This window comes from Peromyscus leucopus, chromosome 2 (genome assembly GCF_004664715.2).
Source record: "Peromyscus leucopus breed LL Stock chromosome 2, UCI_PerLeu_2.1, whole genome shotgun sequence".
NCBI lineage: Eukaryota > Metazoa > Chordata > Mammalia > Rodentia > Cricetidae > Peromyscus > Peromyscus leucopus.
The window spans coordinates 6,767,180-6,911,358 of record NC_051064.1 but is presented as its reverse complement, the minus strand read 5'-3'; the positions used below and the strand labels follow the sequence as shown (position 1 = coordinate 6,911,358).

The 144,179-nt window shown below is 42.7% G+C and overlaps 3 protein-coding genes and 1 pseudogene across 8 annotated transcripts; 2 read left to right on the top strand and 2 right to left on the bottom strand.

The window, feature by feature from the left end:
* The first annotated feature begins 42,802 nt into the window (after nucleotides 1-42,802).
* Nucleotides 42,803-73,646, top strand: Snx16 (sorting nexin 16). Of its 6 annotated transcripts, XM_028887549.2 has the most exons (10): nucleotides 52,911-53,079; nucleotides 53,891-54,007; nucleotides 54,926-55,172; nucleotides 55,260-55,399; nucleotides 58,173-58,259; nucleotides 59,209-59,357; nucleotides 64,948-65,017; nucleotides 70,804-70,940; nucleotides 71,386-71,505; nucleotides 72,529-73,646. In XM_028887549.2, the coding sequence occupies exons 3-10, from the start codon at nucleotides 55,025-55,027 to the stop codon at nucleotides 72,638-72,640; spliced, it is 963 nt and encodes a 320-aa protein (XP_028743382.1). In that variant the 5' UTR covers nucleotides 52,911-53,079; nucleotides 53,891-54,007; nucleotides 54,926-55,024; the 3' UTR covers nucleotides 72,641-73,646. The 6 variants fall into 6 exon arrangements, with proteins under 6 accessions (XP_037058252.1, XP_028743382.1, XP_028743380.1 ...); XM_028887547.2 differs by having other exon boundaries at nucleotides 54,926-55,399; XM_028887548.2 differs by lacking the exon at nucleotides 72,529-73,646 and having other exon boundaries at nucleotides 71,386-72,522.
* Nucleotides 73,647-90,467: 16,821 nt separating this feature from the next.
* On the top strand, nucleotides 90,468-96,578 carry LOC119087372. Its single transcript, XM_037202329.1, is given in 4 exon segments — nucleotides 90,468-90,995; nucleotides 91,084-92,820; nucleotides 92,822-94,862; nucleotides 94,865-96,578. Coding segments are annotated over 4 exon segments (5,562 nt in total). The 5' UTR covers nucleotides 90,468-90,545; the 3' UTR covers nucleotides 96,199-96,578.
* A 3,571-nt stretch (nucleotides 96,579-100,149) lies between these two features.
* Chmp4c (charged multivesicular body protein 4C) lies at nucleotides 100,150-134,528 on the bottom strand. Its single transcript, XM_028887569.2, has 5 exons — nucleotides 134,214-134,528; nucleotides 110,045-110,222; nucleotides 107,774-107,888; nucleotides 105,169-105,322; nucleotides 100,150-104,977 (listed from the first exon to the last, which is right to left on the bottom strand). Exons 1-5 carry the CDS (start codon nucleotides 134,521-134,523, stop codon nucleotides 104,916-104,918), a joined length of 819 nt encoding a protein of 272 aa, XP_028743402.2. The 5' UTR covers nucleotides 134,524-134,528; the 3' UTR covers nucleotides 100,150-104,915.
* Nucleotides 112,313-116,752, bottom strand: LOC114705627 (annotated as a pseudogene).
* Nucleotides 134,529-144,179: the final 9,651 nt, after the last annotated feature.

Here is a 144,179-nt window from a genome sequence, read left to right as displayed (position 1 = left end):
AGAAGACTCCTAATAAATGAAGGCTACAGAGTCTTACCTGGCCATCTTTTGTAGCAACTGTCCATCTTTTGTAGCCAAACAAGGCTACTAGTGGTGGGACTAGGTTGCATTTGGTTGAGTTGTTGGCCAAGGAGGTCCTGTTGAGATCCCTAAACAACCCAGGCTGTTGCTAGGACAGAAAGTCACTCTCTGAAAACTGACAGTGGGTCTCCAATCCTGAGAACAACTTCCATGCAACTCATTGAAAGTAGAGAGGTGGGGCAGGTGCAGGCTTAGAGCCTTCACCTTTACATTTTAGTCTCTTTGGTGTGGGAAGGTACTCTGCAGCCCAAGGAAAGAGAAACCTGGACCCAACCCAGCCACAAAACCCTCGACCTGTCCTGCCTGTAAGATGAGCTTGGGCAATGGTGGCACAAAATTTGTGGGTATAGCTAACCAGTGTTTGGTTTCACCTGAGGCCCAAGCCAAGATAAAGAGCCCATGCCCTACACTACCTGGATGGACAGGAACCAGAGATTGGATAGCCCAGAGACCTAGGGTAGAAGCAAATATGACAGGCAAAAATAAAGGTTAACAAATAATAAATAGATCAATGAAATGATTTCTAGTGATATTCTGCTATGCTCATATGTCATTCCCTTGTCCAGTCATCATCAGAGAAGTTTCCTTCAGGAGCGATAGGAACAGATGAAGAGATCCACAGTCAGGTCTGATGCAGAGTCTAAATTGTCTAAATGCAGAGTCTAAAGAGTCTAAATTGGAGGTCTCCATCAGGTCTCTTCCCTTGGAGACAGGGGAACCCTGTGGAAGAAGGGGAGGAAAGTCTGTAGGAGTCAGAGAGGATGGAGGACACCAGGAGAACATGCTGACTGAATCAACTAAGTAGGGCTCATGTGGGCTCACAGAAACTGCAATGGCAATTTGAGTGCCTATGTGGGTCTGTACCAGGTCTTCTGTGAGTATGTTATTGCTGTTAGTTTGGTGTTTTATGAGACTCCTAACATTGGAAGCTGGTGTATCTCTGACTCTTTTGTCTGCTCCTAAGACTCTTTTCCTCCTATTGGGTTGCTTTGTCCAGCCTTGCTATAAGGGTGTTTACTTTCTCTTATTGTATCTTGTTTTGTCCAATTTTCTGTCATCTTTTAGAGGCCTGCTCTTGTTTGGAGAAGAAATGAAGCGGGGTGGATCTGGGGGGAAGGGGAGTAGAGGGTATAGGAGGAGGAGTGGAGGAAGGGATGGAAAACTGTGGTTGGGATGTATTATATGAGAGAAGAATCTATTTTCAATTAAAAAATAATAATAATAATGCAACAAAGGAGCAAGCTCTCTGTGACACTACAATGGAAAATAAAGCAAATATGTAGTCCTAGAGAATCGTAAAGATGGTGGGCTCTTATGATTAGTTCTGCTGTAATAAAACAAAGCGTGGAAGAAAAGGCTTTCAGGGTGCAGTCAATCACTGAAGGAAGCCAAGAAATCAACTCAAAGAGGCACCCGAGGCAGGAACTGAAGCAGAGGTCATGGAGGAACAATGGTTACTGCCTTACTTCCCTCTGGCTTGCCCATTACCCTTCTTATACATCCCAGGCCCACCTGCTCATGGATGTTGATGCTCACAGTGGGCTGAGCCTCATGCACACATCAACAAGCAATCAAGAAAAAGTCCTACACAGACAATCCATTGGAGGCAACCCCTTGACTGTGGTTCTCTCTTCTCGGGTGACACTAAATGTGTCAAGTTGACAAAACCTAACCAGAACTGCTAACAAGGACACAGAAACACATCATTTCCTTGAAAAACAGAAGAGTGTCTCCAGACAAGAGCCATTTCCTACTGCCCATCATCCTGAGAAAGGTTAGACAGGAAGATGTTATAGAGCTTAGGTACAGAGGGAAGAGCATTCTGGATTGAAGCTATCTGGGAGTTACGAGGTTTTCAAATAGTAGAGTTTTGACAATCTTTAGTCAAAGACAGGTAGAAATCAAGATAAAGAATAAACCTGTAAGTGACCACAGATGTCAACACAGTATGAGAATACAGTTTTTAGGAATTCTCTAATATAAATCGTACCTTTTTCCATGGTTCCAGGTCTCAGCTGCACTGAGGATAATTTTAAAGGGCCAGGCACACACATTTTATAAAAGAATTGTGGTGATATTTTATTTGTGCATCCCAATAAAGCTTATCTAGAGATCAGAGGGAAAAGGCAGCCACTATATTAAACATAGAAGTCAGGCAATGGCAGCACATGCCTTTAATTCTAACATTTGGGAGGCAGAGATCCATCTGGATCTCTGTGAGTTCAAAGCCACACTGGGAACAGAGCCAGGTGTGGTGACACAAGCCTTAAATTCCAACACTAGTTAACCATGGAGATTTGGAGGTCTGTACAGACAGATCGGAAGTGACAGAGCAGAGCGGATAGAGGAAGTAAGATGGCAGGGCAGAAAGGATATAGGCATGAATACACAGGAAGTAGCTATCTCTTTGGCTGAGGATTTCTTATCTGTAAGAATGTGGCTGGCTTCTTTCTGCTTCTCTGATCTCTCAGTTTTCACCCCAAAATCTAGCTCTGAGTTTTTGATTAATTAGACTGTTTAGCAATTCGTCTAACAAGGAATAGTATAAATGTGAGACATTTTTCTTCCTAGGGCCCAGAGAAGGGTGTGTGTGCAAGTGCAGAGGGAGAGATAGTCGGGATTGTTGTACAATACACCACCTGGTGGAGCTGCTCCATCCTAAGGACTGGTGGTCCCGAAGGCAAACCCAGAACCAAATGAAGACAGGAGAGAAAAAACTCAGAGGTTTGTGCCTCCAGAACCAGCACCACAGGCCAGCCAGAAACAACTGACGTTTTTCCAGTGATCCTTGTTTCCTGACAAATAAACCAAAAAGCGCTCTGACCCCACAAGTGATTCAGACAGTGTTCTCTTTGACTTGTGATAGATTTGAGTAACTTCGGTTCCATCATGCCAGGGTAATCTGTCCTTGCCCACGTCAGTCCGGCTTACGCCTGCTGTGCGGTGTGGTGACCAACAGCACGCATGCTCTTCCCTAAGTGCTCAAGCTTGAAAGGTGCGGTCACCTTTCCTGGTACTTTTCAATGACACTGAAAACCACACAAGTCTAGAAGGGAAGATGTTGCTGATGGTGAAGACTGGATCTGAAATACGTCTGGAAGAAAGGAGGGCTTTGTAAAGAAAACATGGCTGCTGAGAGGCTCACAGGTAAAGGTGTTTGCTGAAGAGTCTTATGCCCTGAGTTCAACTCCTGGGACCCGTAGGGTAGAAGGAGAGAACCAAGTCATGCAACTTGTTCTCTGTACTCCACACACAGACAATAGCACATGCACACACAAACACAAACACACAATGTAATTTTAAAAATTCTAAATGAGAGAAAATGTTAATGATTTTGTAAGGAAAAGAAACCTGTTCATGAAAATAAACCTAACAAAAAAACCTGCTGTACATTATGCAGTATGTGCTCTGCAGGGTGTGCTGTGCAGGGTGAGTTGTGTTGTTTTTATGTATACATGTATGTTTATGTGTGCGTTCATGTGTATGTTTATGTTTATATACATATATATTTTGTCTGTATGTATACATACATATATTTATGTTTGTGTGTGCATGTGTATATTCATGTGTATGTAGATGTGTATATTTATGTGTATACATCTATATATTCATGTTTGTGTGTGTACATATGTGTATTTAGCATTACATATGTATGTTTATATGTGTGTCCATGTATTTACAAGTGTGTATATATATATATATATATATATATATGCATGTGGTGTGTTTATTTTTGTGTATGGACATGTGAATGTTTATGGTGATATTTTATTTGTACTGAAATGTGATTTTATTTGTATGTTAATAAATAACGTTGCCTGAGGGTCAGAGCTATAGCAAGCCATAGCAGAAACTGGGTGGTGGTGATACACGCCTTTAATCCCAGCTCTTGGGAGGCAGAGCTAGGTAGATCTCTGTGTGTTCAAGGATACAGCCAGCATGTAGACACATGCCTTTAATTTCAATACCAACCATAGATGACCTGGAGGTCTGTACAGACAGGCAGTGACGAGGAGGTCATGTGGTTGGGTTTATAACCAATGAGAATACAGAATAGAAAGTCAATAAAAAGGACAAACACACAGGAAGTAGCTCTCTTTCGGAGAGGTAGGACAGCAGCGGCAGTGAAGGGTAAGGTTTTTAATCTCAGCTCTTAGCTGAGCTCTGACCTCTTGGGTTTTCATCTTTGCATTGGCTCTGTGTTTCTTATTTAACAAGACAGTTACAGCTACAAATGTTTATGTGCTTGCCTGTGTATATTTATCTGCGTATATATATATATATATATATGTATATATATATATATATATATGTTTCTGTATGTACATGAGTGTATGTTCATGCATTTACATGTGTATATCTATGCATGTGTACCTGTGCATTTTTGTGTGTGCATATACATGTATATTTGTATGTGTATATACATGTGTATGTCTATGTTTGTGTGTGTACATGCATATGTGTGTGTTTATGTATGTATGTCCATGTATATATTGATTTGTACACAAACATATTTATGTGTATGTGCATGTTTATATTTATGTGTGTATACATGTGAATGTTTATGTTGTATAATTATGTATCTTTATATAAATGTGTATTTATGTGTGCTTACATATGTATATTTGTGTTTTGTGTGTGAATTTATATATTAATATTTGTGTGTGCATGTGTGATACATGTGTATTGTATACTGTGTGCAGTGTCTATAGTGTGTGTGGTTTTAGCTGTGGGAAGTGAGCAAGCAGTGTGTGTGTGTGTGGAGCACAATGTGTGATTTGTAGTGAACACAGGGAGCTAGATTGCATGCACACCACACACTCCACAAGCACGCTGAACATTGCACACCCCACACTTTGCACATAGCAGTCAACACTCCACACTCACAGTAAACCTCACACCACACAAACCTAACTATGCACATGTACACACCAACATAAACATATATATGTATACACACACAAGCATACACATAGACACATATAAACATAAAAAGGTACACATACAAACCTAAATATATACATTTACACACCAACATAAATATATACATGTACACATACATAAGCATACACTTGTACACACACAAACACAAATATATACATGTACATAGTCATAAATATACTCATGCACACACACAAACGTGCTACACATGTACACACATACAGATGTGTACACACAAACATAAATGTACACATGTATGCACATATAATTTAAACATGTACTCACATAAATATATACATTTAAACATACATAAATTTATGCAAGTACACACAAACACAAACACCTACATGTACAAACATATAATCACACACATGGACACACACAAACATGCACATGTATACTCAACTTTTGACTACTCGTCATGCCCAACCCTCTACAGTTTTACATGGACTAACATTTTCACTTTTGTTACATTGACAATTTCTCAAATGTCACCGTGAAGGAGACGCTAGGACTAGCTGGTTTTCAACAGCAACAATTGGTTGGGTTGGGTGAATTAATTCACGTACCCACGGAAAACATCACGGGGCGACAGAGTGAAAATAAAGCAGCAGCCCGGCCCGCGTGCCCTGCCCTGGCCATCGGGGATAATGGACAAGCTTGTTTGGATGACGTGGTGGGGGTGAGAGGAGCCGGAGATAAACGGACAAGACGGACTGACGTCTGCTCGGCCCCGGCACAGCGTCTGTCCCTCCTCAGCATGATGACGGCTGTGAGGAGTTGGCGGCTTCTCTCTCACAGGAGGAATCCGAATTAGACTGAGGAGGCTGATTTACCAACACCGGTTTATTACCCCGAATTTATTTCATAGAGCCTTCGTGAGAACGAGCATGTAGATGAAGGATCTGGAAACTGTTCTGACTAGGACCTGTGGAAAACAAGGTTAACAGCCGGAATGCAGAGGCAGGAAGATGGGTAGCCGTGTGTCCGTGTGCTCACAAAGACTCTGTGTTTAGAAAGAGAGATTTAAAGTAAACCCCTCAGGTGTGAGAAAACATGGAAGGGGATGGTGGACAATGAAGTCAGATCAGCCTTACGGGAAACAAAAGCTGCTGTTGATTAGCAGAAGGGGCCCCCGTGGATAAAAATCTCAAGTGTGGACTCAAAACAGCAACAAATATTCCTGAACTGCAACAGTCAAAGGGCAATTGACTGGTTGATTTAATCCTATTTATTTAATCCTAACTGCCTTCTTCCAAAGTTGCAATCTACTGAGTTTTTTCTTTAAACCAGGATAGAAGCGCAGTTGATAACCTGTGTATGGAGAAAGTAATAGTATGTTGGGGTTTGCTGACAGCATGTGCTAACGAGGTGTGGTTCCAGCTGGGGTGCCATCTTGGGAGTTTGTGGTAACCTGGCTAGAGGAATGTGTCGCCCAGGGCATGTCTTTGGGGATCACATCATGCCCTGGCCACTTTTGTCGTCCCCTTTTGCTTCTTGGCTGCCAAGAGGAGAACAGCTTCCCTCCTCTGCACCGTCACCTCTTCACATCCTAAACGTCCGCCCGCCTGAAAGCCATGGAGTCAGATGGCCATGGACAGAAACGCTTGGAAACACGAGCCAGAGAAAACCCTTCCTTCTTTATGTTGTTCTCTCAGACATTTATTTGGTCGTGGCAATGGAAAGTGCTGTGGATATCACTCTATATAAATAAAACACTGATGGCCAATGACCAGGCAGGAAGTATAGGCGGGACAAAGAGAGAGGAGAATTGGGGAAACAGGAAGAAGAGGGGAGAGACACTGCAGCCACCGCCAGGACAAGCAGCATGTGAAGATGCTGGTAGGACACCAGCCATGTGGCAAGGTATAGATTTATAGAAATGGGTTAATTTAAGATAAAAGAACAGTTAGCAAGAAGCCTGCCATGGCCATACAGTTTGTAAGCAATATAAGTCTCTGTGTTTACTTGGTCAGGTCTGAGCGGCTGTGGGACTGGCGGGTGACAGAGATTTGTCCTGACTGTGGGCCAGGCAGGATAACTCTAGCTACAGAAAGTTTAGCAAAAAGAGAGTGTGAGTGCTGTGTGCGGATTGGTGAGAACTAGGTGAGTAGAAGGGTGGAAGAGATGGAGTGGTTGTTGAAACTGAACATATGAATACGTAGGCAGACAGGTAAGTGCTACTGCATGTTTAGTCAGTTTCCCAGTTTCTAAAATGTGGAAGTCGCCACTATGGTAAGATTCCAAGAGTTAAAAGCCACATTTGCAGTGTGAGTTACATGGTCCATGTACCAGTCAATGGGCAAAGGAAAGTGACTGAAGGCCTTGGTAATCGTTTCTAACATACGGGTTGGGATAATTAATAGTGGTTCTTGAGGTTGAAACTGTGTGGTATTTTACATTATTAAGAAGACTAGTGAGAACTGGAGTTTGGGACACAGTGTTTTCCCTAAATGATGGAAGCAAATACTCAGACATGTTCCTTCTCCTGGTGGCACTTACAAGCTGTGCCTTCTTCACATGCAACAATATTTATAACAGGCTCCATCCTATGTATTGGGTTTTCTTTTGCTTTTTGTTTTATGTACTTGGATTATGTTTGTGTTAGTATGGTGTGCTGGCTAGTTTTATGTCAGCTACAGTTACCGGAGAGGAGGGAATTCAATTGAGAAAATGCTTCATCCGGGTTGTAAGCAAACCTGGAAGGCATTTGGTTAATTAGTGATTGATGGAGGATGCCCAGCCCATTGTGGGTGTGGCTATCTCCAGGCAGGAGGTCCTGGTTTCCATAAGAAAGCAGGCTGATGCTTCCCCTGGGGAGGGAGCATGATCTGAGTGGCTGGCACTGCTATCAGGGGCCATGGTGATGTCTGATCCAAGCCACTGCCTTGGGCCATCTCTGGGCCCATGGTCCTACTGCTGCAACATCTTTGTTGAAGTCCAGGGTCCGAGTTACCACCAAAGGCCATTCAGGTGCCCGTGGTCTGTGCTACAGCCTGAAGCCATGACGATGCCTATAGGCTGTGCTGCTGCCAGGGGCCATACTGATGTCCCTGGCCTACACTGCCACCTGAGGTCATGATGATGTCTGTAGTCCAGGCAGCCTCTGAGGGCCTTGTCTGGGTCTGTGATCCTTCTGCAGCAGAGGCTCATGTTGGTGGTCTGTGCCGTCACCAGAAATCAACTGGAGGCCCCTGATCCTTGTTCCCTGCAAAGAGCAAAGAGACTGCTTTTGCCAAGATATTGATTACTGTAGACACACAGTCAAAGAGAGACACGGAAGGTCCCTGAGACAACCCCTACACCCGCCCCAACCTGCTCTCCCTAAAAAAAAAATAACAGCCTACATGCAAAACCACCAAAGAAAATCCTTAAAAAGTATGAGAGAGATGCTGGAGTAGCTGCCCACGATTGAAGATTCTGGTGGAGGTCTGAGAGAGGAAGTACTCAGTTCTTTCTCAAAGGGCAGACCACTTGGAATTTGACCATGCTCCAGCAAGTATACAGATAACATAAAGTAGACTTTTTTTTAATCTCTTACTTCTTTTGGTGTGGAGGTCACAAGCGAGGAGGAGTGAACATGGACGGACCGGGAAGGGATTGTGATCAGGGCACATGATGTGAAACTCCCAGAGAATCAATAAAAAATGTTACATGGGGGAGGGAGAAAGAAAGAAAGAAAGCAAGAAGGTTAGACATAAATCGGTCTTTGATAGCCTGAATAGACCTTAGATAAGGAGAGACATTCTCTCAACTTGCCCAATGCTTTGACCTTTCAAAATAGTTCCCATATTGTGGTGGCCCCTCATTGCAAATTTTTTTCCCATTGCTGTTTCACAATGACAGTTTCATCATTGTTATGAATCTCAATGCAAAACTCTGACATGCAGATGGTCCTACTCAGTAAAAAGGTGTTTTGTTTTTTTCAACTCCCAAAGTGTTGAGACTGATGGTCTCAGAAGCTTCTCTAAGCCCTTTGCCAGACCACTTAGGTCACTGTCTTCCTGATCACAAGAAATAAGCAAAAGAGGCAAGATCATGAAGGAGCTAGCCAAGGCAGACACCAGGGTGGTTTCCCTGTTGTTGCTGTCTTTCTCTGTCATGGACCAGCTTTTTCAGCAGGGTCATGGAGTTTCTAATGACCCCTGAATGGTTAACATAAGAACAGCATTGCTCTCCTAAGGCCTTGCATAGGTTCCCTCATTGAAAGAATGATAACCAGGGGGACCACTTGAACAAATTTCAAGTCAAGGTCCCTTCTATCCTGGAGAACTCTTTCAGCTAAAGAGGAGAGCAATTCCTCTAAATGTATAACAGACTTTTCTAGGGTAGTGATATCTGCACCTACTGCCATTTTTAAGGCCCTGAAGTTCTGATATTTGAGTATGGCCAGATTACAATTATGAATTATTTATAGAGAAATAAAAATTTCTTAAAGCCATATAATACCTCTTTGGTTTTGCATAAGGAAGATCAAGTATCTTATCTTATTGCAAAACCATTTTAGTTAGTAAATCTATCAATTGACAACCCTGGGCCCAGTTTCCTGGTATGTCAATGGATATTATAGTTCGCCATTTTGTCCCCTATGCCAGGGAGTTTCCTGTTGACTCAGCACTTCAACCTATTATGGGCAGGGATCACAGGACAGTGTATTTTCTTCTGTAACTGCTTCTGGCTGACACTGGAGTGTTGTTATTAGGGCCCGAAAAGGTTGAAAGGCTAGTCAAAGGGTGGGCAATTGGGGCATTTGTCAGAAGATTGTAGTTATGTTACCCAGCTGTAGAGACAGGGAACAATCACTTTGGCTGGGCTGGTCCACATCAGCTTTCAACAAGTTCAGAGTACATAGTCATTTGGAGCAGGTTACAGTCCGCAACTGATACTTGGATGTATCTGCCAGCCAAGTGGAAACCTGTTGAGAAAAGTTCAAACTAGGAGCTGAAGCTAAAATGTATGAACTTATTTGGAACTTCTAGCCCCATAGTCTTAGTAATTGGGAAAAGGAGGCATTCCAAGATCAAGAGAGAGAAAAATACCATCCTCAGGAATAGGCAGGTGGGGAAAACTCCAGCTGTACTGCTGTACTTATCTGGAGTCCTTTTGACCTCTGTGAAGTGGATCCAAGTTTTATGACTTCTTTTGATCCTCTGAAGCTTATATGAATTCTTGTTTTACAAAAAGACATTAAAGTTTTACATATATTAGTATTGCCAATCAGTATTGAAATACAAATCATAGAAAAAGCAGGTAATGGGTATCTATAAAACAGCAGGAGTAGACTCATACCTTTAAGTTTATATTTAAAAGACAACCAAAGAAAATCTAAAATCTTGAGCTTGTGACCCAAACGGTATCAGAATTCTATTAATTTAGTTAATTATATCAATTAAATTCTGAACTTTTGAAATCTTAATATAATAATATCATAGAAGGGAGAAGTAATCTAAAGCATTTAAGTCATCTATTTATATCTTTGTAACTGGTATTTATATCCTAAATCATTTTTGAGTCCCTCAAAGCTTGCATAGACTTTTATATCCTCAAACCTTTATATATCTTAAAACATTTTTAGGTCCTCAAAACTTGCATAGACTTTTATGTCTTAGGACACTTTCTTATCAAGAGACCTAGTAGCTTTAGAAAAGCAAGGCTTGATTTTTATATATAAAATGAGCTGATAAGTTGGCCATAGCCTTATAAATTTAAGCATCTTGAAAACTGTTCTTAAAAAAGTTTTAGAATCTCTCAAATGTCTTCCTGCAATATCAAAAAGAAAGTATCCTCTTTTATTTTAAGAGGGAGAAAAAATGGCATAACCACAATCTTATACGGCAAAACCAAGCTCCAATGGTGCCAACAATCCAAAGTTCAATATCTGGGCTGCTCTGCTTTGCTTTTTTCTCCCTGTCACTGTGTCAGGGGCTCAGGCTGATAGAGCAACATAGAGGAAACTTTAAATAAGCATGCCTGGGTCGTGTGAAGGAAGAGCCATAACCCAACTCTAGAGCCAGCTTTCCAATAAAGAAGAACAGCATAAAACAATTTTAATATTATCTATATCAAAAAGACATCTAAACTCCTGCTAACCTGAATCCAGTGACCAGAGCTCAGAGATAAATTCAGAACCCTGACCATAAATGCAGACACAGCAGTGGTGGGTGGGTGGTGACTGGCTGCTATGGGCAGCAGAGACAGCAAAAATAGCCAAACCATTTTGTTTCAATTCCATGCTTGCAACAAAACTTAATGAACAGACTAGAAAACAAAACTTTCCAACAAAACAAGCATATGCAACTTTCTAGAGAAATAGATTAAACTTTCCAATAAGACAAACAAAACTTTTGGAAGTGGGGTTGATGCTCTCAGACAGAGAGAGCATCCTGCTGCAAGACATGCTAAGCTGTAGCCATGGTGGGAGGAGGTGGGGGACTGATGTGGGTGTCATCAGCAGCAGGTGGGAGGTAGGGAGGAAGGGAATGAACAGAGACAGAACAGAAACAGAAGAATGAGACATTTGAGTGAGAGCATGAGATGCCAGAGGCACAGAAACGGGGAGTAGGCAATAAGGGGGCATCCAGCGGGCTAAAGCCCAAGCATGGGTCTCCCAGGCAGCCGGGAGGGGAGCCAACAGGACAGACAAGCAGAATAGAAAAGGAGTAAGGACAGGAATGCATTCCCAAGAATCCTTGGATCTACTGGATCACTAGCAGAAATTGCAAAGATAAGGGGTATGGGACCAAGTCTAACTGTAAAGGCAGATGAGTTAAGCCCTTAAGTCAGGTGTTAGATATGGTGGTAGGTGCTTTTTTCATGAGTGAGGTAGAGAAATATGATCCAATGGGCTGAACTCTAGTGTCCGAGAAGCTCAGCAAGGACCAATGAGGCAGCAAGGCTGGCCAGTGAGTCATCACCCAGAGGTCTAGGGGCCATGGCGTAATGAGTAGGCACAAGCTGTCCCTCACGGTGTCACCTAGGAACAGGAGCCTGGGGGCTCTAAGCCCAAGAGACACATAGTTGCCAGATACCGGAACTTATGGGAGGGGACAAGAGGCAAGAAACCATGGTCCAGAGGAATCCTCACTTGTGGCAAATGGCCAGAGGGGGGCGGGGCTTACCAATTATGTCAGCATAGGATGATGTGAGTGTTGAAGGTTCCAGAGGTCCCAGAGTGTCTGAGCTGCCCGAAGGCAGGAGAAAGTGCCAGTAGGGGCTCTGCTGAGCATGGCACTAAGTGTTGTATTTTAAAAATGGTGCAGTGAAGGTCTTGGTGGGTGGAGCCAAGGGGCACAGTGGAAAGTCACTCACAATATGCAGGTAGCACTCACGTGGAAAGTTTTATTAAGGGAGGAAGGGAGGGGAGAAGAAAGAGAAAACAGGTGAGGGCTGAGGAGAGAAGAAGAAGAGGAAGAGAAGGGGTAAAAGGAAGAGAGAAGGTACTCGTGGAAAGAGAGAAGGGAGAGAGAGAAGGGGGAGGGATTTTTCTTAAAGGGGACTTAGCGCCTGTGAATAGTCCTATTCATCTATGCAGCACACTACTTAATGACATACGGCCATAGAACCTGGGCTGTTAAGTATTTGCCTGGGTTAGCAAGTGCATCCTGCTGGATCCCCCAGGAGTGGGCCAGATAACCTCTAAATGCTAACAATGGGGAGCAAGCCAGTAAGCAGCACCCCTTCACGGCTTCTGCATTAACTCCCACTTCCAGGTTCCTGCCTTGTTTGAGTTCCAGTCCTGACTTCCTTTGACAATGAACAATAATATGGGAGTGTAAGACAAATAAATCCTTTCCTCCCAAAACTGCTTTGGTCATGGAGTTTCATCACAGCAATAGTAACCCCTAAGACGTACGGTATAAAAATTGATATTAAAATAGATCTTAAAAAATAAAACTACACTAAATTATAAATTTTAAAAAATATTTTATTGAAGTTTATATGAAAATAAATCAAAATATAAGCATTTATTGTATACAGTATAAGGAACCTCATCTCTTGTCTAGATAATTTATATTTTGTTGTAGCAGGAATGAAAATCTCAATAAAGAATTTTTTTCTACTGCTTATAAGTATTTTGAAACAAAAGTTAATTCTGCAGATGTGCTCTAAAAATATTTTTACTTTTAAATTATTTGTTGCAGCATAAAGACAGCAAAGAGTTTTTAACTTATATTTTTAGACTATATAATGAGATCATTATTTCCAGAGAATAATTCCTCTTTCCAATTGCCTGAAAGCACTGCCACAATAATTTGATTTAGATTGGGGAAAAAAACAATCATGGTCTCTTTTCAATTAAAAGACATATTTCATTTTCCAACACCTTCATTCTATTCATTGTTTTCTCAAACTCATTAAAAACTGAACAATATCAGTCAGCACACACAACTTTTGTGAAAAAGCAATCAAAAGTTACCCTGTCATTGTGATGTGGTAATGTTTTCTAAGTTTGGGGAAATGTTTGTATGAGCAGATACACACTCAGCTTTTCTAAATATTTTCTTAATACAGTGCATCAGCTGTGAAAAAAAAATCTAGAGCATGTCTTCACGATTCGCATGATATAGCACTGCCCAAATACTTTTGTAAGACTCAAGTATATCCATAAATGCAATGGTTGGTATTATATGGCTGATGTCATAGTCAGTATTCTATTGCTGTGAAGAGACACCACGACTCGTTTTTTTCCCTGAAAAACTTTCCATAGCTTTATTTATTTACTATTCCTCCTTTTTTAAATGTATTTTCTAAGATTTACTTGTTTATTTAAAGTTTTTTTTTCATTTTACATACCACTCTCTGTTCCCCCTCCCTCCCCTTCTCCTGCTCCACCTCCATCTCCCCCGATCCCACTTCCACTCACTCCTCATAGCGGTTAAGGCCTCCCTTGGGTATTCAACAACACAGACTGGCATACTAAGTTGGGACAGACCCAAGCCCCTCCCCCCTGCATCAAGGCTGAACAAGGCATGGCACCATAGGGAATGGACTCCAAAAAAGCCAGTTCATGTACTCAGGATGAGTCCTGGTCTGATTGCCAAGGGACTCACAACCAGATCAAGCCACACATCATTTATTCAAGGGGCCTAGTTCGGTCCCATGCAGGCCCCCCAGCTGTCAGTCCAGAGTCCATGAGCTCCCACTAGCTTGGGTCAGCTGTGTCTGTGGTTTTTCCCATCATGATCTTGCTCCCCCCCCCCCCCCCCCCCCTTGCTCTTATAGTCCCTCCTCTCTCTCTTCAACTGAACTCCAGAAGCTTGGCCTCATGCTTTGCTGCGGATCTCTGCATCTGCTTCCATCAGTTGATGGATGTAGGTTCTATGATGACAATTAGGGTAGACACCAATCTGAATACAGGGGAAGGCTAGTTTGTAGTGGGTAGCCATTCCAGCTTTGATCTGGAAGTTCCAATCCCATTGAGGCTTTGGTAACTGTCACGCCTACAAGGCGGGGCCGAGAGAGGGCTCTGAAGACCCGAGATCCGGATGCGCCGCCTTCTCTTGGTTCCTGGATCCTGGACGCTGGAAGTAGACCAGGCAGAGTTCTCCAGAAAACACCACCTCCGGACTGCAACATGCCTTTCCTAGACCCTGCAACCTACCTATCCCTTCATTTGTAAGTTATGCTGCTAAATAAACCTCCCTTTTAACTACATGGAGTGGCCTTAATAATTTCACCAATATCTGGTGCCCAACGTGGGGCATGAACCCACGACCCTGGGAATAAGAGTACCATGCTCTACCGACTGAACAGGGCCCTCCCTTGGCCCCACCTTGTAGGCGTGACAATTACTGAAGCCTCAATGGGGGTTGGAACTTCCAGATCAAAGCTGGAATGACTACCCACTACACTAGTTCAAGCATCCTCTCTACCACGGCTATGATTCTTAGCTGGGGACATCCTTGTGGGTTCCTGGGGAATTCCCTAGCACCAGATTTCACCCTAACCTCATAATGGCTCATCCTGTCAAGATATCTCTTTCATTGTTCTCCCTCTCTGTTCCTCCTCAAACTCAGCCATCTCAAGCCCTCATGTTCCTACCCCCTATCCCCTTCTCTCTATTCTCCCCTCCCAGTTTACCCAGCAGATCCTAATAACCCTTTCCCCTTCCTGGAGCAATCCATGTGTGTCCCTCTTTGTGTCCTCCTGTTTACCTGGCTTCTTTGGGGTTGTGGGTTGTAGCCTGGTTTTCCTTTGCTTTGTGTCTAATATTCACTTATGAGGGAGTACATACCATATTTGTCTTTCTGGGCCTGGGTTACCTCACTCAGGATGATTTTTTTTTCCCCTAGGTCCATCGATCATGGCTACTCTTATAAAGGAAAATATTTAATTGGGTCTGGCTTGAAATTCAGAGGTTTAGTCCATTATTGTCATTTCAGGAAACATGACAGTGTGCAGGCGGACATGGTACTAGAGAAGGAGCTGAGAATTCTACATCTTGATCTGCAGGCAGCAGCAGGAGACTGTACCACACTGGGCATAGCTCAAGCATAGGAGACCTCAAAGCCCACCTCCACAGTGACACATTTCCTCCAACAAGGCCACGCCTACTCCAACAAAGCTCCTCACAGTGCCACTCCCTGTGGGCCAAGCATTCAAACACATGAGTCTATGGGATCCATTCCTATTCAAACCTCCACAGCTAAACAGAGAAAGAAAAATGAAACTTAAAATGAATACCTGCCAATAAATAGCTTGTAAGGGCTGCAAAATCAAAGTACATCCTCCCTTCCAGGTGCAGTTTTCAATTGAAAGTAAAATTTCAGAAGAAATTTGAAATTGTTTTCTTCTGAAATTTATCAGTCAAGCAGAATTTTGTAGAAAGGTTTATATTCTAAAGTAGTTTGTTTAAATACAGATTTAATGAAGAAAAAGCAAAAGCTAATTCAATAATAATTTTCAATTCTAAGAATTTTATCCAACATTTTATATATATATATATATGTAGTCACTTCTTTTACTCTTTAACTTTCCAACAATTCAGAAAAGTTGCCATTGCCTGTGTTTTATAGATGAAGGCTCAGAGGCAGAAAAGGGCAAGTATTTACCCACGATCACACCACTGGTCATGGGAAGCCTAAGAATGCTAAACCGGATGTCAATCAACAACCCTTCTTTTAATGAAATGGAAATTCTTTGACTTCTGTGCTACAGTTTCCTCTGCTCAATCACATTAATGTCAACTTTGGCAAGGATGTAGGAAACCTAGAAGGAATATGTCCTTAAATGTTTTAGAGAGCATATTACCAAAACCTACTATCATAAAAGCTATCATTGTTTTTCCCCTAGCAAGTCACTTTTAGGAATCCATGCTATCAAAAGATTGCTTAATTTTTTTTTTTTTGGGGGGGGGGGGGCGGGGTTACCATACAAGGTAGTGGGTTTTATCAATGCATCTTCATACGCATGTGTCATTATACTTATGCCTACTTTTTCCCTCTCTCTTCAACCCCCTCTGAACTCCAGCTCCTTCTCTTGCCTCCCAGTTAGCCCTATAATCTGCTTTCCCATTGCACAGTATTCATTGCCCTATTTTCTACTCTCTTAAGATATCTTCTTACCCTGTAAAAATCCTTTTCCTGGTTGTATAAAACACACACACACACACACACACACACACACACACACACACTTTTAAATCAAGATTCTGTATATAAGAAAAAATATGTGGTCTTTCTGAGTCCAGCTTTACTGAAGATAATTTCCATTTGCACCCATTTTCCTGAAAATGCCATGATTTCATTTTTCTTTGTGTCTGCATAAAATCTCATTGTGTAAGTACCTTGTGTTCTCTATCCATTTATCTCTGATAGAAACTAGTTCCTGTCCTGACTGTTGTAACTAGCACAGCAGGAAACATAGATGTGCAAGTACCTCCATGCACTTTGTATATAGCAAGATTGGTATGAAGGAGTCATTTCAGTCACCCGATTTTCAGTTTTTTTGAGGGACCTCCATACTTGTTTCTGTAATAGCTGGACTATTTTACATCCCTGCCAGCAATGAATAAGGGTTTTTCTTTCTCTATGTTCTTGTCAGCATTCCTTGTCATTTGTTTTCTTTTTATTGCTTTGAGAATTTCACACATGCATATAATGTGTGTTGATCAAATATCCTCATTCCCTCCTACCTTGTTTCTCTCCTGTCCCTGCCACCACAACCACTCTTCCCTCTCAGTTGTATGTGTTCTTTTTTTTTTTTAAATCAGTGAGTGCACTTAGTATGCGCATGCGTAGCCTTTCAGTATTCCTGAAGAAAACTGACTGTCCCTCCCCCAACAGTCATCAGTTACCAATAGCTCTGAGCTAGGGAAGGGACTTTGTGACTTCCTCCCCTTGGATGCTGGGATTTTATCTGGTTTGATCTTGTGTAAATCTTGTGTGTGCAGTCACAGCCATTGTGAGACCGTATGTTCAACCTCCCTGTTGGGTTTGAAATAGAAAAATAGTGATACTTTGACTTTTTCCTTTCCGGTTTGTAACCCATTGCTCTTTAGTTGTGTCATTGCTCTAGGTAGGACTTCAAGTACTATTAAATTCAAGTGCATATGAAATAGATATGGAAAAAGTAGACAGCCTTGTCTTGTTCCAGATTTTAGTGAAATTGTTTTAAGTTTCTCTCCATTTAATTTTATGTTGGCTATTGGCTTCCTATAAATTGCCTTTATTATGTTGAGCCATGTGCCTTATATCCCTCGTCTCTCTGAGACCTTATCACGAAGGGGTGTTGGATATTAACAAAGGTTTTTTCAGCATGTAATGAGAAGATCATGTGGTTTTTTTCTTTCAGTTTGTTCATATGGTAGATTACATTGACAGATTTTTGTATGTTGAACCATCCCTGCATCTCTGGGATGATGGTTCCTTGATCATGGTAGATGATCTTTTTAATGTGTTCTAGGATTCGGTTTGTGAGTATTTTGTTGAGTATTTTTACGTCAATGTTCATGAGGGAAATTGGTCTGTAATCTCCTTTCTTTGTTGAATTTTGGTGTGGGTTGGGTATCAGGGTGAATGTAGCCTCATAAAATGAATTTGGCAATCTTCTTTCTGTTTCTATTTTGTGGAATAATTTGAAGAGTACTGGTATTAATTCTTCTTTGAAATTCTAGTAGCATTCTGTGCTAAAACTGTCAGGCCCTGGGCTTTTGGTGGTTGGGAGATTTTTAATGACTGCTTCTATATCAGAATGGGTTATTAGTCTATTTAAATTGTTTGTCTAATCTTGGTTTAACTTTGGTAAGTGGTATCTATCAAGAAAATTGTCCATCTCTTTTAAATTTTCCAATTTTGCAGATGTGTTAGGGTTTCTATAACTGTGAAGAGATACCACAACCACTGCAATTTTTACAAAGGAAAACATTTAATTGTGGTGGCTCACTTACAATTCAGAGGTTCAGTCCATTATCATCAGGCAGGACATGGCAGCATGCAGATAGACATGGTGGTGCAGGGTTAGCTGTTCCATGTTGATATGCAGACAATAGGGAGTAGACTGAGACACTGGGCAGTATCTTGAGCATAGGACACCTCAGAGCCGTCCCTGACAGTGGCACACCTCCTCCAACAAGGCCATACCTCCCAATAGTTCCAATCCCTATGAGATTATAGGAGCCAATTACATTCAAACTACCACAGTGGAGTACAGGTTTTTGAAGTATGACCTAATGATACTTTGGATTTCCTCAATGTCTGTTGTTATGTTTCCCTTTTCATTTTTGATTTTGTTAATTTGGATATTCTCTGTGTCTTTTTTGGATAAGGGTTTGTCTATCTTGTTGATTTTCTCGAAGAATCAACTCCTTATTTCATTGATTCTTTGTATTGTTCTCTTTGTTTATATTTTATTGATTTCAGCCCTCAGTTTGATTTCTTCCTGCCATCCACTACTCTCAGATGTGCTTGCTTTTTGTTCTAGAGTTTTCAGGTGTTCTGTTAAGTTGCTAGTGTGCGGTCTCCAATTTCTTTATGAAGACACTTAGTGCTATGAACTTTCCTCTTAGCACTGCTTTCCTTGTGTTCCATAAGTTTGGGTATGTTGTGTATTTATTTTCATTGAATTCTGGGAGTCTTTAATTTCTTTCTTATTTCTTCCTTGATCCAGTGGTAACTCAGTAGAGAACATTCAGTTTCCATGAGTTTGTAGTCTTTCTGTAGTTTCTGTTGTGGAAATCAAGCTTTAATCCATGGTGTTCTGATAGGATACAAGGGTTTTATTTCAATTTTATTGTATCTGTTGAGACTTGCTTTGTCACAGAACGTATGATCAATATTTGGAGAAAGTGCTGTGAGGAGCTAAGAAAAAAGTATATTCTTTTGTGGTTGGGTAAAATGTTTGGTAGATATTTGTTAGGTGCATTTGAATCATAACATCTGTTAGCTCCAGTATTTCTCTGTTTACTTTTTGTCTAGATGACCTCTCCATTGGTGATATGGGATATGAAGTCCCTCCCTACCAATATGTGAGGGTTGATGTGTGATTTAAGCTATAGTAGTGTTTCCTTTACAAACATGTATGTCCTTGTGTTTGGGACATAAATGTTAAGAATTGAAACATCATATTGTTGGATTTTTCCTTTGACAAGTATGAAGTGGCCTTCTTCATCTCTTTTGATTAACTTTGGTTTGAAGTCTATTTTGTTAGATGTTAGAATGACTATACCAGCTTGTTTCTTGGGTCCATTTGCTTGGAAAATCTTTTTCCAACCCTTTACTCTAAAGTAATGTCTATCTTTGATTTTGAGGCATGTTTTTTATATGCAGCAGAAGTATGGATATTGTTTTTGCATCCATTAGTCTGTGTCTTTTTATTGGGGAATTGAGTCTATTGATATTGAGAAATATCAATGACCAAGGACTGTTAATTTCTATTATTATGTTGGTGATGGTAGTAGTTTTGTGTGTGTGTGTGTGTGTGTGTGTGTGTGTGTGTGTGTGTGTGTGTGTGTGTGTTTCCCCTCTTAGGGTTTTGCTGGTATGAGATTATTTGTTGCCTGTATTTTCTTGGGTATAGTTAACCTCCTTGTGTTGGAGTTTTCCTCCTAGTACCTTCAGTAGGCCTGGATTTGTAGACAGAATTGTAGTGTCCTATAAGCTTCTTGTACCTTTAGAGGCACATCCTTCTTTAAGTCAGAAAAAATTTTCTTGTATGATTTTGTTAAAAATATTTTCTGCAATTTTGAACTGGGATTCTTCTCCTTCTATTCCTATTTTTCTTAGGTTTGGTCTTTACATGGTATCCCAGATTTTCTAGATGTTTTGTGTCAGGGATTTTTTTAGATTTAACATTTTCTTTGACTGGTGTATGCCAGAGGCCATGGGAGTATACAACAGATAACAACTAGTATTCAGAAGGTCAATCAGCAGGTGAATAACTCTCTGATGGGGAGCCTCACTTGGCGAAGACTGTGGGGTCACTAACTGTGAATCCATTTGTTTCCATCTGTAAGTTTTCTCATGTATCACTACATTTCTTCCCTTAAAATAGCTATGGGTGTTTCCCCCACTGCTTGTATGTTTATTTCATGAATATATTTCATCTACTGGACACACATAGAGCTGTGGATTGTCAGGAAGATGATTTCTGCTTAAGCTGTATAATTTTGATGAATAGAAATAATACTAGTGTATTTTTCATAACTCAGACTGACAAAGGAAAATGACAGTATTCTCAGCTACAAAGACAGCTTTTTATACATTTAGCTAATTTTAGAATTCAGAGAAGATTCAAAATAGACTAGTTGCCCCTGCAAAATATGCACAAAGGCAAGTTCCCAGGTATCTCTTGAACCAAAGTCAAGCTGATAACATTAAGACATAATTCCCTGCAGCAACTGACTTTCTGCATACTCCTAATCTCAGTGTATGATACAAGACTCACGGTTCAGTCAGCTAACTGTTTATTGTCCTGGGTTTCAATGTCACTTTTTCTGTCAAAGAATGCTGACCACTTGAAGCTGCATGCTTACTTTACTCATCATGCTCAGTGAGTGTGACATCCCTAGCTTGAGAGAAACTGTGATTTCTCAAGACTTTGTTTCTTACTGTTTACTCAAGAAATGCTATGTGACCCTGAAAATGTAACTCATGTCAGTCCAGACTTTTGCTGTTGAATGTGGTGGTGTGATGTATGTGCAGAGAGAGCTATGTAGAAGATGAGTAGCTATGTAGAAGAGAGAGCTGTGTAGAAAGATGGAGCAGTAGCTGTGTAAAGATGTATGAAAGAAGAGATATGTAGAAGAGATGTATGTAAAAGAGAAGTGTGTAGAAAAGAGATGTGTAGAAAATGGAGCAGTGTAAAGAGATATAACTGTGAAGGGAGATGTGTGGCTATGTAGAGAGAGATGTAGCTATGTGTGTAGAGACAAAAAATTTTAAGATGAAGTAAAAGAGAAAGTTACCACCAGAAAGCATGTATTTCTTTATTTCCCCTTAGATAGAAAAGTTTAGTTCTCACTGCATTCATGGACTTTTCTGCATACCCTAGGCTGCTGGAGGCTGGCCCTCCAGTCAGCAGCAGATGTATCCATTTCTTCTATGGTATCTTCAGTGCCTGAGATTCTCTTTTCCGTCTCTTGTATCCCGTTGGTGATACTTGCATCTGCAGTTCCTATTCTCTTACTCAGGTTTTCCATTTCCAGAATTACCTTTGTTTGTGTTTTCTTTATTGCTTCTGTTCCCATTCTCATGTCTTGAACAGTTTTGTTTCCTTCAACTTTGTTGTTTGTTTTTCTTAGCTCTCTTGGATTTCTTTAAGAGATTTATTCATTTCCTCTTTAAAGACCTCTATCTTCTTTATAAAGTTGGTTTTAAGGGTTTTTTTTTTTTTTTTTTTTTTTTGTGCTTCAGCTGTGTTGGAAGATCCATGGCTTGCTGTAGCAGGATAGTCGGGCTCTGGTGGTGACATATTGCCATGGCTGTTGTTGATTGTGTCTTATGTTAGTGTCTAGGCATCTGGGTTTGGAGTGATTGTAAGTCTAAGTGCCAGTTCCTGAGTCTGTCTTTGTTGGATGGGTGTTTTGTTCCTTGCTTTCTGTTTCCACTCTAGTCTTCTGGCTGGAGTGGCCTGTGGTGGAGTACAAAGTCTCTGCCTGAGTTGGTGGTTGGACTTCTGATGGCTAGGGTAGCCTTTGGATGAGCAGGAAATTACTGACAGAGTTGGATGCTGGAATTCTGTAGCTGACATTGCCTCTGGTATAGTTGGGGGTCCTCTGGGGTGCCTGTATGGCATCTGATGGAGCAGGGTGCATGGATCTTGGTACCAGGATGGCCTTTGGTGGATCAGGGAGCTTCCACCTGGGGTTCTGGGTACTGGAATGGCCACTGGTGGGGCAAGGGGCTTCTGCCAGAGATATGGACCTGGATAGCAATAGCAGCCATTCAGATTGGGTAAAATAAAATCTTAAAACAGCTCTAATTTGTTTTCCCTCAGGGCTAAGAGTGTTGGACAACTTTTCAAGTACTTATGTCCATTTGCATTTTTTAAGACTTGTTCATTTAGCCCATTCATTGATTGGACTTTTGGTGCTTAACTTTTGAAATTATTTATGTATGTTCCATATTAATCCCCTATCTGATATGTGGTTGGCAAAAAAAAATTCTTTTTCCATTATATGGACTGTCTCCTCAGTCTGGTGATTGCTTTCCTGTGTAGTGGCTTTTTAATTTCATATAATTCCATTTGTTGGTTCCTGGGATTATTTTCTGTACTAAGAATTCTATTCAAATACTCCTGGCCTATACCTATATCTTGAAGTGTTTTCCACATGTTTTGTTTGAATGCTAAAAAGTTCTTGCTGTGAATAATTATTTCATTGGAGCATGTAAGCTCCAGTGCCAGGAAAGGAACAGGGTCACAGGATGCTGAAGGAGATGCAAGAAGTCCCATGCAGACAAGACATACTTCGTTCACTCTGGATGAAGGATGCCAATCAGATGGCTAGGCAGGCAGTTGCTGTCAGGCACCCAGGCACACACTGGCACACACATAGGCAAACTGAGGCACACGTGTAGACTAGCACACAGACCACACTGAAGTAGTTACACAGGCCTACAGGAAAGCATACAGAGTGTCAAAGATAAAGGCAGACTCTGGCCTCTGACCTCAAGGCCATGTTTATACAAAACCTACACAAAAGTGACATTCCACCAGAAATAGTTACGAGCAGATTTCATCACTGCTACATTTGAGTCCCTGGATGTCCAGTGTCAGCCATCCTGTGCTTCCTTAGAGCTGCCACCTTTATCCGATGTCCAGCATTGCCCATCTGGGCCCGTGCCGGATATCCATATCAGCTCTGTTGTCTGAACTTAAACTGACCCATAGATACCTCTGTCCCCAACAGGGTATTATTCAAAATTGCAACGAAAAACACAGGAACCGGGGGCTGTTTCAATATAATATAGTGTGTTGCCTCACAATAAAATACATGGTGTAGTTTCATAGAAAGGTCCCTAAGATGCATCTGTAAGAGTAAAAGCAAACCAGAATGCTGAAAATGACATGATCTCTTTTATGTGGTTTTATTAAAATATGAATAGACAATAAATAATAAAAGAATGATAGAAGGGAGCTAACCCACAGATACCCTCCTGTGCTGCCCCTGGTATTATAAAATTGGGTCCTACAAGAAGATAAGGTGAAAGACAACAAAGTAGGAAAGGAGAAAGCAGGAAGGAATTCAGGAAACAGGGAGGGAAGGAGAGAATGGATTCACCTGTTTTCCAATGCTAGTATTATTTTGATTTTGTAAGCATGGCTTTTGTGTTTATTCATAGAATACTAGACTGTGTTACAAAGAACAGGAATTAAAATCTCTGTGACTTTCTCGTGGGTCCATGGGAGCTCCAGAACTGAGTCTTCCACTGCCACACCAATCACAGAGCACATGTGACGCCATTTTAAGCACTTTCACTGTAAGCATCTAAACTCACCTCACTGTGACTACAACGGCGCTACTCTGAGCAACCCAGAAGTAACAGTCGCTCTACTCCACGACTGATCTCTGTGTGAAATCAACCTAGTCACTTGACAAGAATTCATTGACTGTCTGATACGATCTAGACCCTCATAAGTGTAGTCAGCATAGAAAGATGAACCAAATTAGACAAATATCTTTCTGGAGTAAAGCAGCCAGCATCTGTGTAGAAAGGGGTAGTAAGTGTCAACACATGTACAAAAAATAACATCATTTAAATAATAATCGATGCACTTGAATAGTACAAAAATCAAGGTAAAAATTCATCAAGTGATTTGTAAATCCTGCACTAAGAGAGCCTTCAATAATAAATTCTGAACTCGGTTGTGCGTTTAATTGCTCTTGCTTATTTTTTCAATAATTCCTTTGAAATATTACTGGTTCTAACACATTTTTTCACACTGTCTGATCAAGTAGCAAGCACATAAAATTAGAGATGCCTATGTCTGCTTGCTGGCCATGGCTGGACATATGCATGCTGAGCTATCTAGTGATCACAGGCCCTGCCTTCAAGACTTCCAGCCAAGGTCACCAATCCTAAGGAATAGAGACAGGTCATTCTCTGTCCAAATGACTCACCCATAATATCCATAAGCACAAAAAATGACTATTGTAAGGACTAATGTAGAGACTCAATAAAATCAGAATGAGGACAGTGTTGGGAGAGTTGTTTGAAAGGTTAACTGAGGCAATACGAGGTGTTTGGTACAATTCAAAAGCACACTGAAAATTCTAAATAAACAGGTTACATTTCCATGTTATCCCATTGCAAAGCCTACATCCAGAATCTTTTTGCTGCCTCCCCTTTGCATCTCAAAGGTAGGAAAGTCTGGTCCCAACAGATATGGTGTCACATGCCTGTGATTCCAGCACACATGTGAATGAGTAAGAAAGATGAAGACTTCAAACCATCCTGGGCCACAGAATAAGAAACTATCTAAAATAAAAACAAAGTCCAACCCCATTATGAAACTGTACCCCTTGAAGAGTAAGAGAAGTAAAGATTATAGAATCAAACAAGCTCTCTTTAAATAAGCATGAACCCTGAAGGTAGACTAACAGATGATAGGATAGACACAGTAGCCACAAGTGGACAAAAAGGACAATTTTCTAACAAGCCTGATTTCTGTTTCCCATTGTCATATAAGCCAGTACATCACACACACACACACACACACACACACACACACACACACACGAGTTGTCATTTGAAAGGTCCATGGATGTGATCAGAAATCACGCTGATAGGTATTTAGAATAGGAGCTCGAACCTTCCCTCTCTGTGCATTCCTCTATTCCTCCCTCTTCATCCCCCCTCTCTATTTCCCCATCTACCCACTCTATCCCTCCATCCTTTCCATCCTTCAATCCTTCACCGAATAGACATTGACTTAGTACTTTGTCCACACCAGGTGCTGTGAACACAAATTATCCATTAGCACAGTTTACATAGTCAGTAGCCTTTATGGCAGAGGAATGCATGCATGTGTTAGTTAACATTGACCGGATTTAAAAAAAAATGTTAAGTGAGTAAATATCCAACCAATGTCTTGTGTAAGCAGAAATATACAGTTTGTTCCACTTCAGTCATTAGCATTGCAACACGTCAAATCTTTTTGTTTTTATTATTTTTTTAAATAATAACTCACTATGTTACCCAAGCTAACCCAGAGCGCTTATGTTCAAGGATTCCTCTTGTCTCAGCCTGTTGGGCAGCTGGAACTTGAGCCCTGTCCCACCATGCCTGGCTGACACCATCCTTTCAAAAAAGATTTATTTTTATGTGTATGAATGTTTTGCCTACATGTGTGTGCATGCACTATGTGCATGCCTCCTTCCCTCACCAGCAGAGGGCATCATATCCCCTGGAACTGGAGTTACAGACACCGGTGAGCCACCATGTTATCCCACCTGGTGTTGGGAACCAAACCCAAGTCTTCTTCAAGAACAGTAAGCACTCTTAACTACTGAATCATCTCCCCAGCTCAACATCATCTTTTAATTGATGAATTAAAATATTTCAACTTATCTCCTAGCTTCTACTGCCTCAATTCTTCTTTTGTTTCTAAGTCTATTCTCCATATAGGGGCAAAAGTAAATTTGTTTTTAGTAAATGAGAAAAATCAAAAGTGAGGCTTCTGCATTCAGGAAGAAGAGGTAAGTGTGGTTTTCCCTATTTCTTCTGTTAAATAAACAAAATTCCCTGGGTACCATGAGCAAATACAGGAAGAATCAAAGGTGAAAACAATAAGACACAAGAAATAAGTCAGAAGGAATTGTCCCCACTTTTCTGTATATCTTATATATATCCTGCCAAGTTAAATAACCAAGTGTCCTTTAACTGAGGCTATCTCCAAACTTCAAATTCTAGCATCCCAAACTTCAACTGAATGTAGGGGTTTAACAAATAGTTGAGCTTTGGCCAATCACAGGCGGCAACAGATGCCCAAATAAGGCAGAGAGCTCCAGCTGTGAGCAATGTGTGACAATCTGTGACTTGCTACTTTGCTTCTGTGTTTGGCCTGTGAGAGGCCTGTTGCACACTGTGATGGGAAGTGCTCCCTGGATTTCCTTTGGGCCTCAGTGTTACCTGATTATTAATTTTTTTTTTTTTAGTTCAAATCATTTTAGCTACTCTGACTTTCTCTAAAAGCCCTCATTTAGCAATCTAAGATTTGGAATAAATGGAGTTGGCAACCCAGAAACACCAACAATCACAAGTAAAAGTTGAGAAGAAAGATGAAGGAATGAGAAGCCCAAGGGAAAGGAGATGTGGAGCACTCTGGGAGCACTTCTGGCTAATTTCAGACACCAGTGGAGAAGGAAGCAAGAGTTATCCAAACGTGTGGCCACTTCTACCTCAGTCCCAGTGCGTGCTCACTAAGCTACAAATTCACCGCTAGATTCAAATAATGAGACTTTTTGAAAGATATGGCAACTGTAGATGGAAAAACTTTGAAAATTGTAGATTGAAGCAAAAGCAACAATAATATAATATTTTATATATGCATAATCATATAGTTCAGCAATCATACTGTGTGCTTATTTTACAACATTAATACATTTTACTTTATTGTCCAATTGATTTCTTTTAGAGTGGCTTGTATTTTTTATTTTTAAAAAAATATGCTGGATTTTGCCAGTAGGTGGCTCTTCTTATATTCTTTTTTTTTTTCATTTGAAGACCTTTTTATTTAATTTTTTTTTCATTTTACATACCAATCACAGTTCCCACTCCCTCTCCTCCTCCTGCTCACCCCTGACCTTCCACCACATCCCCATCCAGTCCTCAGGGAGGGTAAGGCCTCCCATGGGGAGTCAACAAAGTCTGGCATATCAAGTTGAGGCAGGACAAAGTCCCTCACCCTTGTATCAAGGCTGAGCAAGGTGTCCCTCCATAGGGAATGGGCTCCAAAAAGTCAGTTTATGCATTAGCGATGTCCTGGTCCCACAGCCTATGGCCCCATGAACAGCCCAAGCCACACAATTGTCACCCACATTCAAAGGGCCTAGTTAAGTCCCATGCAGGTTCCAGGGTCAGTGAGCTCCAACTAGCTCAAGTCAGCTGTCTCTGTGGGCTTTCCCATCATGATCTTGACCCCTTTCCTCGTATAATCCCTCCTCTATCTCTTTGACTAGACCTCCATAGTCTCCACAGAGCTCCACCTGTGCTTAGCTGTTGATCTCTGCATCTGCTTCCATCAGTTACTAGATGAAGGTTCTATGATGACAATTAGGTTAGACATCGATCTGATTACAGGAGAAGGCTAGTTCAGGTACCCTCACCACTATTGCTTGGAGTCTTAGCTGGGTTCATCCTTGTGGGTTCCTGGGAATTTCCCTAGTACCAGGTTTCTCCCTAACCTCATAATGGCTCCCCCATCAAAGTATCTCTTTCCTTGCTCTCCCTCTCTGTCCCTCCCCCAATTCGACCATCCCATTCCCTCATGTTCTCTTGCAACTTCCCCTTACCTCCTCCCCCTTCCATCCCCATGCTCTCAATTTACTCAGGAGATCTTGTATATGTCCCCTTCCTAGGGGGATCTATGTATGTCTCTCTTAGGGTCCTCCTTGTTACCTAGCTTCTCTGGGGTTGTGGATTTTAGTCTGGTTATCATTTGCTTTACATCTAACATCCACTTATGAGTGTGTACATACCATGTGTGTCTGTGTCTTTCTGGGACTTAGTTACTTCACTCGGGATGGTTTTTTTCTAGTTCCATCCATTTGCCTGCAAATTTCATGATGTCATTGTTCTTTACTGCTGAGTAGCGCTCCATTGTGCAAATGTACCACATTTTCCTTATCAATTCTTCTTTGTTTGAGGGGCATCTAGGTTATTTCCAGGTTTTGACTATTACAAACAATGCTGCTATGAATGTGGCTGAGCAAGTGACCTTGTTGTATGATTGAGCACCCTTTGAATATATGCCCAAGAGAGGAATAGCTGGATCTTGTGGTAGATTGGTTCCCAGTTTTCAAAGTAACTGTACAAGTTTGCCCTCTCACCAGCAAGGGAGGCCTGTTCTCCTTGATCCCCATCCTCAGCAGCATGAACTGTCACTTGTGTTTTTGTTCTTAGCCATTCTGACAGGTAGGTGTAAGGTGTAATCTCGAGGTAGTTTTGATTTGCATTTCCCTGATGTCTAAGGATGTTGAGCAATTCTTTAAGTTACTTTCAGCTATTTGAGATTCTTCTGTTGAGAATTCTCTGTTTAGGTCTGTACACAATTTTTTAATTGGATTATTTGGTATTTTGATGTCTAGTGATATTGGTGAAATTTTTAAGGCCACTCCACATAGTTAAAAGGGAGATTTATTTAATGGCATAACTTACAAATGAAGGGATGTATAGGTTGTGGGTTCTGAGAAAGACGCAGCGGAGTCCAGCGGTGTTCTCTGGAGAACTCTCCTCAGTCCACCCCTAGCATCCAGGGTCCAAGCAGGAAGCCAGTGTGGCACATCCCTCAGGTCTTCAGGGCCCTCCCTTGGCCCCGCCTTGTAGGCGTGATAGTTACCTAAGCCTCAATGGGGGTTGGAACTTCCAGACTAAAGCTGGAATGGCTACCCACTACAAGTTTCTTGAATTCTTTATATATTTAGGAGATCAGCCCTAGGTCAGAAATAGGGTTGGTGAAGATGTTTTCCCATTCTGTAGGATGCTGTTTTGTCTTATTTACTGTGTCCTTTGCCTTACAAAAGCTTTTCAGTTCTAGGAGGTCCCATTTCTTAATTGTTGCTCTCAGTGTCTGTTGCACTAGTGTTATATTTAGGAAGCTGTCTCCTGTGCCAGTGTTCTCAAGGCTACTTTCCACTTTCGCTTCTGTCAGATTCAGTGTAACTGGATTTATGTTCAGGTTCTTGATACACTTGGACTTGAGTTTTGTGCATGGTGATAGATAGGGATCTATTTGCATTCTTCTACATGCCAACATCCACTTATGCCAGCACCACTTACTTGTTGGAAATGCTTTCTTTTTCCATTGTATATTTTTAGCTTCTTTGTCAAAAATCAGGTGTGTAGATTAATGTCAATGTCTTTGATTCAATTCCAATGATCCACATGTTTGTTTTTATGCCAATGCCAAGATGTTTTTATTATTATAGCTCTATAGCAGAGCTTGAGGTCAGGGATGGTGATGCCTTCAGAGGTTCCTTTATTACACAGAATTGTTTTGGCTATCCTGGGTTTTTCATTTTTTCATATGAAGTTGAGTATTATTCTTTACAGGGGATTCTTTGATGGGGATTGCATTGAATTTGATAGATTGCTTTTAGTAAGATTGACATTTTTACTATGTTGATCCTACCTGTTCAAGAGCATGGGAAATCTTTCCATTTTCTGATATCTTCTTCAATTTCTTTCTTCAAAGACTTAAAGTTCTTGTCATACAAGCCTTTCAGTTGTTTGATTAGAGTTACCCCAAGGTATTTTATATTATTTGTGGCTATTGTAAAGGGTGATGCTTCCCTGATTTCTCTTTCAGTTCATTTTTATAATTTGTATATAGGAGAGCTATTGATTTTTTTTTTGAGTTAATCTTATATCCTGCCACGTTGTTAAAGGTATTTATCATCTGCAGGAGCTCCCTGGTAGAATTTTTGGGGTCACTTATGTATACTATCATATTGTCTGGAAATAGCAAAAGTTTTACTTCTTCCTTTCCAATTTATATCCCATTGATCTCCTTTAGTTGTCTTATTGCTCTAGCTAGAAGTTCAAGTACTATATTGAATAGATATGGAGAGTGGACAGACTTGTCTTGTTTCTGATTTTAGTGGGATTGTTTTGATTTCTCTCTGTTTCGTTTGATGTTGGCTGTCGACTTGCTGTGTATTGCTTTTACTATGTTTAGGTATATTCCTTGTATTCCTGATCTCTCCAAGACCTTTATCATGAAGGGGTATTGGATTTTGTCAAAGGCTTTTTCAGCATCTAATGAGATGATCATGTGGGTTTTTTTTCTTTGTTTATATAATGGATTATATGGACAGATTTTCATATGTTGAACCATCCTTGCATCCCTGGGATGAAGCCTACTTGATCATGGTGGATGATTTTTTTATATGTTCTTAGATTCGGTTTGCCAGTATTTTGAGTATTTTTGCATCAGTGTTCATGAGGGCGATTGTTTCTTTGTTGCATCTTTGTGTGGTTTGGGTATCAGGGTGACTGTAGCCTCATAAAAAGAGTTTGGCAGTGTTCCTTCTGTTTCTAGTGTGTGGAAGAATTTGAGGAGTATTGGTATTAGTTCTTCTTTGAAAGTCTGGTAGAATTCTGCACTGAAATGATCTGGCTTTGGGCTTTTTTTTTTTTTTTTTTTTTTTTTGGTTGGGATACTCTTAATGACTGTTTCTATTTCTTTAGGGGTTATATAGGTCTATTTAAATTGTTTATCTGGTCTTGATTTAATTTTAGTAAGTGATATCTATCCAGAAAATTGTTCGTTTCTTTTAGATTTTCCATTTTTGTGGAGTACAGGTTTTTGAAGTATTGCCTGATGATTCTCTGGATTTCCTCATTGTCTGTTGTTATGTCTCCCTTTTCATTTCTGATTTTGTTAATTTGGACATTCTCTCTCTGCCTTTTGGTTAATTTTGATAAGGGCTTGTCTATCTTGTTGATTTTCTCAAAGAGACAACTCTTTGTTTCATTGATTCTTTGTATTGTTCTCTTTGTTTCAGTTTTGTTGATTTCAATGCTGAGTTTGATTATTTCCTACTGTCTACTCCTCCTGTAGGTATTTGCTTCTTTTTGTTCTAGAACTTTCGGGTGTGCTGTTAAGTCACTTGTGTGACATTTCTCCAAATTATTTAGGCAAGTAGTGCTATGAACTTTCCTCTTAGCACTGCTTTTATTGTGTCCCATAAGTTTGGGTATGTTGTGCATTCATTCTCATTAAATTCTAGGAAGTCTTTAATTTCTTTCTTTATTTCTTCCTTGACCCAGAGGTGGTTCAGTTGAGAGTTGTTCAGTTTCCCTGAGTGTGTAGGCTTTTTGTAGTTTGTGTTGTTGACTCTAACTTTAGTCCATGGTGGTCCAGTAAAATACAGGTGATTATTCCAAATTTTTTGTGGCTACTGATATTTGCCTGTGGTCAAGTTTAGAGAAGATTCCATGAGGTATTGAGAAGAAGGTATATTCTTTTGCGTTTAGGTGGACTGTTCTGTAGATGTCTATTTGGTCCCTTTGAGTCATAACACCTGTTAGTTCCCTTGTTTCCTGTTAAGTTTCTGTCTAGGGGTGAGGGTGGGGTGTTGAAGTCTGAGGTCATGTCTGTATTTGAAGTTGAGGTATGTTTCTTTTATGCAGCAGAAGGATGAATCCTGTTTTCGTATCCATCCTGTTAACCTGTGTCTTTTTATTGGTGAATTGAGTCCGTTGATATTAAGAAATGTTATCGACCAGTGATTATTATTAATTCCTGTTATCTTTTGGTTTTCATGGTTGGGATGGTAGTGTGTGTATGTTTCCCTTCTTTGGTTTTTGCTGTAGTGAGATTGTCCATTGCCTGTGTTTTCATGGATGTAACTGAGTTCTTTGGGTTGGAGTTTTCTTTCTAGTACTTTCTGTAGGGCTGGATTTGTGGTTAGATATTGTTTAAATCTGGTTTTGTCATGAAATATCTTGTTTTCTCCATCTATGTTGATTGAAAGTTTTGCTGGGTATAATTGTCTGGGCTGGCATCTGTGGTCCCTTAGTGTCTGTAAAACATCTGTCCAGGACCTTCTGACCTTCAGAGTCTCCATTGAGAAGTCAGGTGTTATTCTAATAGGTCTGCCTTTATATGTTACTTGGCCTTTTTCCTTTGCAGCTCTTAAAATTTTTTTCTTTATTTTGTATGTTTAGTGTTTTGGTTATTATGTGGCAAGGGGACTTTTTTGTGTGGGGGAGGGTTACAGCCTATTTGGTGTTCTGTAAGCTTCTTGTACCTTTATAGGCATTTCCTTCTTTAGGTTCTTCTGATTTTGTTGAATTTATTTTCTGTGCCTTTGAGCTGGGATTCTTCTCCTTCTATCACTATCATTCTTTTTTTTTTTTTTTTGGTTTTTCGAGACAGGGTTTCTCTTGTGTAGCTTTGCGCTTTTCCTGGAACTCACTTGGTAGCCCAGGCTGGCCTCGAACTCACAGAGATCCGCCTGCCTCTGCCTCCCGAGTGCTGGGATTAAAGGCGTGCGCCACCAACGCCCGGCTCACTATCATTCTTAAGTTTAGTCTTTTCATGGTGTCCCAGATTTCCTGGGTGTTTTGTGTTAGGAATTTATTGGATTTAGCATTGTCTTTGATCAGTGAATCTATTTCCTCTATCATATATTCAATGCCTGAGATTCTTTCTTCTATATCTTGTATTCTACTAGAGATGCTTGTATCTATAGTTCCTGTTCACTTCCCCAGTTTTTACATTTCCAGCATGCCCTCGGTTTGCATTTTCTTTATTGTTTCTATTTCAGTTTTCAAGTCTTGAACAGTTTTCTTCACCTGTTTGATTTTTTTTCTTGGCTTTCTTTGATTTCTTTAAGGGATTTAATGATTTCCTCTAATTTTTTGTTTGTCTTTTCCTTGACTTCTTTTTTTAAGATTTATTTATTTATTATATATACAATGTTCTCTCTTCATGTGTCCCTGCAGCCCATAATATAGCATCAGATTTCATTACAGGTGGTTGTGAGCCATCATGTGGTTGCTGGGAACTGAACTCAGGACCTCTGGAAGAGCAGTCAGTGCTCTTAACCCTTGAGCCATCTCTCCAACCCCTTCCTTGACTCCTTTAAGGGAATTTTTCATTTCCTTTTTAAGAGCCTCTTTCATCTTTTTAAAGTAATTTTTAAGCTCATGTTCTTGTGTTTCAGCTGCATTGGAAACACATTCAGATTTGGCTGTTGTAGGATCATTGGGTTCTGGCGGTGCCATACTGCTCTTTGGATTGCTGGATGTATTCTTACAGCGGCATTTACTCATGTTTTCTCCCACTGGTGTGGCTTGTGCCTGTGCCTGTTCTTCTGGCTGTTGTGTTTTGAGCCTGTAGTCTGCTGTTTTCCCAATTGGTGTGGTTTGCGCCTTTTCCTATGTAGTCTGCTGGGTTTGCCAGGGAGGGCTGGCCACGGGAAGGGTGTTCCAGTGCTTGGGGTTGGGGGTCTTGGTGGGATGATGTCCAGTGGGTGGCTGGTGGGGATTGCACCAGGGAAGTGAAGTTTCTGGCTCTTCTTATATTCTATCATGTGAACAGCTCAAACAAATTTTTTGCCATAGAGAATATATGATTCCTTTAAAGTTTTTTTTAAATAAATATACTACTGTTTATTTGAAATAAACAAATTTGAATAAATAAGTAGATACTTCCACCATGAATGAAGTCAGTTTAAGAAAATGGGGGTAACTCTAATGGGTGTATGTGGATAAGAGAGAGGAAGGCTCTTATAACTCATCTCTTAGAAGATGGTCGTGCTCTCATGAAAGCAGGATGATTATAGAAAGGGAAGGGGTCAACAGGGGAAATAGGAAAGAGGACTTGGAGAAGATGATAAATAAGGACAAAGTATGGAAATGCCATCATAAACTCAATGACTTTATATGATAATTTAAGAAGACTAATCAAAAGGAAAGGATCCTCCACATTCCCAAGTAACTAATGCAGAATACAGGACTAAAGCAACTCTGCAGCAGAAGCCATCTAAAACAGGTCTCTTACTGGAAAACCGGGACTTCACCTCCAGTTTCACAAAATAGCATACCCTCGATTCAATGTCTGGAGCAGGATGGCATCTGAAATTATTCATTTAAGAAACACCTTTGTGAAATTGCACCCCTCCCCCCTGGGCTCCATACTAGGGCCAACAGCCATGGCAGCCTTACAGGAGGCAAGGCTGGTCCTAGGAACCCCAGGTAAGACATTGCCCACTGCCCACAAAACCCCATTAAGCCTGCCCAACAATCCCAGACTGTACTCCATCTCCATAACCTATTCTACAAGTTCTCAAGAAGACTTCTCCTCTACTAGAGGCAATTCCAATAGAATCAGGACCAAGACAAGGTTTTCCACTCTCTCCATATCTATTCAATATAGTACGTGAAGTTCTAGCTAGAGCAATAAGACAACTAAAGGAAATCAAGAGGATACAAATTGGAAATGAAGACGTCAAAGTATCATTAATCATAGATGATATGATAGTATACATAAGTGGACCAAAGAAATCTATCAGTGAACTTCTATAGCTGATAAACACCTTTAGTTAAGTGGCTGGATACAAGATTAACTTTAAAAATCAGTAGCCCTCCTATATACTAACAATTAACAGGTTGAGAAAGAAATCAGAGAATCAACATCCTTTTACAATAGCCTCATATAATATAAAATATATTGGGGTAACTCTAACCATGCAAGTGAAAGACCTGTACAACAAGAACTTCAAGTCTTTGAAGAAATAAATTGAAGAATATATCAGAAGATGGAAAGATCCCCCATGCTCATGGATCAATAGGATTAACATAGCAAAAATGGCCTTCTTACCAAAAGCAATCTACAGATTCAATGCAATCCCCATTAAAATTCTAACACAATTCTTTACAGACCTTGAAAGAACAATATTCAACTTCATATGGAAAAGCAAAAAACTCAGGATAGCTAAAACAATCCTGAACAATAAAAGGCACCACCATCCCTGATTTCAAGCTCTACTACAGAGCTATAGTAATAAAAACAGCATGATATTGGCATGAAAACAGACACATTGATCAATGGAATCAAATAGAAGACCCAGACATAAATTCATACACCTATGAACACCTAATTTTTGACAAAGAAGCCAAAATTGTACAATGGAAAAAAAGAAAGCATCTTCAACAAATAGTGCTGGCATAACTGGGTGTTGGCATGTAGAAGAAGGCAAATAGATCCCTGTCTATCACCCTTCACAAAACTCAAGTCCAAATGGATCAAAGACCTAAACATAAAATCAGATATACTAAACCTTGTAGAAGAGAAAGTGGGAAATAATCTCAAATACATTGGCAGAGGAGATAACTTCCTGAACTGAACACTGATAGCACAGGTATGAAGACCGACAATAAATGGGACCTCATGAAATTGAAGTTTCTTTAAGGCAAAGGATACCACCAATAGGACAATATGGAAGCCTGCAGAATAGGAAAAGATCTTCACCAACCCCACACCCTACAGAGAGCTGATTTCCAAAACATATAAAGAGCTCAAGAAACTAGACATCAACAAACCAAATGATCCAATAAAAAAATAGGATACAGATATAAACAGAGAATTCCTAACAGAAGAATCTCAAATGGCCAAGAAACACTTAAGGAGATGTTCAACATCCTTAAGCCATGAGGGAAATGCAATTCAAAACAACTCTGAGATTCCATCTTACACCTGTCAGAATGGCTAAAAACAAAAACACAAGTGACAGCTTATGCTGGAAAGAATGTGGAGCAAGGGAAACACTGCTCCACTGCTGGTAAAAGTGCAAACTTGTACAGCTACTTTGGAAGTCAGTGTGGAGGGTTTCTCAGAAAACTGGGAATCAATCTACCACTAGATCCAGCGATACCTCTTTTGGGCATATACTCAAAGGGTGCTTAATCATACCACAAGGTCACTTGCTCAACTATGTTCATAGCAGCTTTATTTATAATAGCCAGAACCTGGAAACAACCTAGATGTCCCTCAACAGAAGAATGGAATAAAGAAAATGAGATGCATTTATAAAATGGAGTATTACTCACCTGTTAAAAACAGAGACACCAGGAAATTTGAAGGCAAGTGGATGGAACTAGACTAAAAATCACCCTGAGTGAAGTAACTAAGTCCCAAAAAGACAAACATAGTATGTACTCACTCATAAGTGGATATTAGCTTTAAAATAAGGGATAACTATGCTATAATCTATAGATCCAGAGAGACTAGGTAACAAGGAGGATTCATGGGAAAATGCCTGGATCTCCCTGGGAAGGGGAAATAGAAGAGATTTCAAGAGTGTCCTGAGGGAGGGTGGGGATGGGAACATGAGTGATCAGGTTCAGAGTGTGGGGATGAAGGGGGGTCATTTCAAGGTCAGGTAAAAACCTGATACAAGGGAATCTCCCAGGAATCTACAAGGATGACTCCAGCTAAGACTCCTAGCAATAGCAGACACATAGCCTGAACTAGCCATTTCCTGTGACCAGATTGGTACCTAGCCCAATTGTCATCAGAGAGACTTCATACATCAGCTAATGGAAATAGATGCAGACCCACAGCCAAACATTAGGTGGAGTTCAGGGAATCCTGAAAAAGAAGGGGATAAAGGGTTATAGAAGCCAGAGAGGTCAAAGACATCATAAGAAAACTCACAGAATTCACTAACCTGGGTTCATAGGGACTCATAGAGACTGAACCTACAACCAAGGAGCCTGCATGGGACTGACCTAGGCACTCTGCATATATGTGACAGTTGTGTAGTTTGTTCTTCGTGTGGGACTCCTACAGTGGAATAGGGGCTGTTTCTGACTCTTTTACAGACATTTGGGACATTATTCCTCATAATGGGTCACCTTGCCTGGTCTTAATACAAGGAGAGGAGCTTTGTTTAACTGCAACTTGATATGCTATGTTTTGTTGATATCCATGGAAGGCCTGATTTTTTATGAATAGAAATGGAAGAGTGGATGGTAGGGCAGGGGAGAGGTCAGGGGAAGAATGGTAGGAGAGGGGGGAGGGGAAAATGTGGCCAGGATGTAAAATTAATTAATTGATTGATTAATTAATTAATTAATTAAAAAAGAAAGAAAGGAACAGCTTTACTAGCATTTGAGGAAAACTGAAAGAACAAAGCAGCCATTCATTCCAGCAGGGTATACTTTCCCAGACTGTATTTCATCCACAGTAGATGGTAGAGCAGGGAGGGTAATCATTTTAAATCCAGCATCAATCGTTTAAACCCAGCACCTACTGGGTGTGGTGGCACACACCTTTAATCCCAGCACTCAAAAGGCATAGACAGGTGGATCTGTGAGTTCCAGGATGGCCAGGGCTGTGTAAAGAGATCCTGTCTCAAAAGTAATAATAAAATAAATAAATCAGCACCCACGCTGGCATGCCTGATGAATAGCATGGAGTGCCATCAAGGGAAGTTAGAAAAAAATGACAGAACTTCAAAGCCATTCTCCTTGTCTCTCACACACAGAGCCCATTTATTGCTTTTATGAGGACACAAGGAAAAGTCGTGTGGTTGCTCTGCCAAGAAGGCTCAGCTAAGGGTTCCAAGAATGCTATATGAGCATCAATTTCTAGACATGCAGATGATGGAGTCCACAGAGATCCAAATTCCCGTTCTCCAAGCCACCTCAGCCATGGCAATGGAAAACAGAACAGAGCTGAGCCTGCCAGGCAAGATATAAAAACAAAATGGTTTTTATTGCCAACATTATCTGTGGTTAGTCACACACAAACAAATACCACAACCCACACAAAATAAAGGAACTACTTAAAGAGCAGTGTGGCCTACTACAAAGTGAAGTATTATCTACTGAGAAAAGGATGGCCTTTGAATCTAGAGAACAGGGTACCAGTCCTCTGTGTTTGCTTCCAAGCACACCTACTATTTCTTGTCTACATTTGGAATTTCTGATGTATCATTTTCAAAGACACTCCATTGGTACTCAAATCTGAAGATGCTGGTGTCACTAATACAAAATGGCACAGTAAAAACAGGACTGGGCTCAGTGGTAGGGGTTTAATCCCTAGCATCACACCAAAGATAATAATAGAGAATATGTTAACTGCATATAACTTACACAATCCTTGTGTGGCCTTTAAATCGTCTCTAGATTACTTATATTTAATAGACAGTTGGTACACTAAAATGCTTAGAAAATAATAACAATGGAGAAAGCCAGCTCAGAATGGCTTCAAGGACTTTTTTTAGTCTACTTTATCTAAGGTTGGTTGAACCCATGAATAAAAGCATGTAGACACTAAGGACTGACTGGGATAGCTGCTGTTGAATGATGGCAGCCCCCCCCCCCCACAAGCTCCCTCTCTGCCTTCAGTCTCGTCTCCTTCTATTTACTCTGGACACAGCCTGTTGTGATGCTAGTCTCACTCTGGTCCCCCTACACTTGTTTTCCTCCTCTTGGTGGTGTTTGGGGCTTTGGGTTTCTTCAGGGTCTCATAAGGATGTGATTAAACTCACCACAGAGGATTTAAGAATAATAAGCAAACACTTGACACTGAGCGACAACCCCAGTTTCCCCTCCCTGCCTTCTTACCACCCATAAGTAGTTCGTTTCTAACCCCTTTACCCTTGCTTTCAGAGACTTTATGACCTAGTCCTCCTTTGCCTTTTCCTCCATCCCCAGCAGACAAGCTGTGGGGTTGGCTCTGTCGACTTTTTCTACTTCATTTTACATTACCTTCTAAAATTCAAGTAATTTGAATTGAATCAAATTCCTCAGAATCCAGTGTCTGTTGGTACCCCAGCCACAGCTCATGAATCTGTCTCTGAATGTTTGACTGGATAGAGTATGTCTGAAAAGCAGAATTAAAGAACTAAAGATAGAACTGTAATGGTACAGAGTTCCTGTAGAATCTTCCTAAGGATCCCTATCTAATGCTCTTTTTCCCAAAGGTCTCCCACCCTAAGCGGCCCACAAAAGGTCTGGATTTTGCTCTCCACCCATGGAGGAATCCCCCACCCATGCAAAATCTTTGGGTACCAGACTCCCAATTAGTCCTAAACTACTCTGGTGTGGCCTAGAAGAGACAAGAAACAGATCCAGGCCCAGGACTTCCATATGCTATCAAAAGGAAATCACACAGAGATTTTCCTGGGAAAGATGGTATCCACTCCACGTCTGTTGTTGAGAGGGGAAAATGAGCAAGGGGAGGAAGGGGGGGGGAGAGAGAGAGAGAGAGAGAGAGAGAGAGAGAGAGAGAGAGAGAATCCATGGAATACTAGGTTATACAAAAGTCCTAGTCAACTCAATGAACATTTGACCTCAAAAATCAAGGATATGTAGGAAATTATATATATTTATGTAGGCATAATGTGTTGCCTCTAAAGCATGTGACTCCACCAAGCTAGTTTTCATTTCCAGACTGGGAAGTACCACACACACACACACACACACACACACACACACACACACACACACCAGATCTCTTCACCTCATCCTTCAGGTTGACCTTAGATGTCATTTCCTTCTGGAATCTTCTGCTGCTTCTGCACTCCACAGCCTGGGTTGGCATCCCTCCTGGTGTGAGCTGCCTGGAGCTTACCAGGTATGGTTGGTGCCTACTTGGTCTGTCTCCTCCCGACACCACTACAAGTTGCATGAAGATAACAATGAATTCTATTTAGGTCATCGCTATTTCACATACAGTACAGCAGCCATTTGTGTTCGGTAAGTACTGCTGATGGTAAAACAATGAACAAGCTAACATACACAAGGTGACAAGCGGTGAACCTGACATGATCCCCAACTCTACGAAAAATTGTTTCTCTCTTCTTTCTGCTGCTCATGGATTTATGGCACCATCCATCTTAGTATCCAGAATGCTTTCATATTTATTAACTTAAATGTCTATCTCTACCCGACTGCTGACTGAGGCCAACAAGTATAAAGTATTCATTTTTGTGCAGCCAGGGCCCCTGCACACATGCAAAGTGTTGAAGACGTGTAGGCTGACAGAATGAATGGGGAGGCTGACAGGGAAACAATTCCAGTTCAGTATGATAAAGGCCAAAACCACACAAAGGACAAACAGAATCATTGAAGAAGAAATGCCAGATAAGCTACAAAACATCATTTTAGAGAGAGACAGAGAGAGAGATTTGAAATGTGAGCATTGGTTCAACAAGACGACTCAATGGGCAAAGCCCTTGCAATGCCAGCCTGGAACCTGAGTTCCCCAAAAATCTCAGAAACGTGGAAGTAGACAATCACCTTCATGAAATTGCCCGATGACCTCCACAGGAGCACGATGACACACACAGTCATGTGTATATACACATACACAGTAATGATTAAAATTTTCAAACCTTAAAAATACAAATAAATAGAATATGAGCACCATGAATGGCTTTTTTTCAAAGCAAAGGGAAGAAACTGCATGAACCAGGTAAAGAGTAATATTACATGTATAGTCAATGATTCATCTGGGCCTGGAGTAAGGAGAGAGTAAAAGAAATGAGGGATGATGAGGCTAGAAAGGGAGGCAGTACCACATCGTCAAGTTCATGGGTGTAACATAAACAATAATGAATTTTGATAAGATAAATTATAACAGTAGATGCTCACTCTAGTAACAAAGGGGAAATGGGATGTACAGTGTCAAGAACTGAGTGTGGCTGGGCATGGTGGCGCACGCCTTTAATCCCAGCACTTGGAAGGCAAAGGCAGATGAATCTCTGAGAGTTCAAGGCCAGCCTGGTCTACAGAGTGAGTTCCAGGGCAGTTGCATAGAGAAACTCTGTCTTGAAAAGAACAAACCAAAACAAAAGAACAATAACAAAAAAGAACTGCATGTGAGTGACTAAGGATTGTACTTACATTGAAATAGGAGAGAAGGCATCATGGAATATATTTAGTAAACAATTGACAGAGATTGCTCCTGACAAGAAGCAAGGAAAGGAAGAAGGGAAATTGACTGATGTAATATCAACTTTTGATTTGGGGTGACCTGGTAGATAGTAACATTATAGCTGACAGAGAGAGAGAGAGAGAGAGAGAGAGAGAGAGAGAGAGAGAGAGAGAGAGAGAGAAGGAAGGAAGGAAGGAAGGAAGGAAGGAAGGAAGGAAGGAAGGAAGGAAGGAAGGAAGGAAGGAAGGGACGGATGTACACCTACAGGGAGAGGAAAGTGATGCTGAAGAATTGATGGCTTTAAAACATGAATGGTCATGCAAGTTGAACCTTCAGCCAGCCTTTGGACATAAGCTTGGGCCTGCCTTTTCCTTCTCCATAGAGCACAACGTTCTCTGAGAAAGAGAAGGCAGTGGGTGAGGCCAGCTTTACCATTTCTCTAGCTGGGCAGCTGTCTGCAGGCAGGAGTTCTTCATCACTAAGAGCATGATGCTGTCGGCACTTCTACCAGTAGGTGTGGGAGGGACACACCTGTCGTCTGTGTGCTCTAGACACCACCTCCCCTGACTTCCTATGTACAAATGAGCACAGTCTCAATGAAAATGCAGGAAAGGTATTGTTGAGGACAAATCTTCAAGGTTATCCCAAGCTCTAGACACTGCATATCTTTACCTGTTCCCTGGAGTATTGTCCAATCTTCAACCCTTAACCTAGGATCCAACTAGTTCCCCCATGATTAATTGCCCTCATGAGGTCACTTTCCCTCCTTGGAGAAGATATTACTGATTGTGCCTCATCATCTGTGGTCTGTGCTCGCTCCTAACAGCTTTCATATTTCAGTTCAGGTATCCATCTACATAGCCATGAATGTGGTGGTTTGAAAGAAAATGGCCTCCTGAGGGTGTGGCACTATTTGGAGGTGTGGCCTTGTTGGAGTTGGTATGGTCTTGTTGGAGGAAGTGTGTCACTGTGGAGGTCTCATATATGTGTAGCATGAACTCTACTTGGTCTTAATAATAAAAACCCAGAGTCAGATATGGGGGTAAATGCTGAAAGATCAGAGAAGTAAAGAAGCAGCCAAAGTCACCTCTTACCTCCACAAGTCCTCAGACCAAAAAGGTCCCAGTCTCCTGTCTCCATCCACTTTATATTCCTCTCTCCACCCCTGTCTCCTGTCTGTACAGACCTCCAGACCTCTATGGTGAACTAACGGCTAGCTCCACCCTCTAATCTTCAGGCAAGCTTTGTTTGATAGAACACAAACAAAATATCACCAATATGCTCAAGCCATGCCCAGTAATTCAGTTCATTTTCTGTTGCCATTGAATCAAGATGTAAGGACTCTCAGCTCCAGCACCACGTCTGCCTGTATGCCGCCTTGCTTCTCACCATGATGATAATGGACCAAACCTCTCAAATATAGACAAGCCACCCCAATCAAATGTTTTCCTTTATAAGAGTTGCTGTGGTCACAATGTCTCTTCACAGCAATAGAACCCTAAGACTCCATGCAATATGGGATAAAGTTGACTCAAAGTCTCTAAACATGGGGATAGATCCTGAGTGACATAAGAAGACAAAAGTATTCTGTTCTGACACAGTCACTAATGTATTATTGGGTATATGACAAACAGTTCAACCAGGATAAACAATAGGATTCTTAGTTGGAACACTCTGATAGAATTCCATTCTGATACCAGAATATACAGGGAAATGAAACACTGGAAGAGTCCCAGCAGCCATTCTACACCTACACAGCCACGCAGACAAACGTCACAAGTGGAACAGAACCATTAAGGCTTAAACTCACCCTTCCTAAAACCTCTACTATGTCTGCATTTTCAGGTAATTGAGACCATAGATTTTATTTCTATTTCAACAATAATGTAATATTTGTCCAACACTGTGGTTCAGATTAGCATATGAAAAGGTCTGAACGAAGCACAGGTTAGGCATAGCTCAGGCTGAGAAGGTGGCCATCCTCAGCATAAAGGTGAAGTGATGCTGGTTAAACTATTGGCTGCAGTGGGAAAGAAATAGCCTAAGGGACCCCTCCCTCCTCTCTCTTCAGGCCTCTTCTAACAGAACCGAGTGGGCTTGGTGATTAGGGCAGTCCTCTGAATTAGCACCCCTCAATACAAGGATTTCAGGGATACCATAGGCCAGGGAGATGGCTCAGCAGGTAAAGATACTTGCTGCCAAGCCTGGCAATCTGGGTTTCATTTCCTAGAGTCACATGGCAGAAAGAGAAAATGTCAACTCCCACAGTTGTGCTTTGACCTCCACATGCTCATCAGGGAACAGCAGCACTCATTGTATAAACACACACACATACACACACACACACACACACACACACACACCAAATAAAGGAATGAATACATAAATAAATATTCTTAAAAACAAATTTTAAAAAGGGATTTCAAGGAGTATTACTGGCTTGAATGGCTTACATACCATACTCAAAAGACATACATGTGATGGTTAGTGTTAACTGTCAACATGACAGAATCTAGAATATAGAATCACCTTTGGGCATGCCTATGGGGGGGTGTCTTTTTTTCTTTTCATTTTTCTTTATAAGAAATTTTCTACTCACTCTACATACCACCCACTGATACCCCCTTCTCCCTCCTCCCATCCCCCAGCCCTCCCTCCCAAACTACCCCACATTCCCCACATCCCCCAAATCAAGGCCTCCCATGGGGGTCAGCAGAGTCCAGCACACTGAGCCTAGGCAGGTCCAAGCCCCTTCCCATTGCACTAAGGTTGCCCAAGGCGTCACACCACAGGCACCGGGCTCCCAAAAGCCTGCCCATGCACCAGGGACGGATCCTGATCCCCCTGCCTGGGTGCCTGGGGGGTGTCTTGATTGATTGACTGAGGAAGATTGCCCACTCTAGGTGGCACCTTTTCTCAGGCTGGGAAAAAGGAAGCTGAGAAGAGGCATTTGTCCCTCTCTGCTTGAGGAATGTAACCGGTTGCTTCAGGCTCCTGCTGCGTTGACATTCCCAGCATGAGGGACTGTGCTCTGGAACTGTGAGCTAGAATAAACATTTCCTTCCTTAAGTCGCTTTTTAAAATATGTATTTGTATTTACAGTGTGTGTGTGTGTGTGTGTGTGTGTGTGTGTGTGTGTGTGTGTGTGTTATGTGAGTACCACAGCGTGGGTCTGGAAGATCTTTCCTTCCACCGTGTCCATCCTGGGGATGGAATCCAGGTTGGCAGGCTTGTCAGCAAGTGCTTTAAGCCACTGAGCCATCTTCCTGGCCCTAGTTGCGTATCTTTATGTCTAGATCTATGCCTATAACCATTTCTATAGCCAGAGTCATACCAATATCTATATGTACCTCCACATACATGCCTCTATACAATCTATAGTTATCTCTATCTGCTTATGTCTATAAAGAGTATGCACATGCAGATGCATAGATAATACTTTTATTAGGTTTATTGTAATGACAGAGTCATTCATTAATACATTAGTGTTCGATAAATATTTGTTGAATGACTGTAAAGAAATCCCTGTAACGTTTTAAGTTCTGGGAAAGGCTAGGTGTTATGTATTGTACTTATTGTTGTAAAGCGAATATCAACAGAAAATCCAGCATTAAACTTGCTTATCACGAGGGAATGCATTTTCTCAGTTATTTCAATTTCAGCAGCAGAGTAGAACTGAGGCTCAATGATGTCGCCCGAAGGCTTTGTCCTGCTTCCCTCTGTCATCCTGGTACTGGCTTCACTTCAGACTGACTCTCGGAGACTATCAGAATCTGTGTTTCCTCATTTATGTGCCCTCAGGGGGCCATAAGTCTCTCCTCTTGGTCTTTCTCTTGGCTTGTTTCTTCACATCACTAGGAGGCAAGCACCGTCCAATTTACAAAAGAAAAATGATATTGTAGTAAAGATACTAACTAGCTCATATAAATTCTAGAAAATTGGGACAATATAGCCCAGGAGCAACCGTTAGGGCAAACCTCAAAACTCCTGAGCATTCGTCCCTGTATCCCAGATACCTATGAAGCAGGCATCCTCAATGGCTCATCTACTCAGAAGTGCTCATAAGGCCTGAGAAGGGAAGGGCCTTTGGGATGTTCGGCCACGGGCTCAGACCTCCCGTGAGTCATATGGCAGCAGTGCCTTAGACACAAAGAGACTCAGAGAGTGGGCATCCAGAAAGGCCCACTCCACGCCTGCTCAAGACCCTTTCCACATGAGCCACCCACATGGCAGGTAGCTCCCCGGAAAACAAAACTGAAAGGGTTGACTCACCACTCTGCAATGCTTGAGTGATAATTATAATTCATTATAATTATCAGCTGCCCACTGCTCCATAGATCTCCCTCGCGGGGGGGGGGGGGGGGGGGCGGGGGAGGGGGGGGTCTGCTAGCACCGCTGGCGGAGCTCCAGCTTGCAGCCGTGTGGGGTTGAAGTCAAGAGACGCGGCACATCTAATTCCTGTCAGGGCGAAGGCCACTGTAGAGCTGTCAAGGCGAGCGTGACTCGGCCAGCAGCAAGCACAGTGACAGCAGCCCATCTAACAACAGTGGCAGGCAGCAATAACCAGAACAGGTTCCCTGGAGCACTGAACGGCACCCCCAGGGATGCTGCAAATACGCCAGGAAGGGAAAATTTATGTGGTGAGGATTCCTTAAGAAGCAAGCGAAGATTTAGAAGCAGCAGGTATTAATGTTTTTTAAAAAAAGCAAAAAAGCATGTCTCGGGGGCATGCAGACCACATTTGTGATTAGAGAAACACCTGTCACCTTTCCTGGACTCAAACAACACTTAGAAGGAAAACAGAGGTTTTGCTAATTAGCTTGTTTCCTTTCTTCTCTGAGGACGCACGTGAGACTGCTTGCCTGAAGGCTGGACCTCCAGATTTTTGCAAGACTGTTTTCTTATAAACTTGAAATCTCAGCAATCCAGGCCATTTTTCCCCCAGAAAAGTTGGCAGTACAACAGAGAACTGTTTCACTTCCTCTGCTACTTTTACTATATTACTCTGTTTTATTATCTTCAAAGAATATAAGTCTAGCTAAATTCTCAAAACTCATTTCGTATACTTATTGACTACCCCTGCACACATAGTCACAAGAATGTGACTTCCATGAGTACAAGGACCTTGCATATCTTGTTAGTGGATTCTCAAGGCTTAGAGCAATAACCACTGCATATGGCCACCACTCGACCAATATAGTTAGATAAAAATGAAGACATGGCTCCTCACAGACCTTGAAACATTTTATTTGCTCAGATGAAAATTCAGGCAGGGTGACAGCACACAGGTAATTAAGGCAGGAGGATATGGAGTCTGAGGCTAGCTGGGTTACATAGTGAGACCTCATCTCTCTCTCTCTCTCTCTCTCTCTCTCTCTCTCTCTCTCTCTCTCTCTCACACACACACATACACACACACACACACACACACACAGAGTCTGTAAAGTACCATCTACAGTAACAATGGTGTCTAAGAAATGATTGTGAGAATTAGGGAAATTAATGCAATGTGTTCACTACCTCTATTGAGGCAAGCAGTTCCTAATACATACAAATCTCCACATAGTATACTTTAAATTGAGAGAGAGAGAGAGAGAGAGAGAGAGAGAGAGAGAGAGAGAGAGATCTAACTAGACATCAATAGGAGAAAAAAGACAGAGAAAACAATTAATGTACATGAAACATGAAGCCAATACAGCGGTTCTCTGTAGAGGTTCCCAACATCCATTCATTCAACGTATGTCTAAGTCCGTTATTACTGCTACTGTTCACACCTTTTAAAAGTCACTGCCTGGATGCTCCGGAAACAGCAGTGGGAGCTGCTGTTCCTTTTGTCAGCATTAAGTCCTTCGAAGGCACGATCATTTCAACTCTCACAATAACCGTGGAGGACTAGTACTGCACCACAGTACATGTGCAAAAGTGAAGAAGACCCTGACAAGACTCCCTGGAAGATGCCCAGCTCCTCTAGGAAACAAGCAACAATGCCAGTGTTGACAGACAGGAGCCTGTCCTTCCAAGTCTTAGCTTTTTACCCGACAGGATTTTTTAATCCCCCTTTGGAAGAGTGCTTTACAAATGGAGATGTTGAAAATGCTGACACTGTGAGGCACTTAGAGATTTCATTATTTAGTCATATGCCAAGAGCATTTCTCAAAGCAGCTTGAGACCGTAAAAGGGAAATACACTCTGACTCACTGGTCTGGTTAAGTTCAGAAGTTTGGCTTTCTGGTTTTCAATTTATTTTTGCTCTCCGAAGGCTTCTCATGGACCTCAGCACTGCTAACTGGACTATGGCGCTTGTTCTGCGATCCAGTTCTGACTCCAAGCAACATACACTGGAAGTGTGAGGTCTGAAGTAGACCTTCCCAGTCCCCTGGCCAGTCCAGTGGCTTACAATTAATTACCCTCCGTAATTAGCAGTATTCATTCTCCTCAACCACAGTTGCTCTGATTTTGTTCTTATAGCTTCCAGATGTTTCTTCAAAACAAAATTCCACTGAGAAGGTGTGGCTGTTAGAATCACTAACCAGAAGAATAAAAAATGAAAACTTCATCACTTATTTACATTCATTCATTTGTTCAACTTAGCCCTACAGAACTTAGCCAGAGGGTCTGTCAACCAGTGGAGAAGAAAACCCACCTTTCTTGCCCTCAAGGTGCCCTCTGGGTCTGGTCCAAGAGGCCGACACAGAGATAACCTCATCTGATGGAGATGGGTGTAAAGCCACACAGGGGTTGTCAAAAGGAATGTGGGCGCTGTTGTAAAGAGTTTGACTCAGCCCCTTAACTGGGACGCAGGACACAGGAAGATCAGAGGCAAAAGCATCAGCAAATCATATAAGAGAAAACCTGAGCACTCTGAGTGTCCAATAATTGGTCCAGCTGGCCTTTGAGGTTCATTTCCTATGACAGGTTTCCAGTAAGTAGCTGATTAATTGATCAGCTGACTGACTGTTCTGGGGGTAAAATAAACTTCATGATAGAGCTCATCGGTCTCTGAACAGTATGTAGATTTTGTTTTGCAAATTATAACTAGGAAGTACGAATGTCTAAAATGATCTCGTGAAAATGTGAATGTGTAAAAAGGGCTAGGTATTTAAAAAATGTAATTGTGGGGACTATTCCTTATGTGGTGTCAAGGCTCTGTGGGCAGATAAATATCTAATACATAATCCAATCCCCAAGGCTGAACAAGTAAGCACTTATGATATAATATGATGTCAGCCTCCATTCACGAACCAAGAACAATAGGGTAACAGAGGGTGACTTCCTGAATTCTATCTAGGGTGAGCAGGAAGGCATTACTGATAAGGTCACATTTGAGACAGTCTAAAGGACAATCAGAAGCTCATCTCTGTCTAGTGACACCCTACAAACATCTTTCATTTCTATCAGGCTGTTCCTAACCTTCCCTCAACACCCCACACTTGGTGCTGTGTCTTCTCTCAAGCCTTTCACTGTGTGTAGAGAGACCCCCTTCCCTGTTTTAACAATTCCTGCTAGCCCCTCAAGGCCCAATGCAGACATTATCATACATAAGATCCATGGAAATCTCCCGAACAACAGCTGTAGCAGCAGCTAACCATCAGAAAGTCCTAGGGAAGGACAAAGTGTGGATGCCCTGGGAGAAGGAGGAAGTCTGATTGGCTGTCTGAGCTCAAGAAAATGGCCAGGATCCTTCTCCATAAAACAAAGTCTTTTCCTCATGGAGAGTATTCATGCTCCCAGGTCTAAGACTATGAATCTGATTTTTGAGGAAAAATTTGTATCACTTTGATATGTTCCCAGTAGGATGTCCACACAGCATGAAAAATAACCGATGACAGCAGCCATCTCTGTACCAGTCTGAGTATCAGATGACTGTCACTGTGAATGGAAGACTTTGGAGAGGTCACAGATTCGTGGGGATAGATTCAGGTGTCACAGTCGTCACGCTGCTGCTTTGTTGACCTCCCGGCTCTCCAGATATAGATCACCTGTGGTTCTTTCTCTAGACTCAATGTCTCGACAGTGAAGAAAGAGAGCAAGTGGAGTGTAGATCCTAAATAGCAAGATGACAGGAATGCCACCTATGGAGAACAAGCATGAACCAGGCAACTCATTTTTTAAAACTTAATGCGGTTATTGCATGGGTTTTTTTATATTATAAATTACTGAGGAATTGTTTTCCTACACTATAAACATCAGCTCGATATATAGAGGCATCAGAGGAATGGACTAATAATGTTCCATTATGAAGGACCTCACTTTATTTAAAATCATATATTTATATTATTGTCTGTATATGTTTGTAAGTGGTGTGCATGATTGCAAGTGTGTTCACACATGTGTGTGCACATGAAGATGCTCATACACAAGTATGCAGATCAGGCATGTATTATCCTTCATCCTTGATTTCCTTTTACTGAGGCAGTCTGTCACCGAACCTAGAATTAATCTAGTTGAGGTAGCCTAAATCCAGGGATCCCCCATGTCCACCTCCCAAGAACTGGGATGAGATACAGACACACACAGACACACAGACACACACACACACACACACACACACACACACTCGCACACTCGCACACACATGTGCATGCATGCATGCACGCTCCTGGTTATTGTATGTGTATACTGGGGATCTGAACTCTGGTCCTCACACTTGTCCAGCAAGGTCTCTTTTCTTGGCATCTGCTATTCATTTTCAGTTTGTCTGACTTACTTGCACTTGGAGTTTTACACTAAAGAACTAACTTTGACCAGATTTAGGTAAAAAGCTAATATGTTGGGAAAACTCATTGGGCTATTTCATAGAGTTCAAGGAAAAGTCAAGAAGGGGGAAGGAACTGATCGATTTTAGAGAAATTGGCAGTGAAACTGAGAGACTTCTCACCACAGATACTCCTTTCACATTAGTTCCTGTGACATCAACCTTATGGCTTTCCTCAACTCCACTTCCATTTTAGTTCTCAGGAAAGAGCTCCTGTTGGACACAAGTTAGATCAAATATTCTACTTGAAAAAAAAACCTTTTAATAAAAATATGTATTAACGGGAATATATAGCCACTGGTGTGGTGGTATTGTGTTCCTCAAAATATTGTGTACCTTAATAAACTTATCTGGGGTCAGAGAACAGAAAAGTCACTAGTTAGGCAATGATAGCACACACCTTTAATCCTAGCATTCCAGAGATAGAAATCCCTCTGGATCTCTGTGAGTTCAAGGCCACATTGGAAAAAGCCAAGCATGGTGACTCACGCCTTTAATCCCAGAAACCCAGCCTTTAATCCCAGAGAGTGGTGGTAGAAAGAGAAAGATATATAAGGCGTGAGGACCAGAAACTAGAAGCATTTGGCCTGGTTAATCATTCAGGCTTTTAAGCAGCAGTTCAGCTGAGAGCCATTGGGATGAGGACACAGAAGCTTCCAGTCTGAGGAAACAGGACCAGCTGAGGAATTGACAAGGTGAGATAGCTGTGGCTTGTTCTGTCTCTCTGATCTACCAGCATTGACCCCAATAACTGGCCTCAGGTTTGATTTTATTAATAAGAACTTTTAAGATTCCTGCTACACACTGGAGAAGCCAAATGTACAGAAAATAGAGCAATTTCTTAGAAGGGGGAAACCTGCTTAACTAATAAGGCACTTGGAAAAATACCTTCCCATTTCAAACACCTCTTTTCTGATGTAGTTCTTACCTCTTATTCCTTCACACCCCACTACCACCTCAGGCTGATGAGAGCCAAATACCTTATGTAACAATATCCTGGGTGAGCTCAAGTGCCATTCTCTCTCTCTCTCTCTCTCTCTCTCTCTCTCTCTCTCTCTCTCTCTCTCTCTCTCTCTCTCACACACACACACACACACACACACACACACACACACACACTATATGTATATATATATAGTCAGATAGTCTTATCTTGACTACACATGATGTTCTTCCTTGGTTACTAAAGCCATTTAGCTATTTCTTGAAAGTAAAATCTAGACATTTATCAATACCAGAAAATATGGTGTGTGTGTGTGTGTGTGTGTGTGTGTGTGTGTGTGTGTGTGTGTTCTGTTATACTCCATTCAATAATCTGTAAAAAAAAAAAAAAAAAAAAAATACTCTCGGTCAAGTCCAACCACCTTGCCAAGAACATCTTTCTTCACATTATGGCACCTGCACACTCTTATTTCTTGAAAGTTTTGATTTCTTTGGCCCTTGTAACCCTGTTCATATTGAGGAAGCTATTCTTTGTTTTGCTTTTTTTCTTCTCCTTATTCAGTGACATTACTTGCAGACAAAACTGCCAATTTCATCCTGAAAACTACCTTCCTGTTTTCAAAGAATTCTATTTCATTCATATTTAAAGAGTAGTATTTCTCCAATAAAAAAAACTACAATTATGTCAGAATTACCACTATCAATTTGCCCCTTCATGGTGTTAGGTTTCAACCCTGGGACAAATGGCTGAAGTGTCTGTTGTAATGCCTGTTCTTGGTTGTCAACCTGACTATATTTGGAATCAACTATAATCCAGAAATGGAGGGCACACTTGTGATCTGGATCTTGAGGCAGGAAGACAACATGCCTTTGATCTGGATCTTGAGGCTGGATGACACACTCTTTTGAACCAGACCATGAAGCTGGAAGGCACACCTTTAATCTGGGTCATACCTTCTGTCAGAAGCCTATATAAGGACAATGGAAGAGGGAACAGTGTGTTCTTCACCTACTTGCCCTCACCTCCATCAGCACATCCATTCCTTCTTGGAGATCCCAACAGACCAGCTGAGACACCCAACCACGTGGGACTGAGTAGCTACTAGATTCTTGGACTTTCCATTCATAACAAGCCATTGTTGGACTGCAGCCTGTAAATCATTCCAATAAATTCATATATATATATATATATATATATACATATATATATATATATATATATATATAGAGAGAGAGAGAGAGAGAGAGAATTTTCATTCAATAAGTTCTGTGACTCTAGAGAACCCTGACTACTACACCTGTTTAACACATTAAATCGAACCTGCTGCACCTGGTTCCCCTCTGTGCCCTCTCCCTTCCCCAGACTGGCCTCTCCTGGGTGTCCCTGTGTCTGTCTCTACCTATGCTCTCCCACATATTTACAGTAAACCCTCCCCTCCACTGTACCTAGGAGCGGTCATGTTTCCTTTCCTTTTCCTTTTTATTTCTTTCTTTCTTTTTTCATTCATTCATTCGTTATTGCTCCAAAGCCCTAGAAATCATGAAATGATCTTTAAATCAGATTGCACAACTCTACTGGTCCTGTAAACGTTGGTATATAACCATCAAATAATAGTGTTACTGAAATATTATAGGTTTTCAAATGAGCAGACCTAAGCAGCCCAATATTGTTATCACTTGGGATAAATTACTAAGAAATTTAGAAATCTTTGCCAGAGAAAAGTCCTAAATTGCATGGAACTAATACACAATAAAATAGTGTTCTACCTGCCTATTTTTCAAATCAGTTTTCATCCATCAAAGAGCTGCTAATTATGGAAAATGACTAATAACCTTTTAGAGCCCCCAAACCAGTGTTAACTACAAGTCCCATGATGCAAAGCTCGAGCCTGAACCTAGGTTACCCACACTGCCTCCTGGGAATTGAAGTCTTTTTTTTTGTCACCCACTTGGCAAACTAGATATCGTAGCCCCACTTCTCAGAAAGTCACTTTTAATCATAAAGTCTGTGAAAAACCATCGATCCCCTGCGAGGAATTTAGAATTGTTCTGTCTACTGCAGAGACGGGGACCAACAACTCGCGGGAGAGCCTCCGGGGGCGGCGGCGCGGTGTGACGTCACTTCCTGGAGCGGCTCCCCTCCCTCCGGTTCGCGGGAACCGGGCTGGGTGTCCGAGCCGAGGCACCGGCGGCTGCTGCCGGGCTGAAGGTCACGTGCGTCGCCCCGGGTCCCGGGAAGGAGGGCGACCCGCCGCAGTCGCAGAGGAGCCGCCTCCCGGCGCCCGGACGCGCGGGGCCGCTCCGAGGTAGGGCGCGGGGGACACCTGCCGCCGCGACGGCTGGCGGGAGGGCGCGGGGCGGCTGCAGGGGTCCCCGCCGCACCCCCTGGCCGCCCCTGACCTTCGGCCGCCCCGGAGGGCTGGGGGCGGCGGAGCGGGGTCCGAGGGGGCGCGGCCCGCGCCGACCACACCGCCCCCGCCGGGTCCCCCCGGGGCCTGCGTTCCGCCGCCACCTCGCTGTCACCCACCTCACCTGTCCGAGGGAGACAGGTAGCGCTGGAGCATCCTCCCGGGGACACCCGGCAGGCGCCCCCGGAGAACGCGACACGCCCTCCGCACGCCCCGCAGCTCCCGGGTGGAACTCCCCCGGGCGGGGGGCACGCTTAGGCCGCCTTCCGCAGCCCCGGGCCTCAGGTGGCAGATGCCAAAGGCCAGCTCGCTGGCGCTGAGAAGTCATGCTCGGGTATTCTTTCTTTGCGGGGGGACGGTGCGGGGGTGGGGTGCGTCTGAAAGAACGCAAGGGGTGAATCAGCAGCTCCGGGTCCTTGAATATTCGACTCCAAGGAAGGTTCACTGGCCACGTGAGGTTAAAAAAAAATCCTGTTTCAGCATCTTCCCAAGGGCAATAGAGTTGTGCAAATGCACTTGGGCGCGTAGATCCCCTGTCCTGCCATTTCTAGTGGTCGGCACCTAAAATTTTAGTTTATTCCTTAATGATGGAATGGTAGATCATTACGTCTTTACAGTACAAAATTATTCTGACACAACCATATTTTGGACCCTAGATTGTGGAGAATTGATGTATTTGATGCTAAGTTTTATAAAATGTTACTTTCAGGACACTTGTTGCTGGGTTGGTGGTGCAGGTGTGTATCCCGGCGACCGGAGACTGAAGCAAGAAGATAAAAGTTCAAGCCTATCTGGGCTACTTAGCAAGTTCACAGGCAGCACCTTGGTAAGTTAGCGAGACCCCATCTAAAAATTAAAAACATCCTTTTTTTAAGAAGAGATGGGTAGAGTACCTGCCTTAGTGTTCCCAAGGCTCTGACAAGATAAAAGAGCACGCCTTAATACATACCACCTAAGTTTCTGGTTGACTATGATTTATTTAAGTCCTTGGTCTATAAAAAGGCAATGTGTATAGTACTATCAGGATGACAAAACTTCTTCTTTTTTTTTTTTTTTTTTTTTTTTTTTTTTTTTGGTTTTTCGAGACAGGGTTTCTCTGTGTAGCTTTGCGCCTTTCCTGGAGCTCACTTGGTAGCCCAGGCTGGCCTCGAACTCACAGAGATCCGCCTGGCTCTGCCTCCCGAGTGCTGGGATTAAAGGCGTGCGCCACCACCGCCCGGCTGACAAAACTTCTTATTCTTCCTCTTTGGGGGGAGGGCGGGGTGTGTTTGGTGTGTATGTTAGGATTGAATCCATTTGAAATGAACGTCGCAGAAATAAAGGAATTAAAGTAGGAAAAAAAAAAGAATGCTGTGTATTATGAGTATTAAGAAAAGAAATGTAAGCCGGACGGTGGTGGCACACGCCTTTAATCCCAGCACTCGGGAGGCAGAGCCAGGCGGATCTCTGTGAGTTCGAGGCCAGCCTGGGCTACCAAGTGAGCTCCAGGAAAGGCGCAAAGCTACACAGAGAAACCCTGTCTCGAAAAACCAAAAAAAGAAAGAAAGAAAAGAAATGTAGAATAAGTTCGCTCTCTTCACCTTGCAAACAAGAGTCCACGGAGATAATTTAGATGAAAGGAAGGTATTAGAAGTATGTCTTCATAAACTAATTGAGTGTCACAAATTCAAAAGGACATTTTGTTTCTTTTGGATTATGTTCGAGGTAGAAGACTAACCCTTGAATGTTTCCTTCTCATTTTTAGATAGTGAGTTCCTAAGAAGAAAATAATGAACTGCATATTGGTGGTTCTTTAAGTGTTTGGAGTCCAGAGTACACAGGTTTGTTGCCAAGGCCGAAGAAGATGGCAACCCCTTATGTCCCAGTTCCTATGCCAATAGGAAACTCTGCTTCCAGTTTTACAACCAACAGAAATCAAAGGAGTTCTTCTTTTGGTAGTGTCTCGACCAGCTCAAACTCTTCCAAAGGCCAGTTAGAAGACTCAAATACGGGTAATTTTAAGCAGACGAATGTTCAGGATCGGATGGACAGTACATCATCGGTCTGTGGTAGTCCTCTCATTAGGACTAAATTTACAGGTACAGATTCATCCATTGAATATTCTGCTAGACCAAGAGACACTGAAGAGCAGCATCCTGACACACTGAACTGGGAAGATAGACCTTCTACACCTACGATTCTGGGCTATGAAGTTATGGAAGAGCGAGCCAAATTTACTGTAAGTATTGGCTTCTGCTGCACACCAGTAACAAGTAAAAGACCTGTGTGCTTAAGTGCGTCCTGATTAAGGCAAGCCTGTACTTCAGATTCTTGACCATAAAATTCTGTGGCTATTACCCAGTGAGTTCCATGCTTTTGCAAACTCTTATTTTACCACCAGACATACCTCTGTAATTAGCACATAGACAGAAAAAGAACATCATAGAGCACCCCATGCTCCCACAGTCAGTACCCACTTACCCAATATTTTTCTGCTAGCCCCGGTTAATGTTGCCCCTTTTTATACATGACATAAATGTGGTTGTTGAGCACATACTCTTTGGGATCCAGTTTTGTTTCAGCATTATGCTTGTAAGAGTCACCCTTAATCTTGCCTAAGATTTAGGCAGGCTTTTTGGGTAGCTCATTTTTATTGCTGGTAGTACTTGTTTTTTCAGGTTCTTTCAGACACTACTGCTATGTTCATTTAGTACTGATCACTTGGGAAACACATGTACACGTTTCCATTTGCAGTCTCTTGGGGAGTGAAGTTGCTAGTTCAGAGCCCAGTCTTAGAAGTGAGCTGTGCTCTGTAGGGGTCATGCCCTTGCAGTGTGGGATTTCCACTCATTCCACAACTTCCTAATGTGTCACCTTTTTTCTACCTTCTTAATTCATGTTTTCTGTTTTATATAAAATGGGAGTTTTCTTAATAACTAATTACATTAAAACATTCAAAACCTAGCCAGGAAGTGGTGGCGCATGCCTTTAATCCCAGCACTTGGGAGGAAGAGGCAAGTAGATCTCGAAGTTCAAGACCAGCCTGGTTTACAGAACAAGTTCCAGGACATCCAGGGCTACACCAAGAAACCCTGTCTCAAAAAACAAAAACGAACATTCAAAACCTTTTTGGCTATTTGAATATTCTCTTACACATCTCCATTTTGCAGTTCCCTGCATTCTAGACACAGTCCTTTTTCAGATATGTATGTGTGTGGTAACTGTTTTCACCTTTCCTTAGTGCGTGCGATAAACATAGCCTTAACATGGCCCAGTTTGTCATGGTCTTTTATTACTAGTACTTTTTTTCCTCTTGCCTCTTCTTTTAAGATGGGGTCTTGCTGTGTAACCTGGGCTGTTCTCAGACATTCTGTTCTGCTGCCTCTGCTTCCCACATGCTAGGACTGGGCATGTCTACCACACTTGGCTCCGGCTAGCACTTCTTTTATAATCTTTGCCTCCTCTAATGTTGTAAAGGTGTTGTCTGTGTTTTTGTCCAACAGTTTTTTGTTCGATCTTTCACATTTATATCAGCAGACCATCCTGGAGTGATTCTTATGTCCATATTATGATGAAAGGCCAAGCCATTTGTATTTTTCTACAAAATCTCTTAATCAGGCTTTTATTTAAAAGTGCTCTTCATTTCCGGTGTTGCCTATGACACAGTCATAAAGGTGAACCTCCTATGCTCCATTTTTCTGTCTTTTACGAGTTCCACAACCCTAATTAGTACAATGTTTAATAGGCCTTGATCCCCAGTAATTTCAGCACTCCAGCTCTGTTATTTCTCAGGATGGCCCTTGCTGTTCTCTGCCCTGTGCACTTGGTTTGTTAGATCTACAAGTCACTGGAGAGACCCTTCACCTTCACAGTACTGTCTTCAGCTATCTGAGGAACCCATTGATTAAGTCTTCAATTCCTCCTAATAATGTCTTGTAGTTGCTGGTGGAGGTCTTGTGATCATATTTGTCTGGTATAACTGTTCGATACTCTTTGAAGGGATCTATAGTTACTTGTTTTCTATTTATTAACTACTGTTTACAATATCTGTTCAGTTTTAATATTTTGGGGTTTTGTTTTGTTTTGTTTGTTTGTTTTTTAGTGTTTTGAGACAGGGTTTCTCTATGTAGCCGTGCCTGTCCCTGGAACTCACTGTGTAGACCAGGCTGGCCTTGGACTCATACTGATCTGTCAGCCTCTGCCTCCCAAGTGTTGAGATTATAGGCAGGGGCCACCACAACTCACCTAGTTTACATACTTTAATATTGTGTGTTTATGTATATTGGCCTGTATGTGTTTAACATTAACCCTGCTAAAGTCACATTAGATTGAAGGGTTTGTTTTTGGATTTTCTTGCAATAAAGTTTTTATGTTTACTCTAATGTTTCATGCTGTTAACTTCTGCCTGGAGGAGAGGACCTCCAAGGAAAACTGTTGGCATTAGTTTTGAAGAAACAGTCTAAGATAGGATGCAGGTATCATACCACTGGGATAAGATGCGAATCTGTGTGAAACCATCATTTAGAACGTTTCACCCATTATAACCTGATGGCTGTTAATTTATATTGACCTACCCATCTTAAGAAAGAATGTGTACTCATTAAGAGTCTGCTAGGGTGTGAGTGTTTTTGTCTGCCTAGAGCCACAGGTTGAAGCCTAACCTCCACGATGAAGCTACTAAGAGGTAGGACCGAGCTGGTGAGACGGCTCAGTGAGACGGCCTTAGCTCATTCCTAGGACTCTCATGGTAGGAGACAGCAGTTCCTGGATGTTGCTCTCTGATGTCCACACATGTACTGTGGCATTTTATCTTGGTCATATTTTTTTAAATTATTTTGGTGTCTCCATCTCCATATATTTGATTATCTAAATGACTTCATATTTCTTGCATAAAAATTGCTTGATATATCAAGTTTTCTAGAAATGTTTGACCTCTTTCTTTGTCTTCCCTCTCTTTCTCCCCCTCCCCTCTCTCAATATCGCTTCCCCTGTATCAATCCCTTTCTCTCTAGGTATATAAAATACTAGTAAAGAAAACACCAGAAGAAAGCTGGGTAGTTTTCAGAAGGTACACCGACTTCTCTAGGCTTAATGACAAAGTAAGTAGTCAATAAATCCCAAGCTGCCCCTCAGTTGTGAGTTATCAGTCTGTTCCCTGTCTTTGTGGGTTCATAAGAAAATCAGACTTCATTTCACTATAATAATCTTCAGTGTCATCTACATGGTTAGCTGCATATTTATGAAAAATTGTTCTAATATAAATATGAAATGCTTAATATTTCATATATAATTATATAACCTCAAAAGTTTGAGGAAAATCTACTTAACATCACTTAAATTAAAGGAAAGTTAACAGAAATATGTAATGTTAGTATTAGTTCTATTGCTGCCTACAATGTTAAAACTCTTCCTAATAGTGGCTTGGGATGGGGTGTAGGTGCTTTTTAGGGCCAGACAAGCTCACAGTCAAGTCTTTTGGCCAGCCTGGACTCTTATCTGGCGTCTCTGGGGAAGAATCAGCTTCCAGGCTCATTCAGGTTTTGGTCAGAGTTTAGGTTCTCGATGTTGTAGGGACAAGGCCCTTGTCTGATTACTGCCTGTGAGCCGCAGATCATTCTTAGGGCATGGATCCATCCTTTTATGTGATTCCTCCATCTTCAAAGCTACAGCCCAACTTTTTTTTTCCCCCAGTGACTGGTCCTAGGTTAAATAGGTAATACATCAGAGAAGATATGCAAATAGCCAATTATATAATATCTAACAGTATTTATGAAGTCAGAAATGCAGATTACAGCCGCAGTAAATCCTACTCCTTTCCCCAGGATGACTAACAAGAGAAAGTGGAAAATACCATGTGCAGGCACTGGTGTGGAGCAACTGGAGTGTCTGCATGCACGGCTCTGGAAGCATCAAGACACAATGAGAAAAAGGCTTAGCTGGTTTAGTTATCTTAATGTCTGGTGAATAATTTCACATAGTCAGTGGTATAGAACAGTACTCAATTCATGTAATTGAGTTTAACTTTTTTTTTCTCTGTCTCTTTTTCAGTTAAAAGAGATGTTTCCAGGCTTTCGATTAGCACTTCCTCCTAAACGCTGGTTTAAAGATAATTACAATGCGGACTTTTTAGAAGATCGACAATTAGGATTACAAGCATTTCTCCAAAACTTAGTAGCTCACAAGGACATTGCTAACTGGTAGGTAACAAATTGAAATAAGAGATTATAAAATTATTTCAAAACCCAATTTAAACTGAAGAATAAATTTAGGACCAACTTCATATCAGAACATAATGGAGGGTGGGAATTGAATTAGTTCTCCCAAATAAGTCTCTGCATGGAATTTTCTTGCTTTCTTTCAATTGAGGATTTTATTTAGCATTTTGTTTGTATTAAAGCTTTAAACGTGAAGGGAAATTTTCAGTGTACATTGTCCTCAAACTATCCAGCATGTTAGCAATCATTTAGCCAAAATAGCTCACATAATATTGAACTTTTGGTTAATGTAACAATAATTTTAAGGCTAATATTTTTATATTTCTCCAAAGTAATAAACAATTAGGAAGTTAGATTAATTCATATAGTAAAGTAAAATTTCTGGAAACATTGAACAATGTATGAAAAGGATCAAGTTTTTTTGCATTTGAATATAAGAAAATCTCTTAATGAATTATCATATTTGAAGGATTTATATTATTAGAAAAATTACAACTGTTTTGAAAAACTACAGAGAGCATTTTCAGTGAACATAGCATATGGTACATGTCTGAGCTGTTTGCAGTTTTTCAAATAATGGTGGAAAGTAACCAAGAACCCCTCTATCTCTTTTTCTTTCTCTCACTCCATCTTTGCATGTCGCCTTCAGCCCTGCATGAGCCCTGCATGCTCTACCTGAGCATCTATCTGCTCCTCGGTGTGTGCCGCCTCAGCTTAAGAATCGTCTTCAGACAGTTTTCCCCCAACTTCAGCATCAGTATCTGCCCAGACCCGCAGCTCTTTCGCACATCCCCACTGCTCTAGTCCCTTATGTTTTAGGACCACTCAAACTCGTCTGCTTTTCCTGTGGCTCGGCCCTCTCCATCCTAGTACAAGCAGCTCCCTGCCATAATTACTGTAGTTTCCTGCTCGTCTTCCTCTCCTCATCCCCTCTTCCTTCTGTAGCTCACTATAGCCTGATGGTTTTGTGGTGCACTTTGATGAGATCATTCTGGTCCCAGCCTACTCAACTGTCTTTCAGCCATGGGTTTGTTACTTCTCCATTCCTCCATTCTCTGTACATCAGCTGTGTCCATCTCCTCTTTATCTAACATTATCATGCTTCTTGGTCTTCAAGTATATTGCTTCCTAGAAAGACAATATTTCAAACTACACCACTGTAACTCCTATACATCCCAAAAATTTCGACACAAACTTCACTTCATTGGCTTTCTTGACTAGCCCTTTGCCTCTCCACTACGGAAAACAAGGTCTCTCCTTCCTCAGAGTATTTGTAGGAGCCCTTCGATGGTTTGAAAGTCGTCTCCTAGTGCTTTAAAACACCTGTGGTTGTAATGACCTTCTCTACTTCTGGGTAGGATGATACTCACTTTGTACCAGTCTTAAGAATTGAGAAGATAACACTTTGATCATTACTAGTATAATTTAATTTCATGACATCTCAGTTTAAAAAGGCTGGTTGGTACTTGACTTTCATCACATTTGGTTTGCACAATATTTTTGTGATTATTTGGTTTTGTTTCTTTCACCAGATTGTAAGATTTAGTTATGTGGTTATTGCATTTACTGTGCAATGTCCGTGCTTAGCACAACGCTGACTCAGTCAGTTCTCAGTATCCCTTGAATAAATGAATGGTAAACCTGTTAGTGTTCTGTTAGAAAAGAGAAGTTTGTACGTATGAGACAGAATATTTGTGTGTGTGCATATACAATATATTTACATTTCTCAAAATCCAAAAGAAGAAAGATTATCATTAATGCCAGGACAGAAAAAGCAATAACAAGAACTAGTAAGAACTAGAATCATAGAAAAGGCCTTTGAAATTTACCTTACACTGTACCATAAAGGAACACTGTAATGAGGAAATCTATACATGCTTTCTCCTGCCCCATACTCAGTAAGCCTGATGTCTTTGTACTGAAAATATGCTAAAGTATACTCTATGGACCACTTTAAGTAACTTTGTTTACAATTTCAATTTTAAGTAGCAAAATATAGCTTATTCAGACGCATGGTTTTTAAAATTACCAGTACTAGATTTCAATCATTAGAAGTTGGGCATTGCAGCCAAGTATGGTACAGAAGCCTGGACTACCTGCCCTAGGAAGGTAAAGGCCAGAAGACTGTGAATTTGAGGCCAGCCTGGGTTATCTACAAAGGTCATCTCAAAAAACAAAATACATGAAATAAAATAGATCAAATCTACTTATCAGGAAAAAGAAAAAGAAGAAAGGTGTAGGTCAGTAAAGAACATATGCCTTGTTCTTGCATCATCTCTCCGCCTTTCAGGACTGTTTCTTCCATAAACAAGTGCCTGCTTCTCAGCCTGTCAGAGGCTCAGTTCCTTGCAGCCGTTCTGCTGTCGATGGTACCATTCCTGTGGTGCTCCGTGTACAGGATGTGCATGGTCTCCATCCCAAGTCACACAGTGGAGGGAAAAGGAATTCACTGTTCAAAGACTTCATTGTGTTTGACAATATAGGCGAGAAGAGTCTTTTATGCTGAAAGGAGAACAGAGGACATTCCTCCCAAGGGAAAAAGGAATAGACAAAACTTCTACACCTCTTCATGAAACCCTACTTGCAGATCTCTACAGAGAACTGTATGGGGGTTTGCCAGAGACTTCCAGCACACAGGAAATGAGGCATGGGGGTCTCAATTTCCAGACCAGCCTGCCCTACACAAGAGATACTGTTTATTTGTCTGATTTGGGGGTGCTGGAGTGTTGGCTCAGGGGTTTACAGCACTGACTACTTTTCCAAAGGACCCAGTTTCAAATTCCAGCACCCACATGGCAGCTCACAACCATGTGTAATTCCAGCCCCAAAAGGATCATCTTCTCTTCCCCAGGAGCACTGTGTGCGTGCGTGTAGAGCAAACACACACAGGCACACTCCCATAAACAGCAAAACGTCAAAAAACTAAAATTGAGTGTGTCCTTATATGTGTCAGTAATTGCTCACGTGTTAAGTCAGTCTTCACTTTCCCTTCTGGTAGATTATATGCACTCTCTGATAGCCAGTGCGCCTACCACACAGCTGTCCTCATCACACAGCTGGTGGCAGCGTTTAGGACTGTTAGAATTGCTCCAGCTGTGACAAGGCTAGAGTGGAGAAAAGATGAAAGGAAATTAAAAATCCTAGTTTAAAGTACTGAGGATATTGTTTTCAGGTCTAGTTATAAAACACAAAGGAAAAACAAATTGAAAATAAATACTATTTCCATGATAGCAGGAATTATTAGAAATTTTACCCATTCAACACATTTTTATTTAGAGCTTCTTGTATGAAAGTATGGCCACACAAAGATGAAATAGGTGCTGGTCCTATATTAAATCTACGTGAGAAAATGTGCCCCAGAAGTGATAATGGAATGAAATATATCTTTTCGCCGAGGAAATGTCAGAACTTATGACTGGATGGCATTTGAGCCAGTCTCTAAAGAATTAATGATATTTGGACCATGTTTGAGAAAGTGAAGAAGGATTTGCCAGATGAAAGAGAATTTTGTAATCAAACTGCAGAAGTAAAGCCTAAGGTCATATGCTGGGAACAGCGTACTGTTTGGTTTGTCAAAGTGAAGTACAGTTATTTGCACAGTCTCATAGTCAAACACAGCTGTTTTGTTTATGCTGTCTCCTACACTGACATCATTTCACCATCACACCTTAACAGTGTTTAACTCTTCTCTGTTTTCACAAGTATTTCACGTCCCATTTCCAATGATTCACTGATATCTAGCTGTAGGTACTTCGTAGAAAGAGTGAGTAAGTGAGGTTATAATTCCTACACCAGAAGACTGGTAGTCCTGTTCTACTCTGTGCTGTTAGACCAGAACTTGATGGTCATGCATGCAAGTGGAGTGTGTTCAGAGGGAAGTGTCCTACAAAGAAGCATTTGACTTAACCAAGACATAAGACAAAAAAATTTCAGATAGAAAGGGACACACACGCATTTATACTCAGAAGACACATTGAATGTCCTTCTCTACCACTTGTACTTCATGACATTATAATGGTCGTTTTTCTGTCTAGACTTTGATATCCTTTCTGAGACAGAGAAATGGGTATCTTGCCTTGCAGAGCTGCTGCCAGTGTGAAAGCGGTGTGAAAGTGGTGTGATGCGGTGTGAAAGCGGTGATGCAGTGTGAAAACGGTGTGATGCAGTGTGAAAGCGGTGTGATGTGGTGTGAAAGCGGTGTGATGTGGTGTGAAAGCGGTGTGATGCAGTGTGAAAGTGGCGTGATGCGGTGTGAAAGCGGTAGTGCATTGGCGTTGCATCTAGGAATTGAAGCAGTAGAGGAAGTGGAGTAACACTTACTGCTTGGTGTTGTCGAGTGAAAGACTTGGGTTACCCTGGATGGTCAAAGAGCTGAAGGAAGACCCCTATGTGGAAGCCTTGGGGAGACAAGTCACCACTTAGTAAAGGAAGTAGCTGATTCACCCACAGGTGGTTTCTGTAAAACACCGAAGCAGAACGGCCCCTGTGGTTGCCTGGAGCTTAGGAGGGACAGAAAGTGTAGCAGGTGGTTCTGCATCATGCCGGAGCTCTGCCATTCATGGACGTTTGTCTTTCCTCAGCCTCCCTGAGCATGTGTCCTTCCCCTGTATGGTAAAGACTTGACAGTCTAGGATCTGCTTGCCATCAGCTTCCTTGCTGTCTTTGGACTTCCTGTTAGTGTCTTAATACTACTTTTTTATATTCCTGTTTTTCTTTTTGAAGAGCTCTCAATATCCACCCTATCTCTTCATGATTACACAGCCTTGTCATTAGAAAGCTCTCAGGACTAATGCAACCCCAAAGCCCCATTCTCTTCGATGCAGGGTGGCATCTCCTTTATGTAGTGTATCAATTAGTCATGTTCCTGTCTTTTACAAGGAAAAACATGTAAGCTGCACATATATGTCATTATCTCTCAGGCCCAGAATCACTGTTAGGAAGAGGGGAGTGTTTTATTGTGAGGACGTTGATCATCCACCTTCTTAACCCAATGCTGATGCAAAGTATATACTTCATTATATAAAACATTTAGTAATTAAGAGATGTTCAGAATTTTTTCTCTTAATATCTGGGGGGAAATATATATATAAATCAATAAACATAGCAAGGGCAGTCTTTAAGGTATTTCAGAGTAAAGACTTTTCAGACTTTAGAAGTATTCCATGGAGGAGAGAATAAATAAGACTTGCTTTCCTTCATAGCAAGGTGTCAACTGTTCAGCTATTGGCATTGATGCTTCTCTGAAGGTCAGAGTGAGGTTCACTACTCAGGTTGCTGCTCTCTACCATTATTCTGAATTGTGTTTATTGCATCTTATGGTTTGTGTAACAGTAAACTTACAATTTTTATTTACATTTGTAAGATCCTATGGATAGCATAATACCTTTGTATTTTTTGTAATCTGATATTTGCATGTGGCTACTTATGTGAAGACACATACATAAATTGCTTTTGTTTGTACTGTCTACAAATTTCTTGCCTTACACACTGTATAGCTTCAATGTGCCTTTTGTTTTCTGCTGTCTTTTGTAAAGTTATTTGTATGCCAGCTAATTTTTTTACCTTTGAAAAGCCTTGCAGTGAGAGAATTTCTTTGTCTGGATGATCCGCCAGGTCCATTTGATAGCCTAGAAGAAAGCAGGGTAAGTGCTGTATTACATGTCACAAGAAAGAAGAATAAATAATACAGTACAATCACTACATTGTTTCTTGATGGATTAGCAGACAGCAAAATATTATCAGTTCAAGTTAGAGTGGTTTTGCTACAGGCAGCTTTTAATGTTTGAATCAAAGGTTTCTGTCATTGAATACATGGTCCTAGTTTAGTGAAAAGATGAAAATTCGTACATGGCATGTAATAAATAAAAATCTAAAATTAAGTCCTTTCTACTATATTTCTACTGCTTCAAAAAATTAATAAAATGCTACAGGGCTTTACTTCATTTGGCAATATGATTTTATGGTGATCAATCCTTTTCTAAGGTATCCAAGTGAGGAACCTACTCTTAGATTCAAATTGAACTGATCTTCAGAGGTAGACGGGATTATCTTGTTAGCAATTCAGCTTGTGTTTGATAGTACTCAAATTACAATAATTGACACATTAAAGTGGCCCACTTCTTGAAGCAATAGGCTAGATTTACAAAACAGATTTGGTAATAATAGATTAGCTGGAATTTTATGCAAGTTTACCCCCAAATGTTTAATGGCATTTAAATGAAACAGATTTAATTGGTAGGCTTGTAGTTTTGTGCAGCTAAACTGTAGCGCTTCTTTGTGTTGGGGTAAATGCTGTAGCTTTTTAAAAACAGCTTTGTTGAAAGAAAACCTTCAAAAGCTTTATTCATTTGTTCTTTTGTCATTTCATTGTTAAATATATAGCATAGTAGTTTTTAGTATTTATACATCTATGGTACCAGCACCATAATCCAGTTTTAGAGTACTCACATTACCTCAAACATTTTAGTCTGCACTCCCAGCCCAAGATAATCCGTAATCTGCTTCCATTCCCTATAAATTTGCCTTTTCTGTTTGTTTCATATATATAGGTTCATGCAATAATGTGGGTGTGTTTAGATCTATAATCCACATACATAATCTTTCATGTATATGATGTGCATGATAGTTTACATATTTTAATCTTTTCTGCCTTCCTTCACGTGGCGTGTTTACAGGCTATTCCACTTTATAGCCTCGATCCTCAGTTTTTATGCCTCTGTCATTTTTAATGTGTGCACCATCTTAATGTTGGCAGTTCTGTACCATCCTAACTCACACTATGGACAACTTCTTCTAAACCCTGGTACATGTATGCTTTCCTTTCTCTTAAGGTGTTTGCTGGAAAAGGAATTATTTTCTTGTAAAGCATTCTAACGTCTTAACTTGAAAGAAACTTTTTTGAACTAATGGACTATTTTACTGAGTAGTTTCCAGAACACTGGTAGTTTGGGAGAGTTTCTGTTTCTCCGTTCCCTCACAAACATTTAACATTATATACTTCCTTTTCGCCCAGATTGTTTTTCTTCCAGCCGCTAGGATGGGTCATTTCATTGCCTTCTCTGTCAGTCTAAATGAAAAGTCAGCCTTTACCTTGATTGCCATTCCCGGTGTGTGATGGATACCTTTGCTCTGTCTTGGACGTTCACTAATCTGATTGTGATGCATCACCACGCGGCCTCTGTTCTTCACACTCCTCTTCACTGAGCTTCCTGGGCTGCTGCTTTACCTCAGATGTGGAGGTTTCCTAAGACGGCCATTATCTCCTCAAGTAGTTTTCAAGCCCCTCTTCCCTTCTCCCTGGGTCTCCTCGCAATTTTCATTTTGTTGCATAACTCTGAAGTGTTGTTGATTTTTCTCCAATTAATTTTTCTCGGTTATATTTTTTCTTTGTTTACAAGATTGGGTTATTTCTATTGGTTTGTCTTTGAATTCAGGGATTCACAGTTCTGTCTTGTCAGGCCTGCCAGTGACTATTTCTTACTGATTTGTTTTAAATTTTAGTCCTTGTACTTTTAATTCCAGAATTTTCATTTGCTTCTATTTATCCTTCTTATTAAGATTCACTATTTTGTGAAAAATAAATACACCTTTAATTTTTTTGGTTTTAGTACATCTGACATAAAAGCTGCTTCAAAAATCATTTGTTCTGTGTACCATTATTTGAGGTCATTGAGAGACAGTTTCTGTTAACTGTTGTTTTTCCCAGTTGTGCTTGGGTTTGGGGGGGTTTGTCTGTTTTCTATTGTTTTGTTAAATACTAGACAGTCAGGTTGTGGTTAGCAGCCTTGATCTGGTTTCTCTTCTATAGATGGTTGTTATTGGTCTCCTCATTTATTAGCTGTGATATTTGTCTGCAACGTATGTAGTCCCTGGGTTTGGGCTCATTTTGTTATTTTGATTTAGAATGTGTTTGGAAAGTTAAATTCCATTTTAGGTGGATCTATTGTACTACAGAACGGTTGGCATTACTACTTTTTAGTTCATAAAGTTCATGATTTCTATTCTTTTCAAAAGTGTTCTGCCTTCCTACAAGACGATTCTTAAACATTCAATTTTTACATTTTTCCTTTTTACAAAAAAAAAAAAAAAAAAAAAAAAAACCTAAATATTTTTAATTCAAAATATGCCCTGGCTAAGTTGGGAAAGAGTGAAGTTGGTTTGAGTTAATATTTTCTCCACACTATTGCATTAGGGACTGGATAATCTTTGACAAAGGGAGCTGACCAGTTCATTGCCAAATTGAAAACTAGTTGAATAAATTGCCAAAGCTATATTGAGCCTATACATTCAACAAGGCAGTGTGGAATGTAGCGCCTAGAAATTTTTCTGTAAAATTAATGTATTTTCTTAAAGCTGTATTTGAAAATGAATATTTAGATAAAAAACACTTGAAAAAAAATTCCACACTGACTCTTCTATTTCAAAACAAAAGAGACTATAGTGGCTTACAACATCAGCTTGTAGACTTCCTTCAGCAGCTTCTTGTTAAAGAAAATGTATAAAACGATAATAATAAACTTCTTTTCAGCTTAAATTAAACTATTCAAAAGATAAGGCTCAATCCAATAAGTCTTATTTCTGCTTTTTCAATTTGCACCCTATTATCTATTTTTTGTTTATTGGTTTTTCAAGACAGGATTTCTATGTTTAACAGCCCTGGATGTCCTAGAACTCTGTAGACTAGGCTAACCTTGAACTCACAGAGATCTGCCTGCCTCTGCCTCCCAAGTTCTTGATTAAGGGTGTGAGCTACCACACCCATCGTACCAGCACCCTGTTAAAGGGAAACATTTCTGTGCCTCCAAGTGCCTGTATTGGAGAGGAAACTAAGATTGGGGATGTTAACTTGGTCTGCCACCTTTGGCAGAGCTGTACCTCTGTAGAAGTAGCATCATTAGAAGAAGTGAGGTTGGGCGTACTAACAATAAACCAGTTGTGATTAGAGGTGCGTAATGCGAACCGGGTACAGTGGCACATTCCAGTCATCCCAGCACCAGTGGGAGCGGCAGTGCTGGCTTTGACTCATATAAAGACCAGTTCTCAATAATCAAGAATTGTGTTGTGGATTCAAATTTTTTAAAGGAAAAATTATGACTACAAATAATTAAAACCTAAATCCTTAGACTTTCTGCCCCCAACTTAGATATTCTGCAGCTTAGGAACTTAATTTTTCTTGTTTGAGAAAACCAGAAAGGCAAGTGAAGAACACCCGTGAGATGTATGACATGTTTTCTAGAAGCTGCTGCTAGTCACAGAAGATTGCATCCATCACATTCATCATCATTTAATGTTACAAGTCATTCAGAGCAGTTTTGGTTTGGTTGTTTTCTAAGAGCACAAACCATTCTGAGGTCTCATTAATAGGTAAATAGTTCCATCAGCATATTTCTAATGATTATTCGGAAAGCATAGTCTCTAGGGACATTTTCCTAAGATAATGCTCCCTTGTGGAGATAGTTTTTCATCCTGGAAGAAACCCATGGGTTTACAGGAAGCTTATTTGTAGGGGTGGAACTATCAGATACTGTGTGGTTTACTCTCCAGCTTCCCACCATTTGTTCTGCCAGTGAACACATCAGTGTGTTTCCCCATGCTTCCTGTCGTCACTCACCTATAGTGATATTAGCCTTTTGATTCTAGGCTGATTTTCTTGTTTACCAGCTGCCTTTTCTAGATTAATGGCTACATAGGGCTCTTGTATAGCTGTCCATTACCATACTTCATCATATTTCCTGTGATTTTTATTTTACTACACTCCAAGACATAAATGTAATCTTTAAATTATATTCTGAGAGTAAAACTTGCTTTTCACACCGTGCTTTAATTGACTTAGCTTTTCTTTATGGGTGACTACTCATCCCAATACCACTTATTAAAGAGTTCACCATCCATCAGTAGTTACAAGTTCTCCTGTCTCATGAATCATTCATCTTGTCTGTTTGTAGCCAGTCAGTTCTATTTCAGTTAGTATCTCCTGACAGTTCTATACAGTTCATTCTAGTATCTGTAGAAGCTTAGAGTCCCAAGAGCAGAGGTTCTCGCCAGTTTGTTTGTTTGTTTGTTTGTTTGTTTGTTTGTTTGTTTTCAAGGTTGGCTTTTCTTCCCTGTGAATTTTATAATCAACTCATGAATTCCTTGAAAATCCTATTGCATTTTACTTGGGAATACCCTTCAATAAAGGTTTTGTTTCTTTTTCTCCTTTAACTTCCAAGACATCATTAACTTCCAATCATTCTATTAGTAATTGCTGTTTTATAATCTAAATTTTTGTGATTGAATTGTTAGGTTTTGTATGTTTATTTCCCATCCTTACTATATCTTTGTAGATCCTTTTGAATTGCCTATATAGCTAATTGTATCCTTACAATACTAATATCCACAGTTTTCCCCTACTGGTCCTTAATATTGTGCATGGCTTTTTCCTGTATTATTGTGCTTGCTAATATATCCTTGGAGATAAATCAAAACCATCATAGTGGGCATACTTTACCATTCTTCCTAACCTTAAAGAAACCCTTTATCATTGTGAGATGTTTTCTGTAAGCTGTTGATAGTTGTGGTTTTTCACTTGTTATTGTCTCTTTTTGTGGATTAGGAAGTTATTTCTATTCCTAGTTTGCTAGGGTGTATGTATCTGTGTCCTACTGATGGTTTTATTTACATATGTCCTTGGATAACTTTGTGAGGAGTCTTTAATCAGCATGAAATATATTCATACATTTTCAAATTATAAGGAATTATTTGTGAGAGGAAATTTCATTTAATTGCTGAATATAGATGATAATGATTTTGTATCAAATTGCTGAGTGTATTGTTTTCTTTTCTATCTCTTGTTGAATCTGGTGTCAGGATTATTCCAGTTTCCTAAGCTCAGGATCATTCCTTTTTCTCTTCTCCTGAGCTACTTGAATACAGTTAATGACTTTTGTTACATGAGTCTTCTTAGAACTTGCCTGGAAGACTAATTTGACTGTTAATTCCTCTAGTTTATCAGAATATATTATCTGACTCTATCGTTTCTACTAAATGACTATAGTTTATTCAGATTATTTATTCTTGGGAAAGGCAGGTTTTGTTTTTGGTTTTTTTTTACAGAAATTAACAACTTTTATAATTTTAAAAATAAAACATGTAATACTATTCTTCATTTTCTTACATGATATTCTGTTACTTTATCTGTAGTCACATATCTACTTTCAGAGTTTGCTACTGTAGTTATTCTCAAGGAAGAGTATTTACAGGTACCCCTGTGCATGGGAACTGAGTGCCAAAATAGCAGTAACTAAAAAGATAAGCACGAAGAACAAATGGTTTGGGTTTTTACACCTATTTCTTTGCTATCTGTGTTCCTGACTCTTTAGTAATGTTTTCTGAGAAAGGTACTGCTTCAGTGCATAATTTTTTCTCTGCCTGCATGTTCTCTGTAAAGGCATTCTGTGAGACTTTGGAAGAGACTAACTACCATTTACAGAGAGAACTGCTGGAAAAGCAGAAAGAGGTAGAATCCCTGAAGAAACTGCTGGGGGAAAAGCAGCTTCACATAGACGCGCTGGAGAACAGAATGAGGTAGGTCAGGACACTTATGCCGCTTGTCTGGGCTCAGTGTTCTTTCGATTTGACTGCAACTCAGAGTCCTGGGCTCTTGGCCTGCGTCCTTGTAAGCTGATTGGATGTAGGAGGCTTAACGTTTGAGGATGAGAAACCGCAGGAAGATAAAGCTGTAGCTGATGGCAAGTTAAGTGTTTTCATGTTGCCTACGTGACATGATACACTAACTTGTGACTACAAAAGCTGGAATTTGCCTCCCTAGCAGTATATACTGAATGCATGTGGGAAGGATTCTGAATGATTACAGCTGCTGATTTCACTGTCGTCCTCGGTTAGCAGTTTACTAGCCACTTGACTGCATGGACTTAGCGGCTGGAGGCTCTGAGTGCTGATGTTTTCACAACAGTGAAGGCACGCCGGTCTTACTCAGAAGAAGTAACTTTGTGTTGTAACGTACTTCTAGAACACTGTCCTTAGAGCCTGACGCGTCACTGTATGTAGCAGGAGCAGAAGGTGGCCAGATCCTAAGGGTGGAGTCCTCTGTACTTCAGATCAATCGGGATGTCTTGGATGAAGACTCTAGGTATATAATTGTCGTGGTTAGGGTTACTGTGGCTGTGGTGAAACACCATGACCAAAAGCTACTTGGGGAGGAAAAGGTTTATTTGGCTCACCTGGTCATCATCAAAGGGAATCAAGACAGGAACTCAAACAGGGCAGGAACCTGCAGCAGGGGCTGATGCAGAGGCCATGGAGTGGAGCTGCTTACAGGCTTGCTTCCTCGGGCTGGCTCAGCCTGCTTCCTTATAGAACTCAGGACCAGCATCCCAGAGGTGATACCACCCACAGGGGCCTGGGCACTTCACTGTGGTCACTAACTAGGAAAATGCCTTACAGGCTTGCCTACAGCCCAGTCTTATGGAAGCATTTTCTTAATTAAGGTTCCTCCTCTCAGATGACTAGTTTATGTCAAGTTGACATAAAACTGTCCAGCACAGTAATGTTTAGTTTACTACAGCCTGCTCATTTAAATCCAGAGTGTTCTTTATGAACTTTGTATTACTATATCATGAATCCGCTCATCAAGAAAAAAAGATACTAAAGTACCCTAGTTTCTCCCTAAGAAGCGAGTTTGCTGGACTACCAACCTTTCCTAGTTGGCAAACTCTAGGCCAGTCTGAGACTGTCTTGGGAAGTTAGGTGGAGGCCAGTGAGGTGGCTCATTGAGTAAAGGTGTTTGCCGCCAGGCCCGACAACCGGCATCCAGTTCCTTGGTCCCACCTCAGTGGAAGAAGAACCAACTCCCTTGAGTTTTTCTCTGACTTCACACATGTGCTGGGCGCACGTGTACACACACACACTGTAAATAAATGAACGTAACTTTTAAGTGGATAGCATCTAAGGAATGACACCTCAAGTTTACCTGTGATCACCATAAGTATGTGTAGACATGTACATGCACACACAAAGACAAATAATTTCTGGTTGAATATATAATTGCTTTACAGTAAATGTATAAGTAGCTCTTCTGTGAGGAGAGAACAATAAAGTGAGAGCATGTATCTGTCCTCTTGTCCACCTCACTAACATGATCTTTTCTTTCCAGAGCTAATAGTAAGGCACACTTCAACTCCAGAGAAGCTAGAAGTGCGGCGGCCGTGGCGGCCATCGCAGACATAGAAGTCGCACAGTTGGCGTACAGTGTTGAAGATGACTGACACTGGTGACAGCCCCCGCCATTCTGGCATCTCGGCAGATTTGCGGCAGAGTGGCAGAGCCCACCGCAAAGACTGAACCAGAGGAGAGCAAGATGCACGTGTACAAAGTTTACATAAAGTCTCTTTTAAGTTATTGGAATAAGGACTGTATTCACTGCTGCTTTCAACTGTCTTTTGTCCAGCATTGTATTTACTACACTGAAAAACAGCAACAACAAAAAACTAGCTAGAATTGTTATCAGGGCCCATATTCTTAAATACTTTACATAAATTATTACATTGTCTTGCCTGTATATTGCTCCAAACTACTGTGTGTGCGTGTGTGTATGTGTGTGCTTGTCTTACTTAAAATCGACAGTTATAGTAGGTGAAAACTAATTGCATGTTAGACTCTGGGTAATGTTTCTATCTCAGACATGATACAGGATTAAATCACTGAACACCGTAGGGAAGATAAAGATGAATCCAGTGTGAAATGTTGCTGTGTCTATCATCTCTAAATAAAAATGGCTTATTTGAAATGTTAACACTATTTAAAAGATGACTTTCTAGAGCCAAAGATAATGCGCTTTGAAGAACTGTAATTAGATAGGCAAGCAATAAAATAGCCTTGATTTAAATGATGATTATTAATGTCAAGCTACTTACTGGAAGTGTCCTGATTTATTAATATCTTAGACGTGGATATTTTCTGCATAATCTTCAACTCAATTCTCTACCCATAGATTCAGTGGGGTTTGCCTCATTCAGAACACTACCTCTTTTTGCTAATCAAGGCATAGTCTTTTCAAAATATACTACACTTTTGAGGCAAGTGAGTTAGAGAAAAAGAAAACAAAATAAATAACCCTATATGCAAAATTCCCAAGTAGCTTGACTCCTGGTGTTCCATTTGTATTTCTATGTATGTGAAGATGTTATGCTGTATTATGACTGATTTTGTTTATAATATATTTAGCCAACTGATGCACTTTATGATAATTAAACTCTTTTGTGCCAAGTTCAACTGGTGAGTTTCTTTAGTAAGTGGAGTTAGCTGGAAGAATGATGTGTAGTGTCTTTACTGTTATTATAGAAGTCTGAGCTAGCCTTGTAAAATATGTATGCTTATTTCAGCTCTGTATATAGTTGTGAAAATGCATTGTTTCATCCTGACAGTGTGAACCTGTATATTTTCTATTTCCACTGTTTGCATATTATTATTTTTATTGTTTTTTTTGAGACAGGGTTTCTCTGTATAACAGCCTTTTCTGTCCCAGAACTCGCTCTGTCCGCCAGGCAGGCCTCAAACTCAAAGAAATCTGCCTGCCTCTGCCTCTTGAGTGCTGGGATTAAAAGGTATGCACCACTACTGCCCAGCTGCAAATTATTTTTAATGTGCATTGTAATCACAATAATATCTTGAAATCCCAGCTGGTATTGGGCTACATAAGCTTTCTAAAATCTGAAAGAACCTTCTAGAGAAATGGAATAACATTTACATTTCTCCTTTATAATCTAAAATGGTACAGTATCTTAAGATACATATCAAGATGCATTTGTTTAAAATTCTGCTAACATAAGTCATTACATGCAGTGACTCTTGTTAACCTTTGATCTTACAAGGAAAATACTTTTTTTATTAGAATACTAAAATTAAGTCTTTGTCAGAATACAAAGATATGCTCTGAATCAGAACATTTCCCACAAAGAGTATTTAAAATGTGCTTACTTGTCCTTGGAGATAGAACAGAATTTGTCTGCTCATTCGTGTTAAGGTATTGTAGGCTTTGCAAAAAGCTCGAAAAAACCAATCACTTAAAGTACTCAATACCATTTGACCACAGTGATGTTTGCAAATGCATTGTGTTAAAGTATTGCATGTCTGCTTTAAAGGAACTCCATACTAAAAATCCAGCTCCTCAGATTATTAAAGTTCTAAATGACTGAGAAAGCCTGTCTTTTAGGTAAACTACTATTATTTATATTTAGAGGCTACATTTTTTTACTTTTACAATACATTTTACTCGCAAGTATTATCCCCATTTAATAAATGAATTTTCTATTACAAGAGCAGCTGTGTTGCTCAGATGTTGGCTACCATTCCTCCCCTTTGCTTTCCCTATTCTCCCTGTTCCCTAAGGCTTCCATAAGTCAAATTCCACGTAAGAGCTGTGTTTCACATGAATGGAATGAGCTGGTGATTCTTTTTAAGTTTATGCTTGATATCCTTGGTATTCTGTAAAGTCTTTGTTAATAGTTGCCATGCCCTTTAAAGTAACCAATATTCTCTTAAAAATTGGAATGTAACTGAAACAAAAGGTACTTGTGAATAATCTTACAACTTCAACTTAAGAATAATGCCACTGATTGGAAAAAGCTCAATTGCTCTCCCTTAGAAACATACCTTGAGGTTAGATCAGTGAGTTTGGATCACACATTTTAGATGCTGGCAATCAGGCCCTTGACCAAAGGACAATATAATATCAGGACCGTGGGTTGACCACAGTCTCAAGTGAGACCTACGTTACCTACCAATTGCTTGACAGCTTTTGTCGTTTACCAGATCTGTGTCCTCTCTACACAAAGCAAAGAGCAAAGCAGCCAGGGTATGTGAGAAGTGAAATGGAATCCTTTGTAATAGATCCTACTGAGGATAAGTTGAGTCTCGCTACGTTGTTTGTAGCTGAAGTAATTGTAGTCAAGAGGTAGTAGCACTTCACATAGTACTAAAGTCCTTTTGAAAAAATGCAGCACAGGTCCCTCCATGGACTTCTGAGTCCGTCTTCCCATCCAAGTTTCTTGTTTCTTTAGACAGCAGCCACTGTCCACAAGCTAAGTCAAAATGGTGAGTGTTTATTTGCACCCCCAGGTGTATGTCAGGGGTAGCTCTGCATGAAGGCCCAGAAAGGCCATTGCATGACTCTGGAGGGTAAAGCCCAGATTGTGTTGCAGATCCTAAGATGTTGGAGGTGCCAGGGCTGTGGGTTACTTGCCAAGGAAAGATGCAGACTGGATGCAGACAAAGTTGAAAGGAATTGGAGATGGGAAAAGCGCTTTGTCATCAGACATGGAGATGCAGAATTTGGAGTTTGCCCTGCTGGTTTTGGGGCTTGCTTTGGTCCGGTATTTCCTTACTATGCTCTCTACCACCCTTTTAGAATGGTAATGGATGTTCTGTGCCACTGTATGTGGGAAGTAATTGTAAGGTTTATTCTGTGTCATTGTATATTGGAAGTGGGTGGTCTGCTTTTTTGTTTTGATTTTACAGGGGTTACAGTTAGGAGATTGTCTTGAATCTAGAAGAGACTTTGAACACTGAACCTTTAAACAGTGTTGAGACTGTTATAGACTATGGGAACTTTTGAAGTTGGACTGACTGCAGTTTTGCATTATGATATAGCTACAAGCCTAGGAAGGCCAGGACCTGGAATGTGGTGGTTTGGATAAGAATGGCCCCCATAGGCTCATATATTTGATGCTGCTTCACCAGGGAGTGGAAGCCTTTGATGGGACTAGAAGAATTAGAGGGTATGGCCTCTTTGGAGGAAGTGTGTCCTGGGGTGGGCTTTGAGGTTTCAAAAGCTCCTGCCAGGCCCAGTCTTTTTCTCTCCCCACTTGTGGATCGCGGTGTACTCTCAGCTGCTTTCCAACACCATGCTTTGCCACTGTGTTCCCTGCCATGATGATAATGGACTGACCTCTGAACTATAAGTAAGCCCCCAATTAAATGCTTTTTTTTTTTTTGTAAGAGTGGCCTTGGTCATGGTGTCTCTTCACAGCAATAGACACTCCTTTTTCCAAAGTATGATATAGAAAAAAAAATATGTAACAAATCTCAGGTAACTATAGTAAAAGCCACAACTGGATGGCATAAACAAATTTCTCATAGGTATGGAGGCAAGATATTCAAGATTGAGGAGCTAGCAAGGTAGGATTCGTGTATGTTCAAAGGATCACTTGCCTTGCTCAAGCATTGAGCATGCATCCTGATGCCTCTTTTTTGTTGTTTTTTGACAAGTTTCCATGTGTTACAGTGAATTATGATCATATTCATCTCCCATTGCCCTCTTTTATCCTCACATTGATGGTCCCCTTCTCCCCAACTTGTCAGCTCATCTCCAGTCTTTTTTTTTTCTTATCAAGTTGCTTGTGGTCATGGTCTTCATCACCGAGATAGAAACCCAACTAGAACACATGCCAACTGTTCACTTGCTGCCTGCCTGCTCTCCAGCCTGGCAGACCCCAGTCCCCCCACCTTACCACATCCCTGGACCATGCTGCAGAACCCATCTCCCTGCTGGTGTCTCCTCCTCAAGTCTAATCTAATCATCCTCTGGACACATCCTTGCAGCTTCCCACCTCCCAAGCTGACTGTCTCCCTTTTCATTGTCTAGTTCACCTGCCTTCCTCCACAGCTGCTTCGGGAAGCAGAGCTTTTCCTGTCTCCCTCTGTTCTTTGCCCTGTACCTTGTGCTTAGAAAAGCATCTATCAGTGCATATTCAGTTGTTGTGGAATGACTGACATCATGAAACCCGAAACTGGATTATTGGAGAAATTAAAAGTCAAAAGCAAGAAATATTTGAAAAGGAAATTTCAGTCCTGAGACCTGTTACTCTTTAGTCTTGTGCTGTGTTGACTGAGAAGGTGGTGGCTGCTCAGACCCACAATCCTCGTTCACTGGAACGTGCTAGATATTGTCACTGGGCAGTCCAGGTAAAGCTCTCTAGACAGATGCAGTTATCCCAAATAAAGGGGCAAGGCCTGACTTGGTAGAACTGAGGTCAGATTAATTGAGAGATACTCGACCTCTCCTTTGTATCTCTCACCCATGCAACGCTGGTCTAGAAGGTGTTAGAGACCCATATGTTAGCAGAACTGAACTAAAGGTCAGAAAGACAGGACTCCACATATGCCGTGGTGACAAGTGTCCTGGAAATATGCCTACAGGGCCCAGGTGTCTCATCCAGTTAATTTGTTTTTCTTTCTTCAGGTAATTGGTTATCACAGAAGATCATGTTTTCTTTCCAGAGAAAAGCAATGATAGCACAGTACCACACCGTTTCATCTTTGCTCATTTTAATAGAACTTAGTACAGAAAACAGAGTGTAAGAAAAAGACAGTCAAATACAGTATGTTTGATCTCATAGTTGGAAGTGCATGAGAGCCGTGGCCACAGGGTAGGGTGGGTGGCTGTCGGGTTCCGTGACAGTGTTTCCACTGTAGTGTGTGGCCATGAGCCCTGCATGCCTGGTGGAGCTAATTTGACAACATCTGCCTGTCGAAGATGTTTACTGCAGTCTTTCCAGCCGAAAGCATATGCACGGTATGTGAAGTTCATCTCGGGATGAACAACACACTGTTCACAAGTACTTCAACACCAAGTTCCCGTGTGGACAGGACCATCAGGTTGCTGCTGACACACGAGCCTCCTGCACTGACACTTTCCGAGAAGTCACACCACCGGACAGGAGGAACGGTGCTCACAGTAGAGAGAGAAGCAGGCTACAAGCAGCAGGATCTCACCAGCAGAGGTTGAAAGCCATCTGTCTGTGCCCCTCTGCACAAGAAGATCAATAGTCCAATGATGGCTGTAGTGTTTTCCATGAATTATGAAGGAATCCTTTTCTTCTTTTCACATGCCTATCTGCCTTAGGGTTTCCATTGCTGTGAAGAGACACCATGACCTTGGCAACTCTTATAAAGGAAACATTTAACTGGGGTAGCTCACTTACAGTTTCAGGGGTTTAATCTATTATGATCATGAAGGGGAGCATGACAGTGTGCAGGCAGATGGGGTGCTAGAGCTGAGAGTCTTTACATCTTTTTTTTTTTTTTTTTTTGGTTTTTCGAGACAGGGTTTCTCTGCGTAGCTTTGCGCCTTTCCTGGAGCTCACTTGGTAGCCCAGGCTGGCCTCGAACTCACAGAGATCCGCCTGGCTCTGCCTCCCGAGTGCTGGGATTAAAGGCGTGCGCCACCACCGCCCGGCTGAGTCTTTACATCTTGACTCAGAGGCAACAGGAAGTCAACTGACTCACTGGGCAGTATCCTGAGTATATGAAACCTCAAAGCCCACCCCCATAGTAACACGCTTCCTCCAACAAGGCCATACCCACTCCAACAAAGCCTCACCTGATAGTGCTACTACCTATGCGATTATGGGATTGTGGGGGCCAATTACATTCAAACTACCACAATATCTTTTCTCATTTTTCCTAAAGTAAGCATATATTAATTGGTAGCTTTAAAAAAAATGTATGTGTATGGGTGTTTTCCCTGTATTGTATGTCCATGCACATGTGTATGCCTGGTGCCTATTGAGGTCAGATGCCCTGGAACTGGAGTTACTGACCGTTGAAAGTCATCATGTGGGTGCTAGGAACTGAACCTGTGTCCTCTGAAAGAGCAGAAGGTGCTCTTCATCACTGAGCCATCTCTCCAGCCTCTTAAGCTGTGATTTAAAAAAAAATTTCTAAACAAATAATATACTAATTAATTTAAGCTAGTAATAACTAATGTATATGTAAATATTGCCCTACCATCTATTTCATTTTTAGAAAATTCAACTAGTTTCCTATAAAATATCTTGCTACCCAGATTATAGTATTGACCAGTCTAAATGAATTATGAGCAAAATACCCCCCTAAGCTACAATATGGCAGCTTCTGCACAGGTAGAATGCAGTGTTCATTCTCCTGTACTGAACACCACCCTCACTGGCCACTCTGAAATGTCTCTATGAACATAAAATACAATAGGACTTTATTAAACCAGTTCTGGTGATCAGACCCAATGTTAGTCATTAGCCATATTATTCCAATCATTTACCCTGCATTTTAATTTCAGGGTTTAAATAAGAAATATCCAGTTTACAAGTAGTTTCTGTTCTAACTGGTTTCCAAACTATGCATTCAATAGGTGGTAGTTATCAAATTAAAATGATTTTTAAATCTATAAAATATTGGATGTTTGTGCACTGTTTGAAATAAAATAAAAACAACATTGAATTGGTAATTTAAAAGAATAATACAGTCATATTTTCATCTGGAAACTTGAAGGAAATAGTTTAGTTGGAGCTGAAAAGTAAGTGGGACGCTTGATGAATTTCAGAGTGACTCAACCCAAACACATAGCATTGGCCCAGGCTGAAAACCTGCTAAAACTGGACAGCTGACCACCTAACCAAACGCACCAAAAACATGGCCCAAGATTGATCCCTGAGGACACCAGTCAATGAGGACAGAGCTATCTGAATCTTCTGTGGGTCCAATGGGAGCTCCTCTCGGGGTTGGTGGTCCTTGCAGTGCATATTGGGTAATGGTATATTAAAGTCACAGGAACAAAGAAAGCCCCGGCTCCTACTTTCCTGCTGTTTGTGCCATAGACCTGGCAGGGCCATCAAGCCCTGAAAGGCCTGTCTGCTGCACAGTGGACACTGTTCAGTTGTTTAGTCTAGCCATCACTAGCTCTGATACTTGTTTACTTTTTTTTTTTTTTTTGAGGAAAAAAATATTGTTTAGGATCATGGAGAGTTGTTTTTTTTATGTGAACACCTTTAGGGCCAAAGCAAGACCTTTGTTGTCTGCACTGAAAAATAAACTAAGACACTGAGAACTGTTCTTCATTTCAGCTGGATGAACTACTCACCTAAGGGTTGACCTTACTTACACGGATATATAAACTTTGTAGCCTGGGCTATCCCAGAACTCTCTATGTAGACCAGACTGTCCTAGAACCTGTGATGAGTCTCCTGCCTCTGCCTCCGAGTGCTGGGATTACAGATGTGTGGCATCACACCCAGCCTAGACTGGAAAAGGGTTTCTGGCACAGCTGACAAGGGAGGGAACGTGGACTTGCCTCAACTTGAGTTAACTGAAGACTGTGCAGTCGGAAGGGGGACGAAAATGTCCCGACACCATGTGGACTCAAGCATCTCAGACGACAGAAAGATGACCGGGGAACAAAGGCAGCTAGAGCTAAGCAGGAAGAGGACAGTCTAGTAGATTCATGTTCTACAATGTTCCGGGTCTCCATTCTTCACATGTGTCTACACTGTGCTCCAAGAAGATAACAGCTCATTTGCTAGGACCTTGGAGGCTTGTTTTTATATGTGAGCAACTTTAAGGACAAAGCAAGACCTTTGTTATCTACAAAAGACATAAAGTAAGACTCGCTGAGAACTGTCTTTCATTTTGCAGCTGGATGACAACTACTCACCTGAGGGCTGTTCTTACCTACAGGGATAAGTAAACAGAAGGTCTGTCCAAATGCCTGAGCTTACCTTCCCAGTGCTTTGTGTCTGTCAAATGCTTCAGAGTTTGCAACAGGTCTTCGTGCTGCAGAGCCTCCATGATTAACCCTTCCTCCTGATCTCTTCTAGTTAAGAATGTGCTTCAAAATTATATAGCCCGAAGCTCACATTTGGGTTCTGCTTCTTATCAAAGAGGCACCTTCATTCGCTTTCCTGAGCATCTGTGATCGTGTGTAAAGGAGGACTTGGATAGAGTCTACAACATGCCCAGCAGCATGCTTACAGTCCTTACATCACTGACCCCGGGAAGTGGGGACATCCTGACCATGCTGAGCAGAGTGCTGGTTTCTGTGTCAGGTGATGGTATTATCCTCATCAGACATTTGTGTTTCCCCAGTCTGCTCCACTGTGCTCCCAGAAGGTAACAGCTCCCTGAGAGCGGGAGCTAAGCAAAGGATGCCACCTGCAGTGTTGAACCAGCCTATTCTACATTCATGGACCTGATTCAAGATGCTGGGGCCTCACAATGTCACCAAATGTTTTTAAAGCACCCAACTAGACAACAATGGGAGCTTAAACTTTTCAACCTCATCTCCCATTACTTGTCAGAGTCACAGGTCGTAGTGGCCCATTCCTGAGTGTTCTGAGGACATCCTCAAAACCGTCAAGCAATATTTTCTCCATATTTCCGCTCTATAGGAAAATAATGTCTAGATACAGCCAAAGAAATCCCAAATTCCCACCTTCGTGTTTCATTATATGATGTTATGAATTGTTTTTTATAAGCACTGAAAATTAAAATAAAACTTTCCCCATAAATGTATCAGGTTTACAGAGGGATTGCTTATGGGTGCAAAGAAATCAGAAAACAAAAGTTGACCTGTTCAGGATCAAGTTTCAGATTTCTCTACGTTTTTCTTGGAAGCTTTCTTTTCCTCTTGGCTCAGTCTTCTCTTTCAACTCTGTCAAGGGAATAATAGTGGTTCTGTTTGCTGTCAAGACAGAGATACCATACACAGAAGACACTTCGAAATTTTCAAGGTACAAAGTGGTCACCATGTAAAACAATGCTCACTGAAGGCTGATTCCTCCCATAATTGCATAGGTTATAAGATGGCTAAAGTGACCATTGCTTGGACCCCCTTTCCATACCTTTCTTCACCAGCCTTCTTCTAAACTTTAGAAAGTTAACTTGAATTGTGAATAAGAATCCCCTCCCATTCACCTCTCCACCCCGAGATCCCTACCTTTTTCCACGATGTTCTGGAACAGAGTACAGGAGAAGCACCATGTTCACCAGCATGTATCCAGTTCCTGTGTATGAATTCAGGTGTATATATGCCACACTGCCCACATGGAGGTCAGAAGACAACCTCACCTGTCTGTCCTCACCTTCCACCTTGTTTGAGTTATATAAGCTGCATTCGCCAGGCCAAGTGGCCAACACGCTTCCCAAGACTCTGCTGTTTCTGCCTCCTGCCTCACCACAGGAATGCTGGGATTGTGCGTGCACACTACCACAGCCTGCTTCATGTGGGCTCTAGGCATTGGAATGCAGGTTCTCACACTGGTACAGCAAATGCTTCATCCACTGAGCCAGCTCCCCAGTACCATAGCCCAATATCGTTTAACCTCTAATCCATAAAGATTTCTGGCTGTCTGCATGGCAGGACATGTCTTTGACTTGTGCTACAATGGGCAAAGACCTTCATGACACTAATACTTCTCCCGTCTCTGCATATGAGTGGTCACCACCAGCCCTCAACTCTAACTGCTTTGTCCCATCTGTCATGTGCTGTTCCTCCCAGAATGCCCAGGAAGTACCACTACAGTACCATGTTCCTCTTACAGCCTACTTGCCACCTTGAGTTGCGTTCATTCATCTAAGTCTGTCCACAATGGTGGGCTCTAAGGAGCCCTTCACCTGTCCTAGGAACAGGTCGGGACACTCTGCAGAAGCTCAATACATACTTGTTATATATGAACAATCCTGAAAAGAGCACTTAGAAATAGACTATTTGGGGGCTGGAGAGATGGCTCAGTGGTTAAGAGCACTGACTGCTCTTCCAGAGGACCTGGGTTCAATTCCCAGCACCCACATGGTGGCTCACAACTGTCTGCAACTCAGTTCCAGGGGATCTGGCACCCTCACAGAGACATACGTGCAGACAAAACACCAATGCATACAAAATGAAAAGCAAATACTTAAATTAAAACAGAAATAGACTATTTGGAGCCAAATGTAAGGTGTATGCCTGTAAGCTAGATTTAGGAGTCTGAGGCAGAAGGGTCATAAGTTCATCCCCAACCTAGGATACATAATGAGTCTCTGACTCAAAAGAAAACAAATAATAAAGAAGTAGTATTTGTGACTTTTAGGTCCCAATCAATACTTTCTAATCCACTCACAAGTAACAGAACCTAGAAGCTTGATCATAAAACATACTTCAGAAAGCAGTTGGACCAACTGACCGAAGCGCACAGATCCTTCCTGGAAACTGCCGCTGCCATGGATACCAGGAATTCAGGAAGCTCTCCCAGGTTCACAGTAGGGCAGCAGTTTGCAGACCAACTCCACCTAGTTGATACCAGCCCAAAACCTTTATTCCCAAGGGAACCTTCCAAATCTTCCACTCCCACCTGCTCATTTTACCAATGAAGCCTCAACCCAGGAAGGTGATGTAAGACAGAGTGAGAGACACAGTGTTGTGGAAAACAAGGCTCCTTGACTGCCTGCCCAATGATTCTTTATTCTCTATGCATCTCTCCTGCATAGAGAAATTATGTCTGGGAAGCTTTCATGGAAGACCGACCATCATGTTGAAGGGGCCGGAGTACCTAGTTCTGCTCCCCTCTGAGCTCCAGATCAGGCACAGACCACACCCAAACACCAATTTCCAAGCACAAATCAAATGCAAAAAGATCCTTTTTTGTTGTTGTTTTAACTTAATGTTTTTGTTGGTTATTTGGAAATTCCACATAATGCACTCTGATCCCACTCCCCGTTCCTCCCAGATCCACTCGCCACCCTTATGACCTCCCTCGAAACAAAAGAAGAAAAAGAAAAAAAATACCAAGTCCAATTTGTGTTGCCCATATACTCACTGGAGCATGGTCAAACTCCCAGTGGCCAGCCCCTTAGAGAAAACTGAGTCCTTCTCCTACCCCATCCCCACCGCAAGCCATCAAAGAGATCCTTAATTAAGCAAAGCAAAGAGACAAGGTGGCTGAATCTGAATTGCAAATAGCTTTGCAAGTGTTAATTTGATGAGGGAAAAAGAGGGGGGGGTCTGCGTTAGAACGAGCTAGGATGTGTTGGTAAATTCTGATTGGGTGTTTTAATTAGTTTAGTCAAAAATAATGATTTTGATTGCTGGACCTTGGTGTTTTGATAGTTGGACCCTGGTGATCAGTCGCAGGAATGAGCCAGTGGCCAGTTAAGGGAATAGGCCTTGTTGCCTAGCTTTAGGAATGAAATCTAAAGGTTTAGCAAGGGGCAGAGGTAAAAGGCAAAACCTGTCAGGGCCATGTTTGCCGTGCTTGGGCCTGTGTTTGCCACGGTCCAGCTTGCTAAAAACCTTCAACTGTGATCTATGAAACACACTTTCACCAGAGCCAGGGCATAGAGTTCTCCATCTTGGCCCTGATCCCTGGATTCTGTCTTCTTCATAGGCTAAATTGAGTGTTTTGAATCACATTTGAATACCACCAACCAAGACAACAACCTCCACCTGAGGTAGCTGCAGACACACCTGAGCCACCGACCTCCCTGCAGCCTGAAAATACTGCCCCACCCAACACTGCCCATGAAGTCTCCGGCCCCACAGCCAGGGAAGTAAGAAGTACCAGAGCCCCTGGAGCAAGTGCTGGCTCCTTAAGTCAGGGTCACACCACACATGCTGGGCTCAGCTCGAAAAGGAGCCCAGGGCTCTGCAAGCAGAGTGTGGCGCCTACCCAGACAGGAGCTCCAGCAAGACAGGCTTACAATGTCCCTTGAAGGAATCACAGCCCCTTTAGAAGCTTCTCTCCTGCACTGACTAGTTTTATGTCAACTTGACACAGGCCGGGGTCATCAGAGAGGTCTACAGTCATTTGAGAAACTGCTAGATCTGGCTGTAGGAAAGCATTTTCTTAATTAGTGATTGACGGGGGAGAGTCCAGCCCATTGTGGGTGGGGACATCCCTGGAATGGTGGTCCTGGGTTCTACAAGGAAGCAGGCCGAGCAAGCCAGTAAGCAGCACTCCTTCATGACTTCTGCATCAGCTCCTGCCTCCAGGGTCCGGCCCTGACTTTCTTCTGTGATGAACAGTCACACGAAAGTGTAAGCAAAATAAACCCTTTCCTCCCCACGCTGCTTTTGGCCATGGTGTTTAATCACAGCAACGGTGACCCTAACTGAGACCTCTTCCCCCGCCACCCCCCGATCTCTGCTCTCACCTTCAGAATCCACTCAGTTCCACCGCAGGTTCCATGAAGGATGCTGGCCCTCGCCGCCTCAGCTTCGCAGCTCAAAGTGAGGCCGGTGCTCATCTTCATTCTCCGTGTTCTAGAACAGGGTGGAGGAGCACGGGCCCTGCAGACAGGGAGGAACCCACCAGATGCAGATTCAGGGAGCCACGGGCCCATGAATCCTGACACGTGGGGACAGCCAAGACGAACTATTTTTACCCATCAAACTTCAGAGTTTATGAAGGGCTGCCCGGGCCCCTGCACTCGGAACGGAAGCATCGCAGCCAGCGGTCATGGTAACTTAGTGTGGTTCTCTTAGCTCTAGAGAAGGTTTCCTCTTCCTAGTCACAGAATCCATAGTGAGAAGAAAAAAGCCACACAGAGTGCATGGCTGCTTTAGAAACCACAGAGCACTGATTTTAAACTCTCCTTCCCTAGACCCTTCCCTGGTACAGTTTCTCCCACAGGGCCAGTGTGACTTGGTCACGCTTAACCTGTTTCTGGAACTTCCCTCACTCCACTGTGTGGAGAGAGAAGAGCTCACCTTTCTACCCCTGCATGGCTACCACCTAATAGGATGCCTGGCACACACTAGGAGTTCATTAGGAATCCATGCTTAGAGATGCTGGGAGATATTTCTGTATAGATTGTCGCATGCCTTAGTTAATGACAAGAAGTCCTCCACACTCATGCCAGCTCAAAATACTGAACAGAATTGTACATGAACCGACTCACAAAGCAAGTGCTGTGTCGACTTAACTCCCAAATGCCCCCATCCTTTGTGAGTGGCTTTGCAGACATGATGAAATCAAAGGCCTTGGGATGCGACTACCCTGTCTGGGTAGCCCTGTGAAACCTCTTTTGAAGCAGAGCGCCATCTCCTGGCTATGATCACAAGCTGCAACGTGGTGGCTTCGAAGGCAGAGGAAGGGGCGGGAACACCGGGAAACATTCCCCCAGGAGATCACAGAGACGCCACGCCCTCATTGTAGCCTTCTGAGACCCTTGAGTGTCTGACTTCTGGCCTGCAAGATTTAAGGTGTCTCATTGCAAGCCCCCTTATCCTGGGACGATCGGTTAGGTTTATCTGCCACTGGAAACACACAGAGCCCCAGTCCCTGCCCCTCCACAAGCCAGAGTGGGGCTCTCTCAACCTCCACGTCCTCCTTAACAGGAACAGACAATGGTCGCTCGGGTAAGTGGATTCCTGCGAGGATGAAAGGCAAGGCTGTGGGACACAGTGCAAAGGCAGTGGTTCCAGCCCCCAGGCTGCAGTCATGAGGTCCTGTCACCAGGTCCTGCCCCTGCGGCAAAGAGGAGCCCGAGCCCAGGACATCTGAGACTGCTGGTTAGGGTAACCTCTATTCTGATCAAGGTCTTCTGTAAATTCCTTCCCTAAGCACAGGCATCATATCCCAGTCACTACGGTCCCAGCCGTCTATAGTAGAAGGTGAGGACGCACCCCCCGCCCAGTCCCAAATGTCCCTGCCACCTGCAGCCTGACCCCAGCTGTCCTGAGGAGAGAAGAAAGAACGCAAACTCTCAAACACGGTAGGCTCTCAGAGACTCCGTTAAGCCATATGGTCTGCCCTATTGCCTCGTTTTGAAGCAACTATTTTCATTTACAAAAACCAATTAGTAAAATACAAACTGTTATCAATTTTCTACAATTGGAGACAGATTTTCGTCAGTGCGCCTTCCTCGCATTTACGACGGGCTTAGAGTGCCGCCTCGTGGCTACTATGAGTAACAGCACACGATGACATTCTGCATAGAAAACTCCCAGGGGGGAATCCGGCTGGCTATGGATTGAAAATCCCAAGGTCTCAGATGACTGACCAGCTCGTATTTCATGGACTTGCCTGGCCTAAGGGAGATACATCCCAAGATTTATCTTAGATGACTGACCGACTACCCCAGTTAAGAATGGAACCAGCTAAATCAATGTGTTTGTTCACTGCATTTACCTCTCAAATAATTTCAACAGTGGATTTCAGTTACAGACTCTCTTGGCAAATTCTTCTCTTTACCATCCGAAGAGAACATAAAATTGGTCCTGCATGTATCTGTGACCAAAATACCTGAAGGGAAATATTTTTAAAAAAATATGTATTTTGGTTTCTGGTTTCAGAGTTTTGAAATAGAAGTCCTCGGTTCTGTTTGTTCTGAGCTAGTGATGAAGCAGGAAAGCAAGAACAGGTACAAGAGGAGCAATTCACCTCGTCGGGAAGGAGCCAGGTAGGACTGAACCTTCAATGTCTAACCTCTGCCATCTGCTTCCTACACATAACCTACCTAACGTTTCCAGACCCTCCTGAGAATCAAGAATACGCCATATGAACCCATGGGGGAATGTATCATATCCAAGCCATAATTTCCTTTTTTACCCTGACTTTTTAAAATCTTTACTTATTTATTTATTTATTTATTTATTTATTTATTTATTTATTTATTTATTATGCATTCTGCCTATATGCCAGAAGAGGGCACCAGATCTCACTACAGATGGTTGTGAGCCACCATGTGGTGGCTGGGAATTGAACTCGGGACCTCTGGAAGGACAGCTAGTGCTCTTAACCTCTGAGCCAGCTCTCCAGCCCCTACCCTGACTTTTTATAGATATTATTTAATATGCACAATGCTGAGTTGCTATGTGTGTTTTTAACTTTAATAAATTTTCAATTTACTCATTTCTATTATTTTACTGTTATATTAGATACTTTCCTTGTTGAACAGTCAAATCCCTGACAAAAGTGACTTAGGAAAGGAAGACTTGATGCTGGCTCTATTTGAGGGTCCAATCTTCCGTGGAGAGAAGTCATTTGCTGTTCACAGTGTACCTGGAGCCAGGATGCAGAAAGGGGTGGATGCTGCAATCCTCCGTGGAGAGAAGTCGCGGTACTGGGGTCTGGTTTGTTCACGTTGTGTCTGCAGTCAGGATGCAGAAAGGGGTGGATGCTGCAGTCCTCCGTGGAGAGAAGTCGCGGTACTGGGGTCTGGTTTGTTCACGTTGTGTCTGCAGTCAGGATGCAGAAAGGGGTGGATGCTGGTGCTCTGTTTGCTTCCTCCTTTGTATGTAGTCCACAATCCCACCCCATGGAGTGGTGTGTCCACATCCAGAGGTAGGCCTTCCTACCTCAGCCTAGTCTAGAAACTCCCTCACAGACATGCCCACTCTGCCGAAGTGGCAATCTGTATTAAGCATCACACCAGCCAAGGGATATTGGTGTGCGTCTATTTCTAACAAGCCTATTCTGCCCCAGCATCACTCCCGTATTGTCTGACTGTTTTCTGACATTCTCTTTGTTCCTTTGCAAAACTTTACTCATTCTTTAACTTTTTTTAACTTCAGCTAATCTTTTAAGGATGTTATATATGATAACCATTTGTCATCTTATTCTGAAAATATGCAACTTGCTAGCCATCTGGACTAGAAACCCGTCCTCTGACCTGCTTCGAACCCGCTAACGCTCTCTCTGTTCCCCTTTGTACTACTTTGCCGTCAGAATCCTACATAAAGTCTACCTCTCTAACAGCCGTTCTCTATCTGTGCAATGCTTTTAATGTCATCAAATGGAAACTGATCATTTAATAATTCATTGGCTAGGGAAATATGTATTATACAAACAGAAATCAAAACTAGTACCGTGGCGATTATAATCATAGCAAATAGAGTAGACCTTAAACCAAAAGTTGTTAAGGGGTCTGGAGAGATGGCTCAGAGATTAAGAGCCAGTGGCTGTTCTTCCTGAAGTCCTGAGTTCAAGTCTCAGCAACCATCTAAAATGAGATCTGGTGCCCTCTTCTGGCGCGCAGGCATACGTGCAGGAAGAACATCTTTTTTTAAAAAAGCTGTTAAGGCAATCAAAGAACATATTAGATTGATAAAAGGGTCAATTCAACAAGATACAACAATTGACACATGCTTTTAATGCCAGCACTCGGCAGGCGGAGGCAGGCGGAAGCAGGCGGATCTCTGTGAGTTTGAGGCCAGCCTGGTCTCCAGAGCGAGATCCAGGACAGCCGGAGCTACACAAAGAAACCCTGTCTTGAAAAAACAAAAAACAAGCAAACAAACAAAAATCTCTTAACTTAAAAAAAAAAAAAAAAAAGCCAGACTCTGTAGGTGAAAGACCCCCACTCCATTATGAGGACATGGGGTGTTGGGCTGAAGTAATGCCCCCCATAACTTAGCCTAAGAAACGCCATTCTGTAGGAAACAGAAAGACAGAAGTTCACAGCTGTAACTAACTAGCCATCCGGCCTTGGGAGGGAGAGATAACTGTGGCCAGCCATCTGGCTTAGGGAGGAGATAATGGTGGTCAGCGGCCTTGGGAGAAAGACAGTTGGGTTAAATGAGGATATTTTATGGCGGGCCCCTGGCCTTGAGGAATAAGCAGCTGGGCTGGAAAGACACCCACTATACTTTGTGCAAGGACGAGTCAGCCACACATCAAACTTCTGATAATTAAAGAATGCGACCCCAAGTTCACCCTGGCCTTCTGTAAAACAACCAATCGGGACCCTGTAACTATGCTTCTTGCTTCTGTAACCGCGCCTTTGCCCCTGGAAACCCATAAAAAGTCCCCTCTGCCCTAGGAAGGGGCGCAAGTCCTCCGAGAGACTTGGCCCCCAGGTACCTGTGTATCTAATAAACCCTCTTGCTGTTTGCATCTGATCTGTGGTTTCGGTGTGCTCCTTGGGTTTGGGGTCTCTCCCGGAGGAAGATCTCCCCTGGGGGTCTTTCATTTGGTGGCCCGTACGGGGATTGAGACCCCTCCCTGGGACCACCGACCCACCATCAGGAGGTAAGCCGGCCGGCCTTGGTTTATGTCATCCCTGTCCTGTCAGAGTGTTGTCTGTTTGTCTGAATGTTGAATGTTGTTTGTTTGTCTGCGCGCCTGATAATCTGTCTGAGTCAGTGGATCTGAAGGGGCTGACGAGCCCGGACTTCGCCACTGCGAACCTGGAAGACGTTCCACGGTCTGAAGTCCCCCCGGGGCACGGTCTGAAGTCCCCTCTGGGGCACGGTTTTTTGGGGCCACTCACATATCCGAGGGATACGTTGTGTTGGTTGGAGAAGAGGGGGCTGGACCCCCGCAGTCTCCTTCTGAGGTTTTGCTTTCGGTTTGGAACCGAAGCCGCGCAGCACGTGTTAGTCTTATTTGTATTGGTCTGTCGTTCCTTGTTTTCTGTTTAACCGTTCTCCTCCTAGAAACAGCCATGGGACAGACTGTCACCACCCCCTTGAGCCTCACGCTTGACCACTGGTCAGACGTAAAGACACGAGCCAACAACGAGGGGGTCGTAATCAAGAAGAAAAAATGGATCACTCTTTGCGAGGCCGATTGGGTCAGAATGGATGTAGGATGGCCTCGCGAGGGAACCTTTAACCTCAGTCTTATTTCACAGGTAGAGGGAAAAGTTTTCGCTTCGAGTTCCCATGGCCACCCGGACCAGGTCCCATACATTTCCATGTGGAGACTCCTGACAACAGAACCTCCCCCATGGGTTAAGCCGTTTCTCTTCCCCCCAGCCCCCCGGCAGCAGCAGCGCTCGCCGAATCTCGGGGCCGAGGAAGCCAGATCGGCGGATCCCTCCCACTCCCTGTTCCTCCCAAACCCCACACCAGCAAGTCTTTTCCTCTCCCCGCGGCCCGCCGCTCCGGCACAGGCGGGCCGCAGGCGGCGGCGGGGATGTGGAACGCGCAGCGGGCGCGCAGGCGGGCGTGGGATGTGGGAACGCGCAAGCGGATGCGCAGGCGAGCGCGCAGGCGGTGCGGGATATGGAACGCGCAGCGGATGCGCAGGCGGCCGCAGGATATGGCACCGGCGCTCAGGCGGGGCCCGGGACGGGATCGGCGGGGGACGGCTCCCCGGCCGGCGAACGGCCACTGCCGAGCGCACTTCCTCCACTGTGGCGGTGTGCTGGGACCAGCTCCGGGACGACTGGGGAGGCCCGGGTTGGGGAAGGGGGCTTGGGAGGGACGGCGCCACCCGCGAGCGCCAAACCACCGCTCCCTCCCGCCCCTCCTACCTCCTCCCTTTACCCTGTTCTCCCACGAAAGGATTCCCCTAAGGCTCCTGTCCTCCCCCCAGACCCCAATTCACCTCTTATTGACCTCCTAACAGAGGACCCACCACCATACCCAGGGAATCGGGCGCCGGAGGGACCGGCGGCCCCTGCAATGGCACCGGAGGGACCGACGGCCCCCAAGGAGGCGCCTGAACAGCCTCTAAGGAGAGAGAGGGAAGATGAGACTCCAGCTCCCTCCCCAATTGCCGGTCGCCTACGAGGAAAGCGCGACGAGCCAGCCAAGGAGTCCAGAGCCTTTCCCCTTAGGGAAGGTCCTAATCACCAGCTCCAATACTGGCCATTTTCAGCCTCTGACCTCTACAACTGGAAACAACATAACCCTCCTTTCTCTAAGGACCCTGTTGCCTTGACTAACCTGATTGAGTCCATTTTAGTGACCCACAAGCCCACTTGGGAAGATTGTCAGCAGTTACTGCAGACACTCCTGACGGTGGAGGAAAAGCAGCGGGTCTTCCTGGAGGCTCGGAAGCAGGTTCCAGGAGACGATGGAAGACCCACCCAATTGCCTAATATCATTGACGCAGCCTTTCCCCTCACCCGCCCGAACTGGGACTTCGCGACCCCGGAAGGTAGGGAGCACCTACGTCTCTATCGCCAGTTGCTCTTGGCGGGTCTCCGAGGGGCAGCTAGACGCCCTACCAATCTGGCCCAGGTTAGGAATGTGACCCAGGGAAAGGAAGAAACGCCGGCAGCGTTCTTGGAAAGGCTTAGAGAGGCATATAGGATGTATACCCCGTACGATCCGGAAGATCCAGGACAGGCGCCGGGTGTCATCCTGTCTTTCATCTATCAGTCAAGTCCAGATATAAGGGCCAAGTTACAGAGACTAGAAGGATTGCATTCACTCAGTTTGTCAGATTTATTGAGAGAGGCAGAAAAAGTGTTTAATAAGAGAGAAACTCCCGAAGAGCGGGAGGAGAGGTTATGGCAGAGACAGGAAGAGAGAGATAAAAAGCGTCATAGGGAAATGACTAAAGTCCTGGCCACTGTAGTGTCTCAGGGACAGGTCAGCGAGGGAGTTAGGACGAAAGATCGAAGAAGGACACCGCTTGACAAAGACCAGTGTGCTTACTGTAAACAGAGAGGACATTGGGCTCGTGACTGCCCAAAGAAGCCTCAAGGGTCTCGGAGACCTAAGTCAAGGGCCACGGACCTCCTCAATCTGGAGGATTAGGGAGGTCAAGGCCAGGAGCCCCCCCCTGAGCCTAGGATAACTCTCAAGATTGGGGGGCAGCCAGTGACCTTCCTGGTGGACACCGGGGCTCAACATTCAGTCCTGACCCATACCGGAGGCTCTCTCAGTGACCGCACAGCTTTGGTCCAGGGGGCCACAGGTAGCAGGAGGTATCGATGGACCACCGAGAGAAAGGTTCAGCTGGCATCTGGACAGGTAACCCACTCTTTTTTTGCATATACCCGACTGCCCTCACCCATTATTGGGCCGAGACCTGTTGACTAAGCTCAAGGCTCAGATCTATTTTGATGATAAGGGGTCGACCGTTACAGGACCCAAAGGGACCCCCCTACAAGTCCTAGCCCTAAAACTGGAAGAGGAATACCGCCTGTTTGAATCTGAGCCCTCTAAGGGGCCACCACAAGAAATGCAGGACTGGTTGAGGGAATTTCCCTCGGCATGGGCAGAGACTGGCGGCTTGGGGCTGGCTCACGACCAACCCCCACTTGTTATTCAGTTAAAAGCCTCCGCCACTCCTGTTTCAATCAGACAGTATCCTATGTCCCGGGAAGCCCACGAGGGCATTAAACCGCACATCCGGAGGCTTTTGGACCAGGGAGTACTTGTGCCCTGTCGATCACCTTGGAATACCCCCCTCCTGCCTGTAAAAAAACCTGGGACAGGGGATTACAGACCGGTTCAAGACCTGAGGGAGGTTAATAAACGGGTTGAAGATATACACCCCATGGTGCCAAACCCTTACAACCTCCTCAGCACTCTTCCACCAACCCACGTTTGGTATACGATACTGGACTTGAAGGATGCCTTCTTCTGTCTGAGATTGCACCCCCAGAGCCAACTGCTGTTCGCTTTTGAATGGAGAGACCCAGAGATGGGACTTTCAGGACAGTTGACCTGGACTCGGCTCCCCCAGGGGTTTAAAAACAGCCCGACTCTCTTTGATGAAGCCTTACACTCAGACCTAGCTGAATTCCGGGTTGAACACCCGGCCTTAATCTTGCTCCAATATGTGGACGACCTCCTCCTAGCAGCCAGAACCCAGGCTGAATGTCTGAGAGGCACTCGGGCCCTTTTGGCTAAACTGGGACAGAAGGGCTATCGGGCTTCAGCTAAGAAGGCTCAGATTTGTCAAAGTAAAGTCATTTACCTGGGTTACGCCCTAGAGGGAGGACAGAGATGGCTCACAAGAGCACGGAAAGAGGCCATACTCTCCATACCCCCTCCAAGGAACCCCCGCCAGGTGCGGGAGTTCCTAGGTACAGCCGGCTACTGCCGCCTCTGGATCCCAGGTTTTGCTGAGGTGGCTGCCCCCCTGTATCCTCTCACCAAGCCTGGGACCATGTTCCACTGGGGAGAGGAGCAACAACAGGCCTTTCAATGAATTAAGAGCAACTTACTTGAGTCACCAGCTCTTGGCCTACCAGATCTGACCAAGCCTTTTGAACTGTTCGTGGACGAGAACTCAGGCTTTGCAAAAGGAGTACTGGTACAGAGACTGGGGCCATGGAAGAGACCTGTAGCTTATCTATCCAAGAAATTAGACTCGGTAGCTGCAGGATGGCCCCCCTGTCTGCGCATGGTAGCCGCCATTGCTGTTTTGCTCAAGGATGCAGGGAAACTGACTTTGGGACAGCCATTAACTATGTTATCCTCCCATGCGGTGGAAGCTCTGGTCCGGCAGCCCCCAGACAGATGGCTCTCAAATTCCAGGATGACCCACTACCAGGCTCTGTTGCTAGACACAGACCGAGTGGTGTTCGGACCAGTTGTCTCCCTCAACCCCGCAACCCTGCTGCCCTTGCCAGACCCATCCGAGGAGCACAATTGCCTCCAGATTCTGGCGGAGGTCCATGGCACCCGCTCTGACCTAACAGATCAACCGCTGTCGAACCCAGATTTTATCTGGTTCACGGATGGGAGCAGCTTCCACCAAGAAGGGGAACGGAGGGCCGGAGCAGCCGTTACCACCGAATCAGAGGTAGTTTGGGCCTCACCGCTGCCGCCTGGAACATCGGCCCAAAGAGCAGAGCTGATCGCCCTGACCCAGGCCCTCCGGATGGCGGAAGGTAAGAGACTCATGGTTTATACCGACAGCAGATATGCCTTCGCCACTGCTCATGTACATGGAGAAATCTACAGAAGAAGAGGCCTCTTGACCTCGGAGGGTAAGGAAATTAAAAACAAAAAAGAAATTTTAGACCTCTTAAAGGCATTGTTCCTCCCGCATCAGCTCAGCATCATACATTGTCCGGGCACCAAAAAGATGACTCTGTCGTAGCACGGGGAAATCGGCTGGCTGATCTGACAGCCCGGACAGTCGCCTTACAATCCCCTAGGGGCGACCAGCTGTTGGTCTTGCAGGACCAACAGCCAAGCAGAGACCCCATGTCCTACAGCCCGGAGGACCAGGAACTAGCAAAGAAAATGGGGGCGAAATGGAGCCCCGAGCGACAAGCTTATATAATGGATAACAAATTAGTTATGCCAACCTCCCATACCAAATACATGCTCAAGTTCCTCCACGCGTTAACCCATTTGAGCAAAAACAAGATGAGGGCCCTTCTGGCTGATGAGGCTTCGGACACTGTATTATTGAATCAGGAACAGGTCCTCCAACAGGTGACTTCCAGCTGTCCTGCTTGTGCCCAAGTTAATCCAGGAAAAGCCCATCTGAGCAGAGGGAGCCGCCTGCGAGGTCACCGCCCTGGAGTCCATTGGGAACTTGACTTCACCGAGGTAAAACCCGGACTATATGGATATAAATACCTTCTGATCTTTGTAGACACATTTTCAGGGTGGATGGAGATCTTCCCTACCAAGAAGGAGACCGCTAACGTGGTAACCAAGAAGCTCCTGGAAGAAATTTTTCCCAGGTATGGAATGCCCCAGATATTGGGGTCAGACAATGGGCCCGCCTTCGTCTCCCAGGTAAGTCAGAAGGTGGCCAGGCTACTGGGGATTGATTGGAAACTTCATTGTGCATACCACCCCCAGAGCTCAGGACAGGTAGAACGTGCAAATAGAACCATTAAGGAGACTTTAACCAAATTAACGCTTGCAACTGGCACTAGAGATTGGGTGCTCCTCCTCCCCCTAGCCCTTTACCGAGCCCGGAACACTCCTGGGCCTCATGGCCTAACCCCGTTCGAGATTATGTATGGGGCTCCCCCACCAATTGTAAATTTCCTTCACCCTGACATCTCCTCTTTTGCCACTAGCCCTACCCTAGAGGCACACCTCCAAGCCCTCCAACTGGTGCAAAAGACGGTGTGGAAACCCCTGGCGGATGCCTACCGGGAGCAACTGAATCGCCCGGTGGTGCCTCACCCATTCAAGATTGGGGACTCTGTCTGGGTCCGACGCCATCAATCCAAGAACCTAGAGCCGAGGTGGAAAGGACCATACACCGTCCTGTTAACTACTCCCACCGCACTCAAGGTTGATGGGATAGCGGCTTGGGTCCACGCATCGCATGTGAAGGCTGCCAAGGAACCCGACGAAGCTGAGAGCACCGAGACATCAACATGGAAAGTTCAACGATCTCCAAACCCACTAAAGATAAGACTCAGCCGGGGGTCCCCTTGATCCCCCTAATAGTCCTCCTCCTGACATTAAGAGGGGCATCACCAAAGAGCCCCCACCTGGTTAAGAAAATTACCTGGCAGGTCATTTCCCAAACTGGGGATGTAGTTTGGTCCACGACTGCTCAGCATGCTCCTAACACATGGTGGCCCTACTTGACTCCCAAGATATGCGACCTAGTCGCTAGGCTGGATACCTGGGATATCCCCGAGTACACCCACACCAACAGGCCCTCTGTCCTAAATGCAGACCACTACAATGTTATGTCTCGAAAGAAACGGGCCATACAGACTGGGGTTACAGCACAAGGACAACATATAGCCGACTCACCTGGCTGCCGAACGCGGTCAGCCTATAGAAAGCTACAGCAGACCCAGCTGTATGTATGCCCTAGGGACGGAAGGGACTGGGATACAACTTACAAATGTGGGGGACTAGAATCTTTTTTTTGTGCAAAGTGGGGATGTGAAACGACCGGGGACGTGTACTGGGAGCCTAGCTCCAGTTGGGATCTTATCAAGGTGGGACGAAGTAAAAAGGGAGAAGATTCACTAAACATTTCCTTCACCCTGAAGGGCACAAAGTTCTCTTCATGGACCGATGGACGGTCCTGGGGAGTCAGGTTCTATATGACGGGAACAGACAGGGGATTCACCTTCCAAATAAAACAAAAGATAGAATCAGTTAACATTCCTGTGGGCCCCAACCCTGTTCTCCCAGAACAAAAGTTACCCTCACAACCTGAAAGAGCCCCAGCCCAGCTCCCCCACCGATCTATTACATTGTCCCCTACAGCCAGCATGGCCACCACTGCTTCATTTGTAAGGCCAGGTACTGGGGATAGACTCCTGAAATTAATCCAAGGGGCGTATCTAACCCTCAACCTTACTGCCCCAAACAAAACCAGAAGTTGCTGGCTTTGTCTAATTTCAAGTCCCCCTTATTACGAAGGGGTTGCTGTTATGGGGAATTTTACTAACCAGACTTCCCCTCCTACAAGATGCCACACCGCCCCCCGGCACAAGCTGACTCTCTCCGAAGTCTCCGGACGAGGGCTCTGCTTAGGAGCCATTCCACCATCCCACCAAGGTCTTTGCAATTCCACTCAGGCCCTTCCATCAGGGGCTTATTATCTTACAGCCCCTAAAGGAACATTTTGGGCATGTAACACGGGACTCACTCCCTGCGTCTCCACTACAGTGCTGAACTTGACCTCTGACTATTGTATATTAATAGAATTATGGCCCAAAGTTACTTATCATGAACCTGAATATATTTATAGTCACTTTGAAATGAGAAACACCCGTTTAAAAAGAGAGCCTGTTTCCCTGACACTGGCCCTGATACTGGGAGGAATTACCATGGGCGGAATAGCAGCCGGGATAGGTACAGGGACCACAGCCCTTATGGAGACCGGCCAATTCAAACAGCTCCAAGTAGCCATGAATACAGACATCAAAGCCCTAGAGGAATCGGTTAGTGCGTTAGAAAAATCCTTGACATCCCTGTCAGAAGTAGTGCTGCAAAATAGGAGAGGACTGGACATACTCTTCCTACAAGAGGGAGGTTTATGTACTGCCCTCAAAGAAGAATGCTGCTTCTACGCAGACCATACTGGGGTAGTCAGGGACAACATGGCTAAATTAAGAGAAAGATTAAAACAAAGACAACAATTATTCGAGTCTCATCAGGGATGGTTTGAAGGATGGTTCAACAGGTCACCATGGTTTACGACCCTTGTCTCCACCATTATGGGCCCCCTAATTATCCTCCTGCTCGTTTTATTGTTCGGGCCATGCATCCTCAATAGATTGGTGCAATTCATCAGGGATAGGGTTTCTGTTGTCCAGGCTTTGATCCTGACCCAGCAATATCAGAGACTCAGACAGTCAGAGATAGAGCTGACCCCTTATTCTCCATCTTAAAAATGAAAGATTCCATTTGGTACAAAAGAAAATGGGGGAATGAAAGACCCCCACTCCATTATGAGGACATGGGGTGTTGGGCTGAAGTAATGCCCCCCATAACTTAGCCTAAGAAACGCCATTCTGTAGGAAACAGAAAGACAGAAGTTCACAGCTGTAACTAACTAGCCATCCGGCCTTGGGAGGGAGAGATAACTGTGGCCAGCCATCTGGCTTAGGGAGGAGATAATGGTGGTCAGCGGCCTTGGGAGAAAGACAGTTGGGTTAAATGAGGATATTTTATGGCGGGCCCCTGGCCTTGAGGAATAAGCAGCTGGGCTGGAAAGACACCCACTATACTTTGTGCAAGGACGAGTCAGCCACACATCAAACTTCTGATAATTAAAGAATGCGACCCAAGTTCACCCTGGCCTTCTGTAAAGCAACCAATCGGGACCCTGTAACTATGCTTCTAGCTCCTGTAGCCGCGCCTTTGCCCCTGGAAACCCATAAAAAGTCCCCTTTGCCCTGGGAAGGCGCGCAAGTCCTCCAAGATACTTGGCCCCCAGGTACCTGTGCATTTAATAAACCCTCTTGCTGTTTGCATCTGATCTGTGGTTTCGGTGTGCTCCTTGGGTTTGGGGTCTCTCCCGGAGGAAGATCTCCCCTTGGGGGTCTTTCATAGGCAGGAGGGAGATGGCGGAGCTGGACACACGGCACCCCCTACTGTTTCCGTTACTGCCGGAAAGCCGGACAGAAGCAAGGTAAGGAAGAACTGCTTTCGGCTCATCATCCGAAGAGACGTTCTTGGGACAGTTGGATGCAGACGGCCTGGGAGACAGGAAGACGAGTATTGCCCAGTTGGCTTCCTCGGCCTCCACAAAACGAGGCAGCCCACAATTACAGTGGTTTTTCCCACCTCTGGTCACCTAACCTAGAAACCCCCACACAGACTCCGCCTAGAGGTTTGTTTCCATGGCGATCCTCAATCCCATCTATCAAGATGATTCACCACAGCTCCTGCCCACCAGGACTTGACAAGCCGCCCTTCAGAGAAGAAGGTGCGAGCCTGGGAAAGCAATGGAGGGCCTTCAGAAAGAGCTCTGAAAGACACAATATGCCGAAACAAGAACGCCACAGACTATGACCCGCAGCCCTGAACAGCGCGACAGGGAAGGGGAGAATCGTCCTTCCCGGGGTGGATTCGAACACAAGCTGGAAAGGGACGCTCCAGAAGTAAATACAGCAGAAACACAAGTTTGAAAGCAGAACCACGCGCCTCATGAAGCAGATGCTGGGAACCACCGGGTGCCTGCCAGCCTATCAGTTGTTCTGTTGGAGAAAGAGGGAGCAGTTCCTGAACGCTAATTAAAGCGGTTCTGCAGGAGGAGCAGCCACGAGACCTGGAAAAGCACAGAACCACGTGAACATCCCCCAGGAGCCGGCAGACAGCTCCAGCTCTGGAAAGACCCGCACATCCAGCCGGAAAGGCCAACAGGAAGATGGGGCTGGTCGAAAAGAGAACCTAGACGTTGATGCTCACGTAGGGGAAGCTGACCGTCCAGCACAGGAAGAAAGCAGATGGAAGTTACCGTGGGGCAGCACTCCAATGGAGGACTGGATAACTGCGAAGGGACAGCTGACCTCCCCTCCCCCACTGACTTCTGGGCAGAAATTCAATCCAACAGGAACCCCTCTGAGACACTGCACACATAAGGAATCTGATCTAACAGGTTTGGACTGGAGACACCAACAACAGCCCTCGCATTAGCATTGGCTCTGGAACACCTCTCAAGGGAGCGACCGATACAGCGCCCATCCCAGAGAGAATCTCCTTTATTTTCGTTTTTCATTCTTTGCTCTTTTGTAACCACATTTTTGAAAGCTTCTGTAAGGCTTAAGTTCTGAGGGCTTGCTTTCCGTGCCTCTTCGATTGTGCCCTCTCGACTATTTCTTACCTAAAACCCATATCGTTTCCCTCTCAGACCCACCTGGTACTCTTTCACATTAACCCCACAAATAAGAGGAGCAAGACCACCGACCCAAATCATGGCCAAATTAATTAAAGCAAGCTTTATTCGTGTGCACAGACTGTCTCCCCCTAGGGGGTTCAAGAGATCAGCACTGATGTGGGGAGGATAAGGTCTTTACAGCTCAGGAGCAAGCCGGTTCCAAACTGGATTTGGCAGGCAAATAAGCGTGAGGGAATGAGGGACAGGACACATGGGTCACAGAAGCAGAACATAAGCATAACACGTTGGTCATGACAACCTTCTGAAACTAAGGCATGGTTGCAAGGCGGTTAGAACAAGGTATACCTTAAAGTAAGAGCTGTGGAAGCTGTGAAAGGGAGAGACACCAATAATGGCATCATGGTGAATTCAATAACTTCTCATTAGTGAGCCAGGAAAGGGAAAGCCAAGAAAACACGAGAAAGCAAGCATTAAGGGCAAGAAGGAGGAGGGGTTCAAAACATGCCCAGTGCATGGTCACGTCATCTGTGTTTAACATATGCACGTTGCATGGACACATATCTGCACGGAATGTGGCCCAAGACCTTTAGAGGGTATCTGAAGTCATGGGCAGACCAAACCCTGTACAAACATGTTTACATGTGCTTATACACATATATGTAGCTTATATATTAAACACAGTAAGGACTAAATGGAATCATCCCAACACTATAATACAATACAATTACATGTACCAGTACTCTTACCCTTTGAGTACATTATTAAGTAAAATAAGGGTTACTTGGTCACAAGCACTGTAATACTGTGACAGTCTGATAATCAAGAAGGCCATTAATTCATTATTAGGCAGGTAACATATACAGTGTGGACCCACAGTACAAAATACAAGTCACATCCCAAGCCAGATTCTTAAGGAAGCATAGGATTCCATCAGGAGACTGAGAACAGCACACAACTTATGATTCTGCTTTCTAATTTTTTTTCCCTTTGCTGTGTTCAGGTTGTAGTTATCCACAGGTAATGGAAGCCATGGAAATCAAAACTGAGGGTGAGGTGGTACTTCTGCAGTCAAAATAATAACTACACACACGTCAGCATTCCACAGAGAAGCCTGAATGATGTTTCCTGCTACCAAAAGGGACCGGTTACTCTCCTGCATCATCATAAAAGATGTGTGCACCAGAAGCAGAGGATTCCTGTGCGCATGAAGTTTGAGCATGTGCTTTCTGAGCGACACTCTCTTGCTTTGTCCTGGCTTCACTCTTCATGTTTCCTAGCTCGTTTTCTTCTGAAAAAAAAAAAAAAAAAATAGCTCAAGTGTTCTATATATAATGTGATAAAACTTGTAGTAAGCCAAGAAACAAATGATATAAAGTGAGTGTGGAGTTGGGGGAGGATTCCTGCTATTTTAAGAAACACTTTCTCCAAGAGAACCATTCAGGTCCATCCTAAATTAAAGAGATGGGAGAAAGGAAGTGGAGAGAGGAGACAGAAATTGACGAACACATCATCAGTTTATTTCCTGGAGCTGTACTGTAATGGTTCCTTATTAGTCTTAGCGTCTCTTGTTTGCTTGCTTTACTCTTGCTAAGCTTGCTGGCTTTTCCACACTCTCTAATTTGTTTACCAAGACAGATGCCATTGTGATGTTTAAACTGTTTGCTACTTCAATTCCCACTAAATAAGCCGGTTCCCTGACTCCGTTTTCCAAGGAGGAAAATGCTACCATTAAGACTGAGCTGTTCTCCATTGTAGACTGGACAATTATGGCGGCAGTTGGCATGTTGAAGTTTCAGGTGGGCAGTGGCATTCCCTCTTTGGCAGTCAAGGTCACCGTGATTACAGCACTTTATCATCCCCCATCTTGCTGTCTCATTTGGGGGTCCAGATGGCTGATCCAGAGGTAACTACACGAGCCAAGTTTGGTCAGTCCAATGTCCTGACACTGGAATAAGACTCCTGGGGAGAAGACCTGCTCAGATGATGACAGTGAGCTGTTCCCTGCAGTCGGCCACTGTGCGAGCTCTCTGTCAGCTGTGGCTGCCCTGGGCTCCGGGCCTCTCTGGTCCAGCGTGTTCTTTCCATTTGCATTTTGAGAATCTCCTTTGATTCTCGTCACTAGCCGGGGCTTGGTTTTTGTTTTTTGTTTTTATTATCTTGAGTGTATTTCTTACAAAACAAAAGCCTGAGGTCTACCACTCCGATCCTTGATAAAGGACTTACTTTTTTAGTAAATGTCCCAGAATGTGTAACTTTAGAGAGTTTTGTTATGCTAAGAATGCTTTGCCCCAGAAGCCCAATCTGACCTCTGTCCTTTGACTTAGGACAGTCTGCCTTCATCATTCCTTCCTTCCACTTTGATTCATTTATTTCTCTCCACATTGTCAACGGCGGTGGCATTAAGATTCACTTCAAAGTATTTTTGGTTCTTTACAGTGTAGTTTCTTTCTTTTCTTTTTGTTTTTGTATTTTAGCATTTTAGTGCCTCAACTCATATATTACCTGTACACTGGATGATAGAGAGGAGCTGGTCTTGCCCAGAACTAACCAGTGGAAATGGAATGAGACCATAGTCAGTTTTAAATTTTTCAGGAACTACATGTTTAAAAAAATAAAAAGGAATAGGTAAGCTAAATTTCCAATATGTGTTTTATTTAATGCAATGCATTTAAAATAATATTTCTACATATAATCAATATGCAACTATTAATGAATTATTTTACAGTTTTATACACCAAGTGTTTGAAATCCAATCTTTACACAACAGTCAGCTGTACGTTTCCACCACAAATGTTTTGCCCAGTGCTGGTCACAGTGATGAGAGCCTGCTCGTAATGCCAGGGCTTTGGAAACAAAAACCGGAGGCAGGAAGCTCAAGGCCAGCCTGAGGTACAAAGTGAACTCATGTGCTACATGTGAGGCTCTGTCTCAAAACCTCAGAGAGGGGGACAAGGGACGGAAGCAGACCGACAGACAGAAACAGAAAGAGAGACACAGAGAAAATAGTGGCCCGTGTACAGACTTTACAAATTTAACAGTTGAAACGGTAGAACTAAGGTGCTGAAATACTTCAATGTTTCTAATAAATGTATTGGGAAACAGGTTTTTAGTTAAGTTGACTAAAATTAAGCATAATTAAAATTCACTCGCTTTACAAACTCGCTTCACAGGTCTGGTGGAGACTTTGTTGCCCCCCCCCCTCCCCGAGCAGGCTGCAGTCCCCTGGATGCTGAATGTGCTCACTGCATCAGCCTCCTTCTCTCGGGCATCAATGTCCAGGGCTGTCTTCACTTCAGTGACGAACACTTCAGTCCAATGCTTTAGTCCAATGCTGTTGCTTCACAGGCTTGGTCCAACTTTATGACTGTTTAAGGACAGAGGACAAATCTTGTCATTCTGTCAGTTGCTGTAGATTGAGTAAATGCTTGCCTACTGTACATGAGAGACTTTGAAGTGCCCTGGAAAGAGACGATTAAAAACATAGTTTCACCCCTCACCCTATCACAGTCCAGCAAGGGAAAGCACTCACGTTAAGCGTGTGACAGAGAGCATAAAACACGCATGAAAGGAAGCAGGGTACTACAAAAGCAGGTGTATAGTGGGAAGATCTAATTTAGTCTGGAAATTTAAAAAACAAAAGTTTCCCAAGATGGAATATGTTAGCCAGAATTTAAAGAATGAGGAGAATTTGGTATGTGTGTTGTGTAGGGCAGGAAGAATGCCCAAAGAAAGAGCAAGTGCCAAGCACCTGCGGCAGAATGGGACCACCGGGGATCATCCAGCCCAGCACTTAGATTTCCAAAGCCAGAAGAAGGGCTCAGAGACCGCTGTGCCAGTGTAGAGCCGGCACTGAAACCCATGACCCCCACTTCAAGCCTGGCACTATTCCCGTTCCACAGCGGTGCTCGGATGAGTGTATAAAACACCAGGACATCTTGCATCATGGCATTTGTCATTTTATAGGCTGTGATATGGCATGCAAGGTGCCTAATTTTAAAATTTTATTTTTATTTAAAGATAATTATGGGCAAAATTTTACTCAAGATATGTGCTTAATTGCCAGTCTTTTAATATATTTACAAAGTGCATGCTGCAAAGCATTTGGTATTTTGTTTTGTTTCCTTTTTGTTGGAGTGCAAGAGAGCACGCCACAGATGAGAATGAACACTCCTGTGAAGACGAAACAGCGCCATAATGGCCTGCCTGTGTTCACTCAGCTTCCTAAGTGGCTGAATCACACCCAGGAGAGTCCTGCTCAGCAGGCTAAACTGTTAGCGCTTTTCAGACATTTGGGGAGATGCATGCATTGCCCCACTCAGGCATAATAAATGTCAATTAAAGTTCCCTGAAGATTTTCAACCGTGAAACTCAAGTGAAACTATGTATACATAGACTCACTGAAGACTTCTCTTCAAATCTGTTCTAGAAGTGTATTTACATTTACCATGGCTGACCTGGCTGCACACAGCAGCCTTATATTTGCATAGACATTTCCCCCCAGTTGCCCTAGGTATCCCTCAAGGATGACTTATAAGCTGGAATATGTATTTAATGTCAATAGAATCAGTGTCCTTTCAATACATATATACAAAGAATCATCTATGTGCCAGAACTAGAAATACAGCAGTAAATACAGCAGATAGCCCCTACTCCATCAGTCTGGAAGGTCTTCTATGACGCTACCAGACCCTTTCCGTTCCTGACCGTGTCTACGCATGACTCAACTGTTATAGAAAAAACAATAACACATAGAACAGGTCTCTGCCAACGTCTAAGCTTTGCAAAAACATTCATGTCTCATGGGTAGTTCAAGAACTTCAGTGTCAGATGTTTCCATTTTCGCTTAAGTAGCCCAAGCCGCCAGCTGCTTGAAATCATCGTCCTCCTCTGCCCTCCTGGATGATGCTGGAACACAAGAGTGAGGAAGATCAGCCATCAGTGGCATTTACACTTCCAGCATAGAAAACGGGTAGAAATTACATACAAGATGTGTTTACTCATACAAATCATGTAGGAGTGATTTGTACCGGAAGCACCAGGGCTGGCTACTGTTTGGAGGACATGTGTGGACGCAGGGCATGGGGTGAGTAACAGACCTGCTCGAGATCGGTGTACAGTGGAGGGCTTGCTGGACTTCCTACTGGGCTGTGCCGGGAGGGAAGAGGAAGGCACATTTGGAAGCTCCATGTTTTTCATCTTCTTATTTAATTCTTCCTGCTCCAGTTCCTCAAGTTCTGCCAGTAGCTCATCCTGAACACAGGATAGAGAAAGAATTACGGAGTTAATGTTTCAGGAGGTGGGGTTCCCTAAACACAACAAGGAGAACATCTGTTACCCAATTGATATGTGGGAACCCACTGAAACGGAATATTTATTTTAAAACTAAGCTTTTTTTTTTTTTTTTTTTTTTGCAACACTGAGCAATGATTAGAAATGAATATTTTGGGCTGTACAAATTTGTTGTAGTTAATCTTATAATACTCCAGTAAACAGCCATTCAAGTAATTTGTGCTGAATATATAATCTCCTCAGGTTCTGGAAATTTACACCTTGGCTGTCATTGTTCCGGTACGTTCTTTTTTTCCTCTCCTGTTGAGAATCCCTGCGATTTTAATTAGAGGAAATAAATATTTTTGAGTTAATGCTCTTGAAAATAAAACAAGCATAGAAGAATATATTACATAGAAAGTTAAAAAAAAAGATACCGTAGTTCCTAAATCAAACAATTAAAGTCAATATAAATTGTGTGTTTAGTGGATTTCGTTGACGTTCGTGCTAGGGACAGAACACAGTAGTACCTTGTTGGTGCTAGTCAAGGGCTCTACCACTGAATGATGGTCCCCGGCCCATGTGTTTGTGTTAGTAAGATTTGAAATTAGTATAATGTATTTTTCCTTTACAGTGACCTCAGAAAGTCTGGCTTAATCTTACCCATTCTCTACTCAATACCTATAGACAGCTCCCATCAGCCTGAGACCTTAAGAATGCGAGTCACCTCTTGCCTGATCTGAGCTAGCTCATATCTACCTACCTTGGGAATCCCTACAGAAGTGAGTGGTAGTCAAAACAAAACTTTTCGTTATACTTCCGAGGCTGTCATAATGAGAAATTGTTTGATTACCTAAGTCAGCCATAGAGAGACAGAAGGTGGAGAGGTTTGGTCTGACCTAGGGCAGCACCATGTTTCTTCACAGCAAAGGGACATCTTGTCACCCATGTTTGTAAATGGGCAAAATGCCTACAGAATGGGATGTAGCCCCTTACAGGGGCAGAATGATTGCTACACGTACATTCCATTCCCTCCTGCCTTCCACAAGGGGAGCTGAGAAATATAGTCTTCCAGCAGGAAACTATCAGAAACGATCTAGCATAACTGTGTATCCATCCAATTAGAGTCTATTTATTCACCCATCATTCAACAAATTTATTGAGATCTCATTACTACGCAGTGCAAGGATAAATCAGTACGCCCTACATTCAGGGAGCATATGCCTGAATGTATGCACACACACGTGTATCTTATATTTCATTGTTTTGTTGCCATTGTTTGTTTTGAGACAAGGCCTCTCTGTATATCTCAGGCTGGCTTTGAATTCTCTATGTGGCCCAAGGTTGACCTTGAACTCACAATCATCATGCTCTTTTACATAAGACCAGACAGTAGTATTTTGGGCTTTGCAGGCCAGATACCTTCCTGTTGCAGGCTCTTCTTCCTAATATTCTACAGTTCTGGGAAGTGGAAACCATGCTTGCCTTGAGTGCTACACAAGAATAGGCCATGACTGATCTGTGTATCAGTGTTTTCCCTGCATGTCTGTATGTGTACCACATTCATGTCTGGTGCCCATGGAGGTCAGAAGAGGGCATCAGATCCCACAGAAGTGGCAATATGGATGATTTTGATCCACGCTGTGAATGATGGGAACAGAACCCAGGTCTTCTGCAAAGGCAACAAACACTCTTAACCTCTGCGATCTCTCCAGCCCTGGCCCCATATCATTTTTGAACATTGCTAACAGCAGACTGTCATTTCCTAAGACTCTCGGGGCCACATCTTCCCTTGTTACTCATCATCTGTCATATCATATAGAAAGAGGAAGCTGTGCTTTTCTGTCCCTCGGGAGCGTGCCTAAGAACGTCCTCATCCTGGACATGTGTAACTCAAATGGAACCACTGAAATTTTCATTGTGGACATCACCAATGTAACTACAGTCTTCCTGGACTATGGGGCTGATTAATATGAATGGAATGGGAGTGTAAATAATGCACCTCTAGAATTACTTGTTTTACAGACTGAGTAATAAACAGAGGCAGCCTAACTCCTAATTTAACAGCCACAGAGCACAATCCATCTGCTGCCTACAGAGTGACGCCGTCTGTTCTATTTGGCCAGATGTGAGAGCACATGATCCCTCATAATGGGACTATTTATACTCCAACCATTAAAAATCACTAACTTCACATAACCGCGTGCTGTTTTCTTTTTCCTTAATAGCTAAAAACCTAATTAAGAAGCTGTTTGCCAAACTATAGTCATCTTTCCTTGAAATCAGCTACAAACACCTCATTTCCCTCCTGGAAAACAACACATCCAATAAATATCATTTATTTGTTAAGCAATAAACCAGTTGGCTGCTCTATGTGATAGGAAGCTGCCCTCGACAGCGGCCACAGAACCAGATTCTTAGTGTTGCACCTACCTCATCAAAGCCATCGGCAAACTGAACCCTTTGAGAAAACGCTTCTGAGATCTCTTGGGCAATGTCTTGCTGCTCCGTGATATCTTGCATCAAGTCATCGATTTTGTTCAGGTCCCTGGGGAGCATTTTGTAGGGATTTTAGAATTTCACCTTACAATTATGAATCTAGACTTAATTCTATTTGAATACAAGTTAATTTCAAATGTACTCTTTAGTTATTTCAGCACCATAACAAAAATTCCTGGTCCAATGTTCATCAATTAAAAAAAGAAAAAGCTGGGCGGTGGTGGCACACACCTTAAATCCCAGCACTTGGGAGGCAGAGGCAGGTGGATCTCTGTGAGTTTGAGGCCAGCCTGGTCTACAGAGTGAGTTTCAAGAAAGCTACACAGAAAAAAAAACCCTGTCTTGAAAAACAAAAACAAAAACATCGGCACGTCAAAAAATGTAGTAACCCTGTACAATCACCTGTATTTTCAATATTACCTTCCACCTTCGAGAAACACTTGAAATAAAATAACTGTGTGATTTGGGAAGTGCGTGTGGTAGCACACGTGGTACCCCCGTGTGTATTGTCCCTCTGTTCACTGAGGACCACCATGACTAAGAGAGCAGACAGAGCAGCTCTCGGCAGCCAATCCTGAAGCACCTCGGGAGAGAAACTAAGCTTTGGGACTGGAGAACCAAAGTCTATAGCGTAGTAGCTCTGAAATTCAGACTCCTCGAGGGTTTTCCCTTATAGATAATGTGGGGGCGGGGAGTAGAGGGGGTTTGCTAAAGACAGCAGGATTTGACCCGGCATGCCGGCACAGAAGCTACAACCTCAGCAGATGAAGGCAGGTGGGGCCAGGCTCCGGACAGCTGCTGCATCGTTAGCCTCTGGGGTCTACCGGACAGGTTCTATCTTGTTTCTGTAACAGTTTCTAAAGCATTCCTCCAAATCAGAATCCAGGCCAAGCTGACCAGACAGCAGAGAGGTGACAGCGGCCTTCATTGTTAAGGACTCTCACCACTGAAAGTGTGAGCCCCGTGGAACTCATCTCTTTTTTTTTTTTTTTCTTCAGTTGCTCAGACTCTACTACTAAAAAAACTGGGAACTTCAACATATTTTCATATGTAATCAAGAAGAATTCTTCTTATCATTTTCCTACTATCCTTTATGCTCAATCCTAATCAGAGTTGTAGTAAATGTATTTAGTTAAAGGAGTACAAGACATATAATACCAAAGTTTGGGGCTGAAACTAAGCTTCTCTTTAAGGAGCACTCTTGTCTCATGCTCCTAAGAGACCCGGAGACAGAGCTGGCTTTGCGGTCTACTCCAGCACTCGGCTTTCCACAGCTGAGGGAACCAGGAGTCCAATCGTGCACGTAATGACCTCTGAAGTGTCGGAATGGCAGCTGGTTGATGAGTTACCAAGGCAAGAGGATGGTCTCAGGGAGGTCTTCATAACGTCCCGACCGCTACCTTTGCCTCTTCCCCTCCTCTGGAACGGAGTCTGTATCCCTCAGCACTTACTGCTCCTTGGCCAGGAGACTACTCTCACATCCCCAATTAGCCAAGAGCCAGGTCCCAGGTCTGCATTCCCCACAGTGACCATTGGTCTGTGTTCGAATCTCAGAGCATTGGCTGCTGAGTGCTCGCTTTGGAACAGGACCTGTGCTGGGTATAGCTAGCATCTCACTGAGTTTCACAACAACCAGAGGAAGTAAGAAGAACTTACAGGTGAGGGAACTGGGTCAGGGAGCGAGACAAAGTCATTTGCCAGGGTATACTCAACTTTGGAAATGGGATTACAGCCAGAAAACTATAAACTCTGGCCCTAGGGATTAACACTTTATGTCAGTGATTTTCAAATATTAGATGGTCTCAGTCTCAGTCTGGGGAACTTAGTTAAAACAAAAGGTCCAATCTCTGTCTTAGTTCAAGGAGGCTGGGTATCAGAACGCTCTTGACCAGCTTTTATCTAGATGATTCTCACCCTCACCACTGTTCTACAGTTCTAACACCTTCACTGGTGTTGGCACTGTTAGAATCACAGAATTATGGCCTTTACAGATGGGATTTCACAAAGAAACTGAGGAATATTGAAAGCAACATTCCATACTTTTTTCCTTCAATTTTTTTTTAAAAATTTGTCACTGTAAATTCAAAACTACCTCTGAGAGAGCATTTCATTCAATCTGTTGAACATGATCCAATCCTATCAAAATTGTCATACAATCTCACAGGCTCTTCCCAATGTTAAGGACAAGGAGTGTGGGTCACTCACATGTTTTCATGAACGGCTTTCATTGCCTTTGCCGCGAAGCCCATGTTCCGTAAGACCTCAGTGTTGGTGTGTGAGTTCTCTAGAGCTTCTCGCTGGAACTCAATGGTGGAAAGCGTGCCGTCAATCTGTGTGAGCTGCTTCTCAAGTCTCTTCTTCCTTTTCAATGCCTGCAAGGCAGCTAAATAAGGAAGAAACCGGTGTTTGTATCAGAAGAAACAACTACGCTTACTTAAGATGCTCAGACCATGCATGGACTCAAAATTGCTGAAACCTGAAGACAGAGTGCACATTAAAGAGCCCTGAGACACTTACAGGGAACATTTGTCGCTCCGTCTCTATACCAGCTGTTCTCTTTCAAGCACTGTTATTTTTTCTTCCTACGATCTGGCAAGTGTAAGAGGATGGAAAGTCAACATTCATCATTACAAAATACGCCACAGAAATAGTTATGCTAATTCTGGATGGGGTATAGGTCAAATATATTTAAAAAAGCCATACCAAAAATTATCAATCTTTACAAGAGGAAAGGACCTTTATGACTGTCAAATCTAGCCTCATTTTCTCGAAGGCAAATTTACTAAGACTCCAAGAAATGCAGTGGCTTGCTAAAGGCAGCCAGCCTGTCAGAACCTAAGGCTGAACACCTTGATCTGAAGTGAGAAGGCCCTTAAGGTTGCATGTAACATGAGTGTCCTGAAATCAACGCAGCTGGAGGGCTGCTCAAGAGCCAGATAGCACTCTGCTGAGAGGGTAGAGCACTGCTTCTGAGAAACAAGATCTGAATAGCCCTCCTCCGCCCCCGCCCTCCCCCACCCCGTGGCCCATTACCTGCTTCACCTAGAAGCCACAAAACCATGAGGGTCCTTTTGACTGTGGCACCCTGTGAGATACCCTCTCAAAGGGCTCAAAACATCCAGTTTGGCAAGACATTTGGGGAAAATCCAAGAAGAGAACAGTAGAAGTATGCTATAATATGTGCAACACGTAATATGCAGATAAATAACTAAGCCGATTTGACAAAAGAAGTCTGTGGTGATATTTTTGCTTGTGATCTAACAGATAAAGCTTACCTGAAGATCGGAGTGCAGAGCCAAGCCACTAGTTAGCCATAGAGGCCAGGCACACACCTTTAATCTCAGCACTCGGGAGGCAGAGGCAGATGGATCTCTGTGAGTTCAAGGCCACCCTGGGCTACACAAGATTGATCCAGTCTAAAAGAGAAACAGAGCCAGGCAATGGTGGCACACATCTTTAATCCCAGCACTTGGGATCGAATGCCTTTAATGCCAGCACGAGGGAGGAGGAAACGGGAAGTGATATGGCTGGGCAGAGAGAGGAATATAAGGCTGGAGGAGACAGGAGCTCAGTGCCCTTTCAGGCTGAGGGTTCAGTAGAGGTAAGAAGTCTTTCTAGTGGCTGGCTGTTCTGCTTCTCTGATCTTTCAGTTTTCACCCTGATATCTGACTCCAGGTCTTTATTATTAAGACCAATTAGGATTCAGGCAACAGAAGTCAAGCAGTTTGTGGATTTAGAAGGAAGCAGGAATGTTATCACAACAAATCTCTGAGAAGAAAACCTCCCAAGTCTGCCCCAGTCAATCTGTTTTTGTAGATCCAATGGCTTCAGTTATTTATTCCAATAATTTTTCACTGTCATTTCAAGGACTCTCACTCAGCCATGACCTCTTGGTGGTTTTTACTAGTGATTGATGTAGCTCTGTTCCTTCCTGGCTGCCTGAGGGGCAGCCACCATCATGAATGACCCAGTAACTGCCCAAAGCGAGGACCTGGGAGAAAACAAAGGCTTACTTAACTGAAATCCTCCACCCTGAGAAGGCCACGGAATCGAAGGCAGAAAGCCAAGAAAACACACACACACACACACACACACACACACACACACACACACACACACACCATGCCATCTTTATATCTGAATTCAGAGTCCACCTTAGTAGCAGCAAGATGACTGGCTTTGATATGGTTTGTGATTCCTCCGACAGTACAAAGAAAAATTAACAAAAATGCCAACTAGTAAGCTGTGGCATAGTAGGAGAAGGAAGAGGTCAAGCAGACAGTGAAAGGAATATAAGAACCAAATGAAGACACTCGGTACTGCAGAAGCCAGCATCCATGCTGGCAAAATACAGAAGAGATTGTCATTGGCTTTTGTGAAAGATTAATAAACTGCAAAAACTTCTCGAAAACCCATATAAAAAATACCCCATCTCATTTTATCTCTTTTACTTTAAATTCCATTTTACTTTATTTTAAATTAGTATATTGGCCTTTTTAAAAATTATAATCTGCCACAATAACTTTCACGTGACTATTTCAAACATGGTTTGTTAGCTTATTTGGTTATTTTTGAGACAAAATTTCTTCATGTAGCCCAGGCTGGACTCAATAATAGACAGCTTATTCAATAGTCACTATTTAATACATATTTTAGCCTCATTTATTGTAATAACTTTTGGGTTATCTGATATGATATTCTATGCATTTTCTGCTTATTATACTCTTTGTCCTCTTTTTTTCCTTTATGTGAAATTATAAATATCTTTGTTCATTTTTTACTTTGATTACTTATAAAAAATTTATTCCTCTGATGGATTATACTTGTATTTACATTTAATGTATTTGTGGAGTTTTATAACCCTGTCGAAAATTAATTAATATCTATATGTTATTGTTTGGAAATTAGACTCTCTTGTCATCACAGTCTACAATATCTAATTACAATAATTAAAAGTTTTACTTCTATAATCCCATCATTTCAGAGGCTGAGGCAAGAGGGTCACAAATTTGAGGAAACCTGGAGCATCATAGTCAGTTTTAAGATAAGATGCTCCTGTTCATTAAAATACATTATTACAAACAACAATCAGCAGTATTGTTAGTTGATGGTTATTAATCTTTTTATCCCTTCAATTTTAAAAGACTTATTAATACTTGTATTAAATATCACAGCTCCAGTTATTTACACTAAATTATAGTGTTTACTGTCTCTTATTTTCTTATTATTGCTCCCTGTATTCCACATCATTCTCATTCTTAGATTTAAAAGATTTTTCTGGAGTGAGTCTTCTTTTGTTCAGGAAAGTATTTTCACACACACACACACACCCCTAATATATGTAAACATATAAAGATGGATACATAAAAATTCTCTGAATACCAACATGTCTAAAATGTCTTTACTTTACTTAAAAGTTAAATGTTAAAGTTTTAAAGACTCGTTCATTAAAACTATTTCAAGAATTTTAATATACTATTCCACTGTCTCTGGGTAGTAACATTCCAAAAGCTCGTTTTAACATTTTTCTAATATTCTTCTGAAAATAGTAAATATTTTATTTTTACCTAGAAGCTATGAGAGTTCACCAGTATATGAATAGGCATTGCCTTTCTTTTTTTAACTAACCATAGGCATTATCTTTTTTTTAAAAACTAACCACCTAGTGGGTACTCCCCCCAACATACAATCCCCCCAAATTCCCCACACCCAGGGCTGAAAAAGTCAGTGAACTCTTCCTTGTTTCTGGGGTGTGGGCTCAGGCACTCTTGGGGTCACAGGTCCACTCCCTCTTCAGCACTGCAGGCTGTGGGGATGGTGCTGACTCGGGTCAGCCATGCGCAGATCTGAGCGGTACTTTTTCTTGCAGTCCACGTGCGTGCTGCTGCTGAGAGTGGCCGAGGCACTCTAGTTGATGGTGGTCCTCAGGTAAGAAGTGGCTGGCTGTTGCTGGCCTGATCTCCATCGCATGGCCTCCATGACCCCTTTGGGGTAGGCCCCGGGCTCCGCTCCCCAAGTCTTGCAGCCAATCAGCCTATTGTAGCACAAGGAGTTGCCTTCGGATTACTGGGGTCATCTGCTTCTTCCTCTTGGCCATGAGTTCCACAACCATTCATTGAAGATGTTCAGACATGGCGGTGGTTCTTCCTGTTATGGTGGCTGGATACTTCCATATTGTAGAGTCAGGTCTACCTCCAGCTTGAGAAAATGATTTTCTATTGTGTCCTTCGTTCCTTCTCCTCTGTTATTCCTATGTACTCTCTTCTGAAATTTTTATTTTTTATTAGCTATATCTTTTTTTATTTTATTAGCTATATCTTTGCTCCCTTAGTGAACATTCTCTTTTTTGTCTCTTTCTCGTTTAAAATCCCTATAAGTCTAAATACTGTCTTCATTAACATCACTGTATTTTTATAGAAGTTCTAGGACTCCTTGACTCTGATTTCTAGATCCCTAACTTATCTTCAGCTATATTCGTTTATGCTAATTTTTTTAAAGTATTTTGTTTGTTGTGGCAGTAGTTTGTGTTTCAGATTGTAACTCTAACACTCAGTTCTCATCCACAACCTATATCTATGGATGTTTGAACACGGTAACGGAGACATAGTTTACCACAGTATATAGCTTGCTTGGTGAACTCTCATCCTTATTAAATTTTCTGGACAAGTGCACATAGATACAATATGGAACACTCCTTGTTGCTCTAGCCTTGATAGCTTTGTTGAGCCTCGTATTAATGTGCACTTCTGAAGTCCTAATAGCCTTTGTGGCTAAGTTGCAGATTTCTCTGAGTGCCTGAGAGGTACATGTCCTGAAGGCCACTCATGGATGCTCTTATGAATATTCATGGTGTATTCCAGCATCACTACCTCCTTGATAGAAGAGCAACCCTTCTTTTTCTCAACATGCTTCTTTGCAGGAAACTTTCTGGTGGACCCAAGTTGGAAAGAAAGTTGTTTCAGTTTTTTGAGATAGAGTCTTGTGTGACCCAAGCTGGCCCTGAACTCCTGATCCTCCTGATTCTGCCTCCCAAGTCATGATGTTAATATATACCACCACACCTTCAATGATGTTTTTAATTTCTAAGAACATTTTCTAGTTTCCTAGTAGCTGACTAATGGCAGTCTGCTCTTGCCTCACAGATGCAATGACCTCCTTAATCTTCCTGCATGCTAACAAAAATTTGATAACCTTTTTATTCCAAACATTTTCTGTCTCCTGGGCCCATTGCTTGCTTTACTTAAGATACATTTTGTTCATGCAACTGCCTTCTCTTGACATTCTTATCTTCTACAGGTTCATATTTGTAAATTAAAGATTAGAGAAGAGTACGTTTTTTGGTTTTTTTTGTTTTTGTTTTTGTTTTTTTTTGTTTTTTTTTTTTTTGTTTTTTTTTTTTTGTGTGTGTGTGTGTGTGTGTGTGTGTGTGTTGTTATATAAGATAGCTCCTAGAGTAGGCCACAGACCTGTTCAGGAAGGGCCATGCTTTCCGTGCATGGCAGGGCATAATACTCAGCTGGTGATTCCTGCACTTGCTATTAAAGGATTTCCTGTGGGTTTGGGACATTTTTGCTTTCTTTGCAAACACTAACATTTCTCCCTGCCCTCCCTGCTCCCTGCCCATCTGCCCAACTGGAGCTCAAGGTCTACTTAGGGTCTGCTCTCTCTTTCCCTCTTCAGATGCAACATCCACAGTTGGAGCCCTTGATAAGCAGCATCTACATTTTAATTACAGACTAGATCTTATCTATGAGACCTATCCTTTAGGGAATATCTAAAACTATTTTTTTAAGTTAATTGGTCTAATGTCCTTGTTATAATATCACACTTAATTAAGGCTGAGCTGGGTGAGGGACTGTCAGCGCACAAGGACAGATGGCCAGATGTCACACTGCCCATGGATTCTGAACTACTATTGGTCTACGACACTGGTCTGTGGTCATTTACAAAGTCTGTTCTACCCCACCTCACCTGTGCCCGATTATAAACGCTTTGAAAACATATAGAGCCCCCTATGACCTATTGCCTCAGAACCTCCTCCAATTGTTGGTGCATGGTCACCCAAGTACACAACAAAAACTAATCATTCTCTATAAATCTCAGTGTGGTGGTTTGAATAAGAATGGCCCCATGGGCTCAAATATTTGGATGATTAGTCACCACAGAGCAGAACTGTTAGAAAGGATTAGAAGGATTAGGAGGTGTGGTCTTGTTGGAGGAAGTATATCACTGAGGGTTGGCTTTGAGGTTTCAAAAGCCCATGACAGGCCCAGATTCTTTCTCTCTGCCTGAGGATTGGGATGTAAAACTCGGCTACTTTACCAGCACCATGTCTTCCTGTGTGCTGCCATGCTTCCCATCATGACAATAATGGACTAAGCCTCTGAAATTGTAAGCAAGACCCCAGTTAAATACTGTATTTTATAAGGGTTGCCTTGGTCATGGTGTCTCTTCACAGCCAGACTGGGGGTAGGTGACTTATGAGATTTGTGGCATTTGATCCACAATGAATAATAAGAGAAGATAATAGTATTAGCCATTTTACAGGAGGTGCAATGAATGAGCATTAATTGAAAATTTCCATAACTCTCTGGATCTGACAATACCATAGGAAATATATGATCCTCAAGCCTGGAGTGTGAGTCTTCTATGACTTTATAAATACCCGCCCTTTGGAAAGTCATTCCCTTGCTTCAAATTTCAGTTTCCTAGTCTAGAAATTTATACTAAATGAGACTAGGGAATTGAAAGAATTAGTGATAAATTATGAAACCACCTTATATACTCTTTGTGTTTTATTTAGTAACTAAATAATTAGCTATCTATATAACACCCCCAATTAACGAATTTATACATCTTATTTGTAATTACCACTGACAAACTGCCCACTACTTTCAGGATAACTTCCGACATTAACACAATATGATAAAAACATCTCCATATTTCCATAGGTACAACAAACAATGCTATTTAGCAGAGTATCCTGAGAAGCTAAACTCCAATAACACACCTCTACTCAACACCTTGGAAGTAGAAGCCCAGTATATCATCCCTGTCTTGCCAGGCTGGTTCAGGGTCTGTGCTTAATGAAATCTCAGCACTGCGTTTTGTCCCAAAAGTGTTCTTCATATTTTAAAGAAAATTTTAAGTTCTTCATTAATAAATATGACATGTTTATTATTTAAAAACACCTATAATTACTCTTGAAAATCAAGAAACACAATTTGGTACAAGGGAAGCTTTATGGTCTGTGCCTGGGATTTAGTTCTACCTCAAGCACTTAATAACCTGGGTGCATATTGACTTAGGTGTATGATCTTCTCTAGTCTTGTAACATTCCTCTCCCAGATAATAAAAGCCACACCCAGAGGACAACAGAACACTGTGCTCTGGAGCTTGTGATTTCAAATCTCTGACTTTATAAAAATTGTGTAGTTGCATGGAAAAAAGACATCGAGTTTTTAGGCATTAGGCTAAATAAATATGGAAAATATCATTGCAGTGTCTAAAACATGAAGATTTAGAACATCATGATCATTTCCTTCACGGGTAGTCAAAATCCCACAGATGGAGCTACAAGATACAACACCCAACCTTACCCATGTTATTTACCAGACACTATTTTATTTGCATGTATGTCCACGTGCACCTGTGTGGGGTGCACACTTGCCACTGCATGCATGTGGAGGTCAGAGGGCAGTTTTCAAGAGTCGGTTCTCATCTTCCACCTCTTCTTATTCCTGCCCCTATACAGCAGTGTAATGCAGGCTACCTGGCTCACCTGATTCTCTGTCTGTGTATCACATTTCAACGCAGAAGCAGACCACAGTCCTAAATGCCTAAACCAACATATTGTTTCCTGCATTCAAAACACTTGGGAGAAATGTGAAAAGTTCATCTAGATTTGGCATCTCAACTCTGTACTATAATTCCTGATTCTACAAACTACAGATATGCCAGAGTCCCCAACTCAGAAGTCAACTAGAAATGAAAATGAGTGAGGCAGAGAGAAAGTCATTGAAAAAGCCAGCTTTGTTTTCTTTTCGAGAGAGTAAAAAGATTCTGTACAATGATGATGATGATGATGATAATCATAATAATAATAGTGCCCGGATGGCAAGACGTGGCACTAGACACGGGCCTCCATCTCAGAACACTAAGAGGCGGGACCCTGTGACATGCAAGCACAGCCTTGTCTCAGCAGATGTAGCACAGCTGGCTCGGTCCACTGAGGCCACTCGACCATGTGTTCCAAAGAAGCAAGGCATCTAGATGTGCATTCGGCTTGAAATCTGAAGTGTTTATCTTAATCCTGTGCGAATAAAGCCAACAGCTTCTGTGTTGTTGAGTCTGACCCCAAGACACTTGAAAACCACTGCGGCTTTTTCCTGGCACGTTAAAGCTTCTCCCTCAATCATTAAGACAAGAGCTGTCAGTTCCTAAAAGACAAGAAGTACAAGTAAGTCTCTCCACGAGCTGCTGTTACATGGAGTGATGACGCCACTGATCCAGCTGGAGTGGCCTTGGTTGGGGTTCCCAGTGCACAAAAAGAGAGAAACAACTGTCTTTTTTCCCCCAGAGGCAAACAAGAGTGACAAGCAAGCATTGCTCTGATTTGTCAAAGGACACTCTTGGAACCATGTAATTTAACTCACTTTGAAGGTCTAATTCAATCCTCCAACTTCCTATGTGTGCTGGTGAGTAGCTCCTGAGACCTGCACAATAGTCTTCCTACAACAATGGCACCTATTGTATTCTCTTCTGGGTGAGAAACAGCCAGGGGTTGGTCTCCTCCCACAGCAGTAATGTGCCCTCGGCTGGAGAGCTGCAGAACCTGTGCATTGCCAACAGGACACCTGCCGGAACGTTTCAACCACTCACTGGGGACTGGGGCCGAAATCTAAGAATTATCCACGCAATCCAAAATTAAACCAGTCTACCATGTCACCAAAGGATGAAGGTTTGCAGAAATCAGTGTCACGTAATTTAAGACAGCAAAAAGAGTTGCCACTTCATTGTTCATATTAGAAGTAAGACATCCTTCTAGGTCTGGCCTGCTGCTGGGGCCCATGTCTGGGCTCATGGCTCTGATGCAGCTGTGGTCTATGTTGATGTCTGCGGCTCCTGATACCACCAAAGGCAGAGAGGACAGGGCTGTTCAAAGTTGGCCCTGCCCCTCACTGGCTGCAACACTAGGCAGAACTGGCCCCGCCCCTCACTGAAGCTGAAGGTTGAAGCACTCAGGGGAGAAGGTCCTACACCTCACCTGTCAGCACAATAGAGCTGGCCCTGAGGGTGTGAGAATGGGGGAGCAGGTAGCTCTCCTCTCATAGGCTATGTGGTGGCATGGATGAGGGAAAGATGTGGTGATATTGTATTCCCCAAAATATTATGCACCCTAATAAACTTATCTGGGGTCAGAGAACAGAACAGCCACTAGATAAACATAGAGGCCAGAAAATGGTGGCACACACACCTTTAATCCTAGCATTCTGGAAGCAGAGTGAGTTCAAAGTCACACTGGAAACAGCCAGGCATGGTGACACAGGCCTTTAATCTCAGGAAGTGATGGCAAGAAGCAGAAAGGTATATAAGGCGTGAGGACCAGGAACTAGTCTTTAGGCTTTAGGAACTTGAGGCTTTTAGCAGCAGTTCAGCTGAGATCCACTTGGATGAGGATACAGTCTTCCAGTTTGAGGAAACAGGATCAGCTGAGGAGTTGGCGAGGTGAGGTAGCTGTGGCTTGTTCTGTTTCTCTGATCTTTCAGCGTTCACCCCAATACCTGGCTCCGGGTTTGTTTTTATTAATAAGACTTTCAAACAATTCGTGCTACAGAAAGATGCCCTCTTCCCCTCGCTCCTCACTCCTCGCCCCTCACCACCTGCAGCAGGTGGGGAACCTGACCCAACCCCTCCCCAGCTGCAGCCACTCGGGAAAGCAGGCCCTGCCCCTCACCTGGGCAGCACAGTAGGAGCTGGTGACCCTGGTGGCAGAGGCTTGGGTGAGCTGGCCCTGAGGGTGGGAGAATGGGATAGCTGGCCACACCCTCTCATCTGTGGTGTGGTTTGGGGGTGAGGGAAAGATACCCCGCCCCCTCTCCTCTACTGCCTCCCGCTGGCAAGGGAGCTGACCCTCCCCCTTACCAGCTACAACATTCAGGAACGCGGGCCCTGCACTTCATCTGGGCGGCACAACAGAGCTGAGCCTGTTTACAAGGACACAGGTGAGCCGCCCCCAAGAATGTGAGCATGAGAGATCGGTCCCGCCTCTCATTTGCCAAATGGCAGCACGGGGCAGGGAAGAGATGCTCTATTCCCCCACCCCTCTATGCCTGAGGTAGGTGGGCGAGCTGGCCCTGAGGTCATAAGTGCTGGAGGCCCTGCACCTCACCTGGGCAGCACAGTAAAAAGCCGACCCTGATGGTAGAGGCGTGGGGGAGCCAGTCCCGAAGTTGAGAGTGTGGGGGAACTGCCCTCCTTACCCCTCACCCCTCTCCACCTGTGACAGATAAGAGGACTGACCCTCTCCCTCTCCAGCTGCAGCACTCAGGAAAGCAGGCCCTGCCCCTCCCCTGGGCAGCACAGCAGAGCTGACCCTAATGATGGAGGGATGGGTGAACTGGCCTGAGAACACGAGCATGGGAGATCTGGTCCTGCCCTTCATCTGCCATATGGTGGTGCAGACAGGGAAGAGATGGCCTCCTCCCCACCCACCCCCTGCCACTAACACCTGTGGTGAGTGGGAGAGGGGGAGCTGAGGTCGGAAGAGTGGGAGAGCTGGCCCTGCCCCTCACCAGCTCTGCAGCACTCAGGAGAGTGGCCCCTGCAACCTGCCTGGGCAACACAGCAGAGCTCGCTCTGATGATCTAAGTGTGGGAGAGAGGACCCTGAGGGCGTGAAAGCAGGAGAATTGGCCCCACCGCTTGCTCACGGCTGCAAGGAGCTGACCAGCTGGAGCAATGCTGGAGAGATCACCCTGGTGGTTAGGACAGGGAAGAGTTGGCAGGTTGACCAATCCTGCAACTACCCAGGGCCAGAACTAGGGTTATGAGTTGGCCCACCCCAACATCCATCCCATCTATGATCTGCGGCGGTATGGGGTCCTGCAGACCCAAAGATGCAGGATCTCCACAACACGGGGCAACAACAGGATATCCAAGGGGAGTCCCAGTAGATAGTGTAGAGGAAACCAGAGGCCTTGAACCAGACCAATGACTCTTTGCCATGAACAGTTACAAGTAAGGATGTAAAGAAAAGGGTTTACTGCGCGGCTCACACTGTCACACTACAGCTTCCATGACGGGATTTTCCCTTTCTTCCTTTTTTCTTTTTTCTTTTTTTCTCTTAAATTTTATTTTATTGGGAGGGGTTGCAAGGGCAGAGGGTGGATACAATACGAAGGGAAGGGAAATGAATGAGATTAAGATGCATGATGTAAAAGACACAAAGAATAATTAAAAGAAAGTTTAAAAAATAAAAAATAAGTAAGAAAGTTTGACTTTAAAGGTTAGTCTATTCCCCTTCATCCAAGGTGTGTAAATAGGGCCATTTTTAAACCATAAGAACCTTCCAGGAAACCGGGCAGTGGTGGGGCACTTTAATCCCAGCACTCAGGAGGCAGAGGCAGGCAGATCTCTGTGAGTTCGAGGCCAGCCTGGTCTACAGAGTGAGTTCCAGGACAGCCAGGGCTACACAGAGAAACCCTGTCTTGAAAAAAAAAAATTAAAAAGAACCTTCGAGGAGGCAGCAAATGCAGTGAAGATGGGTAAGCCTGTTTGTGAACTGTTCACCTGAACATGATTGCCCTTCTCTCATCCAGGAGTGGATGATGAACTCTAGGGAAGATCTAAATAATGAGGCTCCGAAAACTCGGCCAAGTTAGGAGAGTACTTAAGAGACGGATGTCATACATAATTGGTTATGTCACCTTCTGTTTTTTACCGGGAAAATCACATGATCATGTTTTTACTGGGGAATTTTAGTGTGAGCCTTGTTCTTACACATGTGCAAATTATCAACTAAGAAACACCTCCATAAGGGCACATGGCTTCGGTTCCCACAATACAATTTAAACAGTACTGTTCAAAGTCATGGATGAAATTCAAAACAGCCGAGGAAACAATATAAAGTTTAAAGCCCTTTGCCCAGGATCATCCTATTATGAATTTTTCTGAACTTTTACACTTTCAATAAATGTTCTTTATTCATTCATTTCAGTCTCTTAAGTATGTATTGAGTATCTACCATATGGCTGGCACTGTTAGGCTCTGAAGGACAAAGAAATAAGTGACGATTTCAGTATAAGCAAGACATGAAATGGGCACTTAGTCATCTATTCCTCATTCCACAAGCCATACACATTTATTATGGATGGGGTGGGGCTCAGTGAGAGAGGATTTGTGATGTACTTTGGAGGCCCTATGGAAAAACAGGGGAGGTGGCATTTATTACCAGGATGTAATGAGCACTGTGCCCGTGGGTACTAACGTGCATAAATTACATTTGGTCTCTAGTGATAGAAGATGTAGTGGAGAAAAACAGGAGAGATCTACAAGGTAGAGTGGGCACACAGATATTTCAAAGCTCTCTACACATGTTCTCAACGTGCTGATCAATAAAATGCATGACCTCTATCCAACTGCAATCTCAGACCAATGTGAACTTTCTGTCTTGGATAGACGGGAAACCAGGAACTATATACCTTAAAAATAACAGCAAATCACACCAGCTGGTCCCTATGTATAACCTATATATCTTCAGAGGTCTCCCAGGTAGTAAATTTCATAAAGAGGGTAAATATCAAGCTTAAAAAAAAATAGCAAGCTTTGTAAAAAAAAAAACCTAGACCACAACAGTGATGTGTGGGTTTATGTAATGGGAAGATAGATGCAGGGATGGTAAACGAGAATGAAACTGGAAAAATAAACGAACAGTATTCTGAGGCAGGAGCACTTGGAAGTGGTATGTTCCTTAAGCAAACCACTAATTCGGAACCAATTTTAAAACGTAAGTGATTGATTAATATCACACAATATAAACCATTAGAAAGCCAGGGTGATCAGTACACTCTTTCATCTTCAGAGAGAGAGAAAGAGAGCAAATGAACCAAGAAAATTGAAATTATTTTCTGATAAAAATGAAGCTTATGTCCTCATTCTAGAGATGAGATCAGAGTATCATGGAACAGAATATTAGAGGAGGTAAATCTAGGAGAGAAAATTCATGATTCAAAAAATGCTAGTGTCCTCTAGTTGTCAAAAATGTAAGCACAAAAGACAAATTTCAAATGCCCAGCAAGATTCTCTTTCCTTATAATTGATTTTTTTTCAGAGACCAATTGCCAAGGAGGTGAAGTACTCAGTTATTGGAGCAACATACAAATAAATTCATTAAAATCTGCTTGATATTCTTTGTAAAAAGCCACTCAATTGTTTGACTCCAGGCAGAATACATAACTAACTGGAAGTGTTTATTTTTATTTGCTACTAGTGTTATTCATAACCTCACAAATTAGTAAACTTTATGGATCATTTATGACTTAAAATGTAGGGGGAATATATGGGTATGAAACTAGTGGATAGTAACAGAAAAATGTCAGGAATAGCAACTGTGCTTAACTTTACAGAGGAGATACGCTTCCAGATGTAAGATACTTGTCATATAGAACATGCTTGTATAATCACTTTATGCATATTTAATATGGCTCTATACTATAATTGTAAAAAGTATCACAAGAAATTACAGTTTTAAAGTACAAAATGTTTAACAAATACTTGATTGAGTAATTTAATCAGTAGGGGCTGGAGAGATGGCTCAGTGGTTAAGAGCACTGGCTCCTCTTCCAGAAGGCTGAGTTCAATTCCCAGCACCCACAGTGACTCACAACTGTCTGTAACTCCAGATTCAGAGGTTCCAATGCCATCTTCTGGCCTCTGTGGACACAAGGCATGTGATGCACAGGCAAAACACCCTCACATATAAAATAAAAATGAGTTATAATTGTCATAATTTTATTATCCTAAGTTTCTATTCAAACCTAGTATAAATATGTAAACTTTACTTCATTTAAGATAGATATCAAATTTCAACTTTTTAAATCAATAATTTAACTTCTAATTAAGATTTTCAACTCTACTAGAGAATGACTTCCTTTTCTTTGCCTGTAATTTTAAAAGTCACTGTTCACACTTGCTTGCTTGAGTGTTTTCTTTCCTGGATAGTGATTAACTGTGTTGGTGTTTTGAGTCAATAGCAGGCTAGATTGAGGAAGTAAGGAGGGAGGTTTCACAGGGCTGCGGAAATAAGGGCTTCTCCCATCCTGAAGCACTCTCAGCTGCTCGCTGGAAATGCTTACAAGTCAGAAATGCCTGGAAGGATGCTTAGCAGTGATGTGCAGAGTCAGTGGTCAGGTGTCTGAGCTCCTGTCACATTAAACAATGACCTCACAGCTTTAGAATGGGTCCTAAATATTTCCTTTCATGCAGTTAGTTCCCTGTGTACTCCAGTTGTCTGAGGGAAACAGCCAACATCTGTGATGCAAGAGAGCCAATCTGAAAATGGTTTATTATGTATTATGCTTGCTTTCCCCGTTACATCTTCTTTTTCAAATGTTGAAACCGATTGTGTGCTTGGTAGAACTTCTACCAAATAATAATCAGAAAAACAGAAACCATCATAACCAGCTTCTACTAAATGTGAAGGACCAGGTAACTTTACTAAGGTGAAGTCTCAGGAACATGATTTTTAAAAATCCCCAATGTTATCTGTTATTTCAAGAATCTGTGCAGTTTTATCCCTTGTAAGTATATTCACATGTACTTAGGACTACAAAAAGAAAGAAAGGAATGAAGGAAAGAAGGAAGGGAGGGAGGGAGGGAGGGAGGAAGGATGGATGAAAGAAAGATTGATTTGTGGTGATTTGAATAAGAATGGCCCCCATATGCTCATATATTTAGATGTTTGGCTTCCCAATAGTAGAACTGTTTAGTAAGGATTAGGAAGTGCGGCCTTGTTAAAGGAGGTGTCTTACTGGGAGTAGCTTTGAGGCTTCAAAAGCCCACAACAGACCCAGTCTTACTCTCTCTGCCTGCTGCCTGTGGATCAGGATCTAAAGTCTCAGCTACTGCTCCAGTGCCATGCCTGCCTGCCTGCCACCATGCTCCTCACTATGACACCCAATTAAATGATTCCTCCCATAAGTTGCCTTGGCTATGGCGTCACCTCATAGCAAGAGAACAGTAACTAAGAAAAACATCAAAACAGATCACTGATGCCCACTTCAAAACTGACCTCTGACCTACAAAGCAAGACTCTTAAACTCAAAAAAAAAAAAAAAAAAAAAAAGAGTATTAGTACCATGCCTTAAAGGTCATTGACTGGAGTATAATTTTCTATTATGAAACTAAGTATTTCTGAAAACCAACAAACACAATGGTAACACTAAGTACACCCACGAGTAGCTCACAGTACCCTCTGCCACAGCTTCTCAGAAGTGTTTAAGGCTTATGAGTCTGGTAAAATCACAGAGTCAGTAATAAAGTTTCTACCTAATTCTGACTTACTTTGGCTAAATCAATAAAATGCAAAACAATATAAATCAAAGAAAACTACAAACATTCATGTCACACATATTTGAAGAAGGACTCAAAAGCCTACACGAAGAGAGGCTGGGAAAGATCATAGCAATTGCTAGAATCCAATATGACTTCCCAAAGATGAGAACTACTAAGCCACCCTCACGGCTTCTCTTCTTGGCAGTACAGTGGTGGTACAAGGGGAAGCCACAGGCTACCCATGGCCTTCTAATCCAACCCACAACGGAATCATCCAGAAACAACTGAGCACATCAATCCTGTCGCTCATTCTCAATCTCTTTAGAACAGAGTCTTCTGGTGGGTCATTGTAAAAAGCCCTCCAGTGGAACTGATGACACTAACACATTACCAGTCCATTAAAGGGCATCTGTGAACCACAGATGTGTGCTGATGTTTTAGGTTGGGAAACATCATTTATAAGGTATAGAGGGTGTGACCAGAGAAAAGAAAATTACAGAAATAAGATGACAAGGACTAAAAATATAGGTCAGTTTTTTTGTATCTAGATGAATACAAATCTCTCAAGTGTTGATCTGTCAAAAGGCCATCACAAAGCTTGGCCAAATCTTAGATGAAAGGTGCCACTACTCGGTAGCAGCCATCTTGGGATGAGGCCCCTCGCAGCGTGCCATAGGCCCTGTCCTTGCATCTGTCTTACCAGGTGTTTTAGTAAATATTTATGCAACCATGAAAAAGTCTGATTACGGCTGGTTCAAGTAAATGAAATAGTAAACATAAAATAGGAAATAAAAGTTTTTAATTCTAAGACAACTGGAGATGTTGTTTAATAAGAATAAATGTTAAATACTAGACATAAGCTTAATATGCTGATTTGAACAAGGAAAAGGGATGAGAATTGTGGTTTGAATGAAAATGGCTTTCTATAGTCTCATAGGGAGCGGCACTACTAAGAGATGTAGCCTTTGAGGGGTGGGCTTTGAGGTTTCAGATGTTCCAGCCAGGTCCAGGGTCAGTCTCCCTTCCTCCTGCCTGCCAAGACAAACGTTAAAATTCTTGGCTACCTCTCCAGCCTGTTGTGTGTTGTCATGCTTCCTGCCATAATGATAATGGACTAAACCTCTAAACTGTAAGCCAGCCCTTTCAATTAATTAAATGCTTTCCTTTAGAAGAGTTGCTATGGTCACAGTGTCTCTTCACATATAAACACTAAGAATTTTTTGCTGGGTGGTGGTGGTGGCGGCGGCTGCGGTGGCGGCGGTACACACCTTTAATCCCAGCATTCGGGAAGCAGAAGCAGATGGATCTCTCAGAGTTCGAAGCCAGCCGGGTCTACAGAGTGAATCCAGGACAGGCTTAAAGCTACACAGAGAAACCCTGCTCAAAGAACCAAAAAAAAAAAAAAAAAAAAGAATTTTTATTTATTATTTCTCTCTCTCTCTCTCTCTCTCTCTCTCTCTCTCTCTCTCTGTGTGTGTGTGTGTGTGTCTGTGTGTGTGTGAGTGTGATATGTAAATGTGGGCACACACACATTCTATGGGTGTATTGTAGAAGTCAGACCACAACTTTTGCAAGTTGGTTCTCTCCCTTACAGTCATGTGAAACCCTCTATCTACTCCAGAAAAACAAGCAAACAAAAACAACAACAAACATTTAAGGAACAACCAAGAAAACAAACAACAATAAAAACAAAAAACAAAAAACCTGGTTCACTCCATGCTGCACAGTACCTAAGCAAGTGGTTGAGCATGAAAGTTTCATAGAGTCCTTGTCTGGGACCAGAGGGACATGGAGAGAAGGGAAAGTTACAGGTTTTTAAATAACAGCTTATGTGGGTGGAGTTCTTAGCTTAGTGTAGATTCCTGAGGTTAGCCCATGGCAGGGAGAATGTCCAAGTGGAGCTTCTGGGGTAAGAAGGGGAGGTTTTTCTTTTTTTTTTTTTATTTTCCATCAATTTATTTTGAAGAAGAGAGGGGGCAGTTGATTGGAAAGCAATACCTTGCATGGATACTGATTAATGTTCTAGTTACATTTTTCTCCAGGAGCTGGCATACTGACAGTAGCACAAACCAATCAGATAAGAAAAAGGCAGGAAAACAACATGTGATAATGGTTGATGGTAATGAGTACGGAATAAATCTGAGAACTTCCATAATCTAAGGGAGTCCTAGAACCATGAGAACCAGACACTACTCACACAAGCCAAGCATGGAGTCAACATAGATGCCCACCATAGATGCCCACCATTGGTCTAATAGATAGAGAAAATGTAGTGTGCATAATGTGCCAGTCGACATTCCATCACTGTGATAAGAATACCTGAGAAAATCAACCTGAAGGAGGAAAGGAGTCTGTAGCTCATAATTTCAGACTATGGTCCACAGTCTCCATTACTTAGGGCCTGCAGCAAGGCTGGCCATTATGGCAGAGGGGCCGGTGACCTAAGTCTGATCACTTCATGACAACCAATGAGCAGGGGAATGAGGGGAGAGGTACAGAGGACAAGACAGAACTCCCAAGTGCACAGCCCCAAGGATCCACACTCTTCAATGATGCCCCACATGCTGAGTTTCTATTCTCTTCCAACAGCCAATCAAATGATGCCCCACAGTAGATCCATCCACAGAGAAGGTCAAAGAACTAATGATAAAAAAAAATCCAAAGCCCACCTTGCACATTGCTAAACTGGGCCCCCTTTACCCTGTGACCTTTGGGGAAGATTCTAAATATAAACAACAATGTATACACCAGAGATTGTGGCCATACAGAAAGGTGAAATGCTCTTGAATGCAAGCAAATGGACTGTTCTAAAAGATTTCATATTAAGCAAAATAAGCCACACACAGAAAAACAAGTATCTCATGTTTTCACTCATATATGGAAACAAAACAAATGAATTGAAAGTAGAAATGGGACTATTAGGGATGGGGAGAGAAACTGGGGAGGGAATAGGGGAAAAAAAGAGGATGGGATCATTAAAATTGATTTCTGTGTATAAATGTATATAGGTATATAGAAATGAGACAGTGAAACCTACTCATTTGTACAATTAATAATAATAATAGTAAATCATAAGAACAGTATGAACTTCCTTTAGAAGCTATCTCTTCTACTAGAAGCTAATGAGGTCCCCTGAGGAGCTCCTCAAATGTTTCTTCTGGAGTAAACTAAACGGAGGGGATGGGAAGTAGATGGTTCTCATCCAGGCTTCTGAATGACAACAGGAGAAACAACAGGAGAAAACAATAGCAGTTAGTCCCCCCAGTTTAGTGGCTCGTGGAATAACAAGCCACAGCTTCCTAAGTTTAGTGGAGATCAGAGTCGCTGGCTGTGCTCCAAGTTCAGTGTGGGATCTCCCCGGGTATCTGGGAGTGAGCACTTTGGTAAGCATCCGGACAGGGTACAAATGCTATGGTCAAAGAGTCCCATGCTTTCTCTTCAGAAAGGAGGTCATCAGGTAAGCTACCTCTCCCAGGAGGCTTTCTCCATGGTCCTGCAGTCTATGGCCGTCTCACTTTACCTGAGCTCTGTGTGCGTTTGCCCTCACAGGACTGGCATTCAACCAGCTGACTGCTTGGTAGCTCTCTCTACACCAAAGTCCCCAGTGTCTGGGGTGGGAGAATTTGGCAAAGACAACTACACCACAAAGTTAAATCAACAGTACAGGCGGCTCCTCCCACTGAGATAAGAGTGGCCTGGGTACACAGTCCCACTCCATATGGATACAATCCCAGTACACTAGTCTGCATCCGGATTCCAACAGAAAAGTCAACCTTGTCCATTCACAGCCCAGGCTCCAAAGTGAAATAGCTTGTTTCCACAGAGGACTCATTTGCAGACTCATTTCCCCAAACAGACCCCTGAAGAGGAGAGCCAAAGGCTCCAGCACCATATTTCATTGGAATCATGTAAAAATGCCACCAGCGTGGTTTTGCCCAAATCCGCTTACCTTGTCTTGACTGTATCAGCACACTCAATGTTTATGGCCTACAGATAACCCTCACGTGGACCCACACCATCTCACATAATTACATACTTGGAGTTCCTGCTGCAAACGTGTGATTTGGGGCCCAGGACAAGATAAGCAGCAGGGCCAGGCCTAGTCAGGAGAAGGAGCCACAAAGTCATCAAGCCAGGGCAGCACTCACTGCGAGGGTCACAGTACCCTGTCCCAGGCATTACACCAGCCTCTCTCTAGGCCCAGCATAGTAAGCCAGCCCTAGCACAAGAAAGGTCTTCAAGGGAATGAAAATGGGGAAGTTGAGGCAAGGGAGACTTGGAGAAGTGACTACTGTCCTCAAATATATAAATAATATGGAGCTTTAGCCAATGCTATTCTGGAGGACAAGATTTAAGGCAATTTCAACTTTAAAAAGTTGCTACAGACTGGGGACTGATGATGCTTTACCCAGTGATGTCCTCATCCACACAGCTCTGAGTGTCTGTGACATCACTGTCATATGAGAAGGAACTAGACAGGTCAGCTGCCTGGTCTGGGGACATTAAAGCTGCAAGTTACAGTGGGGACTGTATCTAAGCAGGGCTGACTGCTCTAAAGCCCAGGCTCTGAACTCCAACACCAAATACTCTCTGTCACGTTATAACAATTAAACTGGAATATTGTATTTTAGCAGAATGCCCAGCCATCTATCTGGGATGATATAAAACAGACCTTAAGAAGAAATAAGAACAGACACCTCCAAGGGTATTGCCAAGCCAACATGTCAGCAGGGCTTTGAAGTATGCTGAGATACCACGCACTTCAGCTTTGGAGGCCACCAGCCTGGAGCACCAAGAGTTAGCTTGCTTGTCCTGTCTCAAGGAAGCATACAAATACTCATTGTCCTTGGGTCCTGGGATGGGAAAAGTCCAGAAAGCTGGGGAGAAAGACAGAAATTTCCCCCTCATTCACATTAGAAAATTACAATGGACTGAGATTTCCCACCCAGAACTATGCATTAGGGCAGCATCAGCTGGAAGCCCTTTTTTGAAAACCTGATACCTGAGCCCATTCCAAGCAGTTAGTTCTGAATCCCTAGGGCCAAGACTCCAGTGTTCAGGTGACTTCAATAGACAGACAGGATGAAACATTGCTCTGGGTGACATGGCAAAGAAGTAGGCAAAGAATTAAGTTATGTATAATAAGTCTGATTTGCCCAAAACAGATCACTAGCCACAAAGCAAGAGTTCCCGTAATCTGAATAAACTGCATTTAAACCTCTCTGGCCTCCTAAAGTTTTTAATTAAATTATAAATCTTGTCCCAACTCTTTACTCTTTGGGACCATGAGGTCCTTGACTATCATGATATCCCAGGGGCCGCAGAGCACTTTTGGTTGTATGTGCATAGTCACACTTTCTGATACATGGCAATGATAACCTCTAAAGAAGTGTGAGGTCAGAGGTCAGAGTTAGCTACTTCTGCATGTCCTCACTGCCAGTTATAACTCAACCAGTTTTCAGGAAAAAACAGATCTGCATGTAGTATATTAAACAAATATCCAGCAGTAAATTGGCAAAGCAATTTGTCTATCTGATTTATAAGATCAGTGTAGCCCTAACTTTGTCCTTTTGGGTGCTCCAGTACACCATGATTAAAATACTGAGGCAAAGCAGTGACAGTCCCCAGAATGTGCCCTATGGGAGTAACATCCCATCAGAATCTACCTCATCCAGGGACCAGACACTATGGCTGATTTGAGATCAAACAGGAACCATGCTGATATTTACTTATGGGTTCGAAAGTTTTCCATCACCTGTTCAAACCTGGGGGACTGAAAAGTATCCCCTAGACAATTGTAGTAAACCCACACATCTTCTAACATGTATTATGCCTATTTAAAAACTAGCCAGGAGTGGTGATGCATGCCTTTAATCCCAGAACTTGGAGGGCAGGGCCAGGCTGATCTCTTTGAGTTCAAGGCCAGTCTAGAACTACACTGATGTCCACTAAACTTAAGGACTTATAATTTAATATTCAAAGAGCTGGTAAATTGGAGGGACTCTTTTCTTCCTATTTCCCTTCTGTTGTTATTCATAAACCTGAATGAGAAACATCTACTTCCCATGCCCGCCCTCTGCTTACTCCAGAAGAAACCTGTGAGGAGCTCCTCACGGGGCCTCATTAGCACCCTGAGTTAGCTTCTTAAGGAAGTTCATATGGGTCTTATTATACAGATTATTTGGCTTGTAGTTCAGAGCTTGGGCTTCAGAGACGTCTGCCCTGGGTTGACTTATTGTCTAAACTGTTGCATAGAGAATTCCAAGTCTCAAATAGATAGAAGATAGATAGATAGATAGGTAGATAGATAGATAGATAGATAGATAGATAGATAGATAGATAGATAGATAAAACAAATAGATGTTACTCATCTCACCAGTAATACTAAGCTCCCTTCGGGTACTCACAATGCTGCCAAAGCTTCTGATGGTGTAGAGACATTCATCACTGGAGAACTTGTGTTTCTGATGTCATGCTCCCTGGCCATTCAGCTAGGATGCTGACACATTAGGTGGCTAGCTATAGAAGCAAAGCTTCCACAAAAAAACACACTGTATCTCTCTGATGGTAGTGCAAATTACAGCTGGTCTAGCAGTCACTGTGCAGCACGGGGACCTTTCAGCACTCAGTGTCGCAGCATCTTATTTTCCTATACGTCTGAAAGTATTCCTAGTGGCTAATGGAAGGGAATGGCTGCGTGTCTGGAAAGTGAGCTGGTTTATTTGGGAGACACAATATGTTGATGGTGCTTCTAATGCACAGACTTGTGGCTGAATTCATCCCATAGCTTTATATTAAAGATGGTCTCATGGAAGCCAGCCTCTGCTTAATCCCAGAGACATTGGGGCCCAGGCTCAGTCTAACATCAGTGAACTCACAAATCTCAATGATAAATCAATTTTGTCTCCAATGAATTACTTGCTCACAAGAGCATCTATAACTTCCCTAATGTAAGGAAGCTGGATTGGTACTCAGCATTCCCTTCAAACGTTCTGTCCTTGTTTATCATGTGATACACTTTAGAAGAGCATCTCTGGAAGCCAATATAACCTATATTATGTTACATCACATTCTATATGATCCATATTATGTTACATTTCATCCTCCATAAGCAAATTCACAATTTTTACAAATTCCTAGAAGCAGATGTTCAACTTCCCATATTATTAAATAGATATTCACTGAGTTACCACTGGAAACAAAGGGACACAGAGTTCCAAATAAACGGCAAGGTGTCTGCGCTCTGACAGACACTAAGCAAGTCCTAGGAGTGCACAACCAACTAAGAGGAAGGGTGGAGTCACAGCGTGACCACTGACTTTTTAGCCAGCCATAATGGCATGGTCTCTGTTTAGCAAGTGCCGCCGAGTAAGTTCCCAAAATATTTTTCAACATGGAATAAAAATAGAAACCAGTCCTTAGCTCTAAGCCGTACTGCACTGTGGCAAAAGTCACAGGCAATAACAGAGAAGAATGAAACTTGGCCTTTCCATCGCAGGTAACAAGAGCTTGAGTATCAGGCCCACTCTTATGAGGGTGGAGTTTTCAAGCTCAGCTCCCTGAGGCATCACTGCTTTCCTGCGCTGAACCAAAGAGGCATCACAAGGATGAGCTAATTCTTCCCAAGGCTTCCCTGTGACTAACCTGGACTGGGGGTGTGGCCCAAGGGTAGAGCACTTGCCTGGCATGCATGAGGCACTGGGTTCTGTTCTTGGGATCCCCCAAGACCACAGAGGAAAAAGATGGAGAGCAGAGGATGGGCATGGGGAGGAGGGGGGGGGTTCTCTACTTCCCCCAAACCACGGATATGGTAAAGAAGCCAGACATGGGGTCACAACTGTTCAGAGCTATAGGGAAGCGGTCATTGCCACTTCGAGTGCAGGGTCCTCCACCAACCGGATATTAAGAGCAAATCACTTCCCTTCCTCCCTGGGTTTTTATGAACACCCAGGTGCTGGCCAGGCCTGTTCCTACACAGAGCACTATGCTGAACAAACCAGCGAACTCTGACATGGAGCAAAAGGTTCAAGGTGTGACAGCCTCACCAACAGTCATTATTGGCTCAAAGTCCTTTGTGTGGACTAACAGCCAGTGATAGGAAACTTAATATTTAATTCTTGACTCTGTTGTTTTGTTGTTGGTGTTTTTTTTTAAGATTGGACTGCACAACAGACAACTGAAGTTTTCAATAGCAGAGGAACAAGATAAACCAGAGTATATTAGAACATGCTTCCCCAGAGGTTTATTTACACATAAGCTGCATGTGTGACTTGAATATAAACATACAAGAGAAAATTGATATGTATAGTCAACATAGCCAGGCTAGAAAGTGGGAAACCAAGGGTAAAACCCAAGGGGATCCAGAAAACGCAGTCACAAGTTAAACTTCCTTTGGATGCAATATTTTTAAAACTCCAAAAAAATACACAAAATGACAATGAGCAAACCATCACATTAAAAAAAAAAGAGTTTTAATAAAGAAGTACCATTAAAACCCAAGACATGAGCCCAAGACAAGAGAAAATGATCAGCAATATTCATCCCGACTTTAAAGTTTTGATTTCAGGTTCATCATAGATTGATTTAAGTCATTTAAATATTACATACAAATGTTGCTCATCGAGATTACTGGGATTTTTGGAGCTGAGCATAATGCCTGCCTGGCAGGTGCCTGGCTTAGGTGTCTCAATCACCGGGGCCTGGGGGGCAGGTCAGTTCCTCGAAAGGCAAGCCAGATGGCCTAGGGGGACACAGGCGCCTAGCTGGAGATGGTCCCCAGGGCAGGAGTGGGTGAGAGCGGCCTGGCCTGGGGCGCAGCCTACCTCGTTTGTTCTGGGAGCCGTGCTTCTTGGCTAGGGCGAGCTCCCTCTGGATTCGGTTCTCCAGGTACTCCTGCTTCTTGGCCAGCATCTCCTCGGTCTCCCGGAGGCGGGCCAGGGCCTCCTGGGGGCTGGGAGCGGCGCGGGCCCGGGAGGAACGGGTCCCTCTGAACAACTTGCCCAACTTGCTCATGGCTGGGCAGTGGGGGGCGAGCGGCCCTGCGCGCTGGGGACAGGTGAGCCGCGCACTGAGCTGGCCGTGCTCCTGGGAGTCAACAAGTTGTTTCGGCAGGTGACACCCACTCCCGGGCATTTCCTGGCCCGCCTCGGCCCCGCCCTCGGATGGCCACCCGGGAGGAGGCAGGGCGGCCGGCGCCACAGCCCTCTGGGAGTCAGGGAGCCGAGAAAAGTTGGCCAGAAGTGAGGGACTGTTTTATCCTCGCTAGCGACACATCCAGGAGCGACTGCTGAGAAAAAAAAAATGGCTTGGAGAAAAAGCAAATCCACGTTCCAAGGGCCTCTGACCGGGCCTGAAAGGCTGTGGGCCTGAGTGCAGGGGGCCCACCTGGATATGCAAAGTGCTTTTTTGAGAGTGTGAGAGAGTTCAGTGTTCCTGTCTCTAGTCTCTGTCTTACCAAGAATCTTCTGTCACGTTCCTCTAAGTGTGTCACGTCCAGGACACTGACCTATCCCATCGTGAAGGTGTGGGCACAGAAGAGGCTGGACTTGCTCTGATAGGCTCTGCATTTGTGCGATCAGACAGACTGATGTGTACTTGACTACCCTTTGGGATCAGATGACCTCCACAAGAGTTCAAGTGGGTGGAAGATGGCGGCCACCTCTTTTCTTAATGGCAGGACTTTTGTATGCGCGTGGTGGTCGTATCACCTCTGTAATTAGGAATGCCAAGCTTACAGTGTCATTGTTGTGTATCTGAACCTTAAATGGGGCTACTCTTGTGTTTGGACCTTTGTCAATCACATTTCCATAAATATCCAAGTAACAGAAAGTAGAAAATACTTGGAGAAAATATCATCTTTACTCCATGGTCATTTTGTCACCCCACCTCTTGGGGGTGCAGGGGAGCAAGCAAAGTCTTTGGGCAAATGCTAGAATACAACTGAAAACCTGTCTGAAGTGCACTGCCAAGAAATGGCCCATGGCAGTTAGTCTATGCTCTGGCTTTCAAGGACTCATCAGAGTCTATATGTGATCATAAACAGACTACTGCTAAAGACAGCATCCATCATTGACGAATTCACCTTGATGTCTAAGAACAGTAAGCCAGTGTTGCATGCCATCACAGCAAATTAATCCATTTTCATCCAACATTGGTGAGTCTAGCAGAAAATTGGCAAAAACTTCAACATTGGGATTTACTAGTATCACACACACACACACACACAGGAACTAACTATAATAGCCACAAGCCCCTATCATTTCCTACTGTCTATCTAAAGCATTATAATTAGTAACATACATTTTGCTCTAATTTGGTATGTATCCAAATGTTCCGGTATCTTTGTTAATTATCTAAAAGCCCCTAGAACATTTTTTCCAGACTTGTTTCCTTGATCACATTTTATCATGCAGCTGTTCCCACTGCTGGTCACTTGACCTCACCTTTCTTGGCTGTCTTCTAAGGCTAAGATGTTGGAAAATCAAGCTGGTTAGGGACTCACCTTTTAAAGTTTGTAGTGACAGTTGTAATCTTTTGAGCACCCACTGTGTTCACACATACCATACGCATGATCCTTCATCTGTAGATAAACTTGAGAAAATAGCTATTTCTGTGGGTTTATTGGAAACAGCTTTAAAAAAAATTGTTAATGCATACTTAACTAAACAAAAGTACCTTTGTGAAGCTTCCTCAAGACCACACATCTAAGGATGAAAAATAGTTTATTTTTCTCCAATAAATGAAGTACCTTAGAGTCAATTGGTAACTGAGTGTGAATTGGCCAAATTCACACAGACTGTCAAAATGGAAGAGCTGGTTCAGGCTTAAATCTTCACTCTTTGGTTTTCCCAGTGAAGTCTGGTGGTGTGCTCCTATAGTCCAAGCAAGCTAACCTAGGCTACATAGTAAGATTATGTTCTTTTCATTATAAATACAGCACCCCCAGTTGATCCAAAAGAGAAATTCACTAAGCGTTTGATTAATTATAATGTGAAATGAAGGGAAAGAAGGGGTTGTTATGAGGCCTTGAAAGTAATAGATGCTATCGGGGGCTCACCCATGGAAAAGACTGACCCTTCTCTTGGCAACTATTAATAGCGTGTAGAGCTTCATCTGGGGTGAGGGTTAGCCAATCCCAATTGGCCAGCTCTAAATACATATACATACAAGCAACACTAAATGATCTCAGCATTTATATGTATGTGTATGTATATATACATATACATGTATGTGTATATACATATATACACACATGGCTATGTATATGTATGTATACATACATACACACACATATATGGTCATGAACTTGAGAGGGAGTTGAGGGGACGCAGGAGAAGTTGGGGGCTGGAAATGATGAAAATACAGTACTCATATATGAAAGTCTCAAAAATTTTTGAGTTAAAAAAGTAATGGATACTATAAGCATTATTGAGTACATGTACACTTAAATAGAAATGTATCTGGTATATTAAAACATTATCCGGTGGTTTACCAATTGCATATTTTTTTGTTGGTAGTGGTTCTGAGAGAACATTGAACAGTCAGAACATGGGAACCAAAAGGATAATGAGCTATGTAACCAGCTCTCATCCACATTTTCATCTATCAGATACACACAGACCATCTCTATATTCCTCTACTGTGGTATAGATATTAGGGGATATAATTAAGAACAAACAGAATTATTTTCTATTTTTACAGAGCTTATAGCTTAGGAGAGAACCCAGAAATTAAACAAATTGGTAAAGGAAAGCTCTAACAGTTTTTTAGGAGAAATCTGTAGATTATGAAAACAAATAATCGAGAAAACAGATATTGTCAAGAAATCAAAGAAGAGGTTGGGAGAAAAGGTGAAAAATAATCTGTAATTTGAAAAATGAATAGAAGTCGCCAAAATTTGCACAAGGAAATTAATGCCCCAGTAAAAGAAATGTCTTTATCTGTTTAGTCATCATTTTTCTTGAGTGGATTTTTTAAGGATTTATTTGTATTGTTATTATCTCTGAGTGTGTATGCAGGTGTGCATGCTGGGAGAAAGGCCAGAAGAGAGTCAGATCCTTTGGAGCTGGAGTTTACAAGTGTTTGTAAATCACTCAATTTGTATGCTGGAATCCTAACTCTGGTCCTCATGATAGAACTCTGTGCTGACTAGTTTTATGTCAACTTGACACAAACTAGAGTCATCTGAGAGAAGGGAACCTCAGTTGAGGAAATGCCTCCATAAGGTTGGGTTGTATGTGGGCTTGTCGGGCATTTTTCTTAATAAACGATTAATATAGGAGGGCTCAGCCCATGTGGGTGGTGCCATCCCTGGGCTGGTGGTCCTGGATTAGGGAAGAAAGCAGGCTGAGCAAGCCATGAGGATCAAGCCAGTAAGCAACACTGCCTTCATTTGAGTTCCTGCCTTGACTTCCCTCAATTAGTTATGACTCAGGGTATGTAAGGCAAATCTTTTCCTCCCCAAGTTGCTTTTGGTAACTGTGGTGGTTTGAATAAGAATGGCTCCCGTAGGCTCATAGATCTGAATGCTTGGTCATTAGGGAGTGGTGCTACTTGACAGGGAATAAGTGGTGTGGCCTTGGAGTAGGTTGGCTTAGTTGGAGGGAGTGCGTCACTGAGAATGAATTTTGAAGTTTTAAATGTTCAGCCAGGCCCAATGTCTCCCTCTCTCTTCCTGCTGCCTTCAGATCCTACTGTAGAACTCTCAGTTTTCTCTCCAGCACAATGTCTGCCTGTGTTTGCCATGTTTCCTGCCACGTTGATAATGAAGTAAACCTATGAACTGTAAGATAGCCCCAATTAGATGCTCTCTTTTTTTAAGAATCACCTTCATCATAGCAATAGTAAGTAAACCTAACTAAGACAGTCATGGTCTTTCATCACACAATATTAACCCTAACTTAGACAAGCAATAAGTACTCTCTCTCTCTCTCTCTCTCTCTCTCTCTCTCTCTCTCTCTCTCTCTCTCTCTCTGTCTCTCTCTGTCTGTCTGTCTGTCTCTCTCTCTGTGTGTGTGTGTGTGTGTGTGTGTGTGTGTGTGTGTTTTGTTGTTGTTTTTGAGACAGAGTTTCTCCATGTAGTCTTGACTGTTCTGCAACTCATTCTGTGGACTAGGCTGGCCTCGAACTCACAAAGATCCACTTGCCTCTGCCTCCCAAGTGCTTGGATTAAAGGTGTGTACCACCACCACCCGGCGCAATAAGTATTCTTCATCACTGAACAAGCTCTACAACTCCTTGAGTGTATTTTTGTAGCCTACATTCTTGTTAAGGGAAGACAAACAATTAAGAAAGTAGTATTTGTATTATGATATGGAAGAATGTTAAAGAGAATTATAATACAATATACATTATACACAATATGTGGAAATATTGCCAATCTGTAGTATTAGAGTTTGAAGGAAGTTCATAGTAAAGGATTGGTGAGATTTCCTTCAAAGGCTCACAGAGTTCAGATCACATGGGGTCTATACACGCACTAAGGGCCCCGTATTTTATCCAAAGAGATAAAAATCAATCAATAGTTAAAATGAAGAATCTAGTCAATGATTTATAATTCAACAGAAAACTATTTCACCCAGTGTAAAGTGTAGCACTTTTAGAACCATATGTGGTATGCAAAGCAAAGCACATTTAAAATTAAAAGTCATTCCCTTCCATTAATATATAAATTCAGTGGGAGAAAGATAATGCGTGCCAGCAAGTAAACCATCCACGCATACATTAGTGTTTAATCCAGCAGCGAGATGTAGAAAAGAAATTTGTAAATCAATGATTTAGAAGCTGAAAATAACACATTAATCTTCATTCAATATTCATCCTACAAATGTGGTTTCATAAAAAAGTTCTCAGTGTCTGGAGTATTTTTCATTTTCTAATCTCGATTGATCTCAGCTAATAAGAAGGCTGTTGTTCAAAAGAATGATCTTGTTCAAGATGATTTAGCATGGTTAAGATGGCAAAGGAAATTGGAAATTTATAGATCTGTTAAAGAGACCTAGATGTCAGGCTAATTGATACATTTTGGCTACCCTTTGAAATTGCATCCATTTTTAGAATGTCAAATGAGCTCTCAAAGCAACAAAGAAGAATCACCCTTTAAACACACTGCGGAGCAGCATCAAATAGTTATCCATTAAGCAGCTCAACAAGCATGTACACATTCTTTCCATCAGAAGTTCTTGTTTCTCAGAACCAAATACGCATGGCATGTAACACTCGTGCATAATAATCAGCACAAAGGTAATCATAATGAAAAGTAGCAATTTTGTAAAACTAAAAGTTTGATTGCCCTAATTCAAAATGAAAGCATATAATGCCTATTACTAGTTTTGTCTGAACAGCTCTTTATCTATCCCTGCTTAGAAAGATGTTAAAGAATCCATAGGTGCTTAGATTTGACTGTAAACCTAACTACTTGTTCCCACCAAAACAGCTGGTACTATGCTTGGAGCTATAGTCATCTCTTACCAAAAGTCTATCAATAGACAACAACAGAACACCCCGTAAACACTTGATCTTGCCATAGTCCTCCTACACAGAGCCAGAAAAGTCTGAATCAAAAGCTACAGTAATTTCCTACCTTACTGTAATGCCAAGGTCCTCAACAAATGCCTTCAAGCCAAGACAGACAGTAATACCAAACCCTGTTATTCACAGTATTCCCTCTGCTACTGGAACTCTTAGAGTCAATGCCCAGGCCCTCATCTTGCCCACCAATCCCCAATAAGACAATTAAACACAAAAGTAATAGGAAAAACTGAAGGATGAGAAAGACATACTTAATGTGCTCACACTGGGAAGAGGACAAAGAGGTCCAGTGACACTCCCCAATTCATCTTGGGTCCTGACAAGAATTTCACATTTAAGTGGAAGTCAAGAAATGTGTGTAACAGAGCAGTCATGGTCAAAGTATGGTCTTCCTCATCCTTATCTCTGCTTGTCTCCCCTGAAAGGTGGTCTGACAACTTGTCAGAACTGTATGGAATCTCTTTCTGGAAGACAAGTTTCTCCCCTGGCTGGCATCAGCCTTTGACCTTCTTCTCCCAGCATGGGATTCTTGGGGAAATTCCAATTTTCCAAGGACAATTGTTTCAATAGTCTGATAAGCCACAGGGAGGGGCTCAAATATCTCTTTAGTATATCTTGTTCCTACCAAGATAATTATACCTGTCCATGCACTCTACCACCCCCAGGCTGCTCAAGTTCAGTCCCAAAGACCTCCTAGCTCTGGCCAAAATACAGAGTACACTCTTGCTACTTCTCCGAAGAGATCTGCTCCTACAAGCTCCCCACATCTTGTTCACTCTGTCCTTACTACCACCTCCTCAGCACTGTCTCTCCACACCATTCACCACCACCTACTGTGTGCTAGTTTGGTTTACAGCCTGTTTTTATCTCCTCTGCCTCTAAAATGCTTCCCATGAGAGCAGAGGTTGCTATTTATGTTGTTCACCAGTGTCTTCAAAATTTGGAAAGCAGAGCCTAGCACACTCTAGACACTATCAATATCTGTTGAAGAAACAGATGCACAGAGAGAGCATAGCTGATAAGATATTTAAATCACCTACTAGATCCAACAATCTGAATCATTATTCTGATAATGTAGGAGAAATACTCTTATCATGCACAGAAGTTCTGACAAAATGCTGGCCCATTTTCCTTGGAGAAAGGAAACCCTGGGATGCATACAGCACATACACTAGAGAAGGAGATAAACACTTGTCCTTGTTCAAAATATTCTTGCTAGAAATTAAATCATAGTTTAAAAGATTTCATTCCATTTTGATTGGTAGGAATTTCAAGGAGCGATGTTAATCGTAGCTGTTATTGCATCATCAAAAATCTCCATAGTTAATTAGACAAATTATACTTGAAGAATCAACCCATGCCAAAATGTAATTAAAGGTGTCATTTCAAAATAATTTTATGTATGCCTGTCAGGACTACTAAAATTATCTCTCTTAAGAGTAATTACTTAAGAAAATGTTACAAATGTACTGACTGGTGAGAAACTCTTGATTAAAAGATGTTTTTTAACACAAACACACACACACACACACACACACACACACACACACACACACACACAAACGTGGCCATAACATTGAGGGGGCAGACTGTGATGACAGACCTTCCTCTGTATCAAACCTATCTTCATCGCTGTTGCTCAAGCTCTAAACCTAATTAACACCCTGAATTTTCCATGATAACGATGTGAATTCCTCCACCACCACCTTGCCACCTTCCTTCTTATGCCCCAGTTTTCCTCTTTCACACTTAAAATGTGAACCAAGCGATTTGTTGAAGTTATTTTTGGCCTGGCAAGCAGAGCGAAACAAATGACTTTGCCTATGTTCCCTGTTCTGGAGTTTATATTTTTTATTATTCTTCATTAAGATTATAACAAATTATATGTGCCAATGTTGACTTAGTTGTTCACTAAATAGTAAACATTTTTTCTTCCTTTTTTTTTTTCTTTTTTTGGACACAGTGATAGGAAATCCAACCATGCCCCATGGTCGTGCATGCCCAGCGGGACACTTAGTCATCTCCTCCTAGTCATTTCCGGGTCATGCGTCCTGCGTGACCCATGCCCATGGTTACACGTATGATCACTGTGCGTGGGCCTGTGTGCGCAGGTGCGTCCTGGCCTTTATGAGGCAGCGCTATATTTCCCTGGTCTCTTTCTCACACGTGTCCTTCCACAGGCCCTATCACATCTATCCCTTTGTCGTGATAAAACTCTTGTTAGTGCATTCTGTTGTGTGTCATGACTTTTCCTTTGGGACAAGAGCACCGCAAAAATCCATCACACAGGACCTCTTGCTCAGTGTGGTCCTCCCGCCTTAGCCTCCTGGGTGATGAGGTTGCAGTTATGAGTCACCTGGCTTTGACAGGTATTTTCTGATGCTTTACTCCAGCCATCCTAGCAAGAACAAATATATTCTGAAGAGAGATGCTTGGACCCCTCACTCTGGCAATCATACTATTAAAATAATGACCCCAAAGTATAGGAGTTTCCCTAGGATTTTATGCTGAGACAAGAAAAGGGTTGAACCCTTTGTTCCAGACAGTGTAGGAACTTGTTTCCCAGGAAGAATTTTCACACAGTTCTGACATTGCAGGACAGACCAGGAACCCGGACAATGGCGGTTCAGTTATGGGTGAGCGCGCACCTTGGGCTGGACTGTTTACATAGGCATAAATAACTCTTATCCTCTTTTTAAACCCCCCAAATGAACTCGGCAGACACTGGATTTCTTCAATGTTCCTCTTCCCAGTGTGGCCAGGTTGAATAAATCTTGTTTCTCTGCTTCTCATTATTACTTGTCTCCTTAATTGGTGAATCGAGAGTAGGGAGCTGAGCATAGATTGTTAGGGTTGACAGAGCTGTCGGTGACCCTAATAACTCTTGTCACATTAGCTACTTGTCACATACTCCCAATTAAAAGTCTGCGCCAAACACCTGCCTATTATAATTTGGAATTAAAAAATAAAACACTATTGAATTTTTCATGTTTATGCTAATAGTTTAGGCATCTTCACAGAGCCTAACATTTAAATGTCATCAAACTATTATCAGTTTTGGTACTAAATATATTTTCTTTTGTAAAAAATTTAATAACATGACTGTATGTGTGTTTGTGTGTGGGTTATGTACACATATTTAGGGGTGTCTGAGGAGGCTGGAAGGGGCACCAGATGCCCTGGAGCTGGAGTTGCAGGTGTTTGTGAACTGCTTGACATTCGTACTGGGTATCGAACTGGGGTCCTCTGGAAGAGCAGCTTGACATTTGTACTGGGTACTGAACTGGGGTCCTCTGGAAGAGTCCTCCATAGGGTCACCCTTGGAGTTTCTACTGTACTAGATTTCCACATGGCCCCTCAAATGCCATCCAATTCCAATCATCTCTTCCAGTATTCTTTTCCTTCATCCCCCCCTTCCACCACCTGATCCTAGCTTTTCCCACTCCTCCCTGACCCCAGTCCACTTGCAAAATATATTCTATTTCCCCTTCCCAGGGAGATCCATGCATGCCCCTAGAGCCCCCCTTGTTACCTAGCATGATTATCATTTACTTAATCTATCATGCTATCACCCACTTATAAATGAGTACATACCAAGTTTGTCTGTCTGGGTCCATGTTAACTCACTCAGGATGATGTTTTTCTAGTTCCATCCATTTGGTGGCAAATTTCATAATGTCTTTTTTTGTTTGTTTGTTTTTGTTTTTGGGAAACATTTCATTGAAGTGGCTCCCTTACATTTTCAGAGGTTCAGTACATTGTCATCATGATGGGGAGCATGGCAGCATGCAGGCAGACATGGTGCTGGCTACGTCATGATCAGAAGGCAACAGGAAGTGGACTGTCTTTCTGGGTATGACTTGAGCATATATGAGACCTCAAAGCCCACCTCCACAGTGACACACTTCCTCCAACAATGGCACACCACCTACTCCAATAAAGCCACACCTCCTAATAGTGCCACTCCCTTTGGGGGCCATCTTTTTCAAACTACCACATTCCACTCCCTGTCCCCAAAAAGTTGTAGCCATATCATAATGCAAAAATTCATTCAGTCCAACTTCAAAAGTCCACAGAGTCTTTAACAGTTTCAAACTTACCTAAAAGTATAAAATTACAAGTCTCTTCTGAGATTCAAACAATCTCTTAATTGTAATTCTCTATAAAATAAAAATAAAAAAGCAGATCACATACTTCCATCATATAATGGCACTGGATGTATATTACCATTCCAAAACACAGGGAAGGGAGCATAGCGA

Bases quoted from the DNA above. Each gene is read 5' to 3' on its own strand.
- Snx16 (XM_037202357.1), top strand. From the start codon at position 55,025: ATGGCAACCCCTTATGTCCCAGTTCCTATGCCAATAGGAAACTCTGCT. The intron at 58,260-59,208 runs GTAAGTAGTCAA...TCTCTTTTTCAG, and splicing joins TCTCTAGGCTTAATGACAAA to TTAAAAGAGATGTTTCCAGG. The intron at 59,358-64,947 runs GTAGGTAACAAA...ACCTTTGAAAAG, and splicing joins CACAAGGACATTGCTAACTG to CCTTGCAGTGAGAGAATTTC.
- Chmp4c (XM_028887569.2), bottom strand. From the start codon at position 134,523: ATGCCCGGGAGTGGGTGTCACCTGCCGAAACAACTTGTTGACTCCCAG. The intron at 105,323-107,773 runs GTAGGTGCAACA...TCCTGTGTTCAG, and splicing joins TTGCCGATGGCTTTGATGAG to GATGAGCTACTGGCAGAACT. The intron at 104,978-105,168 runs GTCTGTTACTCA...CTTGTGTTCCAG, and splicing joins TGTACACCGATCTCGAGCAG to CATCATCCAGGAGGGCAGAG.